The sequence below is a fragment of the Pseudorasbora parva genome, chromosome 18 (genome assembly GCF_024679245.1).
Source record: "Pseudorasbora parva isolate DD20220531a chromosome 18, ASM2467924v1, whole genome shotgun sequence".
Lineage (NCBI taxonomy): Eukaryota > Metazoa > Chordata > Actinopteri > Cypriniformes > Gobionidae > Pseudorasbora > Pseudorasbora parva.
In genome coordinates, this window is record NC_090189.1 from 27,198,837 (window position 1) to 27,343,015 (window position 144,179).

Sequence of the window (144,179 nt, forward strand, 5' to 3'; positions counted from 1 at the left end):
TAAATAGCCAGCAGCATTAAAACTTTGAGTCATGTTGTTTTTTACGACATAAAATAGGCAAGCTGTTTAATTTGTCTAACACAAGGTTGTTTCAATGTCAAAACAGCTACTTTGAGACCTTGACCGGCAAACAGTATGAAAACATTAGCAAAAACTTGCTAATCTAAAGCACCTAACTGCCACCTGCTGTTTGTAATCTACAATACAGCGATTGAGCGACTCAAAGTAAAAAGAGTTGTTCTCCATCCTTAAAAAAAAAAACAATCTGTATGTGACCATCTTAATAGCAACTTGAGCATGTAGACAGAGCATAGAATGTAAAAAAGAAAAAGAAATAAAGAAAACGAAACAAAAGAAAAAAGGTTTAATTCCATGAATGAGAAACGAATAGGCAAGAGAGAGGCGCTGCCCTCTTGTGGCCAACAGTTGGTACGTCGCTTAGGCTACTTAAATGCTTAGTTCACTCAAAAATTAAAGTTTTGTGATTAATTACTCATCCTCATGTAGTTCCAAACCCTTAATACTTTCATTCATCTTCGAAACTCAAAAATTATATTTTGAGGACATTTGAGAGGTCCCTCCATTGAAAGTCAAGCCCCAGAATTAGGCTAATACAATGTTTTTCAAACTAAGGTCCGGCGGTCCTCCAGAAGGTTCTAAGGGGTCCCCAGAAAGTTTCAGATCATAAAGAAGAGACAAAGCAAAAAAATGGTTTAAGTCTATCAAATATTTTAAATGTTTCTCTCATTTCTAGCAGTATATATAGCCATAATTTACCGAATTGGTTGCTTTTTTTTTTATCTTTCTAGCAAGTTTTTCTCACTCTAGTCCCTGTAATACCCCCGGTTGTATAAGGTAGTATTCTTAGTATGTAAGATGCTTATATAAATTTATTGTGAAAGTTGCTTATACAAACAATTGAACATTGTCGTCTTCAGGTTTATACATCCAATAGCCCATTTAAGTTTGGAAACAATATATTGTATTTATAATGTTACACTTACTATTTATCTAACAGTTTGAATGTTTCTTCATACATACAAATATAGATTTTAGGAAAGGGGTCCCTCGTAAAAAAATCATCATATTTGGGGGTCCTTGGCATCATAAAGTTTGAAAAACCCTGGGCTAGTATTAAAGTTAAATGTGTGACTCCGGTGGTTTAACTTAAATTGCATGAAGTAACAAGAGTGCTTCATTTGCGGCAAAAAATAAAAAATACACTTTATTGAGCACAACGATGCATAAGTGTTGTGTTGACGCCAGAGCAGACGTTGTGTGAATAGTGCAAAGCACACACGTCATATTATAAAAGTGATATATTTATCTTCATAAAATTGTTATGTGTTCCGAAGATGAATACAACGTGTTCCACATTCCACGTTGTATAAGCAACAGGTTATTTTACAGGTTTGGAATAAGAGTGAGTAATTAATGACAGGATTTTCCTTGATGGGTGACCTAACCCCTTTAAAGTCTTTTTTTCTCCCCACACACTGAATGAAATGTACAGCTGGAATAAGACCAATACTGTTAGTTCTTTTTAGAAGCTTTATTAAGTCAAGAATGTGATGAATAAAGAATATTGGCGTCTACTGTAGGCCTACCCCTTGAATCAAGCAGACAGTAATAAATGAAGAATGCAGACATATGACGTCCGCTGCATTCTTATAATAATAACACTGATTTCTCAATACAGTGCTCGGACATGTGGGCGAGATATCATGTTGGCTCTTGGATAGGCTACGTGTAGGATTGTCAAAGTGGTCCAATAGGGAAAAGCACATGTACTTCAATAAATAAAAAAATAAAATTATTGTTCATATTTACAACATTTATGAAGGGATTCAGATCTGTGCATTTATTTAGAGAGAAGCTAGTTGGAAAGAAACACGTGCATGGTTACAGAATGAATGTTTTCACCCAAAATGTCATTAGATGATCAAGGTTGAAACATTTCACACTTGCGCTCATCAGTGTTGTTTTTTCCCCCATGTAAACAGTGCGACATATTTGACTGCTGCAATGCGCCTTGCCGTTTATTTAGCATCTTTCTCAAGTTAGAAGTAGTTTACATTCCATTTTGCTTCATCCAGCTGATTTACATTTAGGGCCTTTTCATTTAGAAGAACATAAATATTTTTGAACACATGAACAACACTATGATTTTTCAACATAAGGTTCATAATATACAGAGTTAAGGCGCGGTCACATTGTTCAGCAATTTTTATGGGCAAAATCCTTTTAATTGAACAAGACCTGGAATTTCAAAAGATTTCCCACAAGCAAATTTTGTAACAGGGTCAGGTTGGTCATGTGGATAATAGTCGTCAAGATCTACTGTATAAAAAAGATGACATTATATTCAAGAATAAGGGGGGAAATGCACTGAGATCCAACGCATTTGGATTCCTGGTCATACAGGCATTGTGGGTAATGAGAGAGTGAAAAAATTAGAACAAGCTGTTAAGGACTACAACAAACGGCTGGTAGGGACTACAACCAGCTTCTTCATGGGTTTGTGGCATCACTAACCCTAAAAAAAATATTGAAAATATTAAGTTGCAAGGAAAAAGAATAATATGTAAAGAAACCATTAGAGAATGGCAAAAGCAGTGAGACAGGTAGACTAAAGGGAGACATGTACCATTCAAAATAAAGTTGGTACTAGAAAGAATAGGGGATGGAATAGAAAAGAAGAGATAGTTATGATCAGATTAAGAATAGAACACAATATTTTGAATAGTACACTACACAATATAGGAAAGCACCAAATAATTTTAGAAACTATAGAACATGCTTATGATTCGCAGACAATATGAAGAACTGGTGGATGAAAGATGATGGAAGAATTAGGGGGAGAGGAGTGTATGAAACGTTTCAAATGATTATTAATAAACAGCAAGCACTAACTACTCGTTTTCATTCACTTCTTCAATTGGACTATAGGGAATAGTAGATGAGGGTATAGGGAGCAATTTTGAGCACAACATATGTCACACAGGCAAACAGGAACAAGGAAAACAGAACTAAAACACAATGAAACTAAAGCAAACCAGAACATAACAGAACAAAACCGTTACAAATACAGAGTTGACACCTTTTGTCTGTGAAACTTGGTTAATGTAACCACATCTTTATCATTTTCTATATGAATCCACAGAATCTGGAATTTCTTGTGAGGGCAAAAGATTTCCGCACACAGATTTTCCGCTTGGTTTAAGTTGGGCATATAAAATGACAAGGGACAATAACCTTTTTGCCCACAAAATTTCATAAATGTGACCGCACCTTTACACAGGATCATTGTGGACATACTGCAATGCAATTTTAAAGCAAGATGACTTGAAAAGTTCAAGATAGACCAGATGTTGAAAAATTATTCCACAGATAAAAGAAACATCAAACAAGCTTCGTGGCTGGTCTTTGCTGGCCTCCTAGCCGGATCAAAATGCTGTTCAGCTAGTTATTCTGCCTGCCTCATCAGATGACCAAAACTCATTAAAAAAAACTGAGCAAATCAGCTCTACGAGATTTCTTTTTCTTTTAAGCAAGGTCAAGAGAGGTTAGAGAAATATGGCAAAGTTGGTTAAAAATACGATTTATGGATCTCTTCATTTTAAAATAAGAAAATGTGCAACCATCTTTAATTCGAGTACATTCAAACAGCAAATCATGAGAAATTTTGCTTTAAATCAGGTACAAACTGTACGATTCTGTCGCTCAAGATAAATTTAGGGAACATTCAAGATTTCTCTTTCTGTAGTGCACAATCTGAGCTCTTTGCGTGATGTGTATTCACTATTGGACAATTAATTTTCTCTACAATAATACAGCCTCCAATGCAGTTGTGGTGGTGAAGTTTTCCCTCACAGTCACACAGTGTGACCGTTCGTACATGCCGTCAAGGGCACCAATGGGACCAAAGACTTGGCAATGATGTGTATCATACGGTCTGACTGATGACACACAGTGTTTCATGACTTTTACCCAAGATCTCAATGGGATCATGTACAAAAACCATAAAGGGCTGGACAAATCGTACAGTATGTTCCCGGTTTAAATGAAGCTTAAACCACTAGATCTCCACAATGGAAAGCTTCTTACAGCCCTGCATTCATCCCATGTGTTTTTAAAGCGTGGTAAACCTCTGGAACAATGTTATCCTCAGAAAAAGCCTTGACAAGGGTCATTTTTCTTTCCCATCAGATGCCTTGCATACATGAAAGATTGAGATCTGAGGTTATTTCCTGTAAAAAATAGTGTAAATGCCAAAAGAGAGTGTAGAGGCCATAAAACCACTTAAAAAATATACTCACAAAATACCACAGGGATAAAGGAAAGGAAATCTATCAGTCGCCTGGTTTTCGTTTCAGTCTTTGAAGCAGGAAGTCTTGTCTTTTCTCTGCAAGGAGCTCTTGAATTCTTTTATTATGCGTTTTTTCAAGGAACAGCACTCGCTTTTTTGGGACAAAGTGGTTGAGCGCAACCTCGTTCGGATTGACAATCCTGTAGGGCACGTCGATGGAGTTATTCTCCTTCTTGTCTTCTGAGCGATGGAGGCTGACTATGGCTGGAGGGCTCGTTGTTGCAGTAATGTTTGGCGGTAGCGTTGTCATAACCGTTGACTGGATGTTTTCATTCTCAGGTCTGCTTGTATACTGTGGAGTGGTTGGCCAAGGCTCTGCAGATGATGAGATGAACTCATGAGATTCAGATTCTGAGAAGTGTTCAGTTGAACTGTCGGTCCAGGTTTCCTCCTCATAGAAGGGGGTGCTGGTTTCCTCTTCGTAGTCAAGTGTACTGGGACGCTTAGTGTCCGCAGTGACAGAACCAGTGGTGAAAGGGATAGTGGTTCTTTGTTTTTGGGTCATCGGATTCAGAGTGGTTGTGCGGCCCCAAGATGTGGGGTTGGTGCTGATGTTTCTCCATCTGCTGACTGATGGTGTGATTGTTGTGCTGGGCTTCTGTGAGGTCCTGTACAGCTGTGTCATGTGAACGAGAGCTGTTGCAGTGGGAGGTACGGGAGGGGCAATAGTGGTGTACATCCAGGGTCTAGTCAGTTTGAATTCAGAGGTGTAGTTTCCCTCACTGCAGGACTTGCAGCACATCTGCCTGTAGCCAGGATTGGAGCAGTACATACTGAGAACCTCCATCCGACAGAACACAGACTTGTCTCCTTTACATCGGGACCCTGAAAGTTAAACAATAATAATGATAAAAAAACAATAATTATATATATATATATATATATATATATATATATATATATATATATATATATATATATATATATATATATATATACATACACTGATCAGGCATAACATTATGTCAGGGGAAACTGATTCACGGCACCAGAGCATCTCCAAAACTGCAGCTCTTGTGAGGTGTTCCTAGTCTGCAGTGGTCAGTATCTAACAGAAGTGGTCAAAAGGAAGGAGCAGTGGTGAACCGGTGGCAGGGTAATGGGCGGACAAGGCTCATTGATGCACGTGGGGAGCAAAGGCTTGCCTGTGTGGTCTGATCAAACAAATGAGCTAATGTAGCTCAAATTGCTCTAGAAGTTAATGCTGGTTCTTAAAGAAAGGTGTCAGAATACACAGTGTATCGCAGTTTGTTACTTATGGGACTGCAGAGCTGCAGACCAGTCAAGGTGCCCACGCTGACCCGTCCACCACCAAAAGCGGCAAAATTAGGCACGTGAGCATCAGAACTGGAACCACGGAGCAATGGAAGAATGTGGCCTGATCTGATGAATCACATTTTCTTTTACATCACGTGGATGGCCGGGTGCGTGTGCGTTGCTTACTTGTGGAACACATGGCACCAGATTGCACTATGGGAAAAAGGCAAGCCTGCTGAGGCAGTGTGATGCTTTGGGCAATGTTCTGCTGGGAAACCGTGGATCCTGCCATCCATGTGGATGTTACCTTGACACGTACCACCTACCTAAGCATTGTTGCAGACCATGTACACCCTTTTATGGAAACTGTATTCCCTGGTGGCTGTGGCCTCTTTCAGCAGGATAATGTGCCCTGCTACAAAGCAAAAACGGTTCAGGAATGGTTTGAGGTGTTGACTTGACCTCCAAATTCCCGAAATCTCAATCCAATCGAGCATCTGTGGGATTTGCTGAACAAAGAAGTCAGATCCATGGAGGCCCCACCTCGCAACTTACATGACTTAAATGATCTGCTGCTAACATCTTGGTGTCAGATACCACAGCACACTTCACACTTTCAGGGGTGTATTGGAGTCCATGCCTAGACGGGTCAGGGGTGTTTTAGCAGCAATAGGGGGAACCACAATATTAGGATGTCATAATCATAATTTATAAAGTCATTATGTTACGCCTGATTGATATATATATATATATATATATATATATATATATATATATATATATATATATATATATATATATATATATATATATATATATATTTAGTGACGTTAATACAATATTACAAAATAATTAAATAAAAGAAGAAAATTAAATATATAAAAATAATATAATATAATAATAGTAAAAATGAAAGAAGAAAATGAAAGAAGCAGAACACCAGGCAATGAGAAAAAAGCGCAATGCAAATACAGTTAGTCACACTAAGCAAAGCAACATAAAATTACAGAGAAAGATAGTCACAGGGTTTAAGTATTCAATATATTAGTTGACCCTTTATTCCCATAAACACAGCCGACAAGAAACCACAGTTACATAGAGACTTCCTGTCAAATATAGAGCGTATACAAGACAACACATATAACTTTTCTCAGTACAATGTAAACTGCTTCGAAATGTCACACCATTCACAGTTTAGTAAACATTTTGGTAAAACATCTCAACACCATCAAATCCATTGAAAACCTGACAATTTAAGGACTATAGTTATAAAAAAGAAAATGAAAAATGGCACATCCTGGATTACATTTAAACAATCACATAACATAACCGCACATACTATAATGTTATTAAATGCTACACTCTGAAATAAAAGAGCGATGACAAACAAGACCTACAGAGGCCAGCATTCAGCAGAGATCTGACTAAAGGCCACATGCTGCCTTCAACACCCTATCAGATAAACCAAGTTTAATTACTTCAAAATTCAAATAATGTGTCCAGATGTGAGGTGGTTTGAATATGTAATTCCAGAAACGTGCTGGAAGAACAGTCGAAAACAAATGCTACCATTAGTGCTTAATATTGTAAAGCTTGTGTGTTTAAATAAAGGAGGATTTTCAGCCTAGACCCTGTTATATTTCTATCAGTTATTCAGATGTACAAGCATTCCCATAAAAAAAACAACAACACACACACGCACGTCCGGTTAACTATCTTTGTGGGGACTCTCCATAGACGTAATAGGTTTTATACTGTACTAACTGTAAATTCTATCCCCTTACACTAACACTACCCCTAAACCTACCTATCACACAAAAATCTGCATTATTACATTAAAAAAAACTCAATTTAGTCTACATGAGTCTGTGTGAAGTCCCCACCAGGATAGACTCACACACACACACACACACACTCACGCACACACGCAAGCACGCACGCACGCACGCACGTTTAGTTCATTATCTTTGTGGGACTCTCCATAGATGTAATGGTTTTTATACTGTACAAACCGTATTTTCTATCCCCTTACACTGCCCCTATACCTAAACCTACCCATCACAGGAAACATTCTGCATTATTACTTTCTAAAAAAACTCCTCCTGTATGATTTATAAGCCTTTTGTAAAGTGGGACCGCTGGCTGGTCCCCCCAATGTAGGTAATCTCAGGTTTTACTATCCTTGTCGGGACATTTGGTCCCCACAATGTAATATAAACAAGGACACACACACGCACGCCCGCACGCCCGCCCGCCCGCACGCACGCACGCACACACACACACACACACACTTTATAATCCTTTAAAATATCATAGTAACTTTAAATACTCTTTTCATCAGGATATATACTATATATATGTATCTCAAATCATTACTCCCCAGGCAAGGAAACATGGCCTGTAAGGTCAAAATACATAGATAAATACAATATATTACTTTTGTTACTGGTGTAAGGGATAACAGTCATTGAATATGTTATTAATGTTACTAAGTATGTTCAACATCATTTAATATATACACATAATCGCTTTATAGTTTTATAAAAAGGCCTTTAGACATCGTCTGCATCGCTAAAGCTTTGTCTTTGACTCACAAACATACAGCAGTGAGAGACTGTGATATAATCGAAAATCTGAGGAGCAGCAACTGTCTACACTCCCTTAGCTGTAAACATCCATATTCGGTTGCTCTTTTTTTTAGCTGCCTCTTTTCGAAATTCAGTGAGCATGCAAACATAAACTCATGTCCCTTCAACCTTAAATAAGGCAAAAATGTCCGACGTGAGTAGAAACAAATTACGCAAAAGCATGAGGTATTTTTTATCCTTCAATACGACATTAAACGCCAACACGCAACCGATTTAAAAAATAAAATGCGAGTGTTGAAGCGTGCACCATCATCATATGGAAAAAAGATTTGTGTAAAAAAAGAATGAAACATCTCCATAAAAGTTGCTTTTTGTGATTTCTTATATACTCAGTTCTTAAGCCATTTTTCAATAAAATATATACAAAAATACATGACATTTAACAGTCAAAATAAATAAATAAATAAAGATTATGGCCCACATTTGCCATTGTAGTGATATATCATTTCTGCTCATATTTGTATACTTATTGAATTGACGAATTGACTGAAATGCTTCAGTTACTGGCGGTACCGGACCAACTCCCTCAAACAGGAGTTTGTTTCATAGAGTTTGTTGAATGATTCACCCTGGAAGTCGTCGCAACAGTCATATCCAGATTACCTGACGTTAGCACAACCATCATGGCTTCTCAAAACAAGGCCCCCTCCGCACTTTTAGGCCGTGTTTTGCCCTCAGCCCTGCAGAAGACCATGTACAGAGCGAACAAGGGCAGAGGAAAGAAACAGCCCGCAGAATTCCCTCGAACGAAGGAAACGTTAAGACTCTGAGAGGGACAGAAAAGCGCTCAAGGCAGAGTGTAACAGAGCCATAGTGTAAGAGAGAGAGGCAGGGTCCAGGAAAGAGCGGCCATGCAGCACACAGCAGGCTGAGGACTCGAGACGGGACGTTTACTTGAGGAGATCTTTGGCGCTGGGAACTCGGGGTCAGCTCTGGAGAGCCACTGGATGAGAAAGTTGCCTCTGTCATCTGGGAGTTGGGAGAGAGGATTTAAGAACAGGGTTATTTTGGTTTTGATGGAGTCTTAAGTGAATTCTGAGGCGCTGTATAGCTCACAGAGGACACTCACTTGGACACGGTGACAGCAGACATGTTCTGATGTTCTCAGGTTTGGTGTCCATGCAGATGCCGATGGCATTATCTGGGGTGCTGCACATGACCTGTCGTTCCTTAGTTCCATTACCGCAAGTCACTGAGCACTACACACACACACACACACACACACACACACACACACACACACACACACACACACACACACACACACACAAACATAGCAGAATGTGACAACAACATTGATTCCTAAACAGACTACATTATGTACAAAAAAGGTAGAAACTATTTTCTTTTTGGGAATGTTTTGAGAATAAGTTTGTTACAGTACATTAGGAGATAAAAATATCCATATTTTAATAATACAATCTAAAGTAAAATCTCAGAGCATTGAAGTCACAGTAACTCAAAGGGGAAACACTGGACGTGAAGAACACCCTTAAATATTCATCTAAAAATGGTCTTTCTTTCTTCTGTGGAACATAAAAGCCATTTTAAGGAATGCCTCAGTGTTTTTGTTAATGCAGTATAAGTCAGTGGTGACTGAAACTGCTTGGTTACCAATATTCTTCAAAATATGTGACCCATGCTGGCGAAATTAGTTAAAAAACCTTCAAAATAATTTATGATTTTTTGGAATCAGACAAAAAAAATTACTGAGCTACACATGTTTGTAGTCAAAATTGATTTTTTGATCAATTTAAAGTTTTCTTACAAAACAAAATCACCTAGCAATTCCCTGGTAATAACACCAAATCTGACACACCAAGTCAAAACCCATATACATCGGAAAATATATATTCAACTTTTTTTCCCCATGATACCACAATTGTTTGATTAACATGAAGACAGACAGCCTATATATTAAGATCTACTGTAATGCAGAAACCTTATATAATGTTACACATCAGATGTTTTTTTCCATAACAGTTAACCAAACATTCACAAAAGACATAACAGATAATGTTTGTGTGAATACTCGCCAATCCAGATATTCTGAGATACTGTAATTCTGTGTTTATGTAGTGGGATTGCGTGCTGTCTGAGGAGTCATTGTGCGCACACTTCGAATGTCAGTCAGTGCGAGTGAGATTGTTTTGTTTATTCATGACATCGAGAATTTACTGTGAATATTCACAAAGTTGGGATGATGTACTTTAAAATGATACCAAACTTACACTGAGGGGAAGCGCCAGCAATTATCGTGGACAAAGGAAAGGTACTCCTCTCAGAAAACAAATTAAGATACGTTTAGATGTTAAATTAGCATGTGGAGCATTGGGATCGCGAAACAAGGGCTTAGTTAACTATTTTTTTGTGAAAACCTCAAATTTGATAAAATTGCTATTTTTCACTTGTTTTGCCTGTCGTTCGAAATTAGCCCATGCGCATTCAGACTCATTTTGCCAGCATGGGTCACATATTTTGAGTTCTAAAGGGGAAAAATAGAAAATAATGTGTGAAAGAAAATACATGGAATGACATGAGGTAAGTTAATGATCACAGATTTTTCAGTTTTGGAGGAACTATCCCTTTAAAGGAATAGTTCGTCCAAAAATGAAAATAACTCCATGATTTACTGATCCTAAAGTCATCCTAGGTGTATATGACATGCTTCATTGAGACAAATAGAATAAATGTTGAGTTATATGAAAAAAGTCCTGGCTAATCCAAGCTTTATAATGGCAGGATTGTTGCTCTGTTTTTGAAGTCCATAAAAATGCATCTGTCCATCAAATAATATGCTCCACACGGCTCTGGGAAGTTAATAACGGCCTTCTGAAGCAAATCGTTGCGTTTTTGTTTAAGAAAAATATCCATATTTAAAACTTTTTAAATTAAAGTTCTGGTCGATTGCCTTCTGTGGAAAAGTGTTGAAAGTACCTTCTCGGAGTTCAAGATGCGTACTCGACGTCTGACGAGCGTACCTACTAGCATAAGCCTTTGAACTGCAGAGGCACTTTCAACACTTTTTCCATAAATTGAATACGGAAGGGGATTGGCGGGAACTTTACTTTATAAAGTTTCAAATATGGATATTTTTCTTACACAAACGCATCAATTCACTTCTAAAGGCATTTATTAACCTCCCAGAGCCGTGTGGAGCATATTATTTGACGGACAGATGCATTTTTATGGACCTCAAAAACAGAGCAATAATCCTGCCATTATAAAGCTTGGATTAGCCAGGACTTTATTTTTAATATAACTCAGCTTTTATTCATCTGAAAGAAAAATGTCATATACACCTAGGATGACTTCATGGGCTAATTTTCATTTTTGGGAGAACTATCCCTTTAACTTAATGGCCTGGAACAAATTATGGTATAAAACATATTGTACATTTAGTTAAATAGGGATACACCAATGTTTTTATTATTATTTATTATTAAAACTATTTTGTCTAAAAATTAAAAAAATATAAAAATGTACAGTATATGTAAAATGGCTATTCATTTTGGGATTTGCTAAACATTGCATTTAACAGTTGTATTATTTGTTTCTAAAACTTTGAGCATTAGATGGCGACAAAAATGTGGGAATTGAGCATGTACAAAAAGATATACAATATTGATCCAGAGTTATTTATATAATAACTGGAAGAAAAAAAATCTTACTCATACGTACCTGAGACCAAGGTCCAGTTCTCCACTGTGCGGGACATAGGTGGCGATTACAGGGTCTCCGTCCTTCCGGCCGGTCGTCGTTGCAGTATTTGGCATTGATGGCTTTGTATGAACCGTCCAGTTCAGGTCTCACACAGCGCACGGGTCGAGTCTGAGAACCGGTCTTACCACATGATTTACTACACTCCTCCCATTCTCCTGTCACCCAGCTGTTATACACAATACACATTTAAATATTCACAAACCCCCATGTCCATACATCACTCATTGTGTGTGTTCGAGTACAATTGTATGATATTGGTTTGAAAACTACCACATGGTGAACCTCATTTGCTTACATTGGTTCTGAGCACTCCTTCTGGTTGCAAGCTCGACTGATGGCACGGGGTTTGGGTATGTTGGCGCAGAGTGTGCGGTGTACCATTTTTCCATCCGACTTCCTCCGGCATCCAAAACGTGTGTACTGTTTCCCTGCAAGCCAGACAAATAGACAAAATGCCACAATACAAGCTGTTGTGTCCTACGGGTGATCCAAGTTTCAATTAAAGCCTGTCAGGGTTGTGCACCGTTCAACTTTCCTTAATTTGAATGGAATTTGTTTTGAATCGAGGTACCTAACAGAATATAGAATTGTCATTTTCAATTCAAATCTTAATTTAAGGAAGTAAAATTAAATAACAAACAATGCTTTTACTTTTCAAAAGGAATTCCACACAAACATGTTATCATACACTACCATTCAAACGTTTAAAGATAAATATAAATATATATAAATATATATATATATATATATATATATATATATATATATATATATATATATATATATATATATATATATATATATATATATATATATATATAATACCTTTGTTCAGCATGCATTCCATCATAAGTGACGGAAAATACTTTTACATTGCTACAAAATATTATCATACCAACCCCCAACTTTTGAACGGTTTTGTACATAAAACTTTTTAATTAATATTTAATTGTCATTGATAAATAAATTCAAATTAAACATACTGTGGGCCTTGTCAATTCAATTGAAATTCTATGTCTATTGAAAGTGATTTGAAAGGGATAAATATTCTTCTATATTGCTGTGTACCTCCGCCACATGGCTTGGAACAGTGCGACCACTTCCTGAGAGCCCACTCGAAGTACATTGTGTCGTCCTGAGGCAGGGTGTTCTCCATTGATGAAAGCGGATCTTCTGGCAGGATGTATTTGTATGAAAGTGTGACTTTGGAAATGCTCTGAGACTGAACCTGGAGAAGATGTTGGATATTGGAGAAGTATGTGATACATTCTATTGACTAGCCTTATTGCTATAATGTGATTTAACCTCAATAGTACTTACCAACTAGGGATAGTTTAAAAAAAAAAATTGTGTTTATTTTAATTTATTTGTTATTCACCCTCATGCCATCTTCAATGTATATGACTTTCTATAGATAAACACAAACTAAAATTTGTAGGAAAATAATCTATATAATGCCATTGAATGGGTCCGGCCCGGTTGACGCTTGAACAATGTTCAATCAATGTTTTCTGAAGCAAAACGATAGATGTGTGTAAGAAAAATATCACGTTCTGTCATGAAACTCTAGATGGCGTAGGCTGATGGGTCTTTGCAAACAGCTGACAATTACATCGTTAACTACACAGCGCCAGCTGATTGGTTCCTGTTGCATTTGCAGCCACTGCTCAACATTTAAATAGTTGTCAGTGTTTGCTGTCATTCCTATGAAACCTCCACCTTCCCCAGCTCCACCTGTATAGATCTGTAATTGGTCATTTCATATATGCTATTTGTGCAGCAGCATATCTTACATGCTCACTGCAGTGTGTCTGTGATTGTACAGTATTGCCTTACTTGTGAGAACGCCTTTGGGCAGAAGCAATAGTTTATAAATTCCTCACACACACCTATCATTTCGCTTCAAAAGACATTGAGTCATCCAATGGGTTGTATGAATTACTGTGACGATTGTTATGTGGTTTTTCAAGCATCAACCGAGCGGCACCCATACACTTGCATTGTATGGACCAAGCGGCAACCTCCCGCGATCTCTCTTGAAGCCAATACGGAAGTAATGTAAACTGCAATTCCTCAACTGGCCACTAGGGGCAGGCTCCAGAAGGGAGCAGAATCTCATTGAGCCCCATGTTAAAATTCTCAACTTTAAAGCAGAAAAAAAACATGTTTACAGCCTGGTACAAATTGTGGTTTTGGCTTATGAGGCTAATTTTGATCTTCATGACAACTCTGAGGGGGATGAATTTTTTTATAACTCATTCGTTTACGTTATATAAAGCCTTAAGGTTCTGCATAATTAAGGGCATGGTTACAAGTGGATAGCCATTTATCTGCCGTCTATAGTTATCACCTCAGCTCCGCACACATCCCGCCTTTTTGCCCATTTTCTGTTATCCGGGAGTGACACGCGTTGACTCGCTCACAAGATGGCAACGCCCAGCTCGCCCCTACTTTAAGCTTTAGAACGGCTTATCAGAATCCTATGGGTGACGTCACGGACGCTACGTCCATATTTTTTTACAGTCTATGGTATGGACTCACAGAGATGGAATATTTTCCTAAAAAACATTGAGCTCATCTGCAGTAAGAAAATAATATACATTAGGGATGACATGATGAGAACGTTCTCATTTTTGGGTGAACTACCATCCAACTGGTAGTATTTAGAAATGTGCTTCTAGGATCCTTATTATCCATGAACTTCCGGAACACACCGACTTGTTAGGACTTCCAGAGTTAGATAAGTCCATCCATACCTTTCTTATCTCTGTGCATGCCATAACTCTGTCTGACGCACTCACCGCTAGCCTAGCTTAGCAAAAAGACTGGAGGTAAACGGCTCTATCTAGTCTACTGCCCAATAAATGACAAAATAACACCAACATTTTCATATTTATATGTAGTGATGTGAATAGTTACATCATGAACTAAGTGTGTGCATCAGGTATGGAGCATCAGGTATGGACTTATCTAACTCTGGGGGATACGGTGAATAAGCTAAAGTCCCAAAAAGTCAATGTGTTCAGGCTTAGTTCTGGATATATAATTGGCTCTTTTGGTAATTTTGGCTGATACAATGCTTATTCTCACCATTATGAGAACTCCATATTTGAGTGGTCCGGTGGTCTGGACAGTCTCCATGTCATCATTGTTAGCATACTCCCATGCCACACCTTTCTCGATCACTGTACGTGACTCAGGAAAATCGCCCTCGTCGTTCAGGAAGAGATGATCTGTGGCCTGGTTCTTCACCGCTAGTGGAGGACAATTTAACATTAGGGAAATCTCAACGCAATGCAGTCCAATTTATGCACCCAGAGAGAAAAACAAAGATCAGTCTTCATCAAGCTGATTTTATATGCTTTGCTTGCACCTATAAATCACAATTTTGGAAGGTATTACTTGTAAGTAGCCACGGTGCTTCACGGCCACTGAGCTCTTAATGTTCTCAGTGCCAGGAGGAGTCCAAACCTCTCCATCAATAACAAACAGTGGGTGGCCAGACACTTGTATTATGAGGGCCAGTATCAGAGTAATTAATCACACTGCCATTTGCTGAGAAGGAGCTTCTACCTAGAATATGTGGAGTTCCTTTGAATTCACGGATCTGTATGTGGCGTGCTCCTCTAGGAATCTCCAGGATCTTCAGAAAACCTAGGAATACAATTCACAAAAGACAAAATGAGATTTGACAATGCAAGAATTTCCTGATTATGATCAAAACATTGAGTGACCTGCTCATGGAGTCTGCAGAGAGGGCAGAAGCTTACCTGGTTTCCTTGTGCTGCGGGTGAAGTTTCCTTTGACAATCTTGCAGGTGGAGTTGTCTCCTCCACACACGCCACACTTATCATCCTCTAGCTCCGAGGCTATAACATTGTCACAGCCCACTTTCTGTGCAGAGAGCAGTGTTTAAGATAACCAAGAATAGAGAGATGTATGTCCAAGTTAGGTGATGACCTTAGATAAGCAGATTCACATAAATGTTATTTTATTATATTTTACAAAAAGTCTTTTTTATTTTATTTTTTTCTTGTTTTTTTCTCCAGTAAAAACCTCCTCAAAATTTGAACACCTTGCTATTTTGCAAGTTCTCCTACTTAGAAATCATGGAGGGGTCTGAAATTGTCATCTAAGGTGCATGTCCACTGTGAGAGACATAATAAACCCAAAAAATCCAGAAATCACAATGTATGATTTTTTATCAATGTATTTGTATTATACAGCTGCAAATAAGTATTTAAACACCTGAGAAAATACAATACATGGCTCCAGTCATCCTCTCCTTAATACAGTGTAGTCGCCCTGTCCCATGTGCAGAAAAACACCACCAAAGCATTATGCTACCACCCACATGCTTCACAATAGGGATGGTGTTCTTGGGATGGTACTCATAATTCTTCTTCCTCCAAACATGTTTAGTGGAATTATGACCAAAAAGTTCTATTTTGGTCTCATCTGACCACATGACTTTCTCCCATGACTCTTCTGGATCATCCAAATGGTCATTGGCAAACTTAAGACGAGCCTGGACATGTGCTGGTTTGAGCAGGGGAACCTTCTGTGCCATGCATGATTTCAAACCATGACATCTTAGTGTATTACCAACAGTAACCTTGGAAACGGTGGTCCCATCTCTTTTCAGGTCATTGACCAGCTCCTCCTGTGTAGTTTTGGACTGATTTCTCACCTTTCTTAGGATCATTGAGACCCCATGAGGTGAGATCTTGCATGAAGCCCCAGTCCGAGGGAGATTGACAGTCATGTTTAGCTTCTTCCATTTTCTAATGATTGCTAAAACAGTGGACCTTTATTCGCCAAGCTGATTGGAGGTGTACAATTTTTTCTCTAGTGTCTTTGGACAGCTCATTGGTCTTGGCGATGCTAGTAGTTGGATTCTTACTGATTTTATGGGGTGGACAGGTGTCTTAATGTAGCTAACGACCTCAAACAGGTGCATCTAATTTAGGATAATACATGGAGTGGAGGTGGACATTTTAAAGGTAGACTAACAGGTCTTTGGGGGTCAGAATTCTAGCTGATCAGAATTCTCATCTGCTTTCAGACCCCTCCATGATTTCCCAGTGGGAGAACTTGGAAAATAGCAGGGTGTTCAAATACTTATTTTCCGCACTGTATATATATGCACATATACACACACACACGCACGCACGCACGCACGCACACATAACTTCTCGTCTGAAGTATGTTTAAAATGTTTCCATATTTTTACTTAAAAAACAAGACAAAATACTCATTAAAGCCCTATTCGGACTGTAATTGTAAGGTAATTTCAACATTTACAGGGGCTAGTCTGTGATTTTATTGCCGTCAAAATCCAGAATATCAGTGTTTTTTTCTCACCCCTTGCGTAGAAATCCCTGGCTAAAATTACCTTCTATTTTTTGGCAAACACCAAGGTAATGTGGTAATTTAACTGTCATCCTAATCCACATCATTGAATTATGGAAGCTTGTTCCACCGCAGAATAAAAAAATAAAAAAAGGTAATTGAAACCCAATTTTGTCTTTTTGAAACCCACTTTTTTATAAGTTGCAATTGCAAGTTATAGTCAGAATTGCGTGAAATAAAGTCAGAATTGCAAGTATATATCTCACAAATTTGACTATATCTAGCAATTGCATGTCATAAAGTCAGTCTTTTTCCCCTCAGAATTGAACTTTAACTCTCAATTCTGACTATAATTTGCAATTGCGAGCTTATATCTCATAATTCTACTGACTTAATATGTCGCAATTCTGAGAAAAAAAATTCGCAATTACCTTTTAAAATGTTTTATTCTGTGGCAGAAGCAAGCTTCCCTACTGAGTTTACAAGAAGAGATTGATTAAAAATGCACTGTTTAAATCCTTTTTGTCCACTGCCGAGCACCATACGATAACTGTTCGAATCCATTTTAAAGATCTAGCCTACAATTTTATTTCATATCACCACTTAAAGAAGAAAGAGAATAAATGCATGTAAACATTTGAAATGGGCCATTATTATTACAGCAGTTACGTTAAAAATATAACCAAGCAGCCAACCTCACAATTCTGAGATAAAAAAAAACAGACAAAACCATTTTAGCTATAGTGCATCTACCTTCAATTTTTACACAGGAGATTAAGAAATAAAATAATAAATAGGATTTTATTTTCCTTTTATTAAAGTAAATATGAATTGTTCGTATTAATCTAAGCATATGACAATTTATTTACAGCAGACAATCATATGACTGACCACGTGAGCGGTGTGCTTCAAGATCGTAGAATCACAGAACTCGCTCCTCCAACAGAAATAAATTATAAAATAGTTTTATCACTGGGGTGCAATACGAATTTTTACATTCACATGAGAAACAATTAACGTCTTAATAGGGCTAATGTATAGCCTAGAAATGTAGACGCACCCTAGCGGCAGCAAATTTAATTTGCCCGCAAGTGTCGTCTAGGCACTCTCAATACACGTCTGAGCTGTATTCCTCAGAATCTGGACGGCCCAATCACATCGTGTATAGAGTCGGCGGGCGGGGCCATAATGACGACGGCCGAGTTGCGTTTGCGTGCTTCTAGTAAACATAGAAACTGGCAAACGGCGGCGGTCTTTCGAATCAGCTCTGACCGCGACTCTGGAAGACTTGGAGTTAAGCTTTTCTCTGAGAAAAGAACAAAGAGCGGCACTGAAGTCATTCTTAAAAAAGGGAAGATGTGTTCGGAGTTTAGCCGACCGGATACGGCGAATGTTTAATCAGTCAGCCGGCTCTGCTTCACCTTGATGTTGATCTGGTTGGTGTAGCGCTATCCTATCGCGTGCAGAGGGAGTTTGAAAGACAACCGTTTATCCCGCCCCTCGGATTGAGCCCTGTCTATGGTGAGTTTCCAGACCAAACATCTTGATGTGGGTCTGGCTTGTCAGGCTAGCTAATGTAGGCTATTTCTGGGAAATATTTCTCCAAAATATTTCAATTTAAAGGCTTTTGTGTGGTGCAGCAACCATATAGCAATAAATGTCCTTTTAAAGGCTAAGACAATATTATGTATGTATGGTATATCAGTTATAAACGCAGTCCTAATTCAAACCAGTGTGCCAATAAACATCAATAAAGTTAAAGGTAGGTAACACTCTTCAGCACACAACTGCATGGAAATGATCACAGATCCTCTCTTTCCCTTACTGAGTACCAGTGCCAGTACAGATTCAAACCCATCCTTTTCCAGACATTCATATCCCTCTCAGATTATAAAGCAATAGATCTTGGAATGCACTTTATCTTTTAATTCCAGGAGCAAAACATTGAAATCTTAGGATGTACTTTATCAATCTGCCCTACCCACAGGACATTGGATTCATGTATTCCACCAATAACAGAACAAGCTAAAAACGGTCGTTCAACACAGTGTTCTGCTCAACACTTTAACCGGCAATAAGGAGTGGAAAGGCCTCAGAAAGCTGATTAGACCTGATTTTATTCATTCAATGGCATTTTGGAGCATGAACTTCAGTGATGGATGGTTTGTGTGGGTGCGTTTGTATAACCTTTACCTCACACTCCCCACGCACACACACGCTGTAAGGGTCTTTGTAGGAACAATGTGTGCCGTCATGCACCATTCTCTTCATGGACACCACGTCTCCGGTCTCTTTTGACTGGCAGTATAGTTGACATCTCTCGTCAGCTGTCCAAAAAAACAGACCACAGACAAAACTCATACGATTAGTTTTTTGTAGCTATTTGTGTATTTTTGTATGATTGCACAAACACTGAAAGTAATAATAATAAGGTATGAGCGACTTCAAAAATGGGTACAAAACCTTTTTAAGTATATATAATTAATGTAATTAATAGGCAGTTGTTTTATTGTATTTTAATGAGATTAAATATGTTCACTGCATCGCTGTTAATGAACACTTAATTGGACATTTTAAATACTTCTATGATATTTGTGGTGTGTTTTGAAGGATTCCGTCACATTCCTCCAGCTGATGTTTTTGCTAAATCTAAATGACATAGGTTGAGTAAGAATGCCAGTGATATCAAAGATGTGGCGTAGTGATAATGATTTTTGAGCAATGTATCAAGAAAGTGTCTGCTACATGAATAATCATTAACAATGATAAAAAAAGATTCTGCAACCACTGCAGAATTGTTCATACTGTGTACAGAAAGCAAGACTGTTTACTCCTCTCAGCAGTGGATATTAGCTAGATACCTGCGTTCCTTCCTTCTACTGTAGCAGTAATTCGTCCCCAGTGGATAACTGGAGATGCCATTGCTGCTTAATCACATTTCCATGTGTCTTTCTTCCAACCACTGATGTCCAACGCTTGGCTGATGCCCTTCCCCGTGACTGGGCCAAACCTTTGGCGAATGTATCCAAATAGCTAAGAGCAACTCTCCAGTTGAGTAACAACCCTATCCCTCTTTTTTAAATTCTTAATGTTGACGTGTCCAAATAAGGACATAAATAATGATACCATAATGCTAAATTAGAGGAAAAAAAGAATAGATAAAGACACTTTTTTCCCACTAGAAAGGAGTTTTGGTTTCATCCTTTCCATTCATTTAATTTCCATTCTCTTTGTTGCTGTTCTGCATTGAGGTTTTAATGGCACAGCATAAAAGAAGAAATCTTGGTAAGACTTTACAATAAGTTACTAATTTGTTAACATTGGTTAATACACAGACTAACAACCAATAATAATTTTTTACAGCATTTAACCTTGGTTAATGTTAGTTAATATTCATGTTTCATGTATTAACTAATGTTAACATACAACTTTTGATCTTAAAAAATATATTAGTAAATGTTGAGATTTATATTAACAAAGATAAAGATTAACAAATGCTGTAAACGTTCTGTTCATTGTTAGTTCATGCTAACAAGTGTATTAACCACACCAGCGTTTTTGTTTTGTTTTAGTTGCCAGTCACCGCCCCCATTTTTACAACATTTTCATTCATATTTTGTTGCATGAATATCTGAACATGCAATATATCAAAATAAATAACAGGGCCTAGACACTAGAATGTGGGTACGTTTCATAAATAAAGCAACATTTTGAGAAATCGATGAGAAAAGAGTTTTTTGCAGCTTTCCTTGGTCAAGGACCGCCCAAGAGGACATTTGACTGACATGTAATGCAACCAACAAAAGTTAGTTTGTTCTGCACTAACAAAACGGTGTGCAACTATAAAGGATTCATTCAAGAATGTTGTGCAAGTTTCCTGCATTAATGGAGCTGTGAACTTCGCATACTTTTGAAAACCCAGAGTTTATTTGATCCTGGTAAGCGCTCATTGTCACAGTTGTAAACACGACCGTTTTTTTTTCAGAAGGGAGTTTGGCATCACACCATTTGTTTCCGGCAGAACACAACAATGCAATAGATTTTCAGTCTACAGTCCGCGGGCGTGAGGTCTGAGGCTGAGACTACATATTCTATTGCTTGTTTCTGCTTCTTTTTCGTCTGTGTTTTGGTCAGGAGGTTTAGTAGTCAGGAGATTTAGCACCCCCCCTATGTATACATTTCCGGAAAAAACCCTGAAATTTCTGTCAATTGCAGGGAAAGAGTTAACTAATGTTAACCAATGAAACTGTATTGTAAATTGTTACCGATATCTCAAAATGCAAGAAGTGTGAAGTTACTAAAATGTAAAAAAAAAAGTGGTTTTATATGCCACATAATAACTACCTTGAACACGGATTACAGGGGTGAGTAAAATTATGCTTCGATGTTATGCTACGGAAGCATTTACAGAAAAAGCTGCTTTGTGAATAATATTTAAAAAACGCATTCCTTTGAATGAAAGACGAATATAGTCCAAGACACATGGTAGCCATCAGGAAGCATTCAACTGAAAAGAATAACATGTAAGTGTGCCAATGTCTTTCTCACCTTCAACAAAATGGAAAATGATTAAATAGCTTTGACTCACGTTCAGGGTGCTCGTAGGGCAGCCAATGGTGTTTGGTGCCTTCATGCTCAAAGTGGGGGTTCCACATCTTGCACTGCTCTTCTCTAAAGTCAGCCAGGGTCTTTGCACACTCCTCCATGTTACAGAGCTGGAATTCATAGTTGTTTCCATAACAAGTGCGCCCCCCATTGGCCGGACTACAACACACAGGACAGGTTTGCTCAAGTCAGCAGAGGAGAAAGGTGAGGGGGCGATCAATCTGAAGACACTCACATTGGGTTGTTACACTCTCGTGTGCGGAACCGTACTCCACCACCACAGGTCCGAGAACAGGAACCGAACTTGGTCCACTGACCCCAGTGGCCATCCTGCCTAAGAATGTCTGGTGTCAGCTTGATACAGTGACCCTTAAAACAGTGCTAGAGAAATATAGAGAGAAAAGAAAGTAAAAGATAAAAGTGCTATCTGTTATTATGGTTCTGTGTAATGTAGAGTAGAAGGTTTACAAATCCAACCTTTCCTGTCGCACACTTGGTCCCGTCGATAGGCGGGCCCTTCTTGGTCTTGCAGAAGAAAGGGTTCTCGGGGTGGCTGCACCACAGCTGCTTGCAAGGATCGTAGGTGCTGTACTAAAAGAAACAGTCATGCTCGCATTCATACACGCAGTCTGTGACAGCTAAAGATCATGAAATGATTATAGAATCACTGTAGTGAGATGGACTTTGTAACGACGTCTTTAGTGCCTTTATGGGTCTTTAGAGAGGAAATGACATTGGTGTCAATAAAGGCCTGTCTGAGCATTTGATCGGATTTCAACAAAAATATCTTCATTTGTGTTCCTAAGATGAACGGAGGACTTACGGGTGTCGAACGACATGAGGGTGAGTAATTAATGACTGAATTTTCATTTTTGGGTGAACTAACCCTTTAATAAAGGCCTTTTGAAGCGAAGTGGCACGTTCGTGTACGAAAAATATCCATATTTAAAACTATAGACTAAAATAACATGACGGCGGATTGCCGAACGCATCGATTTACGCATGCGTATTGACGAACGCAGATGTGCAGAGGATAGAGCAAAACAAAACGTAGCGTCGCCATCGGGGGTTACTCTTTCCAACTCTTTCCAACCGCTGAATGTCGGAATCTAGTTATTTAAGTCCATAACGTTTTAAATATGGATATTTGTCTTACACAAACGCCCCACTTCGCTTCATAAGGCTTTTATAAACACCCAGAGACATGTGGAGCACTTTTTAATGAAATCGAAGAGATTTCTATCAATCCATTGATAGCCTAAGCAACTACCACTTTCAAGCTCCAGAAATGTATTAAGCGACATGAGTGCTTTTATTTGCATAACAGAATGTTCATGCAACAATGTCTGCTCTAGTGTCAACAAAATGTGTCATAATAATCTTTGAAACCTGTGTTGAATAGTAATAATTTATAAACAAAGTTTTTTTTTGGCACAAACAACAGCATTCATAAAAATTAACATATAATACTTTTAAGATGTCTTTACTACCTTTCCCTTAAGAAAGGAAAATATATTTATCAATATATTACTTGAAATATATTATAATATATTGTAAATACATGGAATAATATATTGATGGTATTATACAATATATTATATATTCCTGTAATATATTGCAAAATATACAAATGATTGCCGCTTTCATATATTGCTATATATTTTGGAGAAAATAAATATGAAATCCCCATATATGTGAATATATTGCCTTAAGTATTACATGATATATGATTTTTGTTTCGTAAGGGTTATGGGTTATTGTTGTTAATTTTTTGCTGAACTAACCATTTAAATATTCTTTATTAATTTTATCTCATGACTTTCCACAGTTTAAAACATTAAAAAAATATATATTTGTAAGGGTTAGTTCCCGCAAAAATAAAATCGATGTCATTATGACTCCCCCTAATGTCATTCCACACCCGTAGGACTTCTGTTCATCTTCAAAACACAGTTTAAGATTTTTTTTGACACGTGATCCAAACAGCTGAAATCACGTGACATTGGCGATCCGAATCAGTGATTGATTCACTGATTTATGGCCGTTTGAATCTTTATTTGAGGTTTGAAAACAAACGCGGAAGAGAAGACTGATGCTGAAATTTTTTTTAGTAGTTTTTGTTATTTTTTGGACCAAAATGTACTTTCCATGCTTCAAGAGATTCTAATCAACCAACTGATGTCGCAGATGGACTACTTTGATGATGTTTTTATTAGCTTTCTGGACATGGACAGTATAGTGTGGATAGACTGCATATGCTCTGGGACTAAATTTAATACTTAAGTCCCTATTTATTACTGGGACTAAAGATAATAAAATATCTTAAACTGTGTTTTGAAGATGAACGGCGGTCTTACGGGTGTGGAACGACATTAGGATGAGTCATTAATGGCATCAGTTTCATTTTTGGGTGAACTTACCCTTTAAGGTTTAAATGATAACTTTTTGGACCCCACTATATACTGCAATGCCAGATTCACTAACTATAAATCTAGTTTATGTGGTTGGATGTGGAGTGAGATGGAATGTCAGGTTGATTGGTGTGATAAAGTCTCTCTTTCACTCACCGCAGTGCACATCATGTAGCCCATGCCAAAGTCAAAGCGGCATTGTTCGTTCATAGAGTAATGCAGACCAGGCAGTTGGGGCAGAGTTGGCCACTCGTGATCAAAAGGGTCATCCCGAAGACAGTCATATGTACTGCATAAGTAACAGAACTATTTTAGGATTTACAATCAATGTACCAGATTAAAAATAGAATATCTTCATATAGTATAAATCAGGAAGCTACCAAAACATAGTAATTTACTTGAGGTATCGCCTGAGCTCCTGTTGACTGCATCGCGACCAGTGAAAGCGGTGGAATGCTGCTTGAACCAGAGGGGCCATGATACTGCCCATGGGAACTTCATCCCCGCACTCATTCGCCTGGCCGTCATGCTCCATCCCCAGTCTGAATATAACAAACAAATATCACTCACTCAATCTATACACTCATCTTTTATACTTGTGTAATACATTGTTGTATATGATATATATTATTATATAATATAATTTTGTCATTAGTTCTATTGACACTCCTTCAATCAGCACACCTGTTTGCGTTTGAGCTCGTTATCTTTGTATATTTAAGTTCCTCTTTATTTTCAGTTCTGTGTCCGGTATTGTCGTGTCTTAGGGTGCCTGCATACCTGTGGATCTGGTTTTATTGTCCAAATACTTTTGTTTTGGAACATTTTGCACCTTTAGCATCTTTATCAGACCTAAAATATTAGCCTACAGATAACAGTTTTTCCAGAATGAGTACAATACCCATATTTTGGTACTTGTTGATACCAATACAATACCAATACCAATACAATTTTTTTTTATGCAATTTTTTTCAAGCATGGGGTGGAGAAACCAAAAGAATTTATATCATATTAGTTGGCTTAATAAGTTTATTGCCGTCCAATAATTAATCACAATTAATTGCATTCACAAATACAAATAAAAGTTTGTGTTTACATAATATGTGTGTGTAATCTGTATTATTATGTATATACACACTATATTGCCAAAAGTATTGGAACACCCCTACAAATCCTTGAATTTAGGTGTTCCAATCCCTTCCATGACCACCGGTGTATTAAATCAAGCACCCAGGCACGCAGAAGCTTCTACAAACATTTGTGAGAGAATGGGTCGCTCTCAGGAGCTCAGTGAATTCAATGTATGGTGTGGGGTTGTTTTTCAGGGCTTGGGGTTGGACTTGGAGCCTTTGTTCCAGTGAAACGAACTGTTAATGCTTCAGCATACCAAGACATTTTGGACAATTTCATGCTTCCAACTTTTTGGGAACAGTTTGGGGATAGCCCTTTCCGGTTCCAAAATGACTGCACACCAGCACACAAAGCAAGGTCCATAAAGACATGGATGAGCGAGTTTGGTGTGGAGGAACTTGACTCGTACAGAATCCTGACCTCAACCCAATAGAACACCCTGGCCGAACCTTACATGTCTGATCTGATCTGTTCTGATCCCGAATCGCAATAAACCAACAAATAAAGGATTCTCCAGCCTTTGACAGTGTGATACAGTAGACTATGTATGTCCTGTTGCATTGTGTTTTAATCTCAATATGTCTGCAAATCCAGTGTCGACATGTGTCTTGTTTACAAACGATTATCTTGCTATCTTCGGAGTGTTTATTGCTTGATATGCGATGGCTACAGAAGCAGCCATACACATAGAGGCGGTGTTTCTCCCTTCTAATACGTCATTGATTTGAGAGCTGCATTTTTCTAGGCCTGGCATCTATAAAAGCTTTTCTTTTAGTGACAAGGAAGTTTTCATCTCCGAAACTTACAGGATATTCTTATATTACATATAAAAGGCTCAAGGGAAAGTTGATTTCTCAATTCATCACCCCTTTAAGAATTTGCTATATTTATATTTAAAATATTTATATATAATATAAATAATATAATAACAAATACAGTATATACATGCAAATATTTCCTTAAATGCATGTGTGTGTATTCAAATATACAAAATAATTACACACACATATATTATGTACACATGTCAGGAAGGGCATCCAACGTAAATTTTTTGCCAAATTCATTATGCGAATCACGAATATGACTTTCATACCGGAACGGTTGGGTTCCAGGGTTAACAACAACCGCCATCAGTGCCGTTGACCTACAGGGCACTGGTGGAAATGGGGCTACTGTTAGTCAAAGAAGGAGAGGAGGAAAGTGTGTTAGAGGAGGAAGGTGTGTCCATAGGCAGAGAGAGAAGAGGAAAGGCAGGAGTTTAGGACTGAAAGTAGGGATTTTAAATGTTGGTACAATGACAGGTAAAGGCAGAGAACTGGTAGATATGATGCAGAGGAGGAAAGTTGACATTCTGTGTGTCCAGGAGACCAGGTGGAAAGGGAGCAAGGCTAGAAGCATTGGAGAAGGGTTTAAACTGTTTTATAATGGTGTGGACAGGAAGAAAAAAGTTTCTGGAGTGATCCTGAAGGAGGAGTTTCTGAAGAATGTTCTGGAGGTAAAGAGAGTGTCGGATAGGTTGATGAGTCTGAAGCTGGATATTGAAGGTGTGATGTTGAATGTTGTTAGTGCCTATGCTCCACAAGTAGGCTGTAAGCAAGATGAGAAAGATTCTGGAGCGAGTTGGAGGAAGTGATGCAGACTGTTCCCAGAGGTGAGAGGGTAGTGATAGGGGCAGATTTGAATGGACATATTGGGGAAGGGAATAGTGGGGACGAGGAAGTGATGGGCAGGTTTGGTCTTCAGGAAAGGAACCCAGAAGGACAGAGGTTGGTAGACTTTGCTAAAAGTATAGAGATGGCTATGGTGGACACATACTTTCAGAAGAGGCAGGAACACAGGGTGACATATAAGAGTGGTGGCAGGAGCATACAAGTGGACAATATCTTATATAGACGCTGTAATCTGATGGAAATTAGCGATTGTAAAGTAGTGGTAGGTGAGAGTGTAGCTAGACAGCATAGGATGGTGGTGTGTGAGATGACTCTGGTGGTGAGGAAGAAGAAGAGAGTAAAGGCAGAGCAGAAGACAAAGTGGTGGAAGTTGGAAAAGGAAGAGTGCTGTGTGGTTTTCAGGGAGGAGTTAGGACAAGCTTTAGGTGGTCAAGAAGGGCTTCCAGATGACTGGACTACTACTGCCAAAGGGATTAGGGAGACAGGTAGAAAGGTGCTAGGTGTGTCATCTGAAAGGAGGAAAGAAGACAAGGAGACTTGGTGGCAGAATGAGGAAGTCCAGGAGAGTATCCAGAGGAAGAGGTTAGCTAGGAAGAAGTGGGACAGTGAGAGGACGGAGGAAAGTAGACAGGAATATAGGGTGATGCAGCGTGAGGTTAAGATAGAGGTGGCAAAGGCCAAACAGAAAGCGTATGAGGACATGTATGCAATGTTAGATAGTAAGGAAGGTGAGAGGGATGTGTATCGGTTGTCGAGGCAGAGGGATAGAGATGGAAAGGATCTGCAGCAGGTTAGAGTGATTAAAGATAGAGATGGAAATGTTTTGACAGGTGACAGGAGGGTGAGGGAAAGATGGAAGGAATACTTTGAGGAACTGATGAATGAGGAACATGACAGGGAGAGAAGAGTTGTAGAGGCAAATATTGTTGACCAGGAAGTAGAAAGTATTAGCAAGAGTGAAGTTAGGAGAGCTTTGAAGAGGATGAAGAGAGGAAAGGCAGGTGGTCCTAAAGACATACCAGTGGAGGTATGGAAGTGTCTAGGAGAGATGGCAGTAGAGTTTTTAACTAGGTTGTTCAACGAGGTTTTAGAGAGTGAGAGGATGCCTGAGGAATGGAGGAGAAGTGTTTTGGTGCTGATTTTTAAGAACAAGGGAGATGTGCAGAGTTGTGGAAACTACAGAGGTATTAAGCTGTTGAAGTTGTGGGAAAGAGTAGTGGAAGCAAGGCTAAGGGGAGAAGTGGACATTTGTGAGCAGCAGTATGGTTTCATGCCAAGAAAGAGCACTACAGATGCATTATTTGCTTTGAGAATGTTAATGGAGAAGTACATAGAGGGTCAGAAAGAGCTGCATTGTGTCTTTGAATATCTAGAGAAAGCATATGACAGATTGCCAAGAGAGGAGCTGTGGTATTGTATGAGGAGGTCTATAGCGGCGGAGAAGTATGTTAGATTGGTACAGGATATGTATGAGAGCAGTAGGACAGTGGTAAGGTGTGCCGTAGGTGAGACAGAGGACTTCACGGTGAAGGTGGGACTGCATCAAGGATCGGCTCTGAGCCCCTTCTTGTTTGCGGTGGTGATGGACAGGCTGACAGATGAGGTCAGACAGGAATCTCCATGGACTATGATGTTTGCGGATGACATTGTGATCTGTAGTGAGAGCAGGGAGTAGGTGGAGGAAAGTCTAGAGGTGGAGATTTGCTCTGGAGAGAAGAGGAATGAAGGTTAGTCGCAGCAAGACATAATACATGTGTGTGAATAAGAGGAAACCAAGTGGAACAATGAGGTTACAGGGAGAAGAGGTAAAGAAGGTGCAGGATTTTAAGTACTACGGGTCAACAGTCCAGAGCAATGGGGAGTGTGGAAATGAGGTGAAGAAGCGTGTGCAGGCAGGTTGGAATGGGTGGAGAAAAGTGTCAGGTCTGTTGTGTGATAAAAGAGTACCAGCAAGAATGAAATGAAAGGTGTACAGGACAGTAGTGAGACCAGTGATGTTGTATGGTTTGGAGACAGTTGCAAAAGACAGAAGGAAGAGCTAGAGGTAGCAGAGCTGAAGATGTTGAGGTTCTCTTTGGGAGTGATAAAGATGGATAGGATCAGGAACGAGTACATCAGAGGGACAGCACATGTGAGATGTTTTGGAGACAAAGTTAGAGAGGCCAGGTTGAGATGGCTTGGACATCTTCAGAGAAGGGGGAGTGAATATATTGGTAAAAGGATGCTGAGGTTAGAGCTGCCAGGCAGGAGGTCAAGAGGAAGACCAAAGAGGAGGTTTATGGATGTAGTGAAGGAGGACATGAAGGTAGTCGGTCTGAGAGAAGAGAATAAAGAGGATAGGACTAGATGGAGGCAGATGATTCGCACTGGCAACCCCTGAAGGGAACAGCCGAAAGAAAAATATATTATGTACACATATATCAAAACAAACATTTATTTTGGATGCGTTTAATCACGAATAATCATTTGACAGATGCTTCCTTTAGTGTTTTTTTCAGAATATGTTGTACATTTACTGTTCGCTGAATTTATAAATGATGTTTACCTGTAATAATGTAGGGAACCACTCACACATAAATCAAGCTCTCGTGTCGTTCCACTGCAACTTAACACTGAATTTATGTTTAATATTATATTAATTAGATCCATTTACTTCATAGCTATCGGTTCGCTGTTTCTTTGTGTGGACATAAACACTATATATATGCTGTGTATACATTTTAATGAGAACAAGTACAAGTACTTGAGCTCAGAATCGGCCTTATACAAGTATCAGTAATGGTGCATCCCTATGTATATATAAATTGCTATTTTTTTGTGCCATATAAATACTGCTCTGATAAAAACGAAAATAGTCTGATATTCAAAGATATTGCCATCACCCCAATATCTTCAGTGTAGCTAACTCTTATTTGTGGCTTGAATTGCAGCTAACTACTTAGGGGCTAGACTTGAGTACTTGATTGTAGTTAAAGTAGCTTGAGGTTTGACACTTTCATATTAGCTTCTCCAACATTGGTTGGGTGTGGTAAATTATGATGGAAGTTCTGATCAAGTTTCTCTCACACATGTCCTGTCTCATGGGCCACAACAAAAGCAGAAGAGAAGCCGTCCTCGTGGTTCAGAGTGCAGCTTCTCACAGGGTGACACATTCCTGTCACAGGAGCATAACCTGCAAGGGGAGATAAAAATCAGAGTAGAAAGTATAGAAGTATTTGCAGTCACAAAGCACTTCACATTACGTAACTTTTTGTTGTCAACAGTCTGTTACGCTACGTCAAGTTAAACGGGGCAAACTCTCCCCATTACATGAATTTTAATTGCTCTGCATATCTGAGATTCTTGATGTACATGCATCACGTTATGTCTTCATAAAAGTATTACCCTGCATGCCAGTGGGCCCAAATTCCTGCCTGGTTAGGAAAATGGCATGATCATGGTATTCTGCATCATTCTTGTCCTCTTTCTGCTGCAGGAAGGCCCAGCGACAGACATTCTCCAGACTCTGAGAGGCGTTGCCCAGCTCAATCAAACCCATGGACTGATAAAAAACCAACACAATTCACAGGTTCATATTTTATGATTGTGTCAACAAGGGATGTCACTAGACCCTTTTTACTGGGGCATGAGTCCCAATGAAATACAGCTGTGCCCCAGTAAAATAATACTGATAAATCCTTGTGTTAATGGAGATTAGTAGCCTAGAAATCTAGACGCACCCTAGTGGCAGCAAAGCTAATCTGCCCGTGAGTGTCGTCTAGCAACTCTCAATACTCTTCTGAGCTGTAAACGCCAAACTCTGTTCAGGCAAATCACATCATGTATTGAGTCGGTGGGCGGGGCTTAACATAATGACGACGGCCGAGTTGCTTGTGTGCTTCTAGTAAACACAGAAACTGGCGAACGGCGGCCTTTCGAATCAGCTTTGACTGTGACTCTGGAAGACTTGGAGTTAAGCTTTTCTTTGAGAAAAGAACAAAGAACGGAACTGAAGTCATTCTTAAGAAGGGAAGATGTGTTCTGAGTTTTGCCGACTGGATATGACGAATGTTTAATCTATCAACTAGCTCTGTTTCACCTTCGTTGCTCTGGTTGGTGTAGCGCTATCCTATCGCGTGCAGAGGGAGTTTGAAAGACAACCGTTTATCCCGCCCCTCGGATTGAGCCCTGTCTATGGTGAGTTTCCAGACCAAACATCTTGATGTGGGTCTGGCTTGTCAGGCTAGGAGATTAGTGAACTGAACTGAGAATTTTAAGTTTCCAGATTTCAATTTAGTTTCAGAAATCTGGAAACCACCTTAGAATACAAGATAAAATAAGAAGCAAATCATTATGCAGTGGACTTTGGCTAAACCCAAAATACATGTTTTCAATTTTCTATTTTGATGCTTTAAAGTTTCTTAAGCATTCGGGTCTTTGTTAATGTGTCCAGACTCCAGACACTACTAAATAAATCCAAAAGCCTAACTTTAAAACGAACTTCTTCAGTTGCAGTGGTGAGACTTTGCTTTGGATTGCAATAACAGGATATGCTTCAATACAGTATCTGTTGGACATTCATAGTTCAACTATTTTTCATAGTTAAGATATATTTTTGTACTTTGAAGTGCTGTTGATACAACCAAAGTCATCCAAAAAAAAGTTTCAGAAGGAAGCTGGCTGATGCAGTCTTACCTTGGAGGAGCAGAGCATCATGATTCTAACCAGGACAACATTAATATGGGCACCCAGGGAGCTGTCCTGATAAATCTCATTCACCTGTGGAACAATTCATAAGAAAAACATAAAGGATAAACAAGAAGAAACACAGCCTTACTAGAGACAGTCTAGACGTCATGGATGATGTGCATGGATGTGTAATTCGTCTGGGCAATAACAAGGCTACAAAAATGATGTAGGCAGGAAAAACTGTCACATAGCCACAGGCAATTTGAGAAGTTACAGAGTTTAACAGACAAAAGCAGAGTTTACTGCCTGTGAGGTGAAAAAAATGCACAGCATCTACCCTTACATTCACCTTGAGGAGGTTTTTAAAGGTGAACCCTGAACCCTGAGTCATCATTTACTAGTGCCTGGACATGTGTTTAGGTATGTGTAGAGCATATGCATATCTGTAGAAGCATTATGCCTATTGTACAGGTTCATTCAGATTTTTCAGGCAGAAATTTCTAGGTATACATTTTTATGAAAAAGTATATAAAACTGATATCCTGGGGACCTCAAAGGAATAAAAATGCATTTTGATCATCATTAGCTGTGAAGTTTATTAAAAAGAAATGTCAGAGAAGCGCGAAAGAAAGAATGAAAGAAAGAAAGCAAGCAAGCAAGCAAGCAAGAAAGAAAGCCACCCCTGCATATCTGCATCACTTGAAAAAAATAACACAGGTTTGATATCACCAGTAAGTACAATTCACAGTTCAATTTTAGCATTACATGGTCCTTAATTAAGAAGAGAAACGTTTCACCATGCTCACACCTGACTTATCTCCACTCATTAACACAATGCCCAGGGGCAATCTGGGAAAAAATCTGTAAGGAGATGCTGAGCTCTGGCTAGATGACCAGGGTGTGTGAGAAAGAAAACGAATGAAGCACTAAGCCACACACACATACTCATTCATACACAAAGACACTGACAGATGGATGACAGCTCGACTAGAGGCTGTTTAAAAATCTGAGTCTGATTATGGAGAGCAGACACTGAGCTAGCTATAGTTTCCACTAGAATGCTTCAACCCTCCACTAGAATACATATAGATACAATTAGATGGAGATGATAACGGTATAGTTTTCAAAAACCTGCACTTTCAAAAGTTCTCAGGCCCACAAAACGCCGTTGTTGTGAAAATGAACAGCCAAATGTCACAGAAAGTGCTGAAAGGGGGATTCTGAAATCCACTGCCACTTCAAAATACCTGTGTGTGTATATACAGTATACATAATTCTATGTGGCATTGATTCAACAAGGTGCTGAAAGCATTCTTTAGAAATGTTGGCCCATATTGATAGGATAGCATCTTGCAGTTGATGGAGATTTGTGGGATGCACATCCAGGGCACGAAGCTCCCGTTCCATCGTTCCATCCCTAATATGCTCTATTGGGTTGAGATCTGGTGACTGTGGGGCCATTTTAGTACAGTGAACTCATTGTCATGTTCAAGAAACCAATTTGAAATTATTCAGAAACATTGCTCAGGTAGGCCGTGGCATTTAAACGATGCCCAATTGGAACTAAGGGGCCTAAAGTGTGCCAAGAAAACATTCCCCACACCATTACACCACCACCACTAATGTCACCAGACTAGAGGATCGATACACAACCTGCGCCACGTCAGCTCGATAAGGCATTTAACCTTTATATTTAAAACGGCTTATTACGCAAGTAGCCAATGGGCCTGTTTAACTTGATGTGATGGTTTGTTTTTGTGATTAAAATAATTGTAAAATATTACCCTAACATCCGTGTGCGGAAATTTGTTTATGTCACTGTGACAACAACGCGCAATACGTGCATGCATATTGCCCGCAGCATCCTTGTCATTCCAGCCAGCAGCAGTAGCAACGAGCACAACTTTAGTGCTGCTGGCAGGAGGACAGCCTTGAAGCCATCCACAGTTGATGCAATCCTTTTTCTGCATAAAACCTCGATTAGCCTAAACTTTGATGGATAGATTATGTAAATAGATCCCATGTTGCATGTTGCAGTTTAGGAACCATACAGTTCCTAAAAAATGGTAAGAGTGACTTTTGGTTCAATAAGCATTTTCAATTGCGTTATCTTAATGTTTTGTTCTGTTAGCTTGGGCCATTTTTAGTAGACCTTTGTTCATTTAATTTCAGTTGGCTATTTGATTGGGCTCTGTGTAACGCTTGATGCCCCATGTGCGTGCTGATGCGCTTGTCTGTAAACATCTCAGAATGCCTTCCTACAGTTGCTTAATAAAAGCGGGCTTTCCACACAAACAAACGTATGTGTCTTAGTATATGAGGAAAAAAAATAGATTTTAACTGTCTGAACATCCACCTTGCAGTAATGATGATATTACACTGTGGCAAGCGGCGGGGCGAGGGACCGCGAGAGCGGGCCGGTGACGAGTGCTAATGAGTGCCATCTGCGCGACACACCGGTCTCGTCTCGCGGCTGAGTGACGGGAGCATAAAAGGAGGAGTGAAGGCAGCGAAAAATGAGAGAGCACCAGGCCTAGATTTTACGTTGAGTTTTGTTTATGTTTTGTTATGTGTATGTTGTCCCCTCACGGACGACTGCCCGTGGTTTACTTTCAATTGGTTTATTTAATAAAAGTTGATGAATGTTCGCCGGTTCCCGCCTCCTTTCTTCCCATCTAAGAACCTCATTACACTGGTGCCGAAACCCAGGAGGAAGGAGGGACATACTGTCGAAGAGCCCTCGCTGCTGAGAGGGATCGCGGTGCTGAGGAGGTTGGGCAGCGCAGATGAATGAAGACCGCGAGGGCTGCCCGAGGCGGTGGTGCTGTAGTGAGGAAGGTGAAACAGAGCTCGCTGCCGTACCCCTGGGTCTAGGTGGCGTGGCTGCCGTCCGAGAGGGGGCGGAGGACTCGCCGCGCTTGCCGTGGGCCGGAGCCTGCTGCCGTCAGCCGGTTAGGGGAGGAGCAGGGAGCGCGGGGCTCGCTGCCTGGTCCCTCAGTAGGAGGAGTCACCGCCGGCATTCAGGGGGCGGAGGAGGATCGAGCTGTCCACCAAGCGTCCAGTGCCATCGAAGGCAGCAAAAGACGAGAGAGGACCAGGCCTGGATTTTATGTTATGTTTTGTTTACGTTTTGCTGTGTGTGTGCGGGCAGTCGTCCGTGAGGGGCTGTGCGCGGTTTACTTTCGTTTTATTTATTTATTTTGAAATTAAAAAGTTTGTTGAATGTTCGCCGGTTCCCACCACCTTCCTTCCAGCAACAAACTTCGTTACATACACATTATTACATATTAACTAACATGGAAGGATCTCTACTTGTCGCGATAATATAAAACTCTCCTGACATTAGAGTAACAATTACAGAAGAATAAAATAAAGCATATTTTGTTACCATTTGGTGCTTGGTTCAGTTTGAGCAGATGTTTTATACTATCACCACTGTGCTCATCAGAGCTCATTTCCCAGTACATTCAGCATCTGGCTTATATTCGCCATCTTAAACATATCAGCATTTTCAAAATCAATATTTGAATCGCTGACAGCTTCCATCAACTGACAGTGACACTAATATTTAATTGCATTCAGAATCAGTACTTTAAGCATGTTTCCGCCAAAAAGAGTATTTTTTTTCTCTCGCAATAGTGTGATGTTAAGTCACAATTTGACTTTTTTTCTCAGAGTTTTGAATTTATATCACGCAATTGTGATCTTTGGATGACATTATGCACTGTAGATGATGATAATTTCAAATCTAATTTTTCTCTGAGAAACTCTCTTTCTGATATTGCTCCACTATTTTGCACTGCATCATTGGGGAAATTGGTGATCCTCTGCCCAGCTTGACTTCTGAGAGACACTGCCACTCTGAGAGGCTCTTTTTATACCCAATCATGTTGCCAGCTGACCTAGTAAGTTGCAAATTGGTCCTCCAGCTGTTCCTTATATGTACATTTAACTTTTCCGGCCTCTTATTGCTACCTGTCCCAACTTTTTTGGAATGTATAGCTCTTATGAAATCCAAAATGAGCTAATATTTAGCATGACATTTCAAAATGTCTCACTTTCAACATTTGATATGTTATCTATATTCTATTGTGAATAAAATATAAGTTTATGAGATTTGCAAATTATTGCATACCTTTTTTATTCACAATTTGTACAGTGTCATTAACAATAATGATAAACAATCATTATTTATAATGTGAGAAATAAGAGATTTTTTTCCTTTTTGTTAAGGTAACAATTCATTATCTCTAAGAAACAGTGCCAAGTAACCCTGTTCCCACCTGAAACCATGTGTCTACTCAGGCACTCAGTAATGACAGCTATGTAACCCGGCACATTAATGACTATTATCAGCACATACTCTCTTGTTTTAATTCTCTTCTTTCCCACACACACACACATACACACACACACACACACACACACACACACACACACACACACACACACACACACACACACACACACACACACACACACACACACACACACACACACACACACACACACACACACACCATGCTAATCACCTTAGTAGCAAGTCTCTCATTAGCACTGGCTGTCTCTCGTCCTCTCCAGGACCCTGTCAGTATTTTATTAGTCCAGATCTCTGCTTGTAGCTGGCAGGTAGTTAATTGACGTGTAAGAGGCCAAAGGGCCAGAAAATCATTAGGACTTAATTAATAATGCAGCAAGGTCTACCATCGGAGCATGTCTTCTGCTTAGCATTGGAACCGCCGTGCAAACAAAAATGAACTGTGAATGTGAATTACGAGGGTGGAGGAACACTGGAACATAAGTTGCAAGAACTTTGGAACTGGTAGCAGGTCACTTTTATGCCCAAACCATGCTATACACAAGTACAAGAACGAAAAAGTTTCTAGATATGCAAAAACGATTTTGTATGTTGTTGTTTAAAAATGTCAGACTGCAGTTCATAACGCAAAGCAAATATATAGATTGCGTTTTGTACATTCCCACAAGGGGCCCTATTGTAAACAGACACTAGAGTAAACATTTTTTTTAGTTTTATTTGAAAAAGTTAGCACGTTTATAGCTAGCTAGCTAAACAGATCTGGTTTATTGTGACAGATATTTGAAGGTAATTCTCAGGTTTGTTACCACCACAGCAACGTAAAAGTTTGCGTTAAGTATCCTCAGAATGACTACGGGAGACTGGGACTGTATTTTTTTTTTGTGCACTACCATAAAGTCTCTGGCCAAAATGAGACTAAAATGAAAAAGGAGGGAAAGACATAAAGTGTTTAGTTGTGCAGGTTTGACGGCAAGTTCATTTAAGTCGCGTCTTGTCGAGGACCTTGAGTACATCAATCTTTCAGGTAGGAAACCCTGCTAGGGATGTGGATGTAATTCCTTGATTTGGAGCAGTTGTCAGGGAAACAGATGGATGTTTGGCTCAACCTCCGACATCCGAGCATGGTATACAGTAATCCTAATTTCTCTCTTTTGAGTTTGTCTATGTCAATGTCTGTCTGATATAATAAATAAATGATGCTGTCTGAAAGACACATAACCAAAAAGTTCCTAAAGTAAATTACATGTCATTTAGCTGACAAATAATTAAGCAAATGCCATTTAGCTAATGTCTTTTATACAAAGTAACTTGAAGTAAAAGAAATTAGAAATATTCTGTCATCATTTACTAGACATCCTCAAGTTGTTGCTGTTCCTCATTTTGCCTGTATCCCTCAATTTCTTTTATTTGCTTAACAAAAAAGAAGATTTCTTCAAAATATCTTCTTTTGTGTTCAGCAGAAGAAAGTCTTACACATTAGTAAAATCCACCTCAGGGTGAGTAAATGATAGAATTAAAAGTTTTGGGTGATTAAGAATTTTAAGTATTTGTTTAATTTACAATTTAGAGGGGATTTTATGAAACTTTGCAATATTTATACAAATTTTGTTAACTATTTTTCGCATAAAGTCTGCAAAAAGGGGTTTTCACAACAATGAAATCGAAGAACCATTTTGGAATTCCCAAACACCTTACTGTAAACAGTTCTTAAAACTTTTTAATACCGTTTTGCTCTATAAAGAACCTTTTGAGCAATGCAAAGATCCTATGAATGTTAAAAGTTCTTCATAGAAGCCAACTGAGAACCTTTGCCAATTGACAAACTGACGATTTGTGCCTTGATGTATGATGATAGGGCATGAGGGTCATCTCAGAACCTTAACCATTAGCTTCATATAATGTACAAAAGGTGTAAACATATACAAATGTTTATATAAAATCTAGTGTAAATACTTTCTAATGGGGTTTGGGAAACTTACAATGTTCATGAGGGTCAGGAGGTACTTTTGGATGTGCTCTCTGCCGTGAAACATCACCACAGAGCAGTCAACCCCCAACAGAACCTCGATGTTAAAGATCTCATCTTCATATGTCTCTCTGCGTGTCCGTGTATTGCTCTTCATTTTCTTCTTAACATGGTGGTGTAAATACTCCATTCCAGCCAGACCACCCAAAAGAGAACCTGCAAAAAATATACACAAATATAAGTTATATAAGGATAATTTAAAGAGGTCAAATCATGGGGAATCAAATTTTCCTTGATCTTTTAAGTTACAAAGAAAACATACTGTAACTTTCAGAACCAGAAGTGGAGGACAGGGAGAATTATTATAAAAATTAAAATAGAAAGTATGATTTCCCTTGGGGAAAAGAGTAGGCCTTTAAAAACACTAAGCCTACTTATTAAGGAAATAATACTTAGTATGTACAAGAAAATATTTAAGTGTGAAGTGAATGTAATATATATGCAATGCAATTAGTTGAACTTCAAATAGTTGAATTAGTTGAAATAGTGTTTTTTTATCCACTTAAGTAAGATTTAAGTACACCCTACACGTTTACGGCCATTGCCGGAAGCCAGTAATTATTGTTTTTAAAGCTTTAAACATGGATGTTTTTCTAAAACAAAAACCCATTGCTGTCCTTCAGAAGGCATAATCTACTGATGTCATGTGGATTACTTTTATGATGGATAGTTGCGTTTTTTGGAGCTCCAAAAAACGATTCACTCCCATTATAATGCTGGGAAGAGCCAAGATTTTATTTAATAAAACTCCAATTGTGTTCGGCTGAAAGAAGAAATTCATATACACCTAGGATGGTTTGAGGGTGAGTAAATTATGAAATAATTTTCATTTTTGTGTGAACTATTTACTACCTTCAAATGAGCCATGGAAACTAAATTGCCCGTTGTATATTGTTCAGACTGTAGATTAGGATCATACTCAGCCTATTACTGCATATGGAAATAGCTGTACAATAATAAACAAACAAAAGTGTGGGATAACAGTGGCACTGTGGCAGTATGTTTCTCATTTCATTCGGTACACTCTCTCTCTTGCCATCTAATACACGGCACAAACACTCTCTCAACTCCAAGAGCTTTCATGTTCAGATTGGGTGCCACTGAGGCATGTCTCTCAGGCTCTGCCTGTGCCAAAACTGCTCGAGCGAGGGACAGTCTGAGGTGAGAGAGAACTAAAACCAATGACAGGCAGAAAAAGATTACTGTGCCAGTTCAGTGATACTTCCTTTATAAAAAAATAAGTGTTGCGTAATAATAATTATCATATTCATTTACCATGGTATTTACATGGTACTTTACAACACCATGGTATTATGTCCAAAAACATGTTGCTTTTTTGTAAGTCCCTGCTATGTGCTCTTCTGTCTGTGTGTTTTAAAAGAAATCAGATGTTTCTTCCCAAGGTGATAAACCTTATGACTACAAATTTTTATATGCCATTTGATGTTCTAATTTAATTTCGGAATTTATTCAGAAGTAATGAGATAATCCTGAAGGAGCGATTCACCAATCAGAGAAGTCGCTGTTACCATGGAAACCAGAATCCCAGCGAAAGAGCTCAGAAGTCACCGCCCACTCCCATCAAGCTCAGTGAATGACATAATCAGTTCTCCCGACACTGTCAAACAACTTGTATATGTTGGAATATTTTGCAAAACAACTTCAAATGTATGGTATTTTATACTATATATTAAAACACTTAGTTATACTAAATTTAATTGGCAGAACCTGATTTCATCAAGTGCAACAAGTTCCTGGATCACAATCTTTTTGTAATTAAAATCAACCAATCAGATTTGAGGGAAAAATGTCCAGTTTATGTCCAGTTTAGGTGCTTCTACATCAGTTATCTATCATTTCCCTCTGATTCTAGGGATATGGGTAGGATTAGGTTTAAGGATATGATTAGGGCAACATTTTTAGACAGGAATGCTGTTCCAGGATCAACAAAATACATCCAACAAATTGCATTAACAATATATCATTGGTTGAGTAGCTCAGTTCTTCATAATAAATTTCAAGTACCAATTTCCAATTTCTAAAAAGATTCTAGGAATCTATAGATTTTAGAAATCTATTTGATTTAAAGATTCTCTTTAAATCAAATGTTTTAAAGCAACAATATGTAATTTTCCTCCACTAGAGGTCGCTTATTTAAAACAAAGGCATAGCTTGATGACGCCTGGATTTCGCTGAGCTTTTATTATGCCATAGAAGACTGTTTTGGTAATGGTAATTTCAAGTGGAAAGACGTTACCCAATCACAGCAGTGGTCTCACAGCAGACACGCCCCTTAAAACAGAGAGTTCAAATCAGCGGCTTAAATTCAGGGTAGGAAAAACGCCTTTTATTTTATTATAAATTAAATTATTCTAACATAATAATTCTTAAGCATTCTAACATTATAAGTGCACCCCAGGAAACCCAACATGACCCTTTTAACCCAAAAATCATACATATTGTGCGTTTAAGCATCTTTCAGATGTTAGTTTTATGTAATGTTTGCAATAGGTGCAATATTTTTGTAATGCCTATAAGGAAAATAAATGAGAAAAGCCACCTTGATTCTTAACCATTATGCTACCAGCCTCACTTCTAAGGTGATCCAACATTTTTGTGTTGATTTAACCGACAACGAATGTCCAACCTTTTTGGGTGAAAACAAATTAAATAAACAAGTAACTATTCTTTCTGTGGATCAGCGATTCAGGATTTCAAGATCAATACCCAACAAATTGTTAATGTACAGTCTAATTAGACTGTACACCATTTGTGCATAGTGTAATTCAAACAAATGCTCTTCTTTAGTTCCTTTCGGATTTTATTTCCCCTAGTTTAGCACTTTTCGGGTAATATATGTAAATGCAGTTTTTTAATATAGATCAGAATGGAGGCAAATGTTTTGGAAGAGGCAATGCATTGCACATCATCTGATAAACATCTTGTTTATGTTTAATAATAAAATAGAATTTGATAAACCTCTGGCTTATGTTAAACAAGCATGGACACAATATATGAACCAAATGGGAACCAAATGGGAACTCAAGCAAACACACCACAAAAATGAGTAATGTTTACTGCTAAAACATCAACAATCATTTAATAGCGCAAATGCTGGAAATGTAGCCAAAAAGAAATGAGCATAAAAAATGAATATACGAATTCCCAGAATTTTTTTTAAATAAACTGCCATCTGACAATGTTTATTACCTTGTTTGACATGACAAATTACTATACAAATGGGTCATCAGCTTTGTTGGTGCAATAGACATCTGCTTTGCTACTTCCAAATAATCAAACGGTGTATTTAGAAGCACATTATACTAGAAATAAACTAAAGAGGAAAACCAAAGCTGGCCCATGTCAATCAAACTGAAGTTTTCTGAGCGGAGTCAAATTAGACTTTGGAAAACAAGTACTAATATGTTAGGGTGACCTGTAAATGTGGGTTTAGTGCTGGAACGACACCAAGATAGAGGCAATTACCAGGACATCCACACAAAAGGCCAGTGTCATGGAAAAGGTTAAGTATTAAGAATTGGCTTAGAATAAAAAAAAAAAAATTGAAATGGAAATCAGTCCTGACCATGGGTTGCTGTAACTAAAAACAGTACCTATAGACAAAAATTCTTGGACATATATTAGTTGTTTTTGTTGTGTTTAGTATGAATGTTCCTGTTCATGTTTGATACTGTCACCCTAATTGAGATTCATTTAAACTCCTTTACTCTGTTTGGACCAGAAAAAAAAACATTTATTAAATAATGAATTATTAGATAGTTATATTTTATGTATAACAACATATTTGCTCCTTAGTAACACAGTTAGCCATTTATTGTTTGTAACTTTTATATATAATGTTAGTATTAAAGGGATAGTTCACCCAAAAATGAAAATGTCATCATTTACACACACTCAAGTTGTTTGAAACCTGTAAGAGTTTCTTCAGCTTTTCTTCAGAGAAGATATTTTTAAGAACAGTTGATGGGCCCCATTGACTTCCATAGTATTTATTTTTATATATTTTATATATTATGTACTGTAAACCTGAATAAGTTGGCAAAACTCAAAAAAACAAAACAAAACAAAACAAGGCAAGTTAAGTTAAGTAATCAAACATTTGAATTTCTCTGAACTTGAAATATATGAGTAAGCTAATTAATTTAACTTAAAAACATCATGTAATCTCTTTTAATAGTGGAAACTTGGCTAGCTTCAAAGCTGGTAACTTTCTTGTGCTGAAAATTTACTAAATTTATATTATGAGCGAGAACCTGTCTCTGTTTTGTCTTATCCTGAATCACTGTGGTACGCTTATAATAAGTGTTTATATTCTGGCTATTTTAGTCCGCTTTGGGTCGAACCACTGTGGAGTAGCCCAGTACCTGCGTGTCTTGTCACAGATATAAACAGAGTTCTTCCGCAAGATGAATGCAGTTTTGTTAATTAACTGCTAGAGCGCCAACAGTTACATAGTGTTGCTTTAACTAGCAACTTCAATAAATGCTAATGGTTACACAATGCTTTGGTAGCATTACCATAGCATAGAACTTGCTGAATGAGGGAAGCAATATATTACATTTAACACATATCTGTTCTCAAACTAAGCTCGTGCTGCACTTGTCACCATGGTGATAACCTTACGACCCCCCCCCAACATAATAGAAACTCTTCTAAACTAGCATAACAAAACAATAACACTACTAAATATCCCACTCAATGTTAAGCTTGCACAAAAAAACAACAACAACATAATATTACACTTAATTTTGGCCTTTGAGTGTCACGGTAAAGCATGCTGGGAAATAGAAATCCCAGCCCAGTTTCAGTTAAATTTAAGTTAAGTCTAAATTAAAATAAACAAGTTCATAAAACTCAAAACGGTTACACTTTATTTCGATAGTCCACTTTAGACATTCTACTAACTATAAGTAACTTTGCCACTACATGTCAGCTAACTCTCATTAGAGTATTGTAGACTGTCAGTAGACTGGTAGGTTATGGTTAGGTGTTAGGGTTCGGGTTAGTAGAATGTAGTTTTAAGTTGAATTGTAGTTGGCAAGTTGCTTATAGTCAGTAGAATGTCTGTTGGGGGGGGCCGAAAAAATAAAGTTTTAGTAAATATTAATCAGACAGTCTACAAATACTCTAATGACAGTTAGTTGACATGTAGTTGAAAAGTTACATATAGTTAGTAGAATGTCTAAAGTGGACTATCAAAATAAAGTGTTACCCTAAAAACAAGCAAATTACTTAAAATGTGTCAGTTTTGAGAACTCAAAAGAAAAAGAAAGTTCTAAATACTTATAAAAGGTTATTTGTTTGAAATAATTTGTTTCATTTGAGTTAGCTCTACTCAAACCAATTAATTATTTTGAGTGTTAGGGTTTACAGTGTGAAAGTCAAGGGAGCCCATCAACCTATACCCATATTCTTCAAAATATCTTCTATCTAAGAAATTCATTCAGGTTTGGAAACACTCGAGGGTGAGTAAAGGCTGACACCATTTACATTTTTGCGTGAACTGTCCCTTTAAAGTAAAACTATAAAGTGACTGTAAAGTCAGCATCATTACTCTATACTCTCATTGTTACAGTCAGGCGAGTATCACAATGTCAGCTGACACCCATTTGAAACCCACAGTCATCGTATTTCAAGGGTAACTGCCTTCAATATGCCACTGCGTTCTTTTGCTATTGGCTAAAAATAGAAAGCTACAAACAAGCATCTTGTATTCTACGTTGCCATTCTGAGAGACTACGTCTGCTCCTAGTTATCCCCTGACCTGAAGTCATTGGCGTTTCAACTGTAGCTGGAGTTTCCAATGCTGTTCTGCAAGGAACGATGCTGATGTACAGAATATTGATGAAGGCCAGGCAGTCAGTAACTGTTGCCAATTATCATAATTCTTCGAATCAATGAGTGCTGGGCTTGTCAGTTCTGACATATCAGGGTTATTTGTATTCAGGAAACGGTAGCGTCACGAAAAACTGCAAGGATAAAATGAAAATCAAATCTTTTAGAAGCTTTCAAGCAAAACCGTTGCTTTGAAAATGAAATCAAAGTCATTTGGCTCTGTTAACAACTGGAGAAGTCCTCTTTGAATTGGGCAGTTTTTTTGCATAAGCATACCTCAGTTTTGTTTTTACATTTTTGATGGAAAACTTAATTTAGAATCAAATTAGAAATGATTATTACAAAACACATCGCAAAGCAAAATAAATATACAGCTTGGTTTTTTAATCAATGTTGGCAGATGCGACTGGAAAAATAGTCTGGAAAAATATGTTCTAAGTCTAAGTAAATGAAACCATAAGACAGAGGACTTGAAATGTACAACAAACAGGTGATGCAAGGAAAGTTAAAATCTGCACTGATGTTCAACCTGAAATGTGTTTTACATGGACTAAATAAAGACGTGGTTACGAATGTTACACAATTGTTGGTTGTCTATGAATGTACAATCTTGTTACAACATTTCTATTAAAACTGTTGCTTGCAGGACGAATGAAGGTCCATCTGCTTAGACAAGCAAGAGCATCCTCAATGAAGGAATGACTCAGCACAGAGGAATATGAGCACCCCAAGACCCCAAATATATAATATATCTATGTATTTTTTTAAATATATATATATATATATATATATATATATATATATATATATATATATATATATATATATATATATATATATATATATATATATATATAATTTTTTTTCCATTTTTGATGGTCAAATTAGACATGATTATTACAAAACATGGTTACAATACATATTAGTTTACATGACTATTAAAAAAACAAACACACACACACACACACACACACACACACACACACACACACACACACACACACACACACACACACACACACACACACACACACACACACACACACACACACACACACACACACACACACACACACACACACACACACACACACACACACACACACACATGTTGGTCTATGTGGTTTACAGGGACTCTCCATAGGCGTAATGGTTTTTATACTGTACAAACCGTATTTTCTATCCCCTTACACTGCCCCTGCCCCTAAACCTACCCATCACAGGAAACATGCTGCATTTTTACTTTCTCAAAAAAACATAATTTAGTATGTTTTTAAGGCCATTTGAATTATGAGGACATTTGATATGTCCTCATAAACCACATTTATAGTGTAATACCAGTGTAATACCCATGTAGTTATACAAATATGTGTCCTCATAAACCACATAAACAGGCTCACACACACACACACACACACACACACACACACACACACACACACACACACACACACACACACACACACACACACACACACACACACACACACACACACACACACACACACACACATATATATTACTAGCAATGATCATTATTAGCAATGATCCTAAATTACATGACTTCAATTGCATATTTTACACATGGTGACAAAATACAGAATAAATTCCTCTTTCTACAAACTGTCCCAATGTATCTGGATCTTAATGTAACATACAGTATTGTAAGTAAAAGTGAAACTCATGAAGTGAACCATACCATCTGAAGACATTTGACATGATCTGTGTAATACCATAGTGCCGCTGCACCCATGGTACGGCAGCAAAGTTCCCTGATTATTACGCAGGAATGAGAATATAGTTCCTAGCCATATCAGTCTAGAAAACGTTTAATTTTCCGTTGGTCTTAGTACATGATGTAACTATACACATCACTAGGGTTGGGCATCGTTTTGATTTGAACGATTCTGATTCCGATTCCGATTCTTACTTTCGATTCCGGTTCTTTTCGATTCTCGATTCCGATTCTTTGAGGGGTGGAGTCAAAACATGTCACATCGATATTCAATGCTATTTTCAATACCCCCGGGGGGGGGGGGGGGGGGGGAACGCTGCATATACTGTCAATTAGGTCTAACATTCAGGTAAGAAACTGAATTAACAAACGCAAAGTGGCTAATTAAATTTAAAATAACATTGGATAATGTTTTTTGCAAAAAATTAAATAGTTTCATATAAAACCATTACGTTGATCAGTCAAGAGCAGTGTGATTGTTTGTCTTTTTGTAGTTTGACTTTGAATAACAAATGACTGCGGTCCCTTTAAGAACTCCCGCACTCATGGATCCTGAACACTGTTCCTGTTATTCTTCCTTCATTTTTTCCTGAATTGTTTACGACTGTGTTTACATTAATACTCTTCAAAATGTGCACTGAGAATTTGGTTGATTGTATTTGATCAATAATAAGCTGGAAAAAGAAGCAAATATTTGCACATGTATGTCAGTGGGGGCTTTATTGCGGTATGTGTGTGCGCGCTTCAGATGTAAGCTTGAAATCAGAGAGATTCGTAGAATTATGTGCAATCCCGTGCGAAATTCAGACCGATCACACACACTAACACTAACATGCTGTCGTAAGGAAAAGTCCAGCAGAACGTGCGTTCGCCGTGCTCAGAGGGTTAACCGGGCTGAGTGAGAATATGCGGCTGCGTGTCAACTCGCTGTCGGTCAGAGAGGAGAGGAGAGGAGAGCGGGGCTGGGATCGATACTGTAGAAACTGAGCAGGCTATCGTATCTTTTCAGATATTTCAGTATCGACATTTTTGACAACACTAGTTGCACTGTGCCGACCCAGGCTTTTTAAAAGTGAAATAAATCCACACTTCAGAGCGCCATTTACCGGGCTTCCATGGCTAAAAGAACAAGCGGGCGCGCAAGCACCGGAAATCAGGTGGCCATGGAAACCAAAACTTGCGCGTTTGGAATCGATGATCGGAACCGAAAACAAATTTTCTAAACGATTCCAATGGAATCGTTATTTTTTAAACAGTTCCAAGTTGGAACCGGTTCTCGATGCCCAACCCTACACATCACTACATGTAAATAGGAAAATTATTATTTTAATAATAATAAAATAATTTTGACACTTATTTAGCAGTAAGCTAAATGGAGCCGTTTACCTCCAGTCTTTGTGCTAAGCTAGGCTAGCGGTGGGTGCGTCAGACAGAGTTATGGCACGCACATAGATGAAAATGGTATGGATGGACTTATCTAACTCGGGGGGATACGGTAAATAAGCTAAAGTCCCAAAAAGTAAGTGTGCTCCTTTAACCCACGCAACTAACGTGAACGCGTTATGAAATCTGTGTGGGAAAATCTTTCCAAATCAAGCTTCCAATCACATTGATTCCTATTGAAATGACCAGATTTCGCCAGCGAAACTTTGTCGAACAATGGTAAATGTGAGGTCACCATTACTCTCACAGCCAGAAAATTTTAGTCATTCACATAAGGTAACCACATTCACCATTTAGTGGACTACTTTCTAGACGACTACCCTGCTGAAAAGATCATATTAGAACACAACCAATTTCCATACTGGTGCCAGACTCCCAGCATCCACAAATGCTATTTTCAAAAACACTGGGTGCGTTTACATGCACGTACTTAAGCTGATTTAGCCAATAAGCTGACAATGAACATGGTCATGTAAACGCTGTAACGCTGTAAGAAGTAGAAGAGGTTCGGTCAAAACGCTGCATCTCTAACTGCATGGGGGATAATAAAAGCCGTAAATCTCCCGCTGACACAGTGCAAGCTTTATTTAACATCACAACTGACGTAACATTTGGAATACTCCGAGTCAGATACGGGCAGTTTGACGTCACTACAAGGAAATAACCCGGTTTATCAATGAAGTCATGTCAACGGTTTACTTGTCAGTTTACTGGTTTGCATGTAAACAGGGATTTTTCAATAACATGATATTTGTGAGTTATCAGCTTACTGGTGTGCATGTAAACCCACTCATTGCCAAATTAAAAAGACTAGTTGTGCAAGCAAAACAAACAAATGAATCAGAATCAGAGGTCTCTCCAATGTTTTTATTTTTTATTTTTACTATGAAGTACCTAATCACATTTTTATCTTGGCTATCAATCTTAAAACTAGAGTCGAGCGAACCCTGTAATCTGTTAGTTAATGTCTTATTCATATAAGCACCATCAGTTATCAGAGCATTGTTGAGTTAGCTCATCTCCCAAGCTGGAATTTAGAGGCACGCAAAGATCCTTCTTCATTAGCTCTCCACTCTCCTTCTGAAGACATTGTCATTACTTGTACTGCTGCAAAGGTGGCCCAGCACAAATGGAGATATTTGCAACACTTGAGGAAGCCGGTGCTCCTCCTTACTGTAACACCAAGCCAACGGCTATTAGTCAATGGAACAACCGGAATGTTTTTGTTTCAGGGATGGGAAAAACGTTAAATGAAAAGCACATGCTGTCACACAGTTTCTACAGCCATGTATGCACACACAGAGCCACAAGCACAAACCTATATGATCTCCGGTGGCGAGCTGGAGGCCTTATGGCACATTTGGTATTCTGTGGGCTGAAATATGTGTGGGCTGAAATGTCAGGGTGACTGAGGTAAAGAGAAACTGACAGAAGTGCAGAAACGACACTATTCTCAAATGCAGTGAGGTTGGGTTGGTGGTGCAAAGTGGTTCAAATTATTCCACCTTTGTAAGGTCATCTCTCATTATATGTTTTATTACACCTATTGTTTCAATAGACTTATTTGCATCCACATATTTTGCAAATTTGCATAAGAAATCAATTCGAACTCAAGTATTATGTTGTATAATATACAAAAATGTAATTATAATGTTGTGACGATAATGTTAAGATGATGATCATGTTGGGTAAGTACTCTGTGTATCAATAAATTATTTTATTTTTTTACAACACCGGCAAAGATCATTTATTTCAGTGCGTGTGCAGACAGGGTTGCCAAGTTTTTACAACAAAACCCGCCAACTACTAGCCCTAAACAATGGCTTCTCGTGGGGTTCTCCATGGGAAAAATGGTGTTTGGGGGGTAAAATGTGTGTTATTTTGGCAAGGTTGCCTGCTAAAATTCGCACTTATGGGTCTATATATCACATAATAGTCGCTTCAACCCTTGGATTCCATGTCAACAGACCCTTGTTGACATTTGACAATGCGTCATTGCTCTGATTGGTTTGCTCCATTGGGCTGCGATTATGAGGCGTGTTTCAACCGAACCAGGAAAGACATCAATTGGATGTCTTTCAATTGGATGAAAGATTGATGTCTTTCCTGGTTCGGTTGAAACACGCCTCATAATCACAGCCCAATGGAGCGGTTTCAGACTCATATTCTGACTAGAATTGAGTATGACCACGTCAGGCTAGAAACTCCTACAAAGGCATATGCAATAAAACTAGCTACAAAAATAACCGCATCCAGGCCTTTATAGTGCTCATTTTTCACTCCACTTAATATTGAGGTAAATGACAGTAGTTTTTTAATGGCAAAAGAGGGTTTGTTTTACTTTTAATTAACACAAAACACAAAAGTGTTTTACTTTTAATTTATTTAGTCAAAATAGTACATTACTTTAATATCTGCATTGTACCTGTGAAAATGAAATCATGGAAATAATTATCGACTTGTTGGTATTAGACAGAATCTCTAATTAAACTTACGACTTGGCCATATCATACAGCGGGCGCAATACGACGGCAGTCGCGGCGCAAGTGTTTTTTTTTGTGCTAATTTCAGCCCAACGCAGTTATCATTTTCACTTTGCGTTGTTTAAATAACAAATACATTTGACCCCATCTGTTTGCCCATCACAGGCGTGTTGGTCTGACCAACAAAACCAACCTGCTCTACATTCATCCACAGGGAGGTGCAGCAGCACACAATTTATTTTTTAATTATAAATAAAAGGATTCCTCTTTCCCCATGCAAATTATACCATGTAAATAGCGAATCCTCCATGGTGGCGCAACTGGCTTTTAAAGGGAACGGGAGATGAGACTCTGATTGGTTTAATTCACGTTATGCCCTAAACACACCCATGGCTCAATAAGAGACTAGGTACAACCCTTTTGGACCATGCGCCTCGCGCGCAGACCATCTAAACAGATTGTTAAAATCATAGACAGTAAAGGAAATGGACAGAGCTATCCCATTGACTTCTACGGCGTTAAGTGATGTCAGTATAGGGGCACTCACTTCCTGATGGCTGAGTGAACTGCGCAGGCTCAGACTGAGCTTGACGACGTAGATGTGACGTGAGCCTCCTGTCTGACAGCTGTAGGTCTTCTAGTAGTTGTGGAAAGTGAAATCTGAATCCAGTTGTTTAAATATTTTCTCCCGTTGCTTTTGGCTCACTATGGGCTTCTCTCTATTCTTCTCCCTTGACTTTATCAGACTTTATGTCTCCACGTCCCCCCGACTGTCTCATAGACAGTAAAAGATTGCCTGCGAGCGTCTCCTCAGGTCTATACGGTAATTTCTCAACTGTGCGACAGAGTCGCGTTGGTTATGACGCAATAGTTAGCCTATTTTTACAAAAACAGCTTCTGCGGGGCGATAGTGTAAGATACAAAGTAACGGAGCCTTTTATGCATTGTCGTGTTTCTTTAGAAATAAACAATGGACAAATTGAGTCTTTAAACGCCTCTGATGTAAAGTTTTTCACTGTCAAAGTGACTCAAAAATGAATGGGAGTCAATGGGATGCTAACAGCAGGCTTGGTTAGCAATGGCAGCCCCTATGGGTGGAACGCTTTCCGAGTGCTAGATTACCCCCTTGGTTAAAATAGGGCCCTTGGACTGAAACATTAGCATTAGCATGTCCACCGTTTAGTTTGAAAAACTGCTGTCCTTAAAGGCAAACAGTCCACAGAGGAGAAAAACACTGGCATCACCTGTATTATTCTGATAGGTCAGTGAACAAAATGCCAAAAGCAATGTTTGGAGAGAAAGCACAAAATATTGATGATTCAGTATTGTGAAGACTAGCCCCCTTTCTCAGGTTACAGTAACAGGAAGTCCTTTTATGATTGTGTAAGTGAACAGAATAAGAGCTTTCCAGAGTGCCGCCACAGCTTCTGAAATCAAGCTTCTGAAGGCAGACATGAACAAAAAGTACAATAAATCAAGGAAATCCTACATCAGCCCTCGTTAGCATGTTCCCCACTGTCCTGAGATACATCACTATAGAGGCAATACAGATCTAGAAAGCCAAAGACTAAGCCAATGTCAAATCTGGTCCCTACAAAACAAACCCTCTAACGCAGTTATCTAAACCAAATAAACTATAAAGAAATTATACAAACAGAGCAGAGGAGTTTTTCCAGAGTTTCTGATTATGAAACCTGGGGAAAAAACCTCTCACCCCTCTCCTCCCACCATTTTTGCAGCAATTCTGAATTGTGCACGCTGCACGTCTGCCAAGTAGAACTTAAACTCTCATCAAGCTTTGCCACGTAGACACTGGCTGCCTGAGTCCAGCATGTCTCTGCTGGAATTCAATGAGAGCCGCAGCTTCTCATACGCACACACGCGCTCCAGCTGATGTCGCCAAAGACCTGCTCGCTCAAGACACAGAGATTCACTTACAGATATATTGTCCTGTTATTTTTAGTACCGGCTTGGGCATATACACACTTTCACAATCCAATACAACATCAAGCCTACTGCCACATGTGTAACCTTTCCACTCGAGTTAAAGCTGAATATTGTGTTCTGATAAACAGACGCACTCCTAAGGGTTAGGACTGATTTATGGCTTTCATTTGATGTGTAAGAAAAGAAACTGGTGTGTTGAAACAATCGCCTGAAATGTAAGAGAAAATGCTTTTCAAGTCTACAAATGAGAAGGTATTTTTGATCAAATAAATGCATCCATGATTCAAAAACAACATTTTAACAACCCTACATTTTTGAAAAGTAGGGATGAATTTTTGGACAGAGATTATTTGAAAAAAAGAAAGAAAAAAAAGTACATATCTACCTGAATTCAAACTAGTTGATAAAAAGCCAAAAAGAAAGGTATAGTGCTTACACTTTGGAGGAGAGAGTCTGAGTCAGCCGATAATAATAAAAAGTAAAAAAGTAAAACACAAAAGCAACTTAGGCCTATTACTTCCATAAAAAGTAATTATGTAAATATAATTAGTTACAGTCAGTTCACCTATTAGAGGTCGGCCGTTTAATCACGGTTCTCGACAAAAATTCATTCTGAGTTTTTGCTGTGTTGCATTCGTTGCTGAAGTGGATGAGAAGGGTCCGCTGTCATTACAGTACTAGAGGGGCCTCTAGAGGCGAAATAAAAACCATCGCTGACGCCTCATGGTGTTTGTTTTGACACGTAAGGCTGCATGGGACACTTCAGATACTGATTTAAAATATAGAGAGTGAAACAGTATATACAGTCCCTGACAAAAGTCTTGTCGCTTATCTATTTTCTAGAAATACCTGATATTAACCTGACTTTTAATTAATCAATTGGTGTTAGAAATAGCTCATATGAAAAGCTAAAACCCTCCCAAATGATGTTTAATGCACTGAAATAAATAATTTTCACAGAAGAAATATTTATCATTTAATCAAGACAGAAAGGTCAAATTTTGGCAAGACAAAAGTTTTGTCGCCTATACAGAAATGTAACAAATGTACTGCAAATACAAATATATGTCAGCAAATTAAGTTGTGGTGCTGTGAGATCCAAATTTAATATCTTGTATGACTTCCATGAGCTTGAAGGACTGCATCCATGCGGTTTGGCAAGGATTCATACAATTTATTGATGAAGTCATCAGGAATAGCTAAGAAAGCAGTCTTGCATGCCTCCCAGAGTTCATCAATATTCTTTGGTTTCATCTTCCATGTGTCCTCTTTCATCCTACCCCATATATGCTCAATGATGTTCATGTTTGGTGACTGGGCTGGCCAATCCTGGAGCATCTTGATCTTCTTCGCCTGAGGAACTTTGATGTGGAGATGGAAGTATGCGATGGAGCACCGTCCTGCTGCAGAATTTGGCCTCTTTTATGGTTGGGAATATAAGAGGTAGCTAAGATTTCTTGGTATTTTGCAGATCTCGCACACCCCCATACTGGATGTAACCCCAGACCATGATTTTTCCGCCACCAAACTTCAGTTTTCCGGGTGAATCTCGGATCCATTCAGGCTTCAGTAGGTCTCCTGCAATATTTGCGGCGACTGTGGTGTAATTCAACTGAAGATTCATCTGAAAATCCACCTTCTGCCACTTTTCCAGCGTCCATCCATTTAGCAGGCTGTGCTAAATACATAGACGGTTTTTCAATTGTCTTTTGTTTAGTGCTGGCTTCTGGGCACTGATTCGACCATGGAGGCCATTTCGAGACAGAATCCGACAAACTGTTCTGGTTGACACAGGGACTTCAGGTGACCAGGTCTCGTGGAGCTCTGCTGCAGTGGAAAATGGGCTGGCCTTGGATTTTCGAGCCAACAAACGGTCCTCTCGAGCAGTTGTCTTGCGGGGTCTGCCTGACCTGGGCTTGTCAAAAACGTCTCCAGTCTCTTCAAATCTTTTTTTTATCCTCTGTACTTGATGCTGAGACACTTTGAAGGTGTCTGCCACATCAGCAGTGGATCTGATCTTCAGCCTCTTGATAATCAAAACTTTAGTCTCAGGGTGAATCTTAGGCATGTTTGCAGAGGTCTAACTGCAGTTGATGTGAAGGTCTAGCGTACTGGGGTTCTTTTTATACACACTTGAGACCTAATTGATCCATTATTAGTCACAGGGGAAGCTCATATGACAAGGTGACAACACTTATGTCTTTGCAAAAATTGACTCAATGGGCTTCACCAAGCTGTGAATATTAGAATACTTTTTGAAAGTTTAGTTTTTCACTGAAACATTATCACAAAAGCTGGTGGGATTAAAATGAGCCATTTCTTGTAAAAAAATCTTGATTAGAAATATATTTCAGCGGCACTTTAGGTCAATTTGTACACAAGCGACAAGACTTTTGTCAGGGACTGTATCCAGTACACTACAATACAAGTTTTAATATCATTATAAAGTAATTCATTTGTTGACTAGATGCTCCATTAGTACAGAAAGAAGAGAAGGCTAGTATGTTTGCTGTTGAGGCTGAGAGGACGCTAACATTTGTACCTCAAACGGTTAAAACAAATGTCCGACCCAAATGTTTAATATTGATTATTTTTTTAACCATCTATTTGCATTAGTTTATATCCTGGTCAGTTTAATGCATTCGTTATATAGCAACATTTCTATTTAAAACTGACGTGAGAAGCAAATAGCATGTTCAAGCAGCCGAGAGAAAAAAAAATTGATCGTCACTGTAATACATATTTGGATTAGATATTCATTTAGCAAATAAAGCAAGAGAGTATACATACAATATACATATATGTCTAAATTCAAGGCTATGGCCTTAACAATAGCCATTTCTAATGAATGTTTGGATTTATTAAATGGTAACAGCTTACAATAAGTCAATTTGTAACATTAATTAAGGTTAATAAAAAGATTGGTCATCAGTTTTAAATTGTCAACATTTACTAATACGATTTAAAACATTTAACATTTTAAAGTTGTATCTCTTAACATTAGGTAATGCACTATAAACTGACATGTATGATCAAGGTATAGTTAATATATGAACATTTCTATGTTCATGGTTCAGTACTGTTTTTTAAATTCTTATTAAAATTCAGCACTATTTTATGTGTTATTTATGTTTTCATGCAGTATCCATTAAAATAAAACTATCCGTTATTAGGATAGGGCCAACCTAGTAAAAATCCACTATCGGTCGACCTCTAGTACCTATGATGTAAACTAACCATAAAAGACTTGAAAATAGTTCTAATTGTAATAGCTAAGTCCACACTACAAACATAACAATATTTGACTTTAAATATATTTAAACATTTTCGCCCATTAGCATAAATGGCAATAACGTTTTCATTCTTGATGTGAATGGGCCTTTACTTTTTATGATGCTCCCTTAATGCAACATTGTAATGTCGCTTTTAAAAGTAAAATAAATGTAAATTGCTTTTTAAATGTAACATGATTATAGTGCTAATCCTGTCAAATAGTCAAGGCAGGGTACGTTTATGCAGCACTGCAGTTAAGCAATTCATGCAGCCCTCTGAAACAACAAGGCTGAGAAGAAAAATGAAAACGCGAAGGGACTGTGACACATGTCGAGCCTCTCCATATCCCCCGGCTGAACTCGACCGCTCAAACTCAAAGTGACATGTGAATCCTTTTTAGAGAACTTTATGACTTTATCCAGTCACTCTGCCGCTCCTCTTCTCACACGTCTCACACGGGATGCTGAGAGAGACAAAGATGGGGGTGGAGGGGTACGTACAGCCTATGACTCAGCCCTTGAGAACTTTCTTTACTTCAAAAGCAAAAAAATTCCGTCATTATTTACTCACCCAAATTATAATTTTTCTTCAATCATGCCAAATACGTTATATTACCCGGTTCATGTTTGGGTCAGTGTGAGCGGGCCACTGCTATATCAATTTTTTTGTTTTGTTTATAAATCGTGCACATATGTTTTTATGCCTTGTAAACTTGAACACGGACATTTAATGGCAAATTCTTGTTATCAACTTTTTAAACAGCTGGTTTATATCAAAGACTTTATATACTTTATATAAGTGCAGTCCGATTTCTCTCCGAATAGTAGAAAGTGCAACACCCCAATAAGCCCTGCCTTAAACGAAAGAGCCAATCGTTGGTAAGCTAAGTCACCGTGTCACTGCAGCTGCTGTTAGAAGCTCCGGTTGCCATAGAAACAGGCTGTGCTCAGAGACGCAAGCGTAAGGCCCGTTCACACCAAGGACGATAACAATAAAGATGACAATAACGATATACTTCTAAATATTGTTCTCAATATTAAAGTATAGCAGAGTTCGCACCACAGCTATAACAATACGATAAAGATGGAATCACTTTCAGAGCGATTTTATACAGCTGATGAACGATAAAAACATTGTCAGCCAATCCGAATCCTGCTGTAACGAGCTTGAGAATTTAAAGCTGCAGACAAGCACACGCTCAGAATAAACGGAACGATATCGTCAGCTGGTTTGGATGCTAATATACTTTTCTTCATAGTTATCTTTATAGTTATTAGCCACGTTTACATGCACACTTTTTTTTCATTCCGATTAAAATAATTCGGATTGAAAGATTTAGTGGACTGTTTACATGATACGTTACCTAAACCGATCTGGTGCTTACATGTGCTGGCTTTCAATCGCAATAATTTTGTGACATGCAGTTTGTCTGCCACATCAAGTGGGTCGCACACCGGATGCGAAGCGAAGCGCAGCGCGCACCACGTCTCTAAAATTCAAACATATTGTTTTCAATGAGTGTAAGCACACCAGCGGCAGCATTCGGTGCCTGTCCACCAGGGCCGTGCACAGGGGGGTGGCCCGGTGGCTAGAGCCACTGCCCCTTTGCCCTCATCGGCTAAGGTGCCCCTCTTGCCCCCTTCCCTCCCTCACCCTCAGAGGATTTCCATAAAAGCGTTCGGTTCCGCTAAAAATCCACTAGTTCCGCTAACCCTTTCCGTGTTTTCCCGCTCGCTCCGCGCACCATCGCTCAAAGTCTGCGGCTGTCTGCTCTCTGTGGAGACGGCTGTTCCAGAATGTCGTCGCATTAACAGGTATTACCAACTACAATCCACAACGTTGAATTGTTTCAACAGTGCAAACATGGATTCAAAGCTCCAGCATGCCACTCCTGTAAAAAAGAATTTCCGATTATAATCAATTTTACGAGTTAATAGGCTACTAGTATCTATAGCCTAACATACTTTATATTTATGATATTTTATTTAGACCATATTAATCGTATACACAATTTTAAAAAAGGTAATACAGGCTATTATAAATATACATGAGTTGTATCAGGGTAGCCTACAATGGGGCTAAAGCACACCCTAAGAAAAATGTGCTCATTTTTCAAAAAAGTCCATAGTTGTGCAAAAAAGCAACGTTTGCAGTATTTTCTGTTTATTTTGATTAATAAAATATTTAATTATTGTTCAGTAAATATTAAAATGTTAATATAAAAATATATTTTAAAATACAGAAACAAATGTTTAGCCTAAGTAAATAATCTGAAAACATTGAATGAATGAGATTCTATAATAATTTTATAAAGTTTCTTTCTGTAACAACTAAATATATGTGTATTATATGATTATTATCATATATTTTATTATAAATATGATGTTGCCTCTAAGATGGACACCCAAATTATGATATTTACCAGCTGAATCTTAACCATGTCATGTCAACAAATGGAAGTCAGTCAGCTGTTTATTATCATGTTAAATATGCCTTTTACCCCAAATACCATACTTTTATATATTCTGTTATTAAAAATATGTTGCGTATGATTTACATAAATCATAAACAAGACCTTTGTCTCAAAATATATTCAATTTTAGTGATTCTCATTTGCTACTTAAATCTCCAATAAAAAATGTAAATAGAAAAGATATCAAATTAGCCCAAATTCAACTTTTTGTAAGAATAATTAGAACAACAGAAATTGAATTAGCACTAAAGTCTAACAATTGTATTTACAGTATGATTGTAAAAGGCTTGTTATTCATTTTCTATATTAAGATGATACTCAGTCCCCTTATAGTGCCCCTTTTTTTTGGTTTGGGCCACTGCCCCTCAAAATATCTGTGCACGGCCCTGCAACTCAGGAAGTTCAAGTTGGAGGAAGTTGTTCAAAATCCTGCTGCGCCACGAGCGCCATTTCAAGACTTTATATTAAATTTATATTTAATATAAATTGATCAAATCTGATCAATATACTGATTTTGCCCTGTGCTACAAGATACACCCACCGTGCAGCTCTTCTATCAGAAGTCATCCAGAATTGAGCTTGCGCGTATATAATGTGCGAGTCCGGCGTGAGATCCTGCGACGCGGTGCTGAGCTTCAGTCCGGTGTGTGAACCGCTTCCATCAGAAATGTCGACGCTTTCCTCTCCTGCAGCTGGAATGCGTTCACGGATGCAATTTCAACTCTCAACGACCACCAGGACTTATACGGTTTTATAAAAGCTATTTATTTGTTGTAAAGTGTAATAATCATCTCCGAAGAATAAATTCTTCTGTCAGGCGAAGTTGAAGTAAAATGTGCCTAGACAAACGCTGTCAAGATGAGAGGGTCTAGCCAGGCTATGTCTGTGTCATTATGCCAACATTATCTTCATAACTTACATATAACTTAATAAAAAGTTTAACGTTATCCCTCAGAAAAATTAACTTTCCTCTCTTGTCAGCATTATAGCCTGTGTGTGAGCGCGGCGTGCGGTCAGTGGTGAAGGCGCGTGCTGTGTATCACGTCATATAAGGACGCACACTCAAAAGTAATCGGGTCAGGTCGTTTACATGGTGAATTTTTTCGTTTGATCGGTTCATGAAAAGGTTTATCCCACCTCTCTCACACCGATTACAATTTCATTCGGTTTGAGCATTTTTATTCCGATTGAGGTGTTTATATGGAGCATTTTCATTCGGATTTGACTTTTAAACCGATTACAGTGCTCCATGTAAACGCACCTAATTGTCCTTGGTGTGAACGGGCCTTTAGAACTGTGCATGAGCATTCACTTTGTCTAGGTTGAAAAATGCTGTTTTTTTGCCATGATTCAAGCATTTAGAAACAACATTTATGAGACAGTTGTTGTCAGATTTCCTTGGTGATTTAAAATATGAAATTGAATCTACAGTTTTGAAGAATTTTTTGTTTCCACATTCAAAGCGATAGGAGCTGCACTTGCATGCCCGAGAGGCATTTCAAAGACGGCCGCCAAGTGAAATGACTTGTCTTAAAGGGACTTTGATAATATAGAGGTTTTTTCTTTTGAGTCTTGATAGCATCAGTAGCTTATTCCATCCCAGAGTTGCACATTTAACTTATGCAGCAAATTAGAATATCGCATAAAACTTTTGCAAATAAAGAATTGTTTCCATCCAGTCAGCTGAAGAGGACAAAATCATCCCTTCTTGATAAACTGCCGATAAATATCACTAAGAAAAATGGAAGTTATTGCAGCAGATGAAGTAGACATTATTATATTACTCCTCAGAGCGCACAGATGAAATGCGATAAACATGGTCATGTTAACTTGCTTTAAGGTGGATGCCTGTTTGAGAAAGCATTCGTGTAAGACAGTTCTGGGAGGTAATTATACTGAACCACTATGATGACAGACTTTGCTTAGGGATTTCAGAATGACCAAAACAGTGTTTCAGATGTTGTGCGACGAGATCAGACTGCTGGTTGGTTCAGTTATGCTATCCCATCCTAAAGTCACATGTCTTTTTTGATGAGGAATTAATTCAGTAAATGTGTTTCCATCGTAGTTTATGCGCATGTTTTCTTATCGGATAAAAACTATTATCTGATTCAAGTGAGCACATATGTTTTTTATACACATTTTTAGAATTTATATTGGCGGTTTCATCCAGCGTTTTTATGCAATATCCCAAAATGCACATAAACATAGGTGGATGGAAACTAGAAATGTATGACGTTTTCAGTATAATTATAACTATCATGTATAGTGTATATATACAGTATATAACCTGTAGTAGATTTGGTTTATTCTAGTATCTTTTCTGGCAGGAATTTAGTTTATTTAAACAAAAACCTCTCAGCAACTGAGGAGGAAGGAGGGGCACAGTGAGCTTTTAAAGTTAATTCAAATGAATGCACATTCAAATTAATGTATTTATAATCCTTTTATGGTGGGCTCAGGGAAAATTCTGGTAAAAAAAAGAAATCTGAACTACCCCAGACAGCAACAGTGTCGGCCCAGATCAGGGCCACATCTGGTACATGTGGAATCCACATGTGGAGACACCATGTTGCTGTCTGAAACTGGGCTGACCTGGGTTTACCGCTGAGCCCTGCTAACTTATCAAGTCTTCCTTGGCCAACCAGTTTCATCAGAAAAACAAAGCCAGACTAACACCAAACCGCCATAAACCAGCATTGAAATTCACGTTGAGTCAACATCAGGAAATTGAACCTCAGCATCCCTCCCTAGTCATCAGCATGCATGTAAAGGACTCGCTGCAGCGCTCCATGGCGAGCTGGTGTCATAAAGGTGATCTGACCTCTGGAGTGAAAGTCAGCAGGCTGATTGACGGCCGGCTTCTTGATGTCAGAGGAGCGGTAGACGATGTGATGACGCCCGGGTCCTCCTTCCTCCTCTCCTGTCATGTCGCTTCCTCTCTCCAGTGGCTCGATGAAAAACTCCTCTTGACCTGCACGGATCATCCCCGCCTGATAGGTTTGAGGGAGAGAAAGAGAGAAAGAGAGGCAGAGATTAGGTTTTTCAAAGGCAGGTACGGCACAAAGCTCGCACGTCAAGTCCATTAAGCGAATCAGCTATAAGGGCTATTTCTGTAAGCCTGCTATATCATGTTTTCATCAGCTTTAGAAGAAACCCTCGGGCAACCTGATCTCTGAATCAATCAATCCTCCTTCTGCTTCTAACTCGGGCCCCGACTATCTCTAAAACTCTGTGACATTGCCTGTCATATAAGCAAAAACAAACTCTCGCTAATGTTTCCGAACAATTTAGGGGGCAAACACGAGATGGTCTTGTTTGTGCAGTTAAAGATGACGGTGAGAATAGTCTATGAGGGCAAAGAGGAAAATCCAAACCGCGAGTGAAGATCAATATGAATCCCTCTGCCAGAGCGAACAAACTCACTGACAGACACACTTGACAGCTCATGTTCCGTTCTCACCGTGTCTAGTTGAGATTCGTTGGCTTTGAGCGACGAGCCGCGTCCACTGCCAGGGGTGCTGAGAACGTAATGAGAGCAAGAGAGAGAGAGTCTACAAGGCTTTAGACACACAGAGCTAATCGATTGTAGGACACGTCGCGGTCCCTACGACTTATTGGCTTTTCCCTGCCAGAGCGCAGGGTCTTTTCCCTTTGCTTCCATAGCAAATTAGACAGCCCAAACGAGAGCACGTATTGAATGGCAATGTTAGACCTCTTCTCTGATATGGTGGAATATCAAATTTGAACTTCAAGCAAGGCTGTTAAAGTCACGCCGGAGCCCCCTCGGTCATCACAATACCGGAACCCGGCAGAGCGCAGGCCGCTGAGCTAGTCGTTTAGCTTGGTCTCCCAGGAAATATTACACAGCGAGTGGTCCCGCCACCTCCCTCACTCCCTCCTGCATCCCCTGAGGGTTCATTACGAAGGAAATGCCCGTGCGCTGCATAAATCGACACCACTGCATGAAGGGCTGCCGTTGCACGAGGTCTACACTGACTAAAAGTGCTGATGTAAAAACAAAATAGACTCACAAATACTTCTGTCCTCTCCCAAAATCCACTCAAAACAGTGTGTTGTCTCTATTCCAAATGGGAATGACAGTGTCACCGGAAGTTAAACAAGATTTTCTTTTCTTAATGACATGAATGCGTCTACGTGCATTTGGGAAAAATTTAGCAATTCATAGTATAATGCAGGTCTGCATAACATAACAGGCTACTGATTTGCTACACACTGCAAAGTGAGTATTTTTGCCTCGTTTACCAATAAAAATATGAAACATCTGTAAAACAATATCTATTTGCACAAGATATTAAGACTTTTTAAAAGGTTAGTTCACCCAAAAATGAAATTGATGTCATTAATGACTCACCCTAATGTCGTTCCACACCCGTAAGAACTCCGTTCATCTTCGGGACACAGTTTAAGATATTTAAATTTAGTCCGAGAGCGTATGCAATAGGGCTGTAACGATATGCGATATGAAATCGAAATCGCAATACGCAGGTCCACGAACCTGTATCGCGATGTGAGAAGGCAGAATCGCGACACACCCCTTCCAACTCCCAGAATTATCCTTCCTGTCCAGGTCCAACTTTTAAGTCAGCATTATGGCAACATTTCAGCTACCCGGTGGAGAACAAGGATGGCAATCGTGTAGTTGACAAGACCCACACAATTTGCCGTAAGTGTTTCAAGAAGCTTCCCCAACCGGCTGGCAACGTGGTGTGAGTGTGGCGTTTCTGTTGCCTGTCATCCGCGGGGCGGCTGCGTGGCGTTTTCTCTTTCTTTGCACACCAGAAGCGTGTCTGACGCGGCGCTTCTGTTGGTATTGATGTACAGGAGGCCCTATACTTCATGTTAAATATATATTGCCTATTGGTACCGCAAAGAAAACGTCGGCAGTAGCCTATTGACCATACAGATATATGGTATTGACGGCAAAATAGGCTACAGAATACTGTACAGAATAAAACTGTTTTGTCCCCCCCATATCGAGGTTTGTATCGTACCGTGGGTCAAAAATCGTGATACGAACCGAATCGTGGGTTTGGTGTATCGTTACAGCCCTAGTATGCAAGTGTATGCACACTATACCGTCCATGTCCAGAAAGGGAATAAAAACATCATCAAAGTAGTCCATATGTGACATCAGTTGGTTAATTAGAATCTCTTGAAGCATCAGTTCAATAAGCTAATTCATGGCCGTTTGAATCTTTATTTGAGGATTGAAAACAAACACGAAAGAGAAGACTGATGCTGAATAAAGTCGTCGTTTTTGTTATTTTTAGACCAAAATGTATTTTCGATGCTTCAAGTGATTCTAATTAACCAACTGATGTCACATATGGACTATTTTGATGATGTTTTTACTCCCTTTCTGGACATAGTGTGCATAGACTGCATACGCTCTCGAACTAGATATAAAATATCTTAATACTGTGTTCTGAAGATGAACGGAAGTCTTACGGGTGTGGAGCGACATTAGGGTGAGTCATTAATGACATAAATTGCATTTTTGGGTGAACTAACCCTTTAAAAAGTCTTAATATCTTGTGCAAATAGATACTGTTTTTAGACAGATTTAAATCCAAGCAGTGCATTTTATTTTTATTTTTTTGGGCTGGGCAGTGTATTTCAAGGGTTTCACCTCTTGGTAAATTTTTTAATTAAAAGTAATTTCTGTCATCTTTGTTGTCAAATGTATCATCTTGTGAGAGTGTATTTAAAAAGCTACATTTTCACAATGTGGATGAAAAGCCAAAACATAGAGAAAAAGATGCGACAAAGAGTAACATCCCTTTCAGAGAGATAGTTTTAGTGAAACAAATGTATCCAAATTAGAGTAAATGTAGCCATATATTATCAGTCCGATGGACCCTTCCTGTTTAAAGGTGCACTATGTAGTATTCTTGCAGTAAAATATCCAAAAAACACTAGGCCAGTGTTATATATTTTGTTCAGTTGAGTACTTACAATATCCCAAATGTTTCCAACTATTTGTAAATTGTGAGAAATATGCTATTTTAACCAAAGAGCCGGGGCGTCTGAGGGAGTCACCTGTCAGTTGCGTCATATCTGCGTAACCCTCTGCAGAAACGCTTTACTCTTAGTGCAACAAGTTTCACAGTAGCCGCCGAGCGAACGCAAGTAACGCCATAACATCATTTTCAACACACTCAAATGTATCTAATATGATAAACAGAGCTGCGTTACCTCATACATGAGTGGAAAAGCAGAAATAGCACCGGTGCCCGGAGATTTTGTACTGTCATAATAAAAGTCCCGCTGCTCGCGACTTGTGAGGCGTGTGTTGTTCATCCCATTAACAATCGCTCCAGCTGCCTTGCTCAGCTCCTCAACACTCGGTCCTGCTCTGCTTCATACTACAGTAACGTTAATAAACGCATGCATCAACATGGCTTCTGGCAGAGTCTTATCCCGAATCTTTTCCACTGGCTGTGAGGTGAAGAACGCATGAGCTGCACAAGATGCTGCGCTCAAACTTGGCATCATCAAACTACGCCTGTTTTGAATAGGTGCCCTCTAGCGGATGGAAAAGTTGCATAGTGCACCTTTAAGGGGGCAGATGTTAAGAGATAAATCTGGGCACCTTTGAAAAATTATTTTTCATAATCTGGGCATAAAACATTGTTTCCAATGCTTTTGACCAAAAACCACATGTTCATACTTGTGCAAGGAACTGGGGCTACTTGGGAAAACTAGTCCTATACAATTTAATAGCACAATCGAACATGTCTGTGTTTCAACCATCTAATTCTTTCCATTTGGACTCCTTTGGGACATTTCCAGATCCTGTAATCTGAAATGGAACCTGTCATCAAAACCAAAGCCCCTCTTTCCTCATGGAGAAACTATGACTAATGCCTATCTTTTGGCCCTCTCTAGCACACATAGTTAGGCTCTAAGGGTTTCAAATGAGCAGTCTATAGTAAAATGTTCTGGTTTGTTACAGTCTAAGCACAGAAAACCTCCAACAGAACAAGCCAGGCCAGCTGCACCATCCAACTTCATCTAAGACCTTCATATCAACAAGACTGTGGTTGGATGGACTTCAGCCTGTCTGAAATGACACTGTCTGCCAAAATATCCAAGAGAGTTCATGAGCAGATTCAGAAGCATTATCTGTGTTTGTATGCGCATGAATGTGTGGAAACAGGCCATCCTCCCTGTCCAATAAGAAATCCACAACCCTCTGTATGTGTGTCTGATATTTTTTTGACTCTGAAGATACAAAACAATGAGCACTGTAGCTATTCTATTGCCCTTACGGCTTCAAGTTTTCTTGACTCCACCTAGCCACTTTGGCTCAAACATAATTTTATCATTGTCAAACTTAACAGGAATTGATAGCCAAGGTATTTTGCAAGGTATCTCTCAATGTCCCACTGCCTAGCAAATTACTGCCTTTACTTCAAAGAGTGAGAAATATTTTTCATTTATACCAAATCCACACCTAAGAAAAAAATACAATGAGTGTCAATTTAGAAGTTCCCATTTGAACTGAGTTATCACAGTGGGCAAAAACACTGCATAATACTACTCAATGACATTTAAGATAAAAGTTCTACTCTAAACCACACGTAATACAACTTGTAAAAAAGAGGTAACATACTTCTTAAAAAAGAGTACTTATTACAGAAATATACTTAAGTGCTAATTGAGTGCAATCTTTCTGCACACTTAATTGCATTTTATTTGTAATTAGCAATTAAATGTATTAAAATAACTATTATAGTATAAATTAAATTAACATTTTTGAGTGTTTTTGAAACAAATGAGTAGTGCTTAAAGGGATAGTTTACCCAAAAATGAAAATGATCCCATGATTTACTCACCCTCAAGTCATAGGGGTATAGGACATTCTTCTTTCAGACAAATAAAATCAGCTATATTAAAAAAGTCCTAGCTAATCCGAGCTTTTTAATAGCAGTAGTTGTTGCTTTGTTTTTGAAATCCATAAAAAATGCATCTGTCTGTCAAATAATGTGCTCCAAACGGTTCTAGGGGGATAAAGGCCATCTCAAACGAATCAATGTGTTTCTGTTTGTTTTCCGAATTCTCCTTCATCGTGAGCTTCCTGTTAGCAGCCACCCGTGACAAAAGCAAGACAAACGATTATATATATATATATATATATATATATATATATATATATATATATATATATATATATATATATATATATATAATATTTTTTTAATTTGACATTATTAAAAAAGTGCACTATAAAAGTGTACTTAAAGACACAATATGTAATTTCCACCGCTAGAGGTCACTTATTCAACAAAAAAAAAGACGTGGCTTGATGATCCCCTGATTTCATGGAATCATGGAAAATGTTGTCTTCACCTCTACAGCCGTTGGTAAAGAATCCGACGGGACTCATATTCATCAGAAATCATATTCATAGGTGAGCTACCATGTTAAAGATTTACTATTGTAGTATGAAGCAGAGTGGAGTGTAACTAGGCCGATTTTTAATGAGAGCCAAACGCGACAAACGGCTCGAGAAGTGGAGCTTTTATTATGCCACAGACGAACACAACTGCTTCTTCCACTCATGTAATATATGTAACAAGGCCCTGTTTTATCATATTACATACATTTGAGTGTGCTGAAATGTATTATAATGCAGAAGCGCGGGAAGGGGGGTGCTGCGGGGGCTGCAGCCCCCCTTGTTATAGCATCAGCCCCCCTGGTGGGGGGCTGTGGACTAAAATTTTATTGTATTTAAAACATGAAATGAAATAAAGTAAATTAAAATATACTGACATAACATACTGTGTTTTAATGGGATTAAAATAATGGGCCGTGGATAAGATATTAATAATTATTTTAATAATTCCTCAGGAAGTGCTTTCGTCACCATCATGTCACCTCGCTCACTCGTTTGGTCATGGTTAGCAATAAGCAGCAGAAACGTATTTGTAGACATTTTTTTGAGTAACCTTTTCTACTAACACGGTTAAGAAAAGTAAAATTGGGAAATCTTCTCAAATAAAGTATGTAAACTCTACTCTCACCAGTCTGCTGAGGTCGGGACACATGATATTTTACAAACGTGATTATGAATCATTATTTCTCCAAATATGCGCACATGATGGACTAAGAGCCCTGGCAGATGCTGGATATTGTATGTAGCCTATGAACACAAATAAAAAGAATGCTTTATGAGTGATGATTAACGTGTGTCGGTGTATGATCCATGGGCGTCGGAACTATTGTGTGTTGTGAGGACAAGACTCACCCACTTTTAAAGACCAATGATATTGGACCCACTCACTTTTATCGTCACTAATTCAACACCTGTCTGGTCGCCACCGAAGACATAATGACGTCACACATTTTCCGACCCAACTTTCAGCCCCCCCGGAATTAAACGGCTTCCAGAGCGCCTGTTATAATGCCACTGCAGTAAGCTAGATTGATATTAGGCATGGTAAAGCATGATACATATATATATATATATATATATATATATATATGTGTGTGTGTGTGTGTGTGTGTGTGTGTGTGTGTGTGTGTGTGTGTGTGTGTGTGTGTGTGTGTGTGTGTGTGTGTGTGTGTGTGTGTGTGTGTGTGTGTTTGTTCTATTTATCGCTTGCTCAAGCCTCGATTCCCAGCTGCCTGAAGATGACCACTATTCTACCACTGCGAAAAAACAATAAGGCAACCTGTCCAATAGTGATGAAGTGCTTCGAGAGAATCGTTATGAGTCACAAGACCATCACACCTAACGATCAGACTCCACACTATCAGAATTGGGAATTGCACATCCAGGGCAATAACAATAAACACAGGAATTCCACAGGGCTGTGTGCTGAGCCCTTTTCACTAAACACTCTTCACCCACGACTGTGTGGCCTCCCAGAACAACACCAGCATCATTAAATTCACTGAAGACACGACAGTCATTGGACTTAAAACAGGAGGTGATGAGTCAGCATACAGGAGGGAAGTGGCAAACCTAGCAAATTGGTGCCAGGATAACAATCTCTCCCTAAATAATGACAAAACAAAGGAGATTATTGTTGATATAAGGGGGAAGAGGGACATTTGTGAGACAGAGTAAGAGAGAGTGAGCAGCTTCGGATTCCTGGGAGTTCATGTCACTGAGCATCTTACCTGGTCTCACAACACCACACAATTCGTCAAGAAATTATGTTGCACGTCTTGAGAAGGGTGAGGAAATTTGGCATGTCGAGCCGGATTCTCAGATGCTTCTATAGGTGTCCAATCGAGAGCTTCCTCACCAGCTCCATTACAGTCTGGTACGGAAACTGCACTGTCCAGGATCATAAGGCTCTAACATCTCTAGAACTGCCTTACCAACACTGGAGAGTATTTACCAGGTTAGAGTAATCAGGAGAGCTTGAAATATCATCAAGGACAATAGTCATTCCCAACACAACCGTTTCACACTCCTACCATCAGGCAGGCGCTACAGGAGTGCAAAAGCTAGAACTTCAAGGCTGAAAACGTTTTTCACCTACTCCATTAGATCTCCCTCTATGCAGACACAAACTGCCTTGGATCCTGAAAGGGTAGACAAACCTATCCCTTATATTTTCTACACACACTTACAAATATAATTTGAATAACATTACAGATTACTTAGTACTACAGATGTGAAACAACAATGGGACTATTAATTCTTGAGGGTTTTTGCACAAGCATCTTACAAGTTTACATTGCACTTTATATATGCACATATTGTTTTTCTTTCTCTCTCTACTAAAACAGTATGCACACAGGCAGCTGCCTTTTAAGACAGCATCCTAACTGTCATGAAACATACTTTCTACTGAGGCAGAGTTTAGCATTTTGCTAAGCTAATAGTGCAGTAACCTTTAAAGCTTAAGTATACATAGCACATTGGGTAAATAAATCACTTTTTAATTACATAGAACTTATTTTGATACATTTTAGTTCTTGACATTTCTCTCACCTCGTTGCCATTTTTATGTTTTCAATTCATCAGAACAGATTCTTGGATTGATTTCTAAGGATTAATATAATGCTGCCTTATCATTTCATGAAAAGCGGTGTTTTAGAACACAAAAAAATCATGGAACAGTCTTCATATGTCAAAAATGCTGCCTCCATAGGTTTTGGAACATATCTTACATAGTTTCCTTGGTTTCAACAGAGATGGAATCGAGACAAAGTGCTTATGTGTAAGAGAGAATACAGACACACAGAGAGAGAGAGAGAGAGAGAGAGAGAGAGAGAGAGAGAGAGAGAGAGAGAGAGAGAGAGAGAGAGAGAGAGAGAGAGAGAGAGAGAGAGAGAGAGAGAGAGAGAGAGAGAGAGAGAGAGAGAGAGAGAGAGAGAGAATCATTACAGTCACAGCTGAGTCCATGAGACATAGAGGAAGTGCAGTGCAGTGCTTCTCCGGCATGAGGCCCACAAGAAGCCAGACTCTGACATAACACAGAAGGCAATTAGAAAGCTGTTTATATAGTGTAAAAAAGAGTTTTACATATGATGAAAGAGAGATGTGTGGGTGGTTGGGTGTAATGACACTAATGACGATGGAGAGACTACACTCAACATACTGTACTGTCCAGTCCACCAATGAGCATCTAGCAGTAATATTCTAACACTGCATTATTTCACACTTTACAAGACGGGCACTGCAATTTGGGGATAACACCATAAAAACGGTGCTAACCCTGCTGCGAAGCAAGGTTTCATACAAGGTAGCATAACGCAATGCTAACCCTGCTTAAATTACAAGTGTGAAACATTCCTTTGCCCAGGATTAAAGCAGTGTTTAGAATGACAATAATCTAGGGTTAAGTGCAGGGGGAATTCGACATGTGGTGGAGTGGGTGCTGGTAAACAAAAGGATTGGCTATCACTATCTGCCCCGAAGATGGCCCACTCCAGAACCAGAGCCCAGTCAGCCACGTCCTACACTCTGCACGGAGCGAACATCTGAGCCCACCGCAGATGGAGAGCCCGAGCCAACCGCAATGTACAAGCGAGATAGAAGGACTGAGTCAGCCATCACCCCAGAGCCCGAGCCCCACAGTGAGTCTGACCAGGTGCGTGAGCCGGCAATACTTGGCGTCCCAGTGGCCGTGCTCATGGAGTACAGGAGCATGGGATGGAGCCGAAAACAGGGGGGACTAATGTAGTTTTGTATGTCAGGTTAGTGTCTATCATTCCAGCTCCTGTATTCTCCTAAGTGTCAGTTAATTCAAGTCTATATATTGAATTCTCCATCGTCCTGTTTACTGACCAGCAATTCACAGTGACACCCTAATGCAGTAGAGCTATTCCTTAAAAATATTGCCCTGCAACCAAAAAATTATTTCATGTTTGCCTGTTTAGTTTTGGCAGTTTTTCCCTGTTGGTAGATTCTGTAGCGGCAGAAATATGTAGAAGGAAAAAAAAATTCTCCAATTGACAGCCATTCAAATATTGTCTAGCAGCATCCAAGTACTTGCTATTGAGATGAATGGAAACGCTGAGTAATAGCTCTCTCTAGGTGTAACAGAACTCTTAAAGGAAGTCATACATGTTTGGAATGACACGGGGGTTAGTAAATGATGAGAAATTTATTTTCAGGTAAATGATTTCTTTGTTCAAAATGAAATAATGCTACAACAGCATCCAAATACTTGTACCTGAGCAAATGCTACTGGAATGAATGGAAATGCTAAGTGATAGCTCTCCTCAGGTATATTAAAACACTTTTAAAAGAGCAGCATATGATGAACTAGACTGTCAGTCAGGGAATAGAGGACCAGCTGTGTGTGCTTTGGATACTAGATGAGAGCAGTTGTTCCATAGTTCCTGATGACTGTTATTCAATACTAGCCTTGGGAGAAAGAAGAGCAGCTAAGGTTTAGGTTTCAATCAAGATCGGATTTGGACTGTTTCCAAACATGGCCTGGTTATAAGAAAATGGGATATTAACCTTGTTTTTAAACATGATTTGCTTCACTACGAACTGTAAGGATATCGGCTGTACAAAAGCAGTGACTGGCCTGGTTATAAGAAAATGGGATATTAACCTTGTTTTTAAACATGATTTGCTTCAACGGTAAGGATATCGACTGTACAAAAGCAGTGACTCGTGTTTTCATTCACACAGAACATTTGTAGTGTATTTCATTCAATTCGTTTTAAGCAAAGCCAAGGCCCATATGAGATCTTTGATCAGTCAGACTTATGATGATGAGCTTCGGGACAACAATGCTTGCCTATGATCTTAAATCTGTCTCCTCTATTTAAATGTCTTGAGTAACTTTATGTGAGTGTTAGATGATATGATTATCTAAATTTACAAATACAGGAAATGAGCATGTACAGATACTTGGGATATACAAAGCTACTAGGGATGCACAACATTACAATTATGGCCAATATCAAATCTATTTTCATGTTATGTATGATAACCGATAAATGGTTGATATTCAAATTCTTTGTACTTTTAATACATAGAAAACAAATACTAAAAACTAATCAACGGAATCAAGTGAATTTAGGCATCACAGCTTGTGATAGTGCAAATAATGTACAGTATGAAAATACATATTCATTTTGAGCTTTATCAAAGATTACATTAAAAATGTTATGTAATTTAGGTTTTATAAAGAACTTTGAGTGAGTGTTAGATGATGGCAATCTAGATGTAAAAATAGAGGAAATAAGCATACAAAGAAATATCCTATATTGGTCAATATACATATCCAATAACAGCTGATAAATATTATTATAATTAATATAATAATAGAACATTAATATAATTTAAAGGAAGTGTATGTAAGATTGTGGCCAAAACTGGTACTGCAATCACTTTCAAAAGACTGTAGAGCGGTGTATCCCCTCTCCCCCTCCCCGTGACTCAAGGTTGCCAGATAGGCTGCAGGATCAGCAGGAACGTTTGTAGCTGCAGCTGTGGTAACTAGAGCAGAGCTGGCAACCCGGATGCCCAAACACTACTGACTTCGTGATTGGTCGATAGGTGGAGGGTGGAGCTTCAGGACAAAACACAACATGACAACATCAACATCAGTTGAGGGCTGCAACAACAACTTTTAAATAACAATATCCTGGTCGGACTACTGTCGTCAGTGATAGAAGTATTTGAAGATGATTTCTTAATGTCTAGTGACATATCAGGGCCATTTTATGATTAATTGAAATACATTTTACATACAGTTCCTTTAATAACTGATATGATACCGGAATATAATTCTAAAAGGCTACAGATGCTAAAACATTGGCTCTCTAAGGGATAGTTCACACCAAAATTAAAATACTATAATCATTTACTACTTTTATGTTTTGCTTAAGAAAGTCATATGGGTTTGGAACGAGATATGGCAGAAGAACGAAAACAAGTCAATGATTACAGAATTTTGATGTTGAGGTAAGCCATTCCTTTATTAAAAATTATGCTATCACCCCTCATCTTTTGTGAAAGTGAATTTCAGTCTTTGTTACCCATGTGGTATATTGCGCCAGTCCAATGATTCCTGTCAGATTACTCAAGGATTATTGAATCGTGATTTAAAGCAGAAACCTGAGTGTGCGTGATGTGACACACAGTGAAGTGGAATAGCAATTCCACAGAGAGAGACACAGCCTTGCATGTTCCTTCTGATCATTTATCTCCTGAGCCGGGCAAAGACAACAACGTTCCCCGAGCCAAACCTACTGCTTTTCCACAGCCTGTCCAATGGCTGGCCTGTATTTCATACAGACATCTCTTTTCCTTTCTAAACAACTGACAGGGAATATGAGCAGCTCTGAGAGAGGAGGAAGAGCTCTAGACTTCTTTGCAGATTTTTGGTTTTTGTGCCATTGAAGGAAGAGAGATGAAAAAAGAGCCATAATTCCTCAATTATGGCAAAGAGTTTAACAGGAATGTTGATGTGATGAGGCAATGGCGGTGGGTTCTAAGTACTGGAAAGTATTTACACACATGTGCACACACACGCTGTATATGAATCAGGTCCGACCTCACACACACACACACACACACACACACACACACACACACACACACACACACACACACACACACACACACACACACACACACACACACACACACACACACACACACACACACACACACACACACACACACACACACACGTTTGTTTTTGTAAAATGTGGGGACCTTTCCATAGGCGTAATTTCTTTCTAAAAAAAAACACACACATCCTGTATGATTTATAAGCCTTTTGAAAAGTGGACACATGGGTAATGTCCTCATATTTCACTCTCTCCCTGAATACTTATGTCATACCATGTCATTATACACATTTGTGTCCTAATATTTCACAAAAACACACACACACGCACACGCACACACAGTTTTTCCTGTCAGGGGTCAGGACAAACCAAAGTTGTTGAGTTTTAGAAATCAGCATTTCCAGTTTCAGCATTGCTTCCTAAGAGCATTATGTCTGCCTAAATAGCTAATAGCCTATTTAAACCTGGAAAAGAGACTTTTTTTCACACAAAAAAATTTCAATGTCAGCTTTCACTGGAAACCTTTTCTATCAATGGACCTATCAGCAACTGAAACCAGGATGATCTCATGTTACAGGCTCTTCGCCACATCATCAGCTGAAAGGAATTCATTGTCTTTTTTCCTTTCTCTTACCTAAGCACAAGGAAAAACTGACACTCGCATCTCACACGTGCACTTCCATGGTTAAAACAAGGTTAATCTTAGAAGTTTCCTTTGAGAACAAATCAAATCAAAGCCAAGCAAAAAACAAAATTAAATACAGATGAAGCTGTCACATTTCAAGGTATTAAGAAGAAAATTGGGCTCCATGGCTTTCATAAGTCCTGCTGGCTTTGTAGTTTAACTAAGTTTTGTATCTTGTTTGGCTTTTAGTTCAAAAATGCTCCTGCCGAAAAGAAAAAGAAAAAAAGTGTCGTAGAAACATTCAAAAACTTTGCATACCACTTCAATGCAATAAGAACATGAAAGTGGGGTGATCGACCACAATGAACCACAAAACACAGCCAATTAGATTACTTCTCTCTCGGCACACGCAATGTGCTGTAGCAACAGAGCACGAAACTATGAACATATACTGTACCTTGTTAGCCTGACGTGGTCATACTCAATTCTAGTCAGAGTATGGAGAGTCTGATACTGCTCTATACGGCTGTAATTATTTCAAGCAAACCAGGAAAGACCTCAATTGGATAGACCTACAACCAATCAGAGCAACGGAGCGACGCATAACGTTAGTTGTCAAATGTCAACAGAACTGTCAACAGCACTGTGTTGCCAAGTCTGCGGTTTTTGCCGTGGGTTGTTTTCCATATCCGCGGGTTGAATTGAAGCGACCTCAATAATGTGATATATAGACCCAGGAATGTGAATTATAGCAGGCAAATGTGCCAAAATATTTTAAATTAATGTGTTTAAAATGAAAACCTAGCCATTTTTTAGAGATGCTTTGACCCAGTCATCTAGCCATCACAATTTGGCCCTGGTCAAACTTGCTCAAATCCCAATTCTTGCCCAACTTTGAGGAAAAAAGGTTCATTGCTGCCTAATATCCCACTCACTAACAGGTGCCGTGATGAAGAGATAACCAGTGTTATTCCTTGCACAATTTTTACAATATTAAGTATATATATATATATATATATATATATATATATATATATATATACTTAATATTGTAAAAATTGTATTCAGCATGAATGTATTAAATAGATCAAAATGGACGGTAAATTAACGAAGATTTCTATTTTAAAGGTCCCGTTCTTCGCGATTCCATCTTTCAAACTTTAGTTAGTGTGTAATGTTGCTGTTAGAGCATAAATAATACCTGATAAATTATAAAGCTCAAAGTTCAATGCCAAGCGAGATATTTTATTTAACAGAAGTTCCCTTTCAAAGCCTACAGCGAACGGCCGGTTTGGACTACAGCAGGAAATGCAGGGATGTAATGACATCACTAGAACCATTTGTTGACTAACCCTCCACCCACAAGAACACACAAAATAGGGGGCGTGGTCTTGTTGCTCTCCCACGTGGAGAAGAGCGCGCATTCAGCGATTGCATCTCCCCGTTATGGTAAGAGGCGGGACCTGCGCTAAGTGCGCTAAGCTGCTGTCCAATCACAACACGGGAAGCGCTGGCCCAATCAGAACTCGTTTCTGAAGGAGGGACTTCATAGTACAAGGAAATCATGAGGCCGTTTTTAGGACAGAGGAAACAGCGCTGTACAGATAAATAAATTGTGTGAAAAATACTGTTTTTTTTACACGCGAATCATGAACGCATGTTATATTGCACACTGTAAACATAATCAAAGTTACGAAATAAATGCTGTTCTTTTGAATTTTCTATTCATCAAAGAAACCTGAAGAAAATGCATACATTTCTACAAAAATATTGATAGCTGTTTTCAACATTGCTATTAATTAGAAATATTAGACAACAGTATAAAGTTTTTTACTTAAATTCTGGATCAAGTAAAGGGTGAAGACTTAAGTTAAACCTTACTGACTCCAAAATTTGAACGGTAGTTCTCCAAAAAAAAAAAAAAGTCTCATTATCTCAAACAATTTGCTTCTCAGGTAAATTTAACTGGAAAACAAAGCAAAAATACTGATTGAGAAAATGCTTTTTTGCAGTATTGTGTAGAGAAAGACTGCTCGCCTGGAAACTCTGCCAAAAAATATCACTTTAAAACAGTGCTGTAGCACACATTCAGCACAACTGGGCCGGAGGGAGAGCTAGAAACAGAGCAATAAGGGAAACACCTCTTTGTCTCCATGAACCGACAAACCCAAACCTCGATGTCCTCCAATAATTTGAGGAATTCAGATATGAGCTTCTCACAGTGAGTTCAAGTAAGTACAGCCTTAGGGAGGGCCTCCTTATCTGGCTTATGATTCTCTTCCCAGTCCTCCCTGAACACATGTGTGTCAGTCCAGTCTCTCTTTCTCCCTCCACAGGAAGGAGAGGCGTGTGTTTAAGGTATCAGGAGACTTCTCTGAAGCAGGCCAGGCCAATCTACCGCTCTCTCTTTCACAGCTGCCACATCACAAGACTTTTAAGTCAAGGTTCACAATAAAAGCACAGAGGCCATTCCAGAAACGAGAGCTGTCATCCATCTGGAAGGCAGCTCCCAGTCAATCCCATTCCCAAAGCTCTTGAGTGATTTAATTTGTACCTCTAAACCGTTCTGTTACTTCAGCACACTGAGCTGTGCGCTCTGGAATTTGCAAAATGTTTATTTCTTTCTTTCCCCGCCACTTTATGTTTTGGAGAGCGTTGCTGCTGGAATGTTAATGACATCCTCAAAGCACTTCGAAAGATTCCCAGGCGACAGGTGCCAGGAGATTTCTGGAGCAACCCCACCTGACTAGAGCTCCCCTTTCATCCTCCGCCACAGTACAATGACACACACGCAAATGCTGCAAAGAGCCACCGAGTCCTGCTTAAGTCTAACAGATGGACACAGCCCGGTTTCTCATTCGGAGCACTTTTCAATTCATTTGAGACAGCTCAGAGGTCACTTGAGACTCTCGGCTCTAAGCTCGCGAACCGCTCTCATAACGCTGCCTAAAATCCCAGACTGAACAAACCTGACATCAAAAGACTGTGTTCAGAAGATTAAAGGCTATCAGTCGGATCCTGAATCAGAGTAATGTACACTCAGTTTCATCAAAGGTGGGGAGAAAGGATTGTTTCGGCACAGAGAATGACTGCTGGAGCCCCCTTCAAGAGATGCACACAAGTAACACAAAATACAATGAGTAGGGGAATGAAAATATACATATTTTCGAAGTCAGTGTAAAGGCACCGATACACTCAAAGCAAAGTCCTTTTTCATTCTTCGTTTTGGGGTAAAACGAGGTTCGAAATAAGTAACAGCGATATTCTGTTAGCAAACATCCCGACCCCACCCTGCTGTGAGCGGCGTTTAGATGAATATGTAAATATGTGCTACACGCTTTCCTCTAAATAACCAAATAAGCACATAAACAGCAATCATTTTTTTTAAGAAAGCATAAAAAAACATCTGATCATAGCAACGTGGATATGTTGCTTCAATTCAACACTCCAGTAAAGACAACCTCATGTTTATTTATAAATTAAAATCAAGCAGCTTTACCTACTTACACTCGAAAAACAGTTCTAGTGTCTCGTTTTATCAGAAGTACAACTACATTTTCTACTATAAAGCGGCTCTCCATTGTGTTGTTTTCACTGGCAGACGTCTGACCATGATGGACTCAACAGAAGAAATGAACCGGAAAAAGATTCCACATGAAAGAAGGCGGAGCCTCTGCGCACACATATATAATTGCCACAGACAAGAGCCAGTACAAACGTGTTTATCAACTAGAGTGAACTTTTCTGGAGAGTTCGCTTTGACAAGCTGTTTCCAACACTGGACAAGCCCCAAACACACTTCGTTTTGGCCTGATTTGATCAAAATGATGTCACATCAGTTCGTTCTTCGATTTGGTTTGAAGTATATCTGGGCTTTTAAGAAGGCCATGTGCAATAGAAAGCAACAGTAAACTATGCAGCCCACGGATAATGATATAAAAAACTATGATATAATATAAAACATTGATTTATAGACATTCATTATGGGTATAAATTGCAAATAATTTAAGTTTTAATGAAAAATAGTCAAATAACTACAAATTGAGACCATATTACCTCATTCAGGGAGCTTATTAAAAGTAGGGGTTCACTAATGAGCTCTTTTTGAGAGTGTTCTTTTCTATGGTAACAGCGACTTCTCTGATTGGAGGATTTAAGGCACTGTTCCTTATCAGAAATTCCTCTATTATACACATTTTTTAGTTTGCAATATAGCATTACTTAATCTCAGAGCTCATGGAAGGTCTGTTTTAAAAGATTTAAATGTTTTTTTTAAGGACCAATTTCTCTATGGAGAAAGTCGGCTGGGTTTTTACTTACTGAACCCCACTGTATTAGGAATTTTATTGGGAAGAGTTTCCATTATATGAGTTCTTGCGTTCAACATCAGCTAGACAGAGCACAAATGGAATGGAAAGACAACACAATGGCCAAATACTTCAGTGTGAATGTGTACCGTATGGCTTTAGCAGCAGCGTTTTAACAGAAATGTATTTAAAAATACCACTTTCCAAAGAGAGTCGCCCATACAACCTATCAAACATACTGTAAAAATGTTACATTTTATGTTTTTTTTGTGCTTGTTTTTTAAAGGGGTGCTGAATTGAGAAATCAACTTTCCCGTGAGCTTTTAATATATAAATGGTCATGGTAATATAAGAATATCCTGTAAGTTTCAGAGCTGAAAACTTCCTATTTGGTCAAAGAAAAGCTTTTAATAGACACCAGGCCCAGAAAACGATCGTATGCTTCATCCTGATGTCATCGCGCGGCAAAACACACCTCTACAGAACGTGCAATTCAGTAACACCACCCACAGACTCATGGAGCTGTTCGGATCACTAGCCAGCAGCATTCGACCGATCCACGCAGGCACTAATGAGGAATCTATCTATCTATCTATCTATCTATCTATCTATCTATCTATCTATCTATCTATCTATCTATCTATCTATCTATCTATCTATCTATCTATCTATCTATCTATCTATCTATCTATCTATCTATCTATCTATCTATCTATCTATCCATCCATCCATCCATCCATCCATCCATCCATCCATCCATCCATCCATCCATCCATCCATCCATCCATCCATCTATCTATCATATATATATATATATATATATATATATATATATATATATATATATATATATATATATATATATATATATATATGATCGCACCAGGATTTTGACCTTCTTCGACGGAAATAAGCCAAAGGGTTTAATATGGATTTGAATGTCTGTGTGTTTGAGAAGTGCACCGGAGGAAGAGAGGGCGGGCGACCTTAGACATTTTTGGAGATGATCATTTTGTCAACGTTTTTGGGATTTTTCTGTGACACTTTTGTCTTATTTTGTGAACAGTAAAAATATTAAACATAACAGTTGAGACAAATAATGTAGCAGCAATGGGACTTTCTAGAAAACGCGATCACTACATGATGCCAGGTGGACACAGTAAAATAGAACCGTGAGCTTGAGCGCGGGCGTAAAAAGTCACTTAAAGACTTTTACAAAGAACGAACTACTAAGCATTAGCTGTAAAAATGCTGAGATTTTATGCATATACCGGTAGGCTACATAAATTATTAGTTCTTAATCGTTGTGCTTTCGCTCCACATGTCGATGAAAACTGGACGTTGTTCCCTTTGCTTTGGTAATTGTTGTACTGCAAAATTTACACATCGCAGAATGTTTTTTTTTATTTTTTTATTTTTTTTTTATGAAGTTTTACTACATCTATGCAAACTTAATAACAGATGATGTAGTAGACATTTCCACAAATAGTTAAGAGCTAGAGGCTTGCTCCACATGACATCCTTCCTGACCTGAGTCCTGCTACCTTTGCGTTAGTCATGTGCAGTTGCACTTAATAAAACCACACATTATTGGAAGTGACAAACATCAATTTAAAGAAATATTAACATGGAGTAATAATCATGAATATTTCGAATGGGACTCGATTGGACCATTAAAATATGATGAAAATATGTCTACTTATGATGAACTCTGATTCACCCGATCATTTCACCTTCTTTTTAACCACCTGTATTATTATAATGATTATCAGCACTTTAAAGTATTGGTTCACTAATTTCCTGATAATTTACTCACCCCCATCTCATCCAAGATGTTCATGTCTTTCTTTCTTCAGTTGAAAATAAATTACGTTTTTTTAGGGAAACATTTTTCTCCACATAATGCACTTCTATGGCAACCAACGGGTTGAAGGTCCAAAACAATGCAGTTTCAAAGCGCTTCGAAGGGCTTCAGAGGCTCTGCGCAACCCCAGACGAGGAATAGGGTCTTATCTAGCTAAATGATTGGTCATTTAAAAAAGAAAAGAAAAAAAGGAAATATACATTTTAACCTAAATTGCTCATCTTGCGCTGCTCTGCGGCACTCCACGGATTCTGTAATCACATCAGAAAGTTCACGATAGACGTAGGCAGAAGTACCGCCCCTGTGTTTATGAAGTGCTCATGCGAAGACTAATACAAACTTTCAAAGAAAGGTTAAACAACGATGTTGGACGATTTTAAAGTTGAGGTTTTTTTTGATAAAAGGCATTTGTATCAGTCTTCGCACGTTCCCCTTCGTTCCCCTTCACACGTTCTACTCTTCCTACGTCTAGCGTGACTGATTGTTTCGCTAGATAAAGACCCTATTCCTTGGCTGGGATTAGTGGGAAAAAATCCTGGAATGTTTTCCTCAAAAACCTTAACTTCTTTTTTTTGGACTGAAGAAAGGGGGAGATGAGAAGGGGTGAGAAAATAATATCAGGACATTTCCATTTTTAAGTGACACTCATTTTCACTTTTGAAGACACTCAAAAGAAGCGAGCGCAACTGACAACGGACGGCGAGGATACTTAAGTTGTAAGTTGATGAGTTGGTTTATCCGTGTTTGAATGCTCCCGTTCACAGAGGTTTTTAGATGGATGCCGAGGCTATTCAGATCGAGTAGAATCTCCGACATGAATCTGGTGCGATCTCTGACCTAGTTTGTTTGCTGGCTTCCTTGGCTGCAATACGCTGTGTTTTCCAGCAACTGGCAACCTGGGGTGTCAAAATACTATTGGGTAAATTGGCAGCGGGCGGGATCTCACAGACCAAAACAGAAACAGACATTTCGACATGGAATACATTTCAAAGCAGAATAACTAGATGTATTTTTTATTTTAATGAGAAACGAGTATGTGAACTAGCATGTTTTACATATCTGAAAAAAATATTATGATATTTTTATGCTTTAGTACAGCACCTTTAAGGTAAAAAGCAGATTTTGGTTCAAGTAGCTTAGTATATTGACATGTTAAAGACAGGAACCAATATGTTATTCCATAATACATTGTCATAGTATTTTCTACCGAGAATTCATGTAACCAACGCTCTCAGGGGATTTTTTACCTTAAAAAAACAAAACCACAAAAACAGTCAATTTAACAGTACATGGTTAAAAATAATGAAACTACAAATATTATACGAAATCTAGATTACCTAGTTGACCTCATTAGTCAGTTGTTGGGTGACTAGTCGACTATCAAGGACTATTTCTAACCAAGAGTAACACAAATGTGTGTGGGTGACTTGAGTCAAGATGCCAAACAAGCAGCAATCTAACTAATGAGAAAATGGATGCTTGCTTACATAAATGGGGCTTTTCATTTCCATTCAGGTTTCCAGATGTTTCTGTATTCCCTGATGGGCTGGACTAACGATGTCAAAACTACACAAGAACGAAACAAACCGTCTCATATCTCAGCAGTGAAATAAATGTGTAAGATGACACTTCATGCGGCTTCCCCTCAATATGACTGCTGACTCTAAAAGGTGCAGAGTGTAATTTCAGAGCCAAATCCATCACTGAACGTAATTGCACAAATAATTATCATTACCAACAGGTTTCCCAGAACACACTCCGTACTTCATTGGTCAACGACACAGATAATCCCACCCCCAAGCTCACACTATTGGTTGAGTAGATGTTGCTACGTCACCTAGGCAGTTCAAACAAACAAAGCGATGTTTTGAAAGCAACACAGTCACAGTGTTTTTACTTTTCAGGGGAAATCTACCCTAGAATACCTTACGTATAGCACAGTAATACAGGATAAGAGAATGAATATTAAAATGACACGCTTCACCTTTAAAGATATTTTACTTACTTATCCACACGCCCAAATAATCCCTTGTACATTTTGCTTAACCTCATTGAGTAGGAGTATCCTGCTAATTTCAGGCTTCCTGCTACAAACTAGCTTTAGCTGCAGCAACAGCTTGTGCCCCTGCTGGAGAACTAAGGCACAAGCTCACGGTGCACCTCCCACTCACTTCACACTTAGCAAGGGTTCAGACCTCACAGCGCGCAACTGCCCTAGTGGAGCTCCATGACAGGCTCTGTCTGCACCAATGAGCTCTGAGCTCCATCCTCTGCTCTAGAAAGAACATCAGTGTGTCAGTGAGGACACAATGAGACTTATTGGTTGCCTTTCTCGTTTAGATTATAGTTACAAACTTGCAGTGGGTTTAAAGGGATAGTTCACCCCAAAATAAAAACAAATCTGTCATTAATTGCCTAATCTCATGTTGTCCCAAACCTATAAGACTTTGGTTAATCGTCGAAACACAAATGAAGATATTTTCAATGAAACTTGAGTTATTTTTGTCTCTCCTTTGAAAGTCTAGGTATAAACAAAATGCATAGTAAAATGAATCCATATGAATCAAGCAGTTTAATCCAGGACTTGGTTACCCGGACTTTCAGTGGAGGGACAGAAATCTCTCAGGTTTCAGTAAAAATATCTTAAATGTTTCAAAGGTTAACCAAAGTCTTATGGGTCTGGAAGAACATGGGGTAATTAAATTATGACAGAATTTTCAATTTTGGGAACTTTAACAAAACTCCTACATGAAAAAATAATATAGTATATTATTGTAAAATTACTCTAGTAAATACTGTAGTATTTTTTAACCATACTATAGTAAATATACCACAGTAAATTAAGTGTAGTAAATACTATAATATACTACAATATACTTATACTGTATATACTGTAAAATTACTGTAGTATATTTACTATAGTATTGTTCAAAAACACTATAGTATTTACTAGAGTAATTTTACTGTAATTTTACCATAATATACTACAGTATTTTTTCATGTGGGCTGGGTCGGTTAGGGTTAGGTTCATGTTAAAGGGCCAGATTTACCAAACAGGGCACATTAGTTTGAGAGCGCAATTCAATAAAGGCTCCGATGGGAGTGGAAAGTTCTGCGCGTGATTTACCAAAGACACGCAAATTAATGAACACACGCAGCCAGATCATTTACATAATGACCAACACAGTTAGCGTCTGGTTTAAGATGTGCTTTTTTGGGTGGTTATTAATGGCACAAAAACCAGTAAATTGACTAGTGCAAACCATAGTAAAATCGCCTTGCTTTATTGACTGAAATAAACACTCCCCTCCCATAAATTTTGTGTCTGAATGGGAAACTCCTTCAAAAGCACATTCAATAAGGTTAGTGGCAAAAACAACCCTATCCACACTTTTTCGGCACTAATTTTACACTGCTTGCCTTAAGTAAATCCTGACGGCGTTTTTTAACGCCAAGTTTATTCTGCAGAGACAAGAGTTTTTTTTGGCAATTAACAGTTGTATTTCTATGAACTAATGTTAACAAAGATTAAAAAGTACTGTTACAAACGTATCGCTCATTGTTAATATGTTAAAGCTATACTAACGTTAACTAATGTGACTTTATTGTAAAGCATTACTGTGATTCCAACAATATTGTGTCGTTATTGTTATAGTTGTGGTGTGGACCTCTCTACTCTCATAGAATTAGAATGATTTTTACAATTTTATTTGTTATAGTTATAGTTCTTGGTGTGAGTGTACGATGCAATAGTGGTTAAATACGTCAACGTTCAGCTATTCAGATACCCTGGTTCTAATTGTACCACATGAAAAACGAAGCCAAATGGTCATTACATTTATGGACCATCTGGTTGACATGGAGTTGAAACATTGCCTGTGTCAGAAACCGTAAAAAAGGACATCAAGCTACATCCAGATTAGATGTTTGTGCAATATCTGACTGGAAGACATTTTTGAAGCATAGATGTATCATGCCATGCCTATAATATACCACAATGCATTTGGGTATATTCATATTCCTTGCTGTCATAGTTAAGTTTAGGTAAAAGAGCTCAAATGAAAGCGGTTGAAATGAGTCACCGACACCATGTCAATACCAATGTTTGGTACCAATTATAGACTATTACAACAGGTTTGTGGAATTATGCAATTGCGAAAATAAAAATAAAATCATAACAGCCTCCTTAACGATATTTTGTTTTAGGAAGAATGTTTACAAAGTGCCTAGAGGAATGGTGTCTTGTCATGCCAATTGCAGGATTTACTTTAAAAAACAGTCAAAAATTATCACTGAAAAGGCATGGACAGGGTTATTTTTGTGGCTGACCTTATTGCATAAGTATTTGTAGTTCCCATTTCAGACGAAACATTTATGGGAGGAGAGAAAAATGTGAGCACTGTGCGATATTAAAGAAAAAGTTTGCTGACTGATGAAATTTCCCGCCAACCCGGAGTCGATGAGGGCTTGTGCTGCAACAGATGAGTGGGAATTACAAACGAATACTGGCGTCTTAGTAAGGTTTGCCATTAAAGGGGGGGTGAAACACTCAGTTTCAGTCAATCTCATGTCATTCTTGAGTACCTATAGAGTAGTATTGCAACCTTCATATCTCCGAAGTCTTTAGTTTTATTATATTTATAAAAGAAATATGGGCTGTACCGAGTCTTTCCGGAAAAAAACGAGCGCTTGGAGGCGTATCGAGTGGGCGGAGCTAAAGAATGACGAGCGCAAAGCGGTGACGTCCTCAAGCGTGGAGAAACCCATCGCTATCGATCTCAGCTAATAGATATATGATCCAGAATCAGATCCGGAGGCTGGAATAAATTGAACAGGAGAAACAACAACAGCAGGACGTCCGTCTCTGTGGTATGTACTGTATTTAGTATTTAGCTGAGCGAGTGTTTATGGGCATGCATTTCCTCTCTCGGTCTAGTCACACGCGTGCGCGCGCACCCTACCGGGAGAAGAGCCCGTACGGCCCATACAAGGACCTTCCGCTCTATCAACGTCAAGCCGACCCATACTCGAAAAAAACTCTCCAAAACTTGTGAGAAACTGGAAGGAGTATTTTTGACACAGAAATACTCCATCAAACGTCCAACATTAGTTTTTGAAACTTTGTCTATGTTTAGGATGGGAATCCAAGTCTTTAACAGTGTAAAAAGCTCAGTATGCATGAAACAGCATTTCACCCCCCCCCCCCTTTAAATTACATTTGAAAACAAAATTAAACCTGAGAATGATACTATTTATGTGTTTCACATTCTTTCTGGGAAAAGAAAGCATTGCTACAACTTCTGAAAGTGACTAGCAACGTTTCAGCAAAAATTAAAGTTACAAATCTGACAATATTATTTTAACATCAATGTAAACAAACAAAAAGTGTAATTGCAAATGTAATGCAGACACGACACTGAACTGAAGAGATCACACGCTTTCAGAGAGGCAACTTGTGCACGTTTCGGTGTGTGTGTCAGACAGTGCGAGACTGCAAGTTGTTGTTTTTTCCGCAAGTTATTGCGTTTAAAAACTTGTTTTAACATCAAGCAAGTCACATAAGTAAAAGTCTTATGCCCAGTCTATTCTCTGCTATACGCATCACAGCTTCAACCTAAAACGTACACATTTGTCATGTTGAAGCAGCCTATTAAAATCATACAGATATTCCGTGCAGTTGCGATATGCATATTGCGATATACACATTTGCGATATTTCGATAATTTTGATATATATTGCGCAGTCCTAATTTAAATGAATCGCTCAAGGTGGTTTACTATGGTTTGCGCTAGTCAATTTACTGATATTTGTGCCATATTTTACTGCCCCAAAAAAGCATGTCTTTGATGCTTATTTGTGCATTGTTAATAAATCACCAGCAGAACTTTCCTCTCCCATCGCCACTTTTATGGGATTGCACAGAGGAAAAAATCACTCCATATCCTAGAAATCTAACTTCCTGCAGAGTTTAGTTCCAACTCTAAACAAACACACCTGACAGTCTTGCTTGAAAATTACATGCAGGTGTTACATTGGTTAAGACTAAGCAAGAATGTAAATTTCTAGGAGAAGGATTTGAAAAATGTATCACATGTTTTTCTATTAATGTTATCATTCTTAATAGTGATGTTGCAAGTGACAAAAACCACACAAATGTACGTTTTACCACAAACATGTTAATATTATGCCATTTAAATGACAAAAATGTATATTTTAAAAAGAAAATTATGCATGGCTGGTAAGAAAAAAATTAACTTTCATTATGCAATGTAAAAAAGTTACTTTCACACACTTCAGACTAAAAACCCATTTGCAAAATTGCTTGCACCTGAGCACAAAAGTAAGGTCAGCCTTTGCTCTTGATAAATGAGTTTACCTCATTTATAAAAGAAAGGAGCATTAGGACATGTATTATACGAATATCCATATAGTTAGGAAAGGTAAGTGTACCTTAATCTCCATAAAATCCATTCTATCCCCTGGAATTACATAATTCTGTTCTTCCACAAACTTCTATTATGTAAGAATTAGGCGTGTGTGTTTGTGCGTGCGCTTGTAGGGGGTTCAGACATTAAATATGCATGGAACTGAATATGCAGTCTGCATCAAAAGCAGTTAGGTTGAGGTCACGTGCTTTGATCGTGTCATTGAGTGTAATATTGTACAACAAAGATTTTGCTGTTCAATCTGAGGACTACAATTTACCAAGATAGGTTGGAGCCTACTGCTAGTGTAATTTAGTTGGACTTATTTGCTGTCTGCATGGATTTAAGACTTGATTTGATAAAGGAATTATGCAAAACAAGGTCAAATTTGCTGCGGAACACAATCCTGCAGCGCAGTTGTGGAAGATACAACACACTTCCGCAATCTGACGTAGTTTACTGGGACTGTACAGCCTCTACCACTGCAATCCAAATACCTAAACTGAGTCTTTTAACTGATGAAAAATGTGCTTGACTATACCACTACCACTGTTTATATTGGTCTAATCCGTTAACTGAACTGTCATTTAATGAATTACTGCAGCAGTAATCAATCGAAAATGAAAATAAACAAAGCTTTTTTTAAATATAAAATTCTGTTTAGCGCCTACATTTCTCTAGCAATACCGGCACAACATTAATTGCACCCAGCAAATAGTGCTTAGAAAGTCTTTGTGCTGAAATACTGCATGCAAGTAGCAAAACTTTTTAGTCAACTCGCTCCTGAATGTGCACAAAAAAGTTTCTAAGAATAACACAATTACCGGTTAAAAAGCGGATCTGCTGAATTAGACTGCATTTAGCTTAAGGGTAGGGAAGCTCACCCCAAATGCAACATTAAATGCCTTTTACTCTTTTATGAGCAATCTAAAAAGGTGACTGTTTCCCCTTCAGATTCCGTCTCCGGAGTAACAACCCTGTGGGTCAAATGGAATAATCCAGAAATCCACTCTACATCGACTAAAAGCCAGGCACTGCTCTCCTGTGGTGCTGTACGTGTCTGCGAGTTCACTGCAGGGCTACTGTCTCTCCACCCCTCCCACCTACCCTCCTCTCAGCCTGCAGTGATGGAGGAGCAGGGGCTTGTACTTGTGAGGTCACTCCAGAGTGTTCTCCTGTGCTGCCCAGACATGCTCTAAACTCCACGTGCTCAAGGCACAGAAATGTAACACCCTCTGCGTGAGGAACGCCACAAAGTTACAAGTACAGACAGTGGATGGCTAGTGTATCCATCACTGAAAGCAACAGAAATTAGCTGCTCCCTCTATTCTGAAAGCCAGTTTCCATTCAATCTACCATCTTTTCTTTTTCCATCAAACCCTTAAAACATTAGTTCTCCCTAAAATTAGAAATTATAACTTTTATGTTGTTCCAAACCTGTAATCTTCTTCTGTGGAGCACACAATAAAATCTTTTGAATAACTGTTTTGTCTAAATACTAAATGGAGTCCAAAACAACATTGCTGAATTTTAAAATTGCGCACAAAAAGACTCAATGGCCTTATACTTCCCTTAGCCTTTTGGTAGTAGCCCATTGTGAAGTCCACACTTGATATCAATGTCAATGCCACATCAAAGTGGATGTAAATCCATTTAGGACAGTAATTTTGTGTTTTTAAAGGAACTGTATATAAGAAATGTATTTCAGTTAATCATAAAATAGCCCTGATATGTCACTAGACATTAAGAAATCATGTTAATTTCAAATACTTCTATCACTGGCAAAAGTAGTCCGACCAGGATATTGTCATATAAAAGTTGTTGTTGCAGCCCTCAACTGATGTTGATGTTGTCATGTTGTGTTTTGTCCTGAAGCTCCACCCTTCACCTATCTACCAATCATGAAGTCAGTAGTGTTTTGGCATCCGCGTTGCCAGCTCTGCTCTAGTTACCACAGCTGCAGCTACAAACGTTCCTGCTGATCCTGCAGCCTATCTGGCAACCTCGAGTCAGGGGGAGGGGGAGAGGGGATACACCGCTCTACAGTCATTTGAAAGTGATTGCAGTACCAGTTTTGGCCACAATCTTACATACACTTCTTTAAAAGCGAGGCACACACGTGACATTACAATGTTAACCTTTAGTACCCAATATTACGGCAATTCATTATTTGTTAACCTCACTCCTATGAATTCGTAAAATTTTTCAAAAAAGCATCATCAGGAAGGACCACCCCTAACCTTATCCCTAAACCTACACATCACTGGGGTCTAGAAAAATCGTACGGAAATCTCAGGTTGTGCAAATTTGCACGAATTAGCCACCTCGTAAAATACGTACGAATTGCTGTGAGATTGTGTTGTCCTTTAAGAACCCAAACTTAGCTGCGCTTGAATAAATGTAACTTCGGGTCCTACCCACCCCTCTCTGTGTGGGCCTCGAACCCAGTTCTCCAATGTGGTAGGCACGCTAAAGACCACAGTCTCCTCGCTAGTACGCCTTTAGGGATCAGGGGATTGGGGTATTTGCCTGCACTAGCTGGCCCCCATCACACTCACCCTCCTAAATCGTTACACTTCCCCAGCTCTTTGTGGGTCTCCAGCATGGGAGGCGGGTGCGCTAGCAAGGACGCTAAAGACCAAAGTCTTTAGTCTCTTTGGATCAGGAGAGTGAGGTTTTACCTGCACTAGCTGGCCTCTGTTACACTCACCCCCTAAATCTCACTCATATCCGGGTCATGGCACCAATTTAACCTCACAGGTCCTACTCGCCCAGCTCTCCAGCATGGGAGGTGTGCAGCATGCTAACAAGGATGTTAGTTGCTGATGTGCCTCTTAGTAGTGAGGTTTTACCTTCACAGCTCTAACTTGCTGGCCTCCAACACACTCACCCCCCAAAATCTCACTCCATCCGTGACTTTTCAACCCATCTCTTCCACCTTCATACCACTAAAGGGTATGAGAATTCCTTCAATTTCATCCAAGATATAAACACATGAATAATATCTATGTCAATCTCTAATTCATGGAAAACAGCCAAGGCTGAATAGCTTGTCAAGGTCGATTTGTGAGGAGAACTGTTTGACGGTGGAGAATGGTAGCAAATACTTGATGTCATCCCTCTGTAAAGTGATTTTATTTGGCATATAAACACAATGTTCAACACACACTCTTGTGATGTCAATAAGTTGGGACTGGTAGCCTTCTTTCAGTAGCATTAACCATGCCAGTCAGCGCTCAAGCACGGACTGAAAACCGGCAGGAAGGACCTCTGGCGGACATCCAATAGTAAGTCGCTAAATAGCCTCTTCAACAGCGGTTAAGATAGTATGCAACTGATACAACTTGAATCATTACTACCTTTACAGCCTTCACTGAACGCACAGTGCTCTATTTGCAAATGCCATAAAAGTACGTGATTAAGAAAAAAAGTCTAGTTTAAAACACAATTGTAAGCGTCAATTTATTCTTAATTTACTCTATGTTGTGTAATCAAGTAAAACATAAGTTTTCCTTGAATGCCTTTGAATATAATCTTAATCACTACTTTTAGATGAGCTTTATTTACTAATAAATTAAGTAATATGTAATTGTGGTTATGAGTTTTTAATTAATTTTGAATTAGTTAATAGTCATGTGTCCCAATAAGTAAATTCATAACATAATGATACCTTTATAAATCATTATCTTATGATTCATTAAAGCAGACAACTGGAAGTTGAAATAGATGGCTTTGACCCGTTGTGGTAATTAACACATTAATTAACATTATAAGTTAATATAATATGTTATTAAGGAATTAATACATTATGACACATTTAACTGATAACAATTTAATGATAACTTGTTCTATTAATCATGTAGACTCTTCATTAGTTGCTGATGCAGTAATCATTAATAAATGGGTTAGTTCAGCATTAATAATACATTAACTCATGATTATCTGTGCATTAGTTAAGCATGAATTAATGCATAAGTGCACCCGTATTGTAAAGTGTTACCAACGATTTTGCAGTGAAATGAAGTGAACACGCATACACGTCTTCCCCATGTGAGCTGGAACGTCATTAAAAATAAATTAAAGGTCCCATTCTTTGCGATTCCATCTTTCAAACTTTAGTTAGTGTGTAATGTTGCTGTTAGAGCATAAATAATACCTGTACAATTATAACGCTCAAAGTTCAATGCCAAGCGAGATATTTTATTTAACAGAAGTTCCCTTTCAAAGCCTACAGCGAACGGCCGGTTTGGACTACAGCCCTGCACTTCCTGCTTTAATGGCGCAACTAAAACCTTTGTTGACGAACCCTCCGCCCACAAGAACACGCAAATTCGGGGGCGTGGTCCTTTTCCTCTCGCAGGTCGAGAATAGGAAGCGTTGTTTTTGTGTATCACCTTTGTTTGGCCTTCCGACGGACGATGTAAGTAGAGATCAATGGCTACAGTTTATGGTTAACTCGGTTCTGGAAAATTATAATCACAATTTAAAACTATGTGCAGCACATTTTGCTGAGGACTGCTTCCTCAATATCAATCAGTTTAATGCCGGATTCGCAGAAAGATTATTCATAAAAGATGACGCAGTTCCCTCTTTGTCTGGAGAAGGCCTTGTTATGGGCCACAACCGGTAAGTGTATTTTATTATTTAAGTTGGTCCGTTTAACAGTTTATGTAACTCATGACACAAAGTGCAACGCTGTTTAGCTTTGTTAACTAACGTTAGATGGTAATTGAAACTAATCCGAAAAACTTAGCATATAAAAGTGTAGTAATTCATTCAGACACCATCGATTGCTGGTGTTAGTAATTATCAGTTTAAACTACTGAATAGACAGCTTACCATTCTGAAACATCCAGCAAAAGTCTTTCCTGAGCAGGTTGTAATCGATCCTCTTCGATATTCTCCGGGTCTGATTCCGGCTCAAATTGATAAGGCAATATAGACATTTTTGCAATAACATTGAGCGCGCGTATCTACCCGTTATGGTAAGAGGCGGGACCTTTCCGGGCAAAGTGCGCTAAGCTGCTGTCCAATCACAGCGCGGGAAGCGCTGGCCTAATCAGAACTCATTACGTATATCTGAAGGAAGGACTTCATAGAACAAGGAAATCATCAGGCCGTTTTTAGGACAGAGGAAACAGCACTGTACAGATAAGTGAATTGTGTGAAAAATACTGTGTTTTTTTTACACGCGAAACATGAACTCATGTTATATTGCACACTGTAAACATAATCAAAGCATCAAAAACACGCGAATAATGGGACCTTTAAGTATCACACATTCCTAATATTAGAATCCGAAGGAAGCTTATGAAGTGACTGTGTTCTTCCACAACCAGGAATAGCGTAATATCTTGCTATCTTCTTGGCATGTTTATCGCTGCTGGCTAACGCGATCCGCACAGCTCCATGAGTCGGTGGGCGGGGCTGTGCTTATTATTCTGTAGAAGCGGTGTTTCACAACAGATGAGGTCAGGATGAAGCACACAATCGTTTTCTGGACCTGGTGTCTATAAAAGCTTTTCTTTGGCTAACAACGTTTTCAGCTCTGAAACTTACAGGATATTCTTATATTACCATGAGCTTTTATATATCAAAAGCTCAAGGGAAAGTTGATTTCTCAATTCATCACCCCTATAAATTCTTTTTTATTTATTTTTCATTAAGGATGCATTAAATTGATCGAAAGCAACAAAAGATTACAAAATAATATCATTATTATTTTATAATTCATCAACAAATCCTGGAAAACTACAGTGTTCACAAAAAAAATATTAAGCATCACAACATTTAAATATTGAAAAATAATATAAATGTTTCTTGAGTAATTTGGCATATTAGAATGACTTCTATGACTGTAGTCATGATGCTGAAAATGTAGCTTTGCCATTACAGGAGTAAATTATATTTTAAAATATAAAAGTTATTTGGTAAAAATACAGTATTACCGTTTTTACTGTATTTCAATCAAATAAATGCAGCATTGGTGAATATGAGACCTCTTTGATTTGTTTTTAAACATTTTTTTAACACCCCCCCCCCATTAAAAAAATATTTAATTCTATGAATGGTATTTTTAATTTATTTACAAAAAAAAAAAAAGGCCGTTATGTCATCAACCTACACTCACCTATGCAGTAATGCTTTATACAATAGAGCAAAGAACTTACCAGGCCATCGCAGTTGCTGATAGCTACTGATGTATCCTGCACATTGGTAACATAACCCACATATAAACAGTCACTGGGCAACAAGGGCTCAGAGTGCGTTTGGTTATCGTCCTCAAGCCACTCCACTTTGGCTCCTGGGGCCACGAGCCTGGAATTTAGCCTGAGGCGAAGGTGAAACTCCTGTCCGAAAACAGTGACGTTATAAAAGAGTGTCTCCTCGTGCCTCAGGTGTTCCTGCTCAGAGTCCGTCTCCTCATTGGTCTCTCCAAGCTGGTTGGCTTGCCTTCTCCTGCGCCGGTGGGACCCCTGCCCACTCAAGCGGCTGGCAGAGACGGCGTGGGAGAGGAAGCGTCCGTCTGCATCCACGCTCACCGGCCTCACTAGCCCGTACTCCCTCAGGACATGCTGCAGGGAATCTGCCAGGGGCACACACGCAAGGTGCAAACATTCAAATGTGCACGCAAACACAAAGTTAATAGATTTCACAGTCCACACCAGAAGCTTCCAGCAACAGTCAAAACTCAACCAATCTCTAAATCAGATGCGATACTTACACAGTACACATGAAAAGTATGTAGCCTATTTAAAATAACATCTTTAAAAAGTTGCAAATATATGATATATTCTATCTATGGAAACATTGCATTGAGAAGAGATGGTAAGTTGTGTCACCTTTTGCTTAACTTGTATTCTAAGCAAGGAGAAATTAGGCAAATGTGAAACTAATATATATAATTATATTTCAGCAAGTCTGCTATCACCTCATAGGACCATAAAAATGGTTAGTTGGCACAAGTTTGTTAGTTTGTCCACTTGTTAGGGGTAAGCTGTGTCATATCAACAGGCAGGTGCACACAAATGCCTAAGTTTGAACATTTGTACAAGAATAATAATAATATTACTTGGATTCCAGAATGGTATTTTGCTGCACATTTTGCTAACACAACCAAAAATTGGTCATTAGAAGATTTAAAACCCCCTTTTTTTCTTGTTTAAATCTCTTCTTTTTTGATGGATTCGCTCAAAGTAATTTGGTCCTCACTTTAAGAATTTCAAAGAGAAATATTAGTATTCCTAAATTCAGATCACTATTTCAGTCGGTTGCACAGCTTATATTCGAAAGCATCTGACACACCCCACAGGGGGGAAAAAAGGCACATTTGAAATTCTCCAAAATTTCGATTTTTTTTTTTTTTTAGCACTGCATAGATTTTCTTTCACAGAACGCCTGTTATGACATCCTGATTCAGACATCTACAAATTCATCCTTTTAGCATAAAAAATAGGCTACTCGTCACTTTTCTAATGTGCAGCTGAATATGACTAATTCCTGTGAGGTCACGTGACAAAACATTGTATAGTTTTTGTTGTTGTTGTTGTTGTTGTTATAATAAGGGGAATCCAAATCTTACCCCATTTTCCCTTGCAATGTGTCATGCATTCCTTTCTTACTGATGAGAGAGGCAGCAACACATTTGGCTGCACCGTTTATGCATCCTATGCATAAAGTGTCCTTCACCTCACCAGGAACGAGCAGCTTACAGCAAAGTAAACACTATAATATGATTTGGCTGATCTAATTTGACAGTAAAGTAATGTGTATGGGTTTTTCTGTCTAATTTACTCTTCTGTGTACTCATCTTGACAGTAATGTCGGCGTTTTGCGACAGTTATTTCAAGCAGAAGACACCAGATCCATCAGCTGTTTTACATTATTGACAGGCCGCATGGATTTTTGCGCTTCGGATCCTTTGAGTTTCACGAATACATCATAACACGCATTTTATGTCATGACGTTCTTTTTAATGTAATAAAAGTTGGAGATCTTTTAGTTTAGATGCCATGAAAAGTTCCAGACACTCATATTCAAGAAAAACGTCGCTGATAGTAAAATTCTTCTTAAAACTCATTCATCTCTATAAAAGTATAAGCTGCTGAAACATGAGTTGCTGCTTCATAAAGCTGGACATCCAAACGGATCCGTATCTTCTGCTTAAAGTAACCATGATCAGTATACTGACAATAAAAACCTCTCCACGTACCTATACTGTTGGCGATGTAAAGAGTATCTGCGTGCTGAAAGTGTAGGAAAATAATGAAGAATGCACATCCAGGAGTAACATCCATGGCAGGTCCGCGGAGAGGGGAGAGCGCACGGGCGAAAGGCGGACTTTGAGATCTCAGATAAGCGATCCAGCAGCGAACGCTGCCCCCTCCTTCCCCCCTCCCCTTTTAGACTGACTGCAAAGTGCACTGTGGAAGATAGGCTCTCATTCTCACCCTCCCTGTCCAGCCCCCTCTCCTCCTCTACAGTCTACGGTAAGCGGGAATGCAGATCCTCTCCTGACAAGAAGACCACCAGCCTGCTCTTCTTCTCGTCAACGTTTGACGGGGAACTCCAGTTTTATCGTTCCTGTGATGCACTCAGGTGGTAAACATGAAGAAAAAAAAAAGAAAAAAAATACTGTTCAGAGTCACAGTCAAGTTTATTTGTTTAAAAAGTTTAATAAACTTAATAGACGGCATGTTCGTGTAGTGGACAGTAGCCTATAGATAGCCTAACGTGAAAAATATGTGGGCATAAATAAAATAAATACAATACGCCTATTGTATTATTTTAAATGAAGCCAATCGTAGCAAAAAGCTGTTTTATTCTACATGGAGCGGGTCGCCCCCTCATGGGCACCGCCATGCTGGCATCACATGACCAGCCATGTAGGCTAATTGACAGAAAATAATACTCTAAATAATTATAACGACAATTTATTGCCAATTATAATAATTGCCATTATTATTGCTGATACTAGTATTTATATATTGTTTACAAACCATATGCATAAGGTAGAATAGCCTACATCTAAACAAATCCTTCACACTGATTATTCAGAGTGTTAACAAGTCATTTCAAATGTATTTGTATAGCACTTTTCACAATACACGTTATGTTTCAAAGAAGCTTTACAGAGAATCATATCTCAATATCTTATAGTTGTATTTAGCAGATTAGAACTGGTCAATAAAATTGACTTTTTTGATGATATGTGCAATCAAGCTGCTCTATAGATATAGCTATACAGTATAATCGCCCTATGCAATTATACTCTAAGGGAACGAAGTTGGACATACTAAAATATCAAATTTTGCATTAAGAGCGGTGTGATAAATGAAAAGTCAAGCAGTTGAGATTTTCTATATAGCCTATCAATGTAACATATAGGCCTATCTATCAAATGTTATGTGATGTATGATATGATAAAGACAGCAGACAAGGAAAAAACAGCTCACACTAAAAAAATATAACGTCTGTTAAATAACTTAAGGAGAATCAGACACTAAGAAATCAGTAGGCCTAAGGTTTTTTTGGTCACCAAATGGTGTATGGCATCTACCGGCAGGACAATGCTGAAACTGACCAGCTAAACCCCTTTACTTGTTTAGCATTTTAGAAGGAAAAATAGGCTAAATTATTAAGATGTCCATTTCCAATGATGATTTCAGAATGAGAAGGTGAGTACATTTGACTGGCATAAGGAAACAGCATAAGATTAGATTCATAAAAACGCTAAATGCTCTTTTGTGGTTGAGTTTTTGTATGGCTTGCAGAAATCATTCCTCGTGTTCCCCTTTATATTTCTTATAACTAAAAATGAGTGTGTCTGTCGTAGTATTTTTTAATATCATACATTATCGAGGACCACAGCAGTTGGAGAAGAAGCATCCTGTTCTGTTATGAAGTTAGTGGATTATTGAAATAAATCACCTGGTGAGATTGGATGCTGGGTTCTTGGAAAAGAATGTCTAATGCATCTCTCTGGCGCAGGAGGAAATGGATCATGTGCCATCTATCTGTCAGCACCTTTACTTCTCCAACCTCGGGCAAAGACTCCAAATGTACAATGATTTGCCTTGTATTTTAAAACACCAATGATGAGCAAAAACATGCAAGAACCAACCACCACAGCATGCTTTTTATTTGCGTTATGTGGAGTACAAGCAACCCGACCAACATTGGTGACCATTTAAAATGTGATTGTGTAAAATGCTTTTTCCAGTCATTTTTCCTTTGATCATAGATATACTCTTAGTTACCAAAGTTACCAATTACTTACCCCCTGAATTTGTTTGTTTCGTGGAACGCAAAAGCAGATGCTTAGCAGAATGTTCTGCTTTTTTTCATACAACGAAAGTGGATGGTGAAATGGATTCAAAAAAGATCCAAAAAGTAGTTAATTTGACTGAATATAGTAGTTAATTTGAAAATGTTGGCCTACACAAAGGCTGTTAAATCTCATCTGCCCACATATTGTCAGACACAGACGAGGACACAGAGGGATTAGTGCAAGTGCAAGGTTTATTATCAGAGGTTTCAGACACAGGTGATACTTAAAGGGATGGTGACACTCAGACGAGGGCGATGATGGTGAAGACGATGAAGGTGAAGATGACGATGATGACGATGATGATGATGATGATGATGATGATGATGATGAAGACGAAGAGGGATACAGATGAAGGCTTCTAGGTAGGACAGGTAGTTAAGGGGCAGGCGATGATAAGGCGGGACGTAGAGGCGCCCTTCTGGACCTCCCGGCAGGCTGTTGGGCATTCTCCTGTTGGATCTGCTCGTGGAGCGCCCACTGGATCGGGCTGACAACCATAGCTGGAGGGAGGATGGTTTCCAGGTGCTCTCGCTCAGGGTTGGCTTGGTGAAGACGAGAAAAGGCATCCGCCCGGTTGTTCTGGTTCCCTGGATGGTACGTCACCTTGAAATTGAATCTGGTGAAGAAAAGGGCCCAGCGGGCCTGATGATGATTCAGCCATTTGGCATCTCGAAGGTACTCAAGGTTTCGATGGTCATTGATGACTTCAAATGGATGTTCAGCTCCCTCCAGCCAGTGTCTCCATTCCTCAAGGGCGGCCTTGATTGCCAGGAGCTCCCGGTTCCCGATGTCATAGTTCTGCTCCGCCGGGGATAGCTTCTTGGAGAAGAAGGCACATGGATGGAGTCGTGAGGGTGTCCCTTGCCGCTGAGAAAGAACCGCTCCAACTCCGGTCGATGAGGCGTCCACTTCGACGATAAACAGAAGATGAGGATTGGGGTGGACCAGGATCGGAGCGGACTGGAAGGTGTTCTTTAGCTGGTGGAAGGCCTCCGTGGCCGATGGAGTCCAGGACAGAGACTTGGGCCGGTTCTGGAGCAGAGAGGTGAGTGAGGAGCTGAGCAGTCTGTAATTCTTAATGAAGCGGTGGTAAAAGTTGGCGAATCCTAGGAAGCGCTGCAGCTCTTTGATGGTAGTGGGCTGAGGCCAATGGGTGATGGTGTCCACCTTCCTCTGGTCCATCTTGACTTCCGTAGTTGTCTATGGTGTACCCAAGAAACTGGACAGTGGAGACGTGGAACTCGCACTTCTCAAGCTTGAGATAAAGGTGATGGTCTCTGAGCTTTTGCAGGACTTGACGGACATGCTCCTCATGCTCCCTCAGGCCAGTAGAATAGATGAGGATATCGTCGATATAGACGATGGCAAACTTGTTTAAGAATTCACAAAGTACCTCATTCATGTAATTTTGGAAGACGGAGGGTGAGTTGGACAGCCCATAACTAAATTTGACAGTCTGAGAATTAAGGTGACGGTAGTCGATACACAGCCACAAGCCTCCGTCCTTCTTGGCCACGAAGAAAAAGCTTGAAGCGGCAGGGGAGGTCGATGGACGGATGAACCCTTGTTGTAGCGCTTCGTGCACGTACTCCTCCATGGCCTTCTGTTCCGGGATGGACAGAGGATAGACGCGGCCCTTCGGTAGAGTAGCCCCAGGAAGGAGGTCGATGGCGCAGTCCCATGGCCGATGGGGTGGTAGTTTGGTATCCAACCGCATACTGAAGACATCCTGGAACGCTCGGTAAGGATGATGTCCACGGTTGACTCCTCCAGCACCATGAACGTGATGGTTTCCTCATGCAGATGACCAACACGTAGTGTAAGTGTGGGGGAGAAATGGCGGACACAACCTCAGCCCAGCGGTTTTCCCTGAATGGTGGTGAGTCGGAGGTCAACGGGACAACGTTGACGTTGGGAGGTTAGCTTTTCGAGGGTTTGCTGACTGATGAAGTTTCCCGCCAACCCGAAGTCGATGAGGGCTTGTGCTGCAACAGATGAGTGGGAATTGCAAACGAATACTGGCGTCTTAGAAAGGTTTGCCGTTAAAGGAGGTAACTGGATGGTACTCACCGCTGGCCGAGAAGGTTGCACGGGGCAGGTCGTCATGCCATGTCCATCTCCCCCACAATACAGGCACAGATGTAGTGAGATCCTGCGTTGGCGTTCGGTGGTTAGAGGGTATGATTCGATCTGCATGGGTTTAGGTGCTGGAGGTGCGACAGATGTTTGAGCAGGCAGAGGATCGGCAGCGGGTGAGGAGAGGCCACAGGCAGATAACCATTGAGACACGCGGATGTTTTTCTGGATGAGGGCTTCCAAGCCCATGCCATCCTCGTAGACCACAATGAGTTGCTTGATTTCAGCGAGGAGGCCGTGGCGGAAGGCTGTGACGAGGGCTGATTCATTCCATCCGCTCATACACCGTTCTCGGCCACTCCCTCTGTTCCCTGATTGGACGGATTAAAATTTGACCGGAGAAAACCAAAAAATATACCGCAATCCCAGACGGAGCACTGAAGGAAAATGAAAATTGAGCGGAAGTAAGGAGGGCAGAGCCAGGCTACTCTAGCACCACCAACTGTCCAAATTTGGACTCACTGCATATCGCAAGTCCATATTAAGTCATTTTCGGTCATGACATTTCTTTCTTCCGTTTTGAATTTTCCAGACAACTTTTTTGAGTTCCTATTAGGCTGTAGGAAACCAGATCATCTTCAGACCATGGCGATAACAAGTTATGGAATTCAAGTTGATTTGTCAAAACATTCTCAAATAACTTTTTTTTTATTTTTTTATTATTAGTATTTTTTTCAACTTGTATAATATAAATTATACAAGAGTCAACTCAATATTGTAAGTCAGTTTAATGTAGCCCCCCTCACCCCCCCCCCCCCCCCCCAATGGAAATGGCCAAATTGTTCCCCCAAATATTTATTATAATTTACCATATATTTTACATTTTTAGCCTCATCAGTCTAACAGTGTTCTTCATAACTGAAGGAGAAAAGATGTTTTTGTTATTATTTTTTTATTTTATTTTTAATTGTTTACATATTAGACATAAAACAAGAGTGAATGTGTGCATATTTTTAAATAAAATATAATTTGCAAAGAGTTTAAATTGATTACTTCACAATATAATTAGACCTTGAACTTATTTTGCCGTTCTTATTTCCTCTGTATTCCATTAAATCCCTTTAATCCTTTATTTAATTTCTTGAAATGAAAATGTCAACTCTACCGTCACTCAGCATCTGTTTTAGAAACTTCTTCACAGCAGCATTAACTTTTTTTGTGTAATTGGATGCAAAGATGACATAACACAAAGTATAGTGTTATTAATGTACACACACACTTAAAATTTGAAATGTTGAAACGACTTGTACTTTAAAGTTGCTTTAACTTAAAGATTTAATGCAGCAACTGAACTTAAGTTTTTAAGTTGAAATAGGTTGAAACTTTTACAGTGATGAGTTAATTTATTTGGTTCATGAATTTTCTAAAATTTTCAGAAATCAACTTTCCCTTGAGCTTTTGATAAAAGGTCATCACAATATAAGAATATGTACGTTTCAGAGCTCGCAACTTCCTTGTTAGTCAAAAAAAGAAGCTTTTATTGAAAGCTGGCTCAGCAAACGATCAATCTGCGAACGTGCTGTAGCGTATTCTGAAAAAACTTGCATTTTGAGTCAGATAAGACTGTAAAAAACCAGCACACTATTAAAAAGTTAGCTGTGGTTAACTTTATGACATAATTGCAGAGACCTCAGATTGTGGGATTTTAAGTGCAGAGCAGAAGAGAGTGTTTCTGTGGAGGACCGCATCCATTTCTCATGCTTCTCTGACTGAGGTAAAAGATTGAGGTTGTCACTGTGGTCAAGGCAGAAGATGGTTTAATTGAACCTCTGCATTCAAACTCCATTGCTTAGCCAGATGGGTCATACTATCATGTTTTACGCAAGGAGTTCAACTTTCTTGTAGCTGGCATCCAGAATGTAAACTGCATGTTAAGGATAACTGATTTAAAATTCAGATTGTACACCATTTTAAGGCCATTTTAAAGATGTAAAAGTATAATTTATATTTACGGGGAAGGTCATACCCTGGAAATAGTTGAGAGTTTTGTCATTTGAGCATGATGAGGTCAGATGAGGAAAAGCTACTTGAGTTTTGGTTCACTGAACTGAAAGAAGTTGCAAAAGAGAAAATGTGCAAGCAGATGGTCATGTATATTAATTTGTGTCTAAATAACACCATTAGAGGCAATCTGGGAAAGAAATATTTTCTCTAAGCGTTTTAATATTTGGAATACCTCTAAGCTATTGGATCTATACATAAATAGATCATATCAGCATATTAGAATGACTTTTGTGGGATTAAGAGACACTGACCAGAGTAATGATAATGAAAGTTCACTTTTTCTATAAATATATATATTTTTTTAAGTTCAAATTTAAGCAATTCTAACAGCAAATGCAACACAGAACACATTTTTTTAAATTTCATTTACAAACACAATCTTGTCAGGCAACAATAGACTAATGCTATTCCTACCTATTTACTGCCCACTGTGGACAAAAAGACGAGTCAGCAAATTTCATGTAATAGTGCCTGAAGGGAAAAACCAATAGATGCATACTGCAGCTAAACACAACCTTTAGATATATAAACCAACAGATACTGCAGGTGGCTTTAGACACAACCAACCAAAATCACTGAGAGCTGAGACGTATGAGCAACATTACTATCAACGATATTATCACACACCACATGTGCAACAACATGTCGTAATGCATGTATCACAATGTTTGAATTCCTCTCCTGTTCCGGCGTACCCGGCCAAATCCACCATATGTGTCATATGATTCACTCATGTGGATCTGGGAAAGGTATGGCAGATATGCTGAGCTACGTAGCCTTTGGTTTTAATCAGAGACCGCATGGATAGGGCCCAGAGTTGGCAGAGGTTAGCAGTAGAAGGACTTGTTACTGTTTAGTGGCTGTAAAAGAAAGTTGGATCTATGTTGCCGTCACTGCTGGCTCTCAAATGAACCACGGCCGAGCCAGTGTGTCCCGCCAGGACGTGTGTTTCACATTTGTTCCTCCGCTCCCTCTCTCCCCTCTCCTCCTGAAACTCCTTCCGCACAAACTCGCATGTCACGTGACCTGCTGGGCTAAACGGCTGCTGCAGTACAGACACATGGATTACATGAACATACACTTAAAGGCATACAAGCACTCAAATACAAGTACTGACAAGACACTTACAGGCATAGTTCACCCAAATAGGATAATTATGTCATCAATATATACCCTCATGTCATTCTACAGCTTTTCTTCTGTGGAAAACAAAAGAAGAAAATATCGCGAATGGGATCTTTTTGCAAAAGCAAACTTTTTGGGGGCATAAAGTCACATATTTCAGGGATGGGACTAATCATAAGAAGGAAAAAAAAGAAAGACAAGACAAACTTAGGGTATCATTTATTATTATCATCATTATTATTATTAATTTTTTTATAGGGATACAATTAAACACAATTGCTTTACAGGTTAAACATATTTGTAACTGTTTGTCTTTCAAAATCACTCAGACAGTAAACATTCTAAGGTTTATATTGTTATTATATTTTTAAATAATTAATGTAGGTAGAATGTTTAATGTAGAATGTACACTATATTGCCATAAGTTTTGGGATATCTGCCTTTACATGCACATGAACTTTAATGACATCTCGTTCTTAATCCGTGCGGTTTAATATGGAGTTGGCCCACCCTTTGCAGCTATAACAGCTTTAACGCTTCTGGGAAGGCTTTCCACAAGGTTTAGGAGTGTGTTTGTGGGAATGTTTTCTAGAAGGGCATTTGTGAGGTCAGGCACTGATGTTGGACGAGAAGGCCTGGCTCGCAGTCTTTGCTCGAATTCATCCCAAAGGTGTTCTATCGTGTTGAGGTCAGGACTCACAGCCAGTCAAGTTCCTCCACACCAAACTCGCTCATCCATGTCTTTATGGACCTTGCTTTGTGTGCTGGTGTGCAGTCATGTTGGAACAGGAAGGGGCTATCCCCAAACTATTCCTGCAAAGTTGGAAGCATGCAATTATCCAAAAACAACCCCACAACTTAATCCCCCCTCCACCAAAACATTACACTTGGCACAATGCATTTAGGCAAGTACTGTTTTCCTGGCAACCACCAAACCCAGACTTGTCCAACGGGTTGCCAGAAAGAAAAACGTGATTCGTCACTCCAGAGAACACATCTCCACTGCTCTAGGGTCTAGTGGTAGCATGCACCACTACATCCGGTGCTTTGCATTGCACTTGATGTAAAGCTTGGATGCAGCTGCTCTGCACTATCATTTTTGAGCTAATCTGAAGGCCATATGAAGTTTGGAGGTCTGTAGCTATTGACTCTGCAGAAAGTTGGCAACTTCTGCACATTGTGTGCCTCAGCATGTGCTGACCCCACTCTGTGATTTTATGTGGCCTTCCATTTCATGGCTGAGTTGCTGTTCCCAATTGCTTCCACTTTGTTATAATGATACTAACAATTGCTCATAGAATATTTAGTAGCAGGGGCAGGGGCATAGTTTGCGGGGGTGGGTGGGTAACCCTCCAATATTTATATCCTACCATGGTTAATGGAAACATAGAATCAGGCTATTAATTAATTATACATCACGTTTATAATTTAGAGCTTTTATAAGTTCCCATACGAACTGAACGGATCTGCACAATATGACTGAAGCCAGGTTCACCGACCGTATACTCTGCGCTTGTTCACCAGCACGCTCCAAAAGTGTAATAAGATTTGTGCAAGCAGTTCCTATCGTGACGCTGTTGAAAAAATTGTGAATGCCATATAAACTAAAAACATCATTCTGCACCAACATAAACTAGAAAGCTTTTTAAACTACTCATTGCCACCTAGAAGCAGTCCGCATGCCTATAGGTGCTTGATTTTATACTGTGACCATGGAAAAGATTGGAACACCTAAATTCAATGATTTGGAGGGGTGACATTATACGTTTGGCAATAAAGGGTATATTCTTAAATTATATTGTAATATTGGTTTATCTAGCATTTACTTGACATGAAATTAATGAATTTAATAAATAATGATATTTGTAAAAATATATTTATGTGTATTAAAATATATTTTAAAGCGTGTTGAGATGTGTACACTCACATGTAGTCAAAGTGGAGGAAAATGCCCTTGATGGCTACATCACATGATGTTTTTAAAGTCATTACGTTTAAATCTTAAATACATTTTATTAAATCAAAAGCATATGAAACCAATGAGAACACAATGACTTTTTCAATTAGATTCCTTTTTATCATTGGCACTGTACAGTGTATACTATGTAAAATTATGACAGTAATTTAACTTTTAGATGAACTTCAGGAAACAATAAATCTGTTGAGTCCAATGAATATATTATGAACAACCACTGAAAAGTAGGTCATGCACTGCACATCCTGATTTTGCAGAGTTAGACGTGTTCCTGGGTCAACATATTTTGTTGATCCTGGAACAACATTCCTGTCCAAAAATGTAATATCCTACCCATAAACCTAACCTTACCCATAAGTTATCCCTAAAAACAGAGGGATATGATATGATGTAGAAGCACCTAACCCTGGTTGTAAGCCTAAGCTTGACATAAACTGTAAACTTGCTCCTCAAAACTGACTGGTTTATTGGAATGTTGTTCCAGGATATTTTACACCTCAACACCAGTGTGGTTTACTTTGATGCCTTTCAGCTGAAGCAAAAAATCCCTGTTTTGGTGGATAGACATTTGCATATGAAGCAAAAATTACATCACACATTTTTAAAACTCTCATGAGGGTTTTATACCTCAACAGTGTATTTTCCATGGCAAACCTGTTTTGCTTTTACTTCGTTGAAGGAATTATGATTTTATACAGTGGCTCAACCCACAAGAAAAATGTCTTTATAGGAAGGTTTTGGTTGGATTCCTTTAAGAGTTAAGAACAGCATCTCTTGGCAGCATGATTTACAAATGACATTTACAGGACCAGAAAGAAAACAAAGTGGACTAGTAAAGAAAGCAGTCTGGCACTGCTATGAAAGCTGTTTTTCAGCTTTTTGAAAACATTAACTTTATAAAAACTGTAAAACACAGTCTTGTACATGCATGCAAACCTGTAAACCTGCTTTGACAAACATTTGCTTTTTCTTAAAGGTGTTCTCAGTATTTTTAGTTGTACTGACTTGTTTTGGGCACATACTATCAGCTAATGGTGTGATTGCAGCACCCAGCAAACACAAATATTAGCAAATGAAAAGGGGTTTTTTTTCTGCAGAAGGACATGATTAACATTTTCCCTGCCATTGACAGAATGTTCCATAATTTATGAGATAACACTTCCCAAGTGTGGGTATCTGCAGGTTAAAGTAATAGGTGTGGGGTTGGGTTAGGGGTTAGTTTCACCTTCCGGCACACACATTACTCAGACCTGTAGCTATCCCTGTCCCATGCTTCCTCACCACTGACAGAATTTTCTGGCTTTCTGTGTTTTACTATTTTACGGTAGGTGGGTACTATTACGCAACTTTTGAAAGAGTAGAGAATCTCCGGATCAAAACACAGGGAAAAAGAAGCAGAAATAAGCGATAAAAGCATTGCTTATGCATTTTGTAGTCTTAAAAAAGGAGGGGCAAAAGCATAGTGAGACTGCATTTGTAAATGGTTCATGTCTGCATCAATGCAAGAACACAATGCTGACCCAAGCATGGTTAACACTCTGGGAGACCTGAAGGTTACAGTTGGAACACTTCTGCCGTGCCGGTCCCCACGGAAATGAAAGCTCTAGCATAAGTTCTGCTGGGAAGACTCAATTACCACGTCACTTAATGCCTTCACTCTAATCCAATGATATTCTCATGCTCACGGTATAAAGGCTCTGTACTTACACATGTTTGAGTTCGCAGATACTGAAGTGACGATTACCCCCATCCTCCCCACCACCACCAGGATGGCCCTGTCCATACCCTACCGGGGGGTCGGCTGCGCCCCTGCCCTCGTCTTCAGGCAGGAATTGCAGATCCGAGACCCTCGGATTATGCTCTTCGGACGGGGCCTACGCCAAAATGACTCTGTACACTATCAGCTTGCTGAGCTGTTAATAAATGCACTATTGTTAATATATTTCTCCCCGAGTCTTTCTGGTAGAACTCCCACTCCTCTGCACGGTAATGGCACGGATCCTTCTCATGGTGTACCCAGCGTGTCATTCGGTGCTCTGGGTGAGAATCACATGTCGAGAGTATTGTCCTCTGCAGAGTAAGATGAGGTTGAGCTTCCCCCTTCGGGCATACAGTCGGATGCAGAGTGGACAACCATGCTTGCCTAAACCACCTGTCATCGCACTCAAGTGAAACCATCCATCTTGGCCTTAGCTCTTGCTGCTGGATGATTGGTTCCTGTGTGCAATGCGTGGTTCACGGCTGTTTTCTGTGCCCTAGTGCCTTTCTTCCTGAAAGTGCATGAGGAGGTTCAGAAGTCATGGAAAGAACCTTGAACTCCTCAAGGCCACTTTGCAGCCTCCTCTCACTTTTCCACATCAGGGATATGTGGAGATTCCTTAGGTGGTGCATGCAATTGTGGTACACTTGTGCCTGCAATGTGCCACCACCTCATCTCTTTGTGGTCCTTTCTGGTCTGCAGAGAGCTCCCTTTTAGATGTTTTAGTCAGTTTGAGCTAACTTCTATTTAAAAGGGTGGGAAACCTGCAGTAATTTACAGTCAGTGAATCGTGCCTCAATTTGGGTCGGAGACCTAAGACCCGAGACCCTGTCCCATATACGTGCTCAAAGTTCCCACCAGTTCACTTAGAGACCAGGTGGTGAACTTGCCAGTGCTGCCTTGCATGTTTACGTGGCCCACTTGCAGAGCTTCAAGAAGCTCTGAGAAGCTCTTTGTCCACTTTGGAGGTTTTCAAAAGGAAAAGACTTCAAACAGAGGTTGGCCCACTGGATGCCATCCCCATGTCGTACCAATTCCAAGATGAGCCGTGGCTGCTCAGTGTCTCGCTTGTAGTGTCATTCCCCTCTAAGAGGCGAAACAAATGTCTTCTTTGCTCTTCAGGTGAGTTTCCCATTTGGTGAACCCTTGATTGATATTCCGCTGAGCATTCTTTGGCAATAAAATACGGCGGAGGTGCCAAACGCCAGGCCCAGTACTCGAATGCATGGCTGCTGGGTCAGCCCCTGTACTGGGCTAGATGCTCCATATGTCATGATTATATATATATGTCCCTTGTGCATTCTTTCATGGTACGTTTTCTCATTCAGTAAACCTGTGTCTTTCCCTGGGCAGATTCTGCTCTGCCCCATCTCTGCATCTGTAGTAGTTCCGTCCCTGTCTAGGGACCTACCACAGAGATCTTTCCATATATAGAACTGCCCCATGGTTCAGTTCATATGTGTATTTCCACTTGTTACTCCCTGTGGGTAGAATGAGGCCTCCATAGCATCTATCTCAAATGGACTAGGTACGCTCCCCCAGAGTTAATAACACTGGTCATGGCTAAACTGAGAACCAAAGCACTTATACCGTGAATGTAACAGCGGCTATGCCGGTCTCCATGGTAAACCCTGTCCCTTCCATCCCACTGGCATGGGGGACTAACATTCTGGGCTTACATGGGGCGCTGGGTAGGTTACGATTTAACGGGAGCAGTTGCCAAAAGGGTACGCTACAGCTTGGCAGAATCTGCATCTCCATCACTTGTAACCGTTCAGTGGTTGTGGCGCTTTTCATGGGACCCCATTTGTCAGTCTTTTTTGAGAGATAGGTAACATTTTGGTTACTGATGCAACCCCCATTCCCTGATGGAGGTGGCGGAGATCTTCTGTCCCTCCTGCCACAATGCTGAACAACCGCTGAATGGCTCAGCTCCTCAGCATAAACCTGAATGAGTGGATGTGAGCAGCCATCTTATACACCTGCACTGTATGTACGGATGGTGGCTTGACATTCAAAATCCACTCACTAATTCAATTGACCATTTTTCTAAAAATTAGAGGTGGGCTCCCATGTAAGACCCCATTTTGCAGACTTTTTGACATAATGTCTCTGTTCTGTCCATCCGGGAACAAGGGTTACATCAGCAACCAAGATTTTTTTATTTTAAAAGCAGACTCTTTCTTTTATATCTACTATATGTTCAGATATTCATACAACTAAATATTCTGGGCCATGAAAGTTTTGTGGAAATCCAAAAAAATTGCCATCCTCATAAGGTAAATCTGCATGTAAAATAAACATATTTTATTCAGCTACTGATATGATTGTTTTTTATATGTGCAAAATGTTTTAATGAAAAATTCAGAGTATACATTAAACAAGCAGAAACGGATGTGTGGATACAATCTTACACAGGCTGTCATCAGTTTATGAGATCATACATCTGAGTTGACTATGAATAATGGTGAGGGATTTTCAAAGAATGCATTAGCAGGTATATCATTCTCTCAAGAAATGAAGACGAAGATCCGACTGCACCTCGATAGTGATATCCCAAGTGGGTTCGGGTGAAGGTTATCCCTTTCTGCTGTTTAATGAGGAAGATTGGGACAGCTCCCTGCTGTAGCACACAATAAACCCACTGAGCAGCCATATGCCAGATCAGCAGTACACACTATGGTCCGGGAGGACCTCAAGGTCTTCTGGATCTTCTCCTGCATCGACTTAGCACCGAATGAAAATTCACCGATTCAGAACTGTGGGAATAAAGCATGAGTGGCCTATATGAGACATGTCTGTGACAACAGCCAGGGGAATCTGCCTCGAAAACGGACGAGGATGCCTGTCACTGTGGTTACACACACAGCGACACTGGCACTCCTCATTAGAGGGTGTTTCATAGACAAGTTGTCTCCTGCAGGAAACACGTCCTCCTCCAAATCGACTGCTGCACTCACAGCACAGAGGAAATAAGAAATTGATTCAGATTCGAAGACAACAGATTCACTTTTGTAAGATACAAATGGATGCCATATCATGAAACAAATACTTTTAAACACATCAATAGAACAATGTCTTTATGTTGTAATATCTGGATGAATAGGCCTATCTGATTCGTCGATATTAAATTTATTATAAACTGATTTTCTAGTGACTGATCACATCTAAATTTTTCAGTTGGCCAATTTTCAATTGGATTTTTTTTTTCCAGTCATCTTAAGTCATTGTAGTTAGTCCTAAATTCTTCAACCCTGTTAACATAATTTCTATCATTACAAACATTTTAAATTCTCTATGACCCTGTTACTCAAGTTGCTGTAATAAAAGAACGTTAAATTAATATTATTACCATCATATTTTATACATTTTATTGTTACATTTTCTTATGAATTTATAATGCTTATGTCTACTTCTACTTATAAAAAAAAATATTTTTAATTTTTATGGTCCACTTTAGATATTCTACTTATTGTAAGTAACAATAAGTAACAACTACATGTCAACTAACTCTCATTAATGTATAAGTAGACAGTGTTAGTGCTTAAAATTTGCTGACACTTTATTTTGATGCTCACAAACATTCTACTGACTATAAATAACTATATAATAACTAAACTTATGTCAACTTATTCTAATAACTCTATCACCTAACCCTGCATAACCAAACACTCTACGTACAGTCTACTAATACTCTAATGAGAGTTAGTTAACAAGTTACTTATAGTAATTAGAATGTCTAAAGTGGACTACTGAGATAGTAGACAAATATTGCAATTTTGATATAATATTAATGTTTACCCTTTACTGCTTGAAAATAACAAAACCAGACAATTGGTTTAAAATGTTTTAGACATTCCCCACATTTTAGCAAAAGGGCTTCATAAATTGCAATAAAAAGATAAAATTAAAATTAAATAAAATTTCTTTGATCTCTTAAGGTGGAAGAAACTGCATTTTATGAAGGTTAGGAGTCTCATCTCACTGACTTCTGGCAAATTACTTTCTAGTTTCAGGCCCCATTTTGTTCCCAATTCATGGAAAGTACCGATTACATGGCTCTGAAACGTGGCGAGGGTGACTGACTAACATCCTCACAATGTGAATATGAATTGAATAACAGACTGTGCACCAAACAAGATTGTGAGGTTTAATCCCTCTGTTTAACCAGAAGCAGCCTCCATTGCTGGCTCTCTAGAAAATGTGCTCCACATCTTCTGCTTCCAATTCTACGATCAAAGGCATTGAAATGTTGGACAGGAAAAGAAATGGAATGGAAGGAAATCTTCCAAAATGTGACTTAAAGAATTGAAATCCCCTGGTGTTTCAGGAACAGTTTGTTTTCAACTGCTCGTCTTGTCTGTAAATCTGGTGATTGTCTCCACAAAAACACAAATTACTGTCTCATTTTTTTGTCCAGTGAAAGAATAAAAAGTATGTATTAAATCACAGGGCAACTTGCTGACAGGCCCTTCAAATGCACACAAAATATACAAAGATCCTCATTTTAATCATTTATTTTGATAATTTGTTTTCAATTGATCAAAGTTTCAGTTTTCATCTGCACACATTTCTATTACAGCTTTTTGGTTTCATCAAACTGTCTTAAGTTTTTCACATGGACAGCAGTATGTTCCCCATAAACTCCCTGTAAACACTGAACTTAAAAAAACAAAACGCCTCCTCATAACACATTTTCTTTCTTATAACCTTGATTACAACCAAGGGAGGCTCTTTATGGTAGAATCGTGACCCATTTCACTGTACCCCGACACGTGGACTAAACAGGGCCTTTGCAAGCCAAATATTAAAGGGGTACTTCAGCGCTGGGAAGATGAATCTGTATTTAAACTGGCTCATCAATGCAGTAGAAATGTGAAATTATTTTTGAATTTGGTGTCTTCTAGACTGAGAAAAGACAGAAAATGTATTTTTGTCCCATGGGGATGAAAGACTACAATTCCCAGAATGCTTCGCTGCCCTGTGAGGCCATTCCCAACGCCACCAACTTGATTACAGTGACTGAGTTAGAGAAGACACTACAATTAAAAACTGAACGTGTCTGTTAAATATAACGAGTGAGTCACCGCACAAGTCTCACAGACAGCACTGAGCACTAAACTGCAGGAGTGATGAGAGCTGAGGTAATCGCGACTACACTCGCGGCATACATTCACAACGCGAGTTCAGTCTGGCGCGTTTCAGTTCATGCCTTTGCAAGCTTAACTTTCATAGAAATTAATTAGAGAAGTTAAAAGACTTACATTGCTCACCATAGCTCCGTTTAAATGAGTGCCTGCCAGCTGTGCTCTCCCTGCAAGCTGAGTGTAATCTCCCATCCCCCATGCACGGATTCAAAACATGCGGAAATAGCTCCCTCTGCTGGCTGTAGTCTTTAGCCTCTGGGCAAACATTCCTCCTATGATGCAAAAATCGTCAATTTGCATCATAGGAGGAATTTTTCCAGAAATGAAATGCATAAATCTCTTGTCTCAGGGAGATATGAGGGGGGAAAGCACAATAATTTGAATATATTCCAGGGTTTCTACTGATACAAAGCCATATGCTAATCGCTGAAGTAACCCTTTAAGTAAAGCAAAACTCCCGACCTTCCATTTCTCCTGATGGTCAAAAAGCATGCAAGTGTGGCACGGACATCAAAGCTTACAGGAAGACTCTGGACAAATATTTAGCTCGATTTAGCAAGGTCTCAACATGCAAGAAGTACAAACTTAGCTGCTCTGCTTTTGCTTTCAAGAGAGTTTAATAAACTGACGTTATGCACTGGCTTTCCATATTCAAAATTTGAGCTCAAGCACACACACACACACACAAAGCTCTTTCAAAACCTAAGCACGTTCCTTTTTGAGCAGCTTCTGGTAAACAATAAGAAATTCCCATCTGCTCAGTCATGTTTGCTGCGCCTTCTCACCTCGCACTCCTCCCTGCACTTTTGCAAGCTGCCTGTTCTGTTAACTTCACTTCAGACTGCTGAGCTCAGCATTCCCCCACGGATTCAGCCGCGGCAGCTACCTGGAACTGCTGTCACCCTACATCTTCTCATCCTACCTGTACCTGCACCTCCAGCCGAGCCTTGCTCCCCCGCTAACAAACATCAGTGTCCTTGATGTCCCGCCGACACTGTGGCAGAGACAAACGGCCCTCCCCGGCTCTAGATGCTACAGTTTAGCTTTGGTCCTCTAAATCTCTCAACTCAGTGTGTGGCTTCATCAACAACTCAATTTGAGGGGAGTTCACTTAAATAACTCTTTGACGTAACGCGGGTCCTTGTGAGCCTCAGATGGATGATGGTGAAAATTTGAAGTGACAAAAGTAAGAAAGCAACTCGCAGGGTGACAAGTAATCAATCGGGTTTGTTAGGTAAAGAGCGAAGAGGGTTCTCTGAGAAATGAACTTTTCTGCTTTAGCAAAATGGAAAAAAGCAGGTGACATTGTGAGTGGAGCACAGCTCAAGGAAGTGTAGAGGACGCATTTGGGAGCTGTCTGCAGAGATTTATGTCAAATCAACCTCACTGAGGTGACTGCAGTCAGGACCCATCTGTGAGTGTTTGCGTGTGTGTGTGTGTGTGGCAGCAGCTCTCTCGGAGCACTGATATTTGCACTACCACTGAAAATAACAATGTAATCTGCATCTGGGATCTGACTTTCTATACTGAGTTAAGCACTCTTTTTATAATTTAATTATTTTTATATTTATAATTTTATATAGAAAACATTAAATTATGTGTATTTTAATCAATTTCTGTGAGTTTTAAGGCCATCTACTGCACATGATACTGTATTGCTAAATGTTTACAAGAAAAATACCTACAATTTTGATCATCCCACATTTCCCACGTTTTGTTAGCCTAGAAATCTAGACGCACCCTAGCGGCAGCAAATTTAATCTGCCCGCAAGTGTCGTCTAGGAACTCTCTCAATACCCATCTGAGCTGTATTCCTCAGAATCTGGACGGCCCAATCACATCGTGTATAGAGTCGGCGGGCGGGGCCATAATGACGACGGCCGAGTTGCGTTTGCGTGCTTCTAGTAAACACAGAAACTGGCGAACGGCGGCGGTCTTTCGAATCAGCTTTGACTGCGACTCTGGAAGACTTGGAGTTAAGCTTTTCTCTGAGAAAAGAACAAAGAACGGCACTGAAGTTCTTAAAAAGGGAAGATGTGTTCGGAGTTTAGCCGACCGGATACGGCGAATGTTTAATCTATCAGCGAGCTCTGTTTCACCTTCGCTGCTCTGGTTGGTGTAGCGCTATCCTATCGCGTGCAGAGGGAGTTTGAAAGACAACCGTTTATCCCACCCCTCGGATTAAGCCCTGTCTATGGTGAGTTTCCAGACCAAACATCTTGATGTGAGTCTGGCTTGTCAGGCTAACGTTTTGTATGAATATACAAAATATGAATTTACCCTGCCCTAATGATGCTGTCTTCAAGAGCACCTGGAAACCTGAGTCAGATGTTTGTTATTTTACAAATCACAGTCATACTAAATAATTCTATTGTGAACAATAAACTGCCATTTCATGAGTTCACACTTACATCAAATTAAATATAGTAAAGATAATGTGTATTTGGCGTACTGTCCGGGGGTAGACCCCGGCTCTGATTTTTTGTCCAAACCCAAGAGAAGAGTACAAACTTATTTATCACTTATTTATATATAGTATCACATGTTTGTGTTACATTAAGCAAACCGTGAAAGTTGAGTGATTCACTTTCACACCAGATTTACTAAAGAAGTTAATGGTGGTTCTGATAGAAAGGTGTCAGGATGCACAGTGCATCCCAGTTTGTTGCGTATGAGGCTGCAGAGGCTGCAGACCAGTCAGGGTGCCCACGCTGACCCCTGTATCAGAACTGGACCACGGAGCAATGGAAGATGGTGGCCTGGTCTAATGAATAATTTTTTCTTTTTCATCACGTAGATGGCCGGGTACGTGTGTGTTGCTTACCTGGGGAATACATCACACCAGGATGCACTATGGGAAGAAGGCAAGCCAGCGGAAGCAGTGTGATGCTTTTGGGCAATGTTCTGCTGGGAAACCTCGGGTCCTGCCATCCATGTGGATGTTACTTTGACACTTACCACCTACCTAAGCATAGTTGCAGACCACGTACACCCTTTCATGAAAACTGTATTTTCTGGTGGCTGTGGCCTCTTTCAGAAGGATAACGCATCCTGCCACAAAGTAAAAATGGTTCAGCAATGGTTTGAGGAGCACAACAACATGTTTGAGGTGTTGTCTTGACCTCCAAATTCCCCAGATCTCAATCCAATCGAGCATCTGTGGGATGTGCTGAACAAACATGGCATATCCATGGAGGCCCCAACTCACAACTTACAGGACTTTGAGGATCTGCTGCTAACATCTCTGTGTCCGATACCACAGCACACCTTCAGGGGTCTAGTGGAGTCCATGCCTCGATGGGTCAGCAAAATGGAGACCAACACAGTAATAGGAAGGTGGTCATAATGTTATGCCTGATCAGTGCGTATCGGGTTTGTTCGTGTCATCTCATTTACATTTACATTTACATTTAATCATTTAGCAGACGCATCTCAACCAGAGGTCCCTGACTAAACATTTATTATGTTAAAAGAAATACATGAATGAAGCAGAAATCCCAAATGTGAAATGTCATGGATATATATTTACTGAGTAATCCAATATTTTGTACAGGGGGGACAAAATTACCATTTTCACCTTGGATTTGGAGCCAAATTACAGGGGGGTAAAAATGAAAGATGGCAGTTTATTTTTTTTATGTTATTTTTTTTGCAGAAAGGTTGGTAAGTCTATAGAGCTCCGGACGTCACATGACCCATTCTGTTTACAACACCATATTGGCAGGCAGGGACAGCCAGGAGCGAATATGAAATGAATGATGTCAGCATGAGTTTTAAGGCATCAGAGAACACTGCGCACTTTAATTCAAAACACATAGACCTGAACATAGCAAAAAGTAATTCATTTTAACATAACAGATCCCTATAATGCCCCCAGGGTGCTTTTCATGTATCGATAAAGGAATGGATAGTGGTATCCTCGGACCGGTTGCAACAGCAAGTTACAATTAGATTAGTTTTGACGTAAATGGTTACAATTTAAGCACTACTAAATATTTTTGCGTTGCACCATTAAACTTAGTAGAAGCCTAAATCTACGTATAAACTAAATTATTTTTTTATATAAACATTTTTTAAGGCCAAATATGGTTCAGTTACATATTTATGTGGATTTCATGAGCAAATAGGTAAATCTGACACATTTTCAATGATCAAAAACCAAATATGGGGCACTTTCCATCAGCTGATACTTTGCTTTTTAAGAAGAATATCTGAAGAACAAATCATGTTGAAACTTTTTTCTGAGCATAGAGCACACCTGCATGAGTGCCACATATATTCTTTTATTTTTTCCAAAGTTTGAATGCCTATATATATATATATATATATATATATATATATATATATATATATATATATATATATATATATATATATATATATATATATTCTTAGTAAACTTTTCTTTGGAAATCTTAATTTTAATGCCCTATAATGTTTATTTCCAGAGACCAATTTACATCTCCAAATTGTTGAATTTGACTCATTTTTAATAGTTGAAAACAAAATGTGGGTAACTTTTCAAACTGCTGATAAATAATGTATTTCAGGAAGAATGTCTGAAGGACAAATAATGCTGAAACCAGAAATGTATTTTGTTTCCCTTGCATAGAACATACCTCTTTGAGTGCCCAAAATACACTGAAATGGTCTAGTGGAGGCACATTAAATTACTCTCAAAAGTGTTTTCATAAGAATCTCTGTTTGAGTTTCAGGTATATTTGGAAAGGAGGTATTTTGTTCATTTAAACAGCTTCCGAAGCTACCAAGAGTTCAAATGTGCAGTATCATAACTACATGCTGCCGCACTAACATTCCAAGATCTCTTGGATTTAACCATATAGGGTCTTAAAATGACTATCTGAAAAGAGAAGATTCACAGGAACAAGAATCTAAAATATTAATATACTGTATTAAGATACCTTTAATACTTCTTGAGTTACACACACAAAATAAAAAAAAAAAGAATATTTGTGGCACACAGACAATTGTTTTGATAGAAAGAAACAAGTTTCAACAATATTTGCTCTTTAGCTGTTCCTCTTTGAAAGAAAAAAGTATCAGCTGTATGCAAAGTGACCCACATTTGGGTTTTGACCGCTAAAAATGTGCAGAAATCACTCTGAGAGCCATATTGAGAGGAACTGAACCATATTGGGTCTTAAAAATGTAGATACCTAAAGAAAGGCTTGTTAAAAAAATATATTAATTTAAGATATCGTCTTTAGTTACTGGCATGCAAGATTTGGGAAAGGAAAATAAAACCTTGAAAAGTTCTTGTTCCCATTTTTTTACTTTAACGCAGCAAAGATTGCTGAAGTCGACAGATTTTACGAATTAACCTACTAATCTCTGTGTAAAAATAAAATGATCAACTCATGTGTCATGTAGAATTCTGTGATTTCCACTTCATGTGCTCAGAGCTTGTATTTATGATATTTTCGACCTCACTTGAAGGGCACATAACACATGCCTCTGACTAGCATTATCACATAGCAAATCCTGTTCATTTCTTTTATGCAACAAAAGACTGATGGCTATTTAAAAAAAAAAAAATTCCAGTCTCAACCTTCCATGCTTGTGTTGACATATTTCATATGTCAACACAAAAAACCAAACTGCTCTAGTCAAGCCATTTAAGGGTGTCTTAGCTTCTTATCCTCTTGCATTCCCCTCAAAGGAACAAAAAGCTCAAAAGAATCATGGATATGCCACAAAAAATCATTACATAAACGGTACCACATGTGTTTGATAACCAGCATGTCTTTGAACGTCAAAGAGAACATCTGAAATCTATCATTAGAATATGAAATCCTAAAATATAAAGATGCACATGTATTACGGGCAACTCATACAGAACCTCAGGATACTTGATTTATTCATTTACGAAACTCACTGAACAATTTATGAGCCTAAGAGGACAAAAAGCAGAGGACCATGAGCTTCTATTTTCCATGGAACAAAATCTATTTTTGTCTATAAACTTGCTTTAAACTACATTCATAATATTATACAAGTGTTCAACCGTTTTAATCACTTAACCAGCTCCGGGCATCAAATGACTTTTTGAGAAAGCAAAATTGTAACCAAACAATAATAAAAAAAATTGGACCCAATTTATATTAGGTGGCCTTAACTACTATGTACTAACATTTTAATTAATCATTTGATACAATGCGCTTATTGTGTGCATACATGTTTTTATATTGTTCTTACATTTTAAAAATACCTGCATGTAATTACGTCTGTAATTAATTTCTTACATTTATAATTACACAGTTGGCACTTCCCTTACACCTAACCCTACCCTTAAACTGACCCATATCACCACACCTGACCCTAACTCTACCCTTAAACTGACCCATACCACCACACCTGACCGTAACTCTACCCTTAAACTGACCCATACCACCACACCTGTCCCTAACTCTACCCTTAAACTGACCCATACCACCACACCTGACCCTAACTCTACCCTTAAACTGACCCATACCACCACACCTGACCCTAACTCTACCCTTAAACTGACCCATACCACCACACCTGACCCTAACTCTACCCTTAAACTGATCCACACCACCACACCTGACCCTAACTCTACCCTTAAACTGACCCATACCACCACACCTGTCCCTAACTCTACCCTTAAACTGACCCATACCACCACACCTGACCCTAACTCTACCCTTAAACTGACCCATACCACCACACCTGACCATAACTCTACCCTTAAACTGACCCATACCACCACACCTGACTCTAACTCTACCCTTAAACTGACCCATACCACCACACCTGACCCTAACTCTACCCTTAAACTGACCCACACCACCACACCTGACCCTAACTCTACCCTTAAACTGACCCATACGACCACACCTGTCCCTAACTCTACCCTTAAACTGACCAATACCACCACACCTGTCCCTAACTCTACCCTTAAACTGACCCATACCACCACACCTGACCCTAACTCTACCCTTAAACTGACCCATATCACCACACCTGACCCTAGCTCTACCCTTAAACTGACCCATATCACCACACCTGTCCCTAACTCTGCCCTTAAACTGACCCATACCACCACACCTGTCCCTAACTCTACCCTTAAACTGACCCACACCACCACAGCTGTCCCTAACTCTACCCTTAAACTGACCCATACCACCACACCTGACCCTAACTCTACCCTTAAACTGACCCATATCACCACACCTGACCCTAACTCTACCCTTAAACTGACCCATACCACCACACCTGACCCTAACTCTACCCTTAAACTGACCCATATCTCCACACCTGTCTCTAACTCTACCCTTAAACTGACCCACACTACCACACCTGACCCTAACTCTACCCTTAAACTGACCCATATCACCACACCTGACCCTAACTCTACCCTTAAACTGACCCATACCACCATACCTGTCCCTAACTCTACCCTTAAACTGACCCACACCACCACACCTGTCTCTAACTCTACCCTTAAACTGACCCATACGACCACACCTGTCCCTAACTCTACCCTTAAACTGACCCATATCACCACACCTGTCCCTAACTCTACCCTTAAACTGACCCACACCACCACACCTGTCCCTAACTCTGCCCTTAAACTGACCCATACCACCACCTGACCCTAACTCTACCCTTAAACTGACCCACACCACCACACCTGTCCCTAACTCTACCCTTAAACTGACCCATTCCACCACACCTGACCCTAACTCTACCCTTAAACTGACCCATACCACCACACCTGTCCCTAACTCTACCCTTAAACTGACCCATACCACCACACCTGTCCCTAACTCTACCCTTAAACTGACCCATATCACCACACCTGACCCTAACTCTACCCTTAAACTGACCCATATCACCACACCTGACCCTAACTCTACCCTTAAACTGACCCATATCACCACACCTGACCCTAACTCTACCCTTAAACTGACCCATATCACCACACCTGACCCTAACTCTACCCTTAAACTGACCCATACCACCACACCTGACCCTAACTCTACCCTTAAACTGACCCATATCACCACACCTGACCCTAACTCTGCCCTTAAACTGACCCATACCACCACACCTGACCCTAACTCTACCCTTAAATCTGTTTAACAACAGGCTGTGAGAGGGCTGTGGACCAAACAACACAAAATTATCCACAAAGAAAACAGAGCGATAGACTCCATTGCTTTCAGAGAGCGCCGCTCTTCCTGTTTATTCCGAAACCGTTGCACCATAATGACGTAAGCGTGCTCCGGCACGAATGCTGAAACCCGAAAACGTCGCACCATAATGGCGTAAGCGTACTCCGGCACGAATGCTGAAACCCTATGTGAGTGCAGGCCAGAGGGGAGTGGGGAGGGGGGACAATCGTACTCGGGCCCGGTTCATGGCAAACGTGCCTAGTGTGAGTACACCCTTAAACTGACCCATACCACCACACCTGACCCTAACTCTACCCTTAAACTGACCCATACCACCACACCTGACCCTAACTCTACCCTTAAACTGACCCATACCACCACACCTGACCCTAACTCTACCCTTAAACTGACCCATACCACCACACCTGACCCTAACTCTACCCTTAAACTGACTCATATCACCACACCTGACCCTGACTCTACCCTTAGGGTGTACTCACACAGTTTGAACCGTGCCCGAGTGCGTTTGACCACCAAAGCGCGGTTCGTTTGACTAGTGTGAGTGCTCCGAACCGTGCCCGGGCGCGGCTCGATTAGCCGGCCCTGGCCCACTTGGAAGAGGTGGGCCAGAGCACGATTCAGTTGGATTCGGGCGCGGTTCGCATGCAGTGTGAGCGCTAACCGTGCTGGAGTCCGTAATCAAAGCTGCAAAGTCCTTGCTGCACTTCAGCTGGTACCTTGCAAACCTCCTCATACGGGCAGCACGATTACGTGAAAATTTTCGCGCCAATAAGGCGACACATCTGTTTAACAACAGGCTGTGAGAGGGCTGTGGACCAAACAACACAAAATTATCCACAAAGAAAACAGAGCGATAGACTCCATTGTGTTCAGAGAGCGCCGCTCTTCCTGTTTATTCCGAAACCGTTGCACCATAATGACGTAAGCGTGCTCCGGCACGGATGCTGAAACCCGAAACCGTCGCACCATAATGACGTAAGCGTACTCCGGCACGAATGCTGAAACCCTATGTGAGTGCAGGCCAGAGGGGAGTGGGGAGGGGGGACAATCGTACTCGGGCCCGGTTCATGGCAAACGTGCCTAGTGTGAGTACACCCTTAAACTGACCCATATCACCACACCTGACCCTAACTCTACCCTTAAACTGACCCATACCACCACACCTGACCCTAACCCTACCCTTAAACTGACCCATACCACCACACCTGACCCTAACTCTACCCTTAAACTGACCCATACTACCACATCTGACCCTGACTCTACCCTTGAACTGACCCATACCACCACACCTGACCCTAACTCTACCCTTAAACTGACCCATACCACCACACCTGACCCTAACTCTACCCTTAAACTGACCCATACTACCACACCTGTCCCTAACTCTACCCTTAAACTGACCCATACCACCACACCTGACCCTAACTCTACCCTTAAACTGACCCATACCACCACACCTGACCCTAACTCTACCCTTAAACTGACCCACACCACCACACCTGACCCTAACTCTACCCTTAAACTGACCCATACCACCACACCTGACCCTAACTCTACCCTTAAACTGACCCATACCACCACACCTGACCCTAACTCTACCCTTAAACTGACCCATACCACCACACCTGACCCTAACTCTGCCCTTAAACTGACCCATACCAAAAAATTATGTGACAAAATCCTATTTAAATGACCCCCACCCCCAGGTTTTTCCATCTTCACTGAGGACTTGAGGAGGCCACGTGCTTCCCATTAGGACTGACATCATGGCTGTTGAGCAGCCCGCAAACTTGACACAGACGGTGCCCTTAGATCAGGATAATGCTCAACAACCTGCGCTCTTCCTAATCAGACGGTCAAAATATTAGGTCTCAATGTACAGTTCTGCCATACACCGTTTTTAAATAAAAGCAAAGTTTCCGTGTCCAGTCCTGTACTTAAGCTATTTAACATAACCAACATTTACACCAATTCCACAAGACATTATATTATCTGAATTAACACAAATTACAGTCCAATCAGTATTTTGTATTGATTTCCAGTAATAAAAAGCACAATAAAATACACAAGATATTGAGAATTGTTTTTGGTAATATGTCTTGTGTATAATATGTGTATTTTCCCTTAAACTGCTAACAGACAAACATCTGTATGAATGTAACAAGTGATGTTAAAGGAATGGTTCACCCAAAAACAATAATTTAATGTTTATCTGCTTACCCCCAGGGCACCCAAGATGGTGTGTTTGTTTCTTCAGTAGAACACCAATGAAGATTTTTAACTCCAACCATTGCTCGTATAATGAATGTCAATGGGTTTCTATATTAAACCCTGTGGCTCATGACGAAACACTGATGTCTTAAAACACGGAAGGATACCAAACAGTACTTGTTTTTTTTGTGTTTTTTTTTTACCTTATATCAGACAAATCTCATCTAGTATTCCCCTGTGGCTTTACTTCTGTCGAAGGTCAAAAGAATATATTTACATAGATCCTCATTCAACTGATCTGCGCAGGCACTAATATATATGGTAATTATGGTAAATATGATCAAATTTGGCTGTAAAAAATAAATCTGCATTGTTCATCCTTTTGATCTTTTATTTAAAAAAATCACAAAATTCTAACCTTTCATTAAAGTAAAATAATTGAAAAAGCGGGGTAAATCACATTATGAAATAAATGCTTTTCTCCAAAACACGTTGGCCACAATTGTTGGTACCCTTTTATTAAATACTTTTTGCAACCTCCTTTTCCCAAGATAGCAGCTCTGAGTCTTCTTCAATAATGCCTGATGAGTTTGGAGAACACCTGAATAGAGATCAGAGACCATTCCTCCACACTGACTCTCTCCAGATCCTTCAGAGTCCCAGATCCATGCTGGTGCTTCTTCTCTTCAGTTCAGCCACACATCTTCTATAGGGTTCAGGTCAGGAAACTGGGATGGTCATGGCAGAAGCTTCATTTTGTGCTCAGTCACACATTTGTGTGTTGATTTTGAAGTTTGCTTTGGATCATTGTCCTGATGAAAGATCCAACCACGGCCCATTATAATATTTCTAGCAGAATCCATCAGGTTTTGATTTTTTATCTTTTGGTATTTGCTAAAATCCACGAGACCATGTATCTGAACAAGATGTCCAAAACCTCCAGCAAAAAAATAGGCCCACAACATTAAAGATCCAGTGGTATTTTTAGCCGTGGGCATGGGGTACTTTTTATCCCTGTTTGCACCAAACCCATCCTGTAGATTTACTGCCAAAAAGATATTTTATAGTTTCATCTGACCACAGAACCAGGTCTCTTTTGACTTTCCAGTCGTGTTGTGTCTACACGCACGTCCTCTTTCAGGCAGATTTGTAACATCTTTAGTTAAATGGAGCTTCTTAATTATTGCTCTGATGGTGGAAATGGGGATTTTCAATGCTTTAGCTATTTTCCTAGTGCCTCTTTCTATTTTGTGAAGCTCAACAATCTTTTTCTGCACATCAGAACTATATTCTTTGGTTTCACTCATTGTGATAAAGGATTAAGGGAATTTGGCTTTTATGCCTCCTTATATTTATACTCCTGTGAAACAAGACATCATAGCTGGACAATTTCATGTTCCTTGTGGTGTGCTAAAAAATTTACATATTTATGTAAATATACTTCAGCGATATTTTACTCATAACAAATTCTAGGGGTACCAACAATTGTGACCAACGTGTTTTAGAGAAAAGCATTTATTTCATAATGTGATTGACCCCGCATTGTAAATTATTTTACTTAAATGAAAGGTAAACAATATAAACAATGCAGATTATTTTTTTAAAGCCATATTTGATCATATTTACCTGGGGTACCAATAATTTTGACCATGACTCTGTGTGTGTATATATATATATGATCGCACCGGCCCACCCCATTGACATGCATTATACTAGCAACTAAAATCTTCATTTGTGTTCAAGAAACAAACACAGTAAGAAGATACACATCACATTTTCATTTTTGGGTGAACTATCCCTTTAACCGTTGTATAACTTCAGCCAGAACTAGACACTGTGACATAATGGTGAGTTGAGAATCGCATGACGAAGGATAATTACAAAACAGTCTTTATTAGATCCACAAGAGAAGAGCAAACACTACTACTAAAATACACATTACATATTGTCACAGAGAAAAACTCTGGGGTTCCCTCTTCCGGCCATCAGAGGGCTCTCTCCCGTATATTGACTCTTTCACATACACACTACATTTCTACACTACACTGATCACATTGCCCAACTAAATGATTGGTTATGCAGGAGTGAGGAGACCTGCAATCAAGCTCACATTCGTCTCCAACATGCCATTCGTCGACAAAGAGAACAGGCTGATCGACATTGCCGTCCAGGTCCAGAATATAGTCCTGGCCAGTGGGTGTGGTGATCCACAAAAGAGTTACGTCTTAAAATTCCCCGCAAGAAACTCAGTCCTAGGTATGTGGACCCATTTCAAAATATCCAACAAGTCACACCTGTTTCTTTCTGTTTTGCTCTGCCTAACCATCACCGTATTGCTCCTACTTTCCATGTATCACGGCTCAAGCCCGCTAGTGGTCTGAATGAGGAAGGACAGGAGGTGTCTGGTGATCAGAGTCCTCTTCCCATCATGGTGGATGTCTACTAGACCTATTCCAGACGCCAGGGGAGAATTCTCCAGCATTTGGTCGATTGGGAGGGGTATGCTCTGGGGGAGTGTTCTTGGGTCAATGCAGATTACATTTTGGACCCCAACCAGAATTCCACCAAACCCATCCGGATAAGCCAGCTCCTCGACCACGTGGGAGACCTCAGCATTGCCTGCTTATTCTAAGATAAGTGATTAATGGGGCAAAGGTAAAAGACATGACTAATTATAGACAGGGGAACACTGGATCCAAAATCACCCCCTTTACATACATTATTTGAAGGGACAGCCATTTTTAGTGGTGTCTGAAATCATAGTAGACGTTTTTTTAAGTGCACTCATTCAATCCGACATTGCACTGAAATAACAAGCGTACAGCCGCTGTACACAACAGCTGTCCGAAATCACTCACTCACTCATTTTCAATCACTTCCTAAAGTGAACTACATTAGTGGACTAATGTAGGGAATAGTGAATGAGGGTTTAGGGGGTGATTTTTGGATTCAGCCTATGAAACATAAAAACAGCAGACAAGTTACAGAAACGTCCTTTCTACTCGTTGGTATTTTTACCTGTCAAGCAGAAGCAAAGCGAGCTTGACATGCGTATTCATACACTGAAACTCTCAGCTCCCTCCAGTGATGAAATACTTTGCCAGTATTTACTCTCGTTTTGACTCTTTTTTTTTGTTCTGTTGCTTTTTGGGCTCCTAATGTACCCTTCCTTTTCCTTTTAGGACATTTGGCAGAACAAGGCGGTGTTGATCTTGATAGATGGGAAACCACCCGGTTAACAATTTTTGGTTCCCAGAAAGTTCTGGACATGTTAGTTTCTGGTTCCAAGGACATTCCCAGAACAAACGTTATAATGTTCCCTGTTAGTTAGCCAGGAATGTTTTCTTAATGTAAATAGAACGTTCGCTTTAGGTTATAAAATAAAACCCAAAATAACCTGCAAGGAACATTCTCTTTAGGTTATAAAAATAAAACCTAAAAATAACCTGCAGTGAGGTTACGAAAAAGAACCAAAAGAGAACGTTCCCAGAACATTTTTATTTAGTTTCCCCCAAAAAATAACCAAACGGGAACCATATGGGAACATTAGGGGAACGTTCTGTGTTTACTGGGAAGTGTGCCATGCACACAAGTCCTGAAAAGTGAAGTTGTATGGCTGGATCACCACCAGGTGGCTGATTGCAGTATAGGTCATAAACTCCACCCTCTCCATGTAATGTAATGGGACATAAGACAAACTAAACATTTGAATTACACTTCAAAAAAATTGGTTTCTGTCATCATAAGCAGTTTTTATCACGCTGAAATTAAATACGTTTGGTTTTAGTTATTTGATGCCATATAAACGGGGGTGTGACATCACGATTGAGAGGCGAGAGAGGAAATGCACGCCCGTAAACACTGCTCTCAAGCAGCAGATCCAGTCGTCCGTGAACACTTCTGCGAACGCCGCGCTCCACTTCATTCCTCCACTTTGACATTAAGCGACTTCAACGCTTCAGCACAGCATTCCGGGAAGGCAGCGCTGCATTTGAACCGATTTGAACGCAGAAATGCTTCAGTCGCATCGCAAAGTGGATCTCCACACTCCAAGAAGTGTGTTTTTGATGGAGCCGTCCCAGCGATAAAGGTTCGGTCCTGCTTTGGAAGCCGGCGGTGAGTAAAACTGCTTCAAATGTCTGTGCTGTTGGCTATCGTCGCGTGAGTAAACATCAGTAAACGACACGATCGCGTGCTTCGTCATTCAAATGCGCTAACGGACTTCATCGCTGTTCTATGTATAACGTTACACTACTCTGACGTGCAAAACCGTTTTGCTTGCTACTGCTAAGGTTTAGTCGCATACAATAGTCCATAAACCGAATCATGTCCTCATAAACTACGAGTAAAGACACACAAATGTTGACAGGCCACTAAATACAGTACATACCACAGAGACGGACGTCCTGCTGTTTCTATTCCAGCCTCCGAATTAGATTATGGATCATATCTATTAGCCTGAGATCGATAGCAAGGGTTTCTCGTCACCGCTTTGCGCATTCGCCTTGCGCATTCGTCATTCTTTAGCTCTGCCCACTCGATACGCCTCCAGGCGCTCGTTTTTTTCCGGAAAGACTCGGTACAGCCCATATTTCTTTTACAAATATAATAAAACTAAAGACTTTTCGGAGATATGAAGGATGCAATACTACTCTATAGGTACTCAAGATTGACATGAGATTGACTGAAACTGAGTGTTTCACCCCCCCCCCCCCCCCCCTTTAACTTTCATTTCTGAGTTGTTCTGCATAAAGTACATAATGAGCAGTTTTGCAGTAAACTGTATTTACCGATTATGCAGGAATTAGGGTGAAGTTCACTACTGCGCAGAATCAAGATGTCAGCGCCATATTGGGACATTGCCGCCTTTACTTACTATAATGGGAGAGAGTGAAGCTTTATATGGACTTCATATAGGATGAAAGCCCCTTCTGACTGGTTAAACAATCTGACCGCAGCCCACATAACATTTAAACAGATTTATACTCTTTACAGAGACAATGGTGGTTCTTATTTCGAGCATTTTCTACAATTGCTGAATTTAACGAAAAATCGCATGTTTATTTAAGCAAGGATTATTATTGTCTGTGTTCAACAGACTTGTTGATGGATCAACCTTTGAAAGGATAATGCTGACCAGAGCATAAGGGTTCTGTAGTATATCCATTGAGCCTAACAGACTGAGAGACCTAATATTAGTATGAGTCAATTTAACAGCCAACAGCATAAGGGCCAAAGAAGCAGATGGAGCTCACTGTGTCATTAGAATCACAAAACTTGAAGAAATTAAGTTTTATCGATCTCCTTGGTATAGACAGTGCCAGCCATGGGCATATTTGGTAAAAATGACTCGGCTGGACGAAGAAAAAACATTTTAAAATGTAGTTTAGGATCAGTATTAAGGCCCTCAGTGTAAAGCCAAGTGAATTCTAAAGTGATCATACCTTAAAAATGGGCCGTCCCAAGAGATTGTGTCTGAAAAAGTTTTTTTTTTTTTTAGCAAGGATAATTGTTTTGGTCGTTATAACCAGCCTACAGACTCGCGGAGAGAATTTAGAAAGTGTCCCAACGGCTCAAACCTTGCATTAAAACTAATAAAGTCAATCCAAGGATAAACCTAACTGAATAGCAACTTCAGATTTAAGGCAGAACAATTATATAGTGATGGTCTAACAGCCTATTGTGGATTCTTACTGCAGAGAAACACCAACATCCATCCATCCATCCATCCATCCATCCGCATATGCCTGTCTAATTCTTTGTCTAGCTCTCAATTTGTTTTGTCTAGTGTGTAACATTTTCACTGTAATAGTCAGGTGTTTTTTTCTTCTTATTGCCTCAGGGACAGGTAAAGAGTAGATATTGTTTTGATACTTTTGATATTTTCCACACTGTGCATATGATCATGATTATGTCTGTCTATGATTATCTCTCTCAGGTTCTCGGCGATACATAATTTGTAGCACTTGGCTGTCTTATTGACAAAGTTTAAACAAATTATGACTGACATGACTTATTCATCTCAGTGCTGCAGATGTTTGCCGCATTGCTACCCAAGACTGACTGTTTATGCTCCCTGTGATGATCGTTTTGCAGGAGGGTTTGTCTCCATGGTAATTGCATTAAATCACAATGGAACTGCAGGGAAATGCCTGTTTACACATTCATTCAGACTGTCAATTTGAGGGTTTTGTAGACAATATAATACATATTCATTGGTGTCTGGTAAAACACACTGTAATCTTACAAAACTTTGTACACATTCTTTCTACAGGATCCTTTGTAAACTTATAGTGTCATGTGATTTTGGTTTTATATGACACCTCTATCTATCTATCTATCTATCTATCTATCTATCTATCTATCTATCTATCTATCTATCTATCTATCTATCTATCTATCTACACACACACACACACACACACACACACACACACACACACACACACACACACACACACACACACATATATATATATACATATATATATACATGTATATATATACATACACACATATACACTATATTGCCACAAATTTTGGGATGCCAGGCTTTACATGCACATGAACTTTAATGACATCTCATTCTGTGGGGTATGAGTTGGCCCACCCTTTGCAGCTATCACAGCTTTAACTCTTCTGGGAAGGCTTTCCACAAGGTTTAGGAGTGTGTTTATGGGAATGTTTTCTAGAAGGGCATTTGTGAGGTCAGGCACTGATGTTGGACGAGAAGGCCTGGCTTGCAGTCTCCGCTCTATTTCATCCCAAAGGTGTTCTATCGGGTGAGGTCAGGACTCAGCCAGTCAAGTTCCTCCACACCAAACTCACTCATCCATGTCTTTATGGACCTTGCTTTGTGCACTGGTGCGCAGTCATGTTGGAATAGGAAGGGGACATCCCCAAACTGTTCCTACTGTTTTGGCAGCATGACATTGTACAAGATATCTGAAGCATTTAGAGTTCTATATGCTGGGTTAAGTATGCTGAAGCATTTAGAGGTCCTTTCACTGAAACTACGGGGCCAAGCCCAACCACTGAAAAACAACCCCACACCATAATCCCACCTCCCCCAAACTTGGCACAATGCAGTCAGGCAAGTACCGGTTTCCTGGCAACCACCAAACCCAGACTCTTCCATCAGGTGCCAGACAGAGAAGCATGATTCGTCACTCCAGAGAACACGTCTTCAATGCTCTAGAGTCCAGTGACAGCATGCTTTACATCACTGCATCTGACGCTTTGCATTGCACTGGGTGATGTAAGGCTTGGATGCAGCTGGTCTATGCACTGTTCTTGAGCTAATCTGAAGGCCATATGAAGCTTGGAGGTCTGTAGCTATTGACTCTGCAGAAAGTTGCCGACTTCTGCACACTGTGTGCCTCAGCATGTGCTGACCCCGCTCTGTGATTTTATGTGACCCTATCACTTTGTGGCTGAGTTGCTGTTGTTTCCAATTGCTTCCACTTTAATATAATACCACTAACGTGGAATATTTAGTAGTTAGGAAATTCCAAGAATGGACTTATTGCACAGGTGGAAACCTATCACGGTACCACGCTTGAATTCACTGAGCTCCTGAGAGCGACCCATTCTCTCACAAATGTTTGTAGAAGCTTCTGCATGCCTAGGTGCTTGATTTAATACACCTGTGGCCATGGAAGTGATTGAAACACCTAAATTCAAGGATTTGAAGGTTTGTCCCAATATTTTAGGCAACATATTGTGTGCGTAATTTTTTATATATTCATGACATAGGCCTATGTTATTCTATAAAACCCATTTAGTATGTGTTACAGGAAAAAAGAGAGGATTTCATAACCACTGAGAAGCAAAAAAAAAAAAAAAAAAATTCACAATCAGCCATATGAAACGTGCACTCCATCTGCTGGGTGAAGCACATCAGGGCAGACATCACTAACAGTCTGGGGAAAATTTTTGAAGTAGGCTATAAAATTAAAGCTGAAGTGTCATTTTACTATCTTAAAATCTCCTGCCCCAGTTTAATATGTAGAAACTACTGCAAGAAAGGCATTTAGAGGTTGGTTTCCTAGAAATGACTGTAATCATAACTGCTGTTGGTCCGAGCATCCTGACATAGCAACAAACTACAACCAATGCAATGAGTTAGGGGGTGTGACTTTGTTCAACCAATGGAAGATGTCCAGTTAAAACTTTTGTAGCACTCAATACTAAAATAATTGATAGGATGTCCCTGTTGCACGTGTTGTTACCTACATGACGTGCTTTAACATTAACATCGAAACCAAGAATAAACACAAAACACCAAGACTGAAACAGATATAGAATTTATTTAACCATGAGTAGGAAAAAAATACATAGGTGTAAAGGAAACAAGCTGACCCTGTTATAAACACATCACTACTCAGAGAACCAAGAGAACTGGAGAAACAGTGAAATCCAAAACGCCTTGTTTACCATTAGGTTTTTATCCCCAACACTTAATATTGAATTAAAAACAGCTGCCATTATTTGATTTTTTTTATTTTTTATTAAATATCTATATTTTTACCATATATATATTTATATATATATGCAACATTCTTATTTGAAACATTGTGCAAGTGTTATGCTGGTATTCCATAAATGGTAAACAAGAGTTGGTCCAGTGCATTAAATAGTGACATTACCTAAATACTTATTGACTCTCAGCTGATTCAACCACAATCCTGACCATTAAACTACTACCCCTACCGACAGAGAAAAGTTGACTATGAAACAGGATAAGGAAATGAAACGGATTTCGATGGTGAAGCCAGAAACATCTGCTCAAGTGGATCTGAAAAGGGAGGGGGTGCAAGTAATTATTGCCAAGTTGAGCATGTCTACATGATTAACATTATGCTGTTTTTGCTTGCCGTGCACAAGACCACCTGAAACCATTGTCTTTGACCCAAAGAAAATTTATGATGGCAACAATATCTAAACATGCACAATTTAGTAAAAGTGATTTTTTTTTTTTTTAGAGATCAGTGACACAGTTGTGCACAGAAGACAAGGAAAAGAACAAGAATAATAAAAACAAGGTCTCATCTCATCCAAAACTTCACCATACTTTCTTCTGGAGAGTGAAAGCAAGAAAACAAGCAGGAAAGAAAACGAGAGCGAACGAGAGAGAGAGAGAGAGAGAGAGAGAGAGACTGCAATGCTTACCACAACCCAAACACATCTGCACGCTTTAAACTAACTGGCTCTCAAACCAGGTGAAACGCCACATAAAGCTCAGGGTCAAAGTTGAAATTGTTTAGTGACAAAATGACAGCTCTTTATTTCTCTGTGACTTTACGATTTCATTGATGTATTTTTTTTCTCTCAAAAGTTTCTTGAAGTGAAGGTTAGCAACAATATAAATCTATAATTCAGTGTGCCAACATTTTTACAAAAAATTTGGTTTTGAGTCTTACAAAACAAAAGCAAAATGGAAAAGAAAAAAAAGACAAACTATTAGATATAATACACACACATCAACAATTCATGTCAAAGAAAGGAAACGTGATACATTATTTATTCACACTTTACAAAAAAATCTTTTTACTACAACACCATCAGCAATCCAATATAACCAGACAAGTTGCTTTCAATTAAAAACAACTAGAAGAAAACAAAAAAACTGACAGATAATGTGAGGAATAAAAAGGGACACCAAAAGGGGAACTATAAGATGGTCCTCCCCAGTTCATCTACTTACTCTTGCTTGATAAAAGTCATTAAAATTGACCTCTGCCTCATTGGCAAAAGTACTTTTTTTTTTTATTAAAAAAAAAGAAAAAGCAATGAGTAGCTGCACCAGTGATCTACAATAAGTGCTTGTCAATCCATTAGATTTTTAAAACATGACAAATCCGAAAAGGGGGGGAGGGGGACGAAAAACAAATTGGCTTTGAGAGCATGCGGCAATAAAAAGCCGCCTCGCTATTGCAATGCCAAGTTAAAAATCAGACCACGCTACAGGAATGGTACTCTGGCCTTGCGTTTGGAGAAGAAAACGGACAAAAATCACCATGTACGATTTCATCAGGTCAGAGAACAGGCTTTACAGTAGTAAATCGAGCTTTACGCTTGGCCTTGTGGCAGAATGCATTGGATGGCACGACACGAGGAGATGACCGTGGTCTAGCAGGAAGTGAAAAACAGAACGAGATCCAAACAAATAGAGAAAAAGCAAAATATACGGTTAAAGTGAATTGCCTGAGTCGAGAGGGAGGATGCGGCAGTAAATAGAGAATACAAATGGAAGGAGGAAAAAAAATTAAATAAATTGAATGGTGGAACTAGTTGAGAATGAAAGGATTTCTCCACATCACGAGCGTGGATCGGCACAGCAGAAAAAAAACAAAAACAACAACAACTCACTTTACTCGACATTGTAGACACCCAAAAAAAGATCAGAGGGATAAGATGTTTCAAGAAAAGCCAACAAACAGAAATGAGGATATTGTATAAGAAGATTGAGGCTGTTTAGGTGTTCACTGATAGCACTGGCAGTGCACTTAAAGAAACCAATCAGTGAGGCACAGTCACGTGTTTTTGAATATCAAAGCAGGTAACAGGACCACATCACCAGATATCTGCCTCAGTGGAATACATCCAAAATAATAATAAAAAGAAAACAAAAACTGGTACACTGGGTAAAAATGGGAACCTGGACAAGTGCAACTTTACACAGCAGATACCTGAAAAAAATTACTTTACACACGCTGGTCTTTTGAAATGTTCATTATGATGAACATCTAAAACTGATAGAAATTTCGCTTTCATTTACAATACAATCATTTTTCATCCAAATCTAAAAGTGTACGTACAAAAAAAAAGAAAAAAAAAGAAAAAGAAAAGAAAAATAGATGCAGTAGATCAGGACTTTTGTAGCTTGTATACAATCAAGTAGAGAAAAGAAATAACAAAACTAAAAAGTTTGAAGTGAACTGGAGTCTTGGCTGGGCGACGTGTCTACTGGTGACATCGAGGGTTTTAATTTATCCGTCTATGAGTGGGATGTGCTTGTCTTTGCTCATTCTAGCATATTCTTAACATGATCTCCTGCCAAACTTCCTCAGGTGCAAAGGCTACGGTCACTGGCATTCGCTAAAACACAGCGGGCCGTTTCCAGATGGCTTCCCTTTATTGAAACTCTTGCTCGGCTGTACGCACCAGATCTGCGGGCACCTCAGCTCTAGGAGGGCACTATGGCACATGAAGCTCGACAACTTCATAAGTAGGCCATTTTGGCTCTAGAAATGTTGCTTTCTTAAAAGCATGTATAAAACAAAAAAAAGGTACGATCGCACTGGCGTCCAATAGACTTATTTATGAGACGGGGAAAGGCCCAGTAGGTGATGGTGGACCGCGCAAACCCGTCACTGGTGTACAGCTAGAGCACGAGGCAGAGCGTCCGTGGAGAGGCCTCAGCACCATCGAGTGCAAATGTGAGAGTTCGGCCCGCTCTCTTTACACAATAAAAGCCCTTTTTTAAAGGGTTGCTCCTGGAGATCGGACTCTCTGACCTAAGCTGGTGAAATTGGTATTTTCGGTCTTCGAATTCAGCTGCTTGCTCTAGACTGGCCTCATAATAGCATGATCTAAATTATGCGTTTCATGATATTCCGCTTGAGCTGGACTCCCTGCACGTTTCAAAGATATTGCCATTTAGTTCTTTATATAAAAAAAGCTTCTTTTTTTTTTTACTGTCTTAAGGTAAAACTTACATGATCACTCGGGGCCCTTAGGGTTTTGGAAAAAAAGTACAGAATGTTAACTTGTGCCCAGAAACGGAAGAAGAAAATGAAAACTTAAACAAAAAAAGTGGGTGAGAGGTGGTATAGATAAGACTGACAAAAGCGTCTGCTTCAGTTAAAATCCGTGGGAATAAAAGTTTGCCATACCCCATCTCCTCATAAGAGATTCAGATTTATACACAACAGCCCTTGCCTCGTTCTCTCTCCACCGAGAGCAAAAGGAGGAAGGGGCCGGAGCTCCCCCTGCTGGCTCGGAGAACTACCTGCGACCAGGCAGATGAATGCCGTTGACAGCAGGCGGATAGGGCAGGAGCAGCTCCAGTTGTGCAAACAGGGAGAAGTGATCAGAGGGGATGTGGGGATGGGGGCAGCCAGTGATATTGTTCTCATGGAGCCAGTGGGGGTCCAGGGGACCCAGTACACCCAGAACGTTGAGCAAAGGTTGAGAGTAGAAGATGTAGTCAATGATGCCCTGAAAAAAGAAACAAAAAACAGTTACAATTGTGCCATTGATGGTTTTAAACTTCAAGATGACAATTAAATATGGATTAATCTTTATAAAACTACAAAAGCTATTCAGTCAAGAGCAGTGAGAAGGCATTTGGCCAAAGCCGAATACCTTATTGGAAAATGCAAGGAGACAGAACGCATTCTACAGAGCCCCCAAAGGGACAAAGTGATGGAATAAAGGAGATGGGAGGAAATGTATACATTTCAATCAGGGCTCAAAATTATAATTTTTTACTTGATGGCACTTGTGCTTCCAACTTTAAAAAGTTAGGAGCACCCAGCAAAATTTAAGGAGCATGCACCACAACTACTACACACTTGTTAAGATAAACCTTAAAAAAATAATGATTTTTCTTTTAAATTCTTCCCTGCCAAACACGGAATTTTCCGTTTTTTGTGAGAAAATGCTTCCACTGCAAACACAGAATTTTCCAGGTTTCTGTGTTTTCAATGTTAGATGCTTGGGGGCGCCATTACACATCTTCTGAATGAGTACAGAATCTTCTGATCAACACACACGCAAAGATGACGCAGTTAAACAAGCGATGCAAGAAGATGCATATGTAAAATAACGTGATCAACATTAAATATAATACAAATCAAAACTGCCTAATGTTACTAAATTAAATGTGGACCCAGGACAGACTACAAAACTGTGCAAGTATTAGGGGTGTTGATGGACTATCTGCTCTATCTGCGTTTGATCATCAGTCCAAATTTGATATGGATACAGTCTTTCACAAAAAATTTGAATCTCAGCTTTTTGTTCAAAATATTATATGGGCGATTAAATTGTGAAAATGGTCAAACACCCTGGCGATAGCTGGCAACTTTTTTAAACACTGGCGGGGAAACAGTTAACAAGCAAATGGGGCACCTTTTTCTTAGCTCTTTAACATGCCAAAACGGTCTTAAAAATATCTGTACCCATTTGAATTGAGGCACCAATGCATGTTAATTATGATCAGTGACCAATTGTTGACCAATTGTTTAAATTAGATTAAACTAGAATTTAAAGTAAAAACAGAATGGTCTGACTTTAGATTTGTGAAATGATGCTACACAATACATGCCTGTACAAACAAAAACAGCAGACTGACTAAGAAAATGCAGATTGACTCTCAGACTTTAGGTGGCACTTACGGAGCAGCAGCGATATAGTGCCATTTTGCTGCGGCGCTTATAATACTTTATACAGAGATATGAAGAAAAGAAAATGCCATAGAAAATTCCTCAACCCCGATTCCTCAAATTCCTGCACCCTTTTTCGGTATGTGAACAAAGAGCCCCTTGAATGTTACAGGGTTCCTACACATTTTCTATTTCAAAATTATATACTTTCCAGGCTCAAATGTCTCTGTAGAATTTTCCGACCGTATTTAACATTAATGTTTCATACAGCATTGTTATAATCTGGTATATAATAGCTACCTAAATATTTTTCTTTTCATTGGTTCTCTCAAAGTAATGCACTTAAAAAAGAAACTTTAAATGCTTCACAACCTGCACATATTCAGACTTTGGATGTTTTATAAATCCAAAATGAAAAGCAGCTAAAACAGAAGAGATGCATAAGCATTTTAAGAAAATGTCTAACCCTAAAGTCATAGGTGTAGTTGGTGTAAGGCATCAGGCCATTCTCATAGGCGCTCTTCAACTTGAAGCCGTGCGTGATCCTGGTGCTGGAGGTGCCGTTCTTGCCGTTGCAGTTGAAGTTGGTCAAGCTGTCAATGTATCGCAGCTCTTTGAAGTCCTTGTGGGTGCTGTCCACACCACCTGTGCTCAGGTACTCCACCACACCTGTGTGCATTAAAATCTCCATCAGGAATTGAGCATAAAGGAAAATTAATCTCCAAACACTAGTACTAGCACACATACCCGAGTCAGGTAGAGAGTTGAGGTCAGCGCAGAGGACGAGGGGGATGGCATTGGTTTCCCCAGAAATCGAGGAAAGCTTCAGACTGCGAGTGGCCTTATCCACAATGTTCTTCACTTCAGACAGGAACATCATGGTCTGGACAAGCTTCACATCCGAGTACTCTGGGTCCCAGTGCATATGAGCATTGGCCACCAGGATGAGCTGTTTCTCTATGCCATGCAGAGGCTTTCCAGCTATGGAGCAAAAAACAACAACACTGCTTTAGATATTGCTCAGGGAGATACTACTATAGTTCTTAATATTTTGAATTAGTTTTCATTTCATATTTTCAGGGATCATTAAATATGAATTTGTCTATAGTCTATACAGTTTATACATAAATCTATACATACATTTTAGTATAATAAAATAAAATAAGTAAAATGAGATGTTGCCTTGGCAAACAAGGCAAATTTTTATTCATTACAGTTAACTTATTTCAAGTAACAAATGTAATGGTTTTTCTAGCTAACAATAATAACCTTGCTGCCGAAAAAAAATCTAAATTCTATTCCATTTTACTTGAATGAAAAAAAAGTTAATTCAGTTTCAGATTTGTTAAAGATTACATGTACAGTTGTACTATATTAGCATTTTTAAAGGGATAGTTCACCCAAAAATGTAAGCAGATAAACATCAAATTTTCATTTTTGGGTTAACTATCCATTTAATGATGAACTAAATGGACATTAGATGACAGCAAAGAAACAAAAACACAACTGTAAATTCACAACTGAAATGAGAATGAATAATTAATTAGAGCTGCACGATATGCACGTTTCAAAAGAGATCACAATTCTCCCATGATTTTGAACAAACAACTAAATAGTATGTCATTTACCAGACGTTCAACTGCTATGGTGCATTTAGAAAATAAAGTTAAATTTGAATGATAATTCTTCACTTGTTTCATTAGTGGATGAATGAATCTCTTGAACTAATGGTTCAATAAATACATTAACAGTCACTTGTCACCACCTATGGTCTTTGAAAAGGGGATTTATTTTATTTTGATTGCTACTGTTAGACCGTGTTTATCTGAACTAAAAACTTTTAATCCAGTACTTGTGATCATTTTAATATTTGCAACAGAAATGATACTAGTGTGGTTGAAAAGACTGTTTTGTGAAGCCGTTTCATACCTATATATGACAACTGCTTTTTCTTGTTCAGTGGCAGCACCAACACAGTAAGGCTGCTCCGTTCAGGATTTTTCAGGCCGATCACAGGAAGCGGTATCGGCCGATACAGATCATGGGATCGATATGAAGCCTTTTTTAATCACGTATTATTTATAGGGATGCTCTGATTAGGATTTTACAGACAATAATTCAGGGTTTGAATTTCATTTTGGAAAAAGGGGAGACTTCTTCCCCTTAAATGACTTAAGGGGGAAGTTAGGGGTGGGGGGCATTTGAGAATTTTTTTCCCTAAAATTACAAACATCTTACCTAAACATTGGATCAAACACGTTTGACCAAATGTTTGATTTCCCAACGGGACAATTTTGTTGCATAATAGCTTACACAGCACAAGCCTGATTTCAAACTTTGAATTCAATTTACAAAAAAGACAAGTAAACAGTTATTAATAAAATAAACAAATTACAAGAATTACAAGCAGTAGCACAAATAAATGCAATAACGATAAGAATGTAAAACAGCACTAAAGGTTTAAGTAAATAACCGAATAAGGAATCAGATGTAAAAACAATGGGTAGACTTCCCTGAATAAATTAAATAGCGATTAATCCTTACATTTAAAGTTACAAAGGTTATTCAGTGAAGAGCAGCGAGTAATGTTCTCTTTTTTGACAGACAGCACCATGCATTTAAAGGCTGCTGCCACTTCAAGATCTAATGCACAAATCCAATATACTGTTACACATGCATTTCTCAACCGGTTACGTTCAAGTTACGCAAATACTCGCTAAGATGGTCATTTTCGTACACACGTGTGTGTATTGGAACATTAAAATGCATTTAGCCATGAAAAGAACAGAGCAGTTTGAGAGATGGCTTTGTGTGTGATCTTTGATTGCGCATGCCCGCTCGAGGGCACAAGAAAAGCTTGAATGTTTAAAATGGCAATACCAAAAAAGGGCCGTGCTGCATCGACACTAAGTTTATAATTTGCATATCACCTTCAGCATTAAAATTTGACCTGTGGTGATGTTGGAACCATGTCATACCACGGCAAGCATGCATCTTTTTGCGTTGTCAGCATGAGATCGGTTTCTAAGATCCGCAAATTAAGAGATAGCAGATCAAGTCTTTAGAAGCGATTATCACTGATAGCGATTGGCAGGCGATCAGAGCACCCCTAGAAAACAGATTTGATTGGTTTTGTTGAGTTTTTTTTTCCAAAGGTTTAGTTGACTCATTATCATTCAGAAATACGATCATGTGGGTGTTTAAATCGAGATTACAATCTTAACGATTTACTATGCAGCTCTAAAATTAATCAATTAGATATGTTTCCGTCCTTGATTTTGATTGGCTGAGACATACAGCTGTTGCTAAATACTCTATAAACCCACACCCGTGATCTCATTACACCATTATTCCTCTGTGGCAACCATTTTGCTAAATGTTGCTGAAAACTACCTTGGTTGACAAAATTGGTTTTCAAAATAAATATTTGTTGCGGTGCATGTATAAAGTACATGGATCAATTACATGAATCTGAAATACCCCACTGCAATGATTCGTCTTAATACAATCGTGTACTGGTGTAAAAAGTTAAATTAAATTCTGTGAGTATTTTATATTTTTAGTAAATGTCAGTAAATCATAAAAGAACAGCGAAAAAGAAAACAGACCTGACTGCTCCATTGTCTCTTTCCGCAGCTCTAGTAGTACAGCCACGCCGATGTTGTCCTTGGTCATCACCCTGTTCAACATGGCCTCTGAGCCCTCTGAGTTTGCCATAGCCAGCTGGTTGAACTCCACTGTATGTTTCTGTACCAGACTGAACCTGCTCAACACAGAAACAGCAAGGTCAGGATGGGTACACAAAATGCTACAACATCTGTTGTTCTAAGTGTCATCTTGCATGTTTTCTACATCATTAGGCAGTGGTGCTCAATCATGCGGTACCTATAGAACTCCAGGACAGAGAACCAATAAATGAAAGCCCTGCAGTCTGCTTATGCTGGACTCACTTTTCTGTTTTGTAGAAAACGGCACAGCCGTCCACGTGTTTGCGGTCAGATTCAGACATGGTCCTGGCTCGGGACTTCGGGCTAAAGAACCCTTCGTAACCATGTTCCTTTAGCTCCACCAGGAAGTAGTTGTAGTACTGCTCTGTCTCCACTTCCTAGTAGGCATAAATGTGACAAATGTGAATGGCTGCATTAAAAAAAAAAACTGCATACTTCCCTACTAAATAGTAAGTAAAAAACAGTGTGAAAAGTGCAGGAATTCACAGTACTCAGACAAAAGTAGCTCTTCCCGTTACTTTTTGCCTACTTTTGTGAGATTCTGAAGTGTTCATACAATGGACACTTTACCATCCCATGAGGCCACAGGAGAGGACTTCTCAATGGCAGTGGAGGCGCAAATGACGCTGGTAGGACACTTGATAAAATGACAACATTGTGTGTGTGTAGTACGTCCACATGACAATCACATTATATAGAAAATACATTCTTAGCGGTCGCAAAGTACATACTTATTCAAAATAAGTACCTATGAAAGTATGCGAGTTTAGCTAATGTTTATCCACACAACCGTAAATGCATCCACAATTCTCAAACACAAACTTGTGACTGGATTGGGACCAGAGTGAGTGAGCAGAGTGGAGTGGGAGAGAGAAGCATGATTTTGAATGGAGTGAGGAACGCATTTTCTAAAAGTCAGAGCGTCGTGATTTTCACTCACTCCACTACCGCTCTATACGACCCGTAACATAATTGCATCTTTAGACATAACTCACACGTTAAACATTTAACTAGCTTAATACAGGTGGATCACTCAAATCAGAAAGAATGTAAAGGTTAAGATGTTATACTTCAAGGACATTTTTTGGACCTTCTAAATACGGAATATGATCAGGTGAAAAAAGCACATTATTAACAGGGATCTGCAATCGCTTTCTCTAATGCACTCAAACTAATGTAATCTTACAGTGCTTATCTGCCTAGTTATCTGTATCTGATTTTGAAAGAGCAGAAATCTGTAGTGCAGTGAACCTACAGATAAAATAACTGATGAAAATGTACTATTTTCAGCTTTCCAAACAATTTGCACAGCAAGTAGCAGTGATATTTAACTTTGAATGCATGTCAAGACTACTCTTCCAATCCATCCATCCATAGTTTCATTCAAACTCCTATTGTTTAATCATTTAATTCAGAATTTATTAGTATTCAGAAAGTAAAGTATTCAGACCACCTTAAATTTTTAACTGTTATATTGCAGCCATTTGCTAAAAACCTTTAAATTTCTTTTTTTCCTCAATGTACACAGTAGTGCTGCAACGGCGTGTCAACGTTTTTACGCTATTTAAAGACGCACGCATATTCGTTCAGCTGCATTTCCTTAAGTTCTCTCTCCGCCCTTTTGCGCATCTCTTACTCACACACACACACACTCGTTGCGTTGCATCCGACCGTAAATCTTAAACAAGTTTTATTGCATTTTGGCGCATTTAGTGTGACATAGCTTTTAAAACCAGAGCAGTTGAATAACAGTTGCGACACGCCTTCATCACGCGGCGCTCATTATAGTTCTAAACAAACCAGCACTGTGTCAATCAATACAGACCAGTGTTTCCCAACCGGCATCCCGAGTAAAAGGTGCCGGGACGCACTTACACCACGGTTCATCTCACATCTGATGACGCATCTTTAATATGGGTTGTAACTTAAAAATAATGCAGCATGTATGTTTGTGTCGATGGATACACGTGCTGACTCCTCAGGTATACACTACAACAACAGCGATAATAAAAGAAAAACGTGGGCAAAACGGTCTCTCTTTGTAAACTTTATAAAACGCATGCGAGTGCTGCCGTACGTCTGAATATGAGCAGTCATTTTCACAGTCATCACCCCCGTGTATCCAGGAGACGCGAATGAGAAGATCTGTCTCTGTGCACTCGTCAAAGCGCGCAAATATTGAGTTCTTTCAAATCCTGTGCTTAAACGGACAAACTCACACAAAAAGTATGTCAAAATGTCATAGCCTGCTCTGTATGCCTTAAGTGAACTTTATACAGAAAATACGACTATCCTTGGGTCTTAAAGGGGCAGTAGCCGTTACTGCTGTCTGTTTAATGTCAAACAAAAGATAAAGACATCACTCACTGCTCTTGATTGACTAGCTTTTGTAAGTTTAATAAGGATTTTTTTTTAAATTTAAACAGTTAAATATGCCGTTATTTTACATTTCATTACTTTATTCCATTTCTCTACCAAAAAACTAATGTTAGACCTACCTGAAAAACATTGTTTATTTTATTCTCATCTTTGCTCAATAGTATTTATTTGTGCTGCTGCTTCTAAGTTATTTGTTCTTTTTTTCTTTATTTTCATTTGACAGTAGTCCTTTTTCCCCTGAACATAGCAAATACCGAACTGTACTGAAACGTGAACCTAAAACCGTGATACAAACCGAACCGTGAGTAGTTTGTACTGTTACACCTCTAGCGTAACTTATGCGAAGGGGGTGCCACAGAATTTTGAAAAATTTCAAAGGGTAAAAAAAAAAATCGTTAGATTAGTCGACAGAAAAAAATATTCGTTAGTTGCGGCTCTAGTACACAGCATCCCATATTGACAGAAGAACAATTGTCAATATGTTTGCAGATTTATTATAAATATAAATAATCACATGGTCCGAAGTGTTCAGACCCTTTGCTCAGTATTTGGGAAATATGCAACGGATCCTCTGCCATTCCTCCTTGCAGATCCTCTCCAGTTCTGTCAGGGTGGATGGTAAACGTTGGTGGACCGCCAGTTTCAGGTCTCTCCAGAGATGCTTAATTGGGTTTAAGTCAGGGCTCTGCCTGGGCCATTTAAGAACAGTCACAGAGATGTTTTGAAGTCACTCCATTATTTTAGCTGTGTGCTTCATTGTCTTGTTGGAAAGTAAACCTTCAACCCAGCCTGAGGTCTTCAGCACTCTGGAGAAGGTCTTCGTCCAGGATACCCCTGTACTTCATTGCATTCATCTTTGCCCACAATTGCAACCAATCGTCCTGTCCCTGCAGCTGAAAAACACCCCCACAGCAAGATGCTGCCACCACCATGCTTCACTGTTGGGACTGTATTGAACAGGTGATTTTCTCCACACATATCGCTTAGAACTTTTTGGCCTTAATTCTATCTTTGTCTCATCAGACCAGAGAATCTTATTTATCACCATCTTGGAGTCCTTTGGAGTTTTTTTTTTTTTTTTTTAGCAAACTCCATGCAGGCTTTCATGTGTCTTGCACTGAGGAGAGGCTTCCATCGGGCCACTCTGCCATAAAGGCCCAACTGCTGGAGGGCTGCAGTGATGGTTGACTTTCTACAACTTTCTCCCATCTCCTGACTGCATCTCTGGAGCTCAGCCATGGTGATCTTTGGGTTCTTCTTTACCTCTCTCACCAAGGCTCTTCTCCACCGATAGCTCAGTTTGGTCGGACGGCCAGCTCTATGAAAGTTTCTGGTCGTCTCAAACATCTTCCATTTAAGGATTACGGAGGTCACTGTGCTCTTAGGAACCTTAAGTGCAGCAGACTTTTTTTGTAACCTTGGCCAGATCTGTGCCTTGCCACAATTCTGTCTCTGAGCTCTTCAGGCAGTTCATGCACTGAGCTGTAAGGTCTTATATAGACAGGTGTATGGGCTTTCCTAACCAAGTCCAATCAGTATAATAACACAGCTGGACTCAAATATTTCAGTTTCTCTTTTTTAATAAATCTGCAAAAATGTCAATAATGTGTTTGTCAATATTGGGTGCTGTGTGTACATTAATGAAACATTTCCTTAAATAATTTAGCAAATGGCTGCAATATAACAGAGTGAAAAAAATTAAGGTGTTCTGAATACTTTCCGTACCCACTGTGTCATAAACCAAACTTTTGTGATATTTCAGTGCTTGCTTAAATACTTCAGCAGCAAAATTCCTACTAACGAAGACCGAGCGGTGTGTGATATCAGTGAGCGAGAGGAATGATTATTGAATGCTTAGAGCGTGGAGGGGAAATTGCTGCTGCTCCACTCCGCTCACAAACTCTGATTGGGACTAACTAAATGATTTGTGTCTATGGAATAAACTGCTTTTAAGCAAAGATTGCTACAAAATTTGTCAAACTAAAACAGGAGTTCTCAAGCTTGAGTTAATTACATGTGTAGCTGACAAACCTGTAGGCTGATGATGTCCGCACTGCAGGTGAGGATCTCCTGCATGATGGACTTCTTCCTGTAGTCCCAGTTGAGGGCCCAGGAGGGACAGTAGCCATAGAGCTGACGTGTGGCGTACTTGTCACACAGCACATTGTAGCACATTACAGAAAATAGTGCTAAAATACAAAGGGAGATGAAGCAAGATTTCAGTAAGGTTATCAAAAATAGTCATTCAATAAGATAGTTACTATCATAATCTTTAATTAAAATAAAGATGCAGAATATTATTACACTATAGCATCATTTCAGGGCTTGACCATAAGGACTGCCTGATGCTCCACAAAAACATTGGTCAGCGAACAAAAACAGACTGTCTATTGTGCATCACACCAGAATAAACCTCACTGGTCCACGCTAGGATTGAGCGAGTCTGATAGCCTGCTTTATTTGCCGGATTGGGTATTGGTTTTATTTAATAATATTAAAATAATTTAATCTTGCAGGCTTTTATTGCCATTTCAATTATGTTACTTTCCACTGGGTGTCTGTTAGAACACAACCCTGGACTAGAGATTGTATCGTTCTTCTCACACGGTAACAGAAATTAAGCTGTTAAAAGAAAATGCTCAATAAAATATTGCAAAGATACACTATGCATCGATATCTCTTTTCATTGTGTTTTGAACTTCTCAATGTGGATGGAGCACTACACAGCGTCCAGGTTGCTTAGAGCATATCATCCTTCCCAAGGGATGTGCACAAGCTCTGTGTGCCGCTCTGTATTGGAGCCTTTTGAAATACAATACAATTGTGCAATGAAAGAGCATTAATAGCCTATCTATAATATGCTGCTGCCTCATTGCACTATACATTTAAAATAAACATCTTTTAATTTCTTTGTATATAGGTTATTTACATAAATGTATTAACTTGTTTATCATAAATGTATTTTACAACGTGTACTATTTTATCAGATTTAGTGCTACACTTATTCACTTATTTGTCCCTTACTAAATGTGTTTTCCCCCCACTAAATGTTTAGACTTTATACAATTATTTTGCACTGGTTCTTTTTCTAGAGTAACTTTTGCTGCTGAAGTAGCCACTAAATCTAGTTTATTAACCATCTAGATTATATTAGGATGTCATAGATTGTGATTATATGTTTTTCTTTATAATAAAGTCTGTATTTAGTGGATTATTAGTTCAACACCAGAACTGCAGTGTTTTTGGAATTGGAGGATACTCTGAATTTTTGGTATCAGATCGGTGCATCCCTAGTTTTCGCACGTCAAGCAAACACATGAACGTTTAGATGTGAAAAGCCTAAATTCAATCTGTTCATCAAATAAAGCAATCGATAATGTATTGAATCAGTAATGGTAATTATATCTGATTATGGAATTAAAGTCTTCAAATGATAGCCTAGCTGAATGCAAAACTTCATACAATAATAAGATTAATTACCTGAACATATAAACTCACTGATATAATTACCAGGAGATTGGCGTGCTTCTCAAGAGGAATATGATATTGAAAGTCATTAACGTTTCTGTTTTACAGACATTTCCATATAGCGTGCAGTTCAGTATCGACACACTGTTGACTTGTCTTTTTAAGATAAACAAAAGAAAATGCATTTCATCCTGATTTCATTTGTCTACTGTATAGGGAAAAACAATTAAACTTCAGCAGAAAACCAATGGAATGAGGGGTTTCTTTATTGTATATTTGAGTGCATTTATGGTTCACGCCGCGCTGCCCGTCTGCGCTTCGCTGACGAGTCGGCTGCGCGGCTCGATCGATTGAACCGCACAGATGACATGTCCGCGCAGCTCTGTAACAGCCAGCTGTCTCGTCCCACTTTTAGATTGTTTGGCTTCCGATAAACTATGACTGTAGGGAGTGCAAGTAACTGTATTTAAATTAGTATTAAAAAAAACTAAACATTGGGGGGGGGGGATTTCATAGGGCCTTATCTTAATAAATCAAATTCTTAATTTTATTGATTCAATTAGATTCAATTCAAACTCAACAAACACAGATGTCTAAAAACACCATATTGAGAGCCTCACAAGTGCTTAAATGTAAATTACAGAAACAGTGGCTGCACACACCATGTCCGATAAAAATGTATAATCTGAATTATTTGATTAATAGTGCAGCCA

General features: G+C 39.2%; 2 protein-coding genes across 3 annotated transcripts in view; both read right to left on the reverse strand.

The window, feature by feature from the left end:
• Window positions 1-1,583: 1,583 nt before the first annotated feature.
• adamts2a (ADAM metallopeptidase with thrombospondin type 1 motif, 2a) lies at window positions 1,584-94,019 on the reverse strand. Of its 2 annotated transcripts, XM_067423504.1 has the most exons (22): window positions 93,846-94,019; window positions 91,804-92,219; window positions 60,213-60,381; window positions 38,132-38,334; window positions 31,841-31,924; window positions 30,551-30,707; window positions 30,233-30,338; window positions 24,764-24,907; window positions 24,522-24,654; window positions 22,432-22,545; window positions 22,190-22,335; window positions 21,938-22,113; window positions 19,543-19,676; window positions 15,768-15,891; window positions 15,571-15,651; window positions 15,088-15,251; window positions 13,066-13,225; window positions 12,293-12,425; window positions 11,956-12,163; window positions 9,344-9,473; window positions 9,169-9,243; window positions 1,584-5,194 (listed from the first exon to the last, which is right to left on the reverse strand). In XM_067423504.1, exons 1-22 carry the CDS (start codon window positions 93,928-93,930, stop codon window positions 4,353-4,355), a joined length of 3,984 nt encoding a protein of 1,327 aa, XP_067279605.1. In that variant the 5' UTR covers window positions 93,931-94,019; the 3' UTR covers window positions 1,584-4,352. The 2 variants fall into 2 exon arrangements, with proteins under 2 accessions (XP_067279605.1, XP_067279606.1); XM_067423505.1 differs by lacking the exons at window positions 91,804-92,219; window positions 93,846-94,019 and adding an exon at window positions 81,214-81,345.
• Window positions 94,020-128,790: 34,771 nt separating this feature from the next.
• The window catches only part of cnot6a (CCR4-NOT transcription complex, subunit 6a), a 21,341-nt gene continuing 5,952 nt past the window's right edge, over window positions 128,791-144,179 (reverse strand). The window contains exons 7-12 of the mRNA XM_067424791.1: window positions 142,030-142,187; window positions 137,842-137,996; window positions 137,500-137,654; window positions 134,639-134,872; window positions 134,358-134,560; window positions 128,791-132,722 (exon numbers count right to left, since the gene is read on the reverse strand). Of these exons, the coding sequence (XP_067280892.1) occupies window positions 132,510-132,722; window positions 134,358-134,560; window positions 134,639-134,872; window positions 137,500-137,654; window positions 137,842-137,996; window positions 142,030-142,187 (1,118 nt within the window). The 3' untranslated portion in view covers window positions 128,791-132,509. The remainder of the gene's footprint in view (window positions 132,723-134,357; window positions 134,561-134,638; window positions 134,873-137,499; window positions 137,655-137,841; window positions 137,997-142,029; window positions 142,188-144,179) is intronic.

Coding starts and splice junctions, on each gene's coding strand:
- adamts2a (XM_067423504.1), bottom strand. CDS start 93,930: ATGGATGTTACTCCTGGATGTGCATTCTTCATTATTTTCCTACACTTT. Junction 92,220..93,845: donor TTACATCGCCAACAGTATAG/GTACGTGGAGAG, acceptor TGCCCCTGGCAG/ATTCCCTGCAGCATGTCCTG. Junction 22,114..22,189: donor CGAGAGTGTAACAACCCAAT/GTGAGTGTCTTC, acceptor TGTGTGTTGTAG/TCCGGCCAATGGGGGGCGCA.